Genomic DNA, 144,179 nt, shown 5'->3' with positions numbered 1-144,179 from the left:
GGGTTTCCCAGCAAGTCTTTAAGTAGGGCTTCTACAGCGTCCTCCATTCCATGCGTCCCTTGAGGGCATTCTCGGAGACCCCTATAATACGCAGGTTGTTTCTGCGAGAGCGCGATTCGAGGTCGTCACACTTTGCTCTCACACTTTTCATGTCGCGTGTCAAGGAAGCGACAATATTCTGCAGTACATGTATCTCATCCTCATTAGCTGATATCCTTTTTTCGGCATCAGAGATTCTGGTCCCCGCCTGATCGACTCGTGTTTTTAACGAGGCGGCGTTAGCATTGATGTCATCCAGCTTCTCGTGAAAGGAAGCAACATTTTTGGCCATAGATTCCATGAGTGCAGTCAAGTCAGCGGACATTGCAGTTGGGTGGTGATCAGCATCCGGCTCCTCCTGCAAGGATGGCGCATGACCCACCTCTCCCCTCGGCACAGCTTTGGTGAATCTATCCATTACTCCCCCTTTGGAGGCCCCCCTGGATTTATTTGGCATTGCTGGTTCGGCCCCAGGTGCGGCGAGGGCTAGGGGTGCAGTCACTGGAGGAGGGTAATGGCCAGAGGACTGGGGGGCCCCTGGGCAGTAGGTGGCAATGCAGCAACAGGAATGCAGGTGGGTTCAGCAGCAGCAAGGGCGGGGTGGCCGCAGGCGGATTAAGATCATGGGGACCTCCCCGGGGACATAAGATGGAGGGCGCCAGCCCACTGAGGTCAGCAGATATCAGGTAAGTACAGTAGTTGTGTTGGTGGGGGCACTCCCCTATACGGACAAGTGGGATCAGAACCCAACAGTACACACTCCAATAGAGGCCCAATCACTGCAGGGCAGAGGCAGAACGTTGGTCAGGCACCCAATGCTCACAGGGCCTCCAGACTGAGGATATTGGGCTTCAGGGAAAGTGCTATTATGGTGCAGTTCTTGCTTCAATGGCGGGGGATGCAGGCGAGACAGATGGCAACAGGAGGAATCCGCGCAGCCCTCCCTCTGGAACATGTCGGCCGGGGATTATGGCCTGGATGAGGTAGGCAGGGCGTTGAGGCGAGCAGATGCCGTGAGCGCCGTGATTTCTACGGAGCTTGTCCCCCCTCCGCTCCTCACCATATCAGCGCGGTTCTCCGCGCCCGTTCAAACTTTCAAGTCTGTCAACACAGCCGGGCTCCAGGGGGGGGCTCCAGCCCCGGGTGCAGGGATGGTGGCTGGGGCGCGCTCCCGGGCCCAGACCCAGCTCCCCAGTCGGGCCGCGGATAACTCTGCTGGGCACCTGGGGGAGAGGCAGAGCAGTCAAGCGGCACGTTTCTTGCTCCACTGCCCTCCAAGTATGCCGGAACTTGAGGAGAAGGAGGTGGGGGCCGGGCACACGCCGTAGCTTCAGTGAGTTAGCAGGCCTCCAACGAAGGTGGCCACAGATGGGCCTCCAGTTACCAAATCGAGCCGAAATTTTGCCAGGTACAGCCTGACGCAGAGGGGCAACTGTCCAGCTGTGGCAAGAGTATGTAAGGCAATGGTGAACGCAGATGCAGGCGGATGAATGCCGGAGCCACACGGAGCTCAAAGGCTTAGCAGCCATCTTGGGCTGCTCCACAGCGCCACCATTTCTAATCAACTTTGATGCAAGTAAAGTAAACGCTAATATTCCTTGCATTTTAGAATACAATAGACTATGTTCACTAAACACCCCCCATCTAAAAACATATCCTGTTCCACACAAAAGAAAATGTTGTAAAAGAAAACTAAATAAAAAGCTAATACTTCATCAATTACCACAACCAAAGAAGAACCTATTACTCAAAGTAACTCAGGTACTTCTTCAAAGAAGCAACACGGACTCCGAAAAAATGACTTGGACACAGAACTATCTGGTCCATTCAAATTTTCAAATATAACTGGTGTAAGTTGCTACGGAAATGTAGCAATGAAAATTCTATTTCGATTGCCACCAATTGTTGACAACATTTACTTACACAGTACAGACCAATTGTGTTTGCAAATGTTAGTACTTCATAGAAATGCAACAAACAATCCTGACAACACATATAGTGTTCATGGAATAAGACAAGAATTGGACTACTGTGCTGGAATGGTGAAATTCACTATAAACTCACAAGAAGATCCACAAGAATTTCTAATGTACTTACTACAAGTACAAGTACTGGAAAACAAAAACATACCTATAAATGGAATCTTCCAGATTTCATACATGTGGAAACATGTGGAAACATACATGCACTCTCTGCAACAATGTGACACAGGAACAACTCCCTAATGAGCGCTTTGTGTATGTATCCATACCTAATTGTGAATCCGTTCGATTTCAGCAACTTGTACAAAATGCAAACCATGGTAGATTATGTACTACCTGCAATTCAGATAATCGCTCCAACTTACTAATACAAACACATAGTAAATACGTTATACTAATGCTTCTACGTTACAATGCAGATGGTACCAAAAACAACTGCAAGCTGACTGGATTCACACATGGTCAAGTATCACTTGGTAAGAAAACCTTCACAACAATAGGTATAATATACCACGCAGGAGCCACAACCAATGCAGGTCACTACACTGCATATATAAAAAAGAAATGTGGATGGTTCGAATGTAATGATAGTACCATTACTCTAAAGCATAGATTAACAGCAAATCTTTAAAACGCTTATTTAATCTTCTTAAAACCAAAATTTAATAACTAATCTGTACTTAAACATTAACAAAACTTCAATAAAAAACTGTAAACTGTTAGAATACGCCAACAGGTATCTATCTGCCCCAAGATTCTATAACAAACAAACAGATAAATGAATACCACTAAATTATAACAAAAAATAGACAGTTAGAATACGCCAACATGTATCTAACTGCTCCAAAAATCTGCAACAAGCCAACAGATAGAACATTAGCCAGAAACAACAAGTGAACACTGAAAGCAAACAAACAAATAGACTGTAGCATAACAAAAAAAGGTTTTTTTAATCCGACATGGATTTTTTTCCGACAGACCCAATGATTTGAAAAACAAACACAGAAACTGAGCAAATTGCACATTACACTGGTTTGTAAACTACTAAATATGAGGGTAAAAAAAAGCTGAAATGTCTATTATGCAATGTAATAAGTCTTTATAAAATACATACACTAACATGCTCTTTTCTTTTATCACAGAAATTGAAAAAGAATATGTACTCCAGTTACCAAACTCATGAAAAAAATATATCCAATCTCAACAAATCAAACAGTAAGTATATTCTAATACAACGCATAAATATTACTGCATAACAGAACTATTGAAACAAACATCTAACCATACACCACAATACAAAATGTTCACCTCCATGGATATGTTATACTACAGTGCTTGTTACCAAACTCTACAATCTTAATGACATGACGTAGCCAAAACTTCACATACAAACTATACAAATCAAACAGTACAGAAACTGTAGATTTCAAACATTTGATAGATATTCGATTCTATGGGTGTGATCTATGGGTGTGATATGGTGCGGTAGTTGTGGGCAGGGCCTAGAATCTTGGGTGTATGGCCTATGGCCTACGGCCTACGGCCTGCGGCCATGCACCCAAGACTCTAGGCCCTGCCCACAACCACTGCACCATATTACACCCATGGTGCCTTATAACTTTGGTATTTATAAATTAGGTCTTGGGTGCATGGTCTTCGGCCATGCACCCAAGACTCTAGGGCCTGGCCACAACCACCACAGAATATCACACCCATAGATCACACCCATAGAATCAAACATTCTAACTATCTATATGGGCCCACCCATATCACACTTTCTGCAAAGTTTGGTGAGAATTCATCCAGGGAGAGCGAAGTTGTAAGCCACCCATGATGGCTTATAACTTCAGTGCATATAACTTCAGTTTTTGGTGCACCTTTGCCCATTCACCCAAGACTCTAGGCCCTGGCCACAACCACCGCAGCATATCACACCCACAACCACAGCAGCATATCACACCCATGGTGGCTTATAACTTCAATACTCATAACTTCAACACACCCATGCTGGCTTATAACTTCAGTGCTTATAACTTCGGTCTTGGGTGCATGGCCTTTGCCCATGCACCCAAGACTCTAGGCACTGGCCACAACCACCGCAGCATATCACACCCACAACCACCGTACCATATCACACCCATGCTGGGTTATAATTTTAGTGCTAAATACTTCGGTCTCACCCATGCTGGCTTATAACTTCAGTGCTATGGCCACAACCACCGCACCATATCACACCTATGCTGGCTTATATCTTCCGTGCTTATAACTTCGGTCGCACCCATGCTGGTTTATAACTTCAGTGCTTATAACTTCGGTCTTGGGTGCATGGCCTTTGCCCATGCACCCAAGACTCTAGGCACTGGCCACAACCACCGCAGCATATTACACCCACAACCACCGTACCATATCACACCCATGCTGGCTTATAACTTTAGTGCTAATAACTTTGGTCTCACCCATGCTGGCTTATAACTTCAGTGCTATAGCCACAACCACCGCACGATATCACACCTATGCTGGCTTATATCTTCCGTGCTTATAACTTCGGTCGCACCCATGCTGGCTTATAACTTCAGTGCTTATAACTTCGGTCTTGGGTGCATGGCCTTTGGCCATGCACCCAAGACTCTAGGTCCTAGCCACAACCACCACAGCATATCACACCCATGCTAGTTTATAACTTCAGTACTTATAACTTCGGTCTTGGGTGCATGGCCTTTGGCCATGCACCCAAGACTCTAGGCCCTGCCCACAACCACCTGATAGATATTCGATTCTATGGGTGTGATGTATGGGTGTGATATGCTGTGGTGGTTGTGGCCAGGGCCTAGAGTCTTGGGTGTATGGCCTACGGCCTACGGCCTGCGGCCATGCACCCAAAACTGTAGCCCCTGGCCACAACCACCGCAGCATATCACGCCCATTGAATCAAACATTTCAAATGCGGCATATGGTCAATTTTTATGTCCTCTGACACCGTGCATGTCCTTAGAACAGTTTCAACTTGCCAGCGCACGGCACGGACGGGAGTACTATCCTTAGGACACCCCTCATTTTCACTAATTATGAACATCCCGGACAGCGCGGCCATGGTGAATACATCAGTAGAACCTGCCACCTAAACAAATATAGTTTTTAACCCATCTCTTACTCCCCAAACCTCCCCAAGCACTCTTGCACACCAAAACACTCCCCAAAACTGCATTTTGCCTCTGTTCGTCGCCGCGCTGTCGGCAGATCCAAGATGGCGGGCGCATCAGGAACAATCTGATACACATCACGCCTCACTCCAGCCAATCGGCCAACACGTTGCATGTCCTGCCTGTGGAGCGAACAGGGAAGTGTGTCCGCAGTGTAGTGACTCACAGGTCACTACACTGCATATATAAAAAAGAAATGTGGATGGTTCGAATGTAATGATAGTACCATTACTCTAAAGCATAGATTAACAGCAAATCTTTAAAACGCTTATTTAATCTTCTTAAAACCAAAATTTAATAACTAATCTGTACTTAAACATTAACAAAACTTCAATTAAAAAACTGTAAACTGTTAGAATACGCCAACAGGTATCTATCTGCCCCAAGATTCTATAACAAACAAACAGATAAATGAATACCACTAAATTATAACAAAAAATAGACAGTTAGAATACGCCAACATGTATCTAACTGCTCCAAAAATCTGCAACAAGCCAACAGATAGAACATTAGCCAGAAACAACAAGTGAACACTGAAAGCAAACAAACAAATAGACTGTAGCATAACAAAAAAAGGTTTTTTTAATCCGACATGGATTTTTTTCCGACAGACCCAATGATTTGAAAAACAAACACAGAACCTGAGCAAATTGCACATTACACTGGTTTGTAAACTACTAAATATGAGGGTAAAAAAAGCTGAAATGTCTATTATGCAATGTAATAAGTCTTTATAAAATACATACACTAACATGCTCTTTTCTTTTATCACAGAAATTGAAAAAGAATATGTACTCCAGTTACCAAACTCATGAAAAAAATATATCCAATCTCAACAAATCAAACAGTAAGTATATTCTAATACAACGCATAAATATTACTGCATAACAGAACTATTGAAACAAACATCTAACCATACACCACAATACAAAATGTTCACCTCCATGGATATGTTATACTACAGTGCTTGTTACCAAACTCTACAATCTTAATGACATGACGTAGCCAAAACTTCACATACAAACTATACAAATCAAACAGTACAGAAACTGTAGATTTCAAACATTTGATAGATATTCGATTCTATGGGTGTGATCTATGGGTGTGATATGGTGCGGTAGTTGTGGGCAGGGCCTAGAATCTTGGGTGTATGGCCTATGGCCTACGGCCTACGGCCTGCGGCCATGCACCCAAGACTCTAGGCCCTGCCCACAACCACTGCACCATATTACACCCATGGTGCCTTATAACTTTGGTATTTATAACTTAGGTCTTGGGTGCATGGTCTTCGGCCATGCACCCAAGACTCTAGGTCCTGGCCACAACCACCACAGAATATCACACCCATAGATCACACCCATAGAATCAAACATTCTAACTGTCTATATGGGCCCACCCATATCACACTTTCTGCAAAGTTTGGTGAGAATTCATCCAGGGAGAGCGAAGTTGTAAGCCACCCATGATGGCTTATAACTTCAGTGCATATAACTTCAGTTTTTGGTGCACCTTTGCCCATTCACCCAAGACTCTAGGCCCTGGCCACAACCACCGCAGCATATCACACCCACAACCACAGCAGCATATCACACCCATGGTGGCTTATAACTTCAATACTCATAACTTCAACACACCCATGCTGGCTTATAACTTCAGTGCTTATAACTTCGGTCTTGGGTGCATGGCCTTTGCCCATGCACCCAAGACTCTAGGCACTGGCCACAACCACCGCAGCATATCACACCCACAATCACCGTACCATATCACACCCATGCTGGGTTATAATTTTAGTGCTAAATACTTCGGTCTCACCCATGCTGGCTTATAACTTCAGTGCTATGGCCACAACCACCGCACCATATCACACCTATGCTGGCTTATATCTTCCGTGCTTATAACTTCGGTCGCACCCATGCTGGTTTATAACTTCAGTGCTTATAACTTCGGTCTTGGGTGCATGGCCTTTGCCCATGCACCCAAGACTCTAGGCACTGGCCACAACCACCGCAGCATATTACACCCACAACCACCGTACCATATCACACCCATGCTGGCTTATAACTTTAGTGCTAATAACTTTGGTCTCACCCATGCTGGCTTATAACTTCAGTGCTATGGCCACAACCACCGCACGATATCACACCTATGCTGGCTTATATCTTCCGTGCTTATAACTTCGGTCGCACCCATGCTGGCTTATAACTTCAGTGCTTATAACTTCGGTCTTGGGTGCATGGCCTTTGGCCATGCACCCAAGACTCTAGGTCCTAGCCACAACCACCACAGCATATCACACCCATGCTAGTTTATAACTTCAGTACTTATAACTTCGGTCTTGGGTGCATGCCCTTTGGCCATGCACCCAAGACTCTAGGCCCTGGCCACAACCACCACAGAATATCACACCCATGCTAGCTTATAACTTCAGTACTTATAACTTCGGTCTTGGGTGCATGGCCTTTGGCCATGCACCCAAGACTCTAGGCCCTGCCCACAACCACCTGATAGATATTCGATTCTATGGGTGTGATGTATGGGTGTGATATGCTGTGGTGGTTGTGGCCAGGGCCTAGAGTCTTGGGTGTATGGCCTACGGCCTACGGCCTGCGGCCATGCACCCAAAACTGTAGCCCCTGGCCACAACCACCGCAGCATATCACGCCCATTGAATCAAACATTTCAAATGCGGCATATGGTCAATTTTTATGTCCTCTGACACCGTGCATGTCCTTAGAACAGTTTCAACTTGCCAGCGCACGGCACGGACGGGAGTACTATCCTTAGGACACCCCTCATTTTCACTAATTATGAACATCCCGGACAGCGCGGCCATGGTGAATACATCAGTAGCACCTGCCACCTAAACAAATACAGTTTTTCACCCATCTCTTACTCCCCAAACCTCCCCAAGCACTCTTGCACACCAAAACACTCCCCAAAACTGCATTTTGCCTCTGTTCGCCGCCGCGCTGTCGGCAGATCCAAGATGGCGGGCGCATCAGGAACAATCTGATACACATCACGCCTCACTCCAGCCAATTGGCCAACACGTTGCATGTCCTGCCTGTGGAGCGAACAGGGAAGTGTGTCCGCGGAGCGGACATAGATATCACACATTTTTTGAGACCTACTTTTTGATCATTTAAAAAAAAAAATACTGGACGGGTTTTCACCAAATTTACAAAAGTACGCTTTCGGGACAAACCCGCTGCTCCTGCCCCAAATTTGGTGAAAATCTGTCCAGCAGTTTGGGCTGTAGGGGTGCACGAAGTTTTTCCCCCAATCAGTCTATGGGAAACAAATACATTTTGGGACCCCCCCCTATATCTTTTCCCCCCCTGGACCAAAACTCACCAAAATTCAGAGTGGGCCATATACTTTTTTTGCGAAGTTTGGTGAGTATTCGTCCAGGGGGAGCGAAGTTATAAGCCGCCCAAAAAGTGCTCTTCCTATGGGATTACCAACTTAACCATAACTAGACTGCCACTACCGTGGCTGTGTAATATATATAAACGTGAAAATGTGTTTGTGGCAGGATTTGTGGAAAAGCTTTGGTCCTTATACAATTCCACACCGTTTCCCCCAATCTGCACCAAATGTTGCATAATTATTATAATAGTTTTTTTTATAACACACTTAATACCAAAGAGGTTTCTAAATGCAGATGCAGGATAGGAACCTGTGTTGCTCTGCGTCATCTTGCTTCGAAGACGAGTGCATTACCACTGTGCTATACTACCGATTTATACTACCCATTACCTGTTAGGATCCTCTGGACATTACTGGCTACATGACATTTGGATACCCCACTCAGCCTGATAAGGGTACCAGGTAGTGAAATCGTTTTGGAAGGAGATACCTGACAGGAGTGTTCACTAGGGGATCCAAGTGAACCAAAAGTGGGATATTCATGGCATGAGAGTAAATTAGGATACCAAGAGTTTCTCAGTTGAAGTTGAGAGGTTTCCTGACAGGAGGGTGTACTGGGAAATCTATTTTGAGTTGGTGTTTTAAAAACAACATTGGTCATCTTAAGTTCTTGTTTCAATTGAACATTTTGCAACCAGAAGCTGTGAAAAGACATGCATTTTACCTTACTTGAATCATTGCTCTAAAAAAAGACATTTGCTTTTGCCATTCTGAAAAGTAGTAAAGACTTTTCCATGCTTTATCTAAACAAGCGTTATGAAAATTTCATTTTGTTTTGTCATCCTGAGGAGAGTATTTGTCATGATGCCCGCTCCCGGGGAGCCGGTTCAAGCCCGGCGTCCCCGAAAGCGACCATCCAGTCCCCAAGGAAGGACCCAGCAACCCCATATAGGGGCCCTTTGGACAGTGTCCTGGCGCCTATGGCGCCAGGCTCATAAAAGACATCAGTCCTGGCGCCATAGGCGCCAGGCTCATTATGGGAATGCTTGGGTGCACTTACCTGATGCAGACCATGCTGCAGGATCCCGGCCTCCTTGAGGCCTGAAAGGAACTACTTTACCTGTGGGACTAATTTACCATCCGGGCGTGGTCGGGGAAGGATACATACCTGATTGGAGGAAGGGTACATACCTGGAACTTCTTCCAAGGCTATTTAAACCCCACCCAAACAGCCACACGTGCTTTGCGTTGTTCTGCATCTAGCAGCTGGACGCTCACCGTGTCTGCTCCTGCATCCTGACTTCTGCCACGCCTGCCAGCATCCTGGATCACCTGCAAAGGAAGAGAAGAAGAGAACAGAAGAAGGAAAAGTCCTTACCTGCTAAATCCGCATCCCGGAGACATCTCGCCGACAATCCATAAAAGGAAGACTTTAATTTAAAAGCTCATTGCGTCGATCGCTGCAGCGCCGCATTCCACTTACCTTTACAGGGCGCCTCCATGTTCAGCAGCGATCATCCGGATTCGCAGTCACGCCCCAGCGCCTAGGGAGAAAAACACCAGAACAAAAGGTGAGAGAGAGAAGGGAATAAGGAAAGCTAAATCTCCATGTTAAGACTTACCTGTTGATTCATTCCCTCTTCATTTCGGGTCCGTGCCGCATCCTGGCATTTCGGGACCCCGGCCCCTAAGGGGAAAAAGAGACATCAGCGTTAATGAGCGAATGAAAAGACATTACCAAAAAACGCTCATTAAAGACTTACCTGATTTCTACAAGGATTTCACCGCTCATCTCGGGTCGGTGCCTGTTCCCCGGCATTCCGTACCCCGGCCCCTATGGGGAAAAAGACACTAGCATTAGTACATTAATGCATGGACACAAGAGGAACCTCTTATCAAAAAACTTACCTGGAAGCCAAGCAAGTTTGGTTCTCACCAATCCGAAAATCCAGTGAAGTAACTGGATACCAACGCGCCCCTGCATCAGAAGCAGGATGGAGAGCTCGTCCTTCCAGATCCTAAGGTGAGACGCTACGAGAAATCACAGAAGGGTTTCAAGGAGGGTGAGAAGGGAAAGTGGGAGGCCGATTGCATTACCCCGCAGACAGTTAATCCCCTATTTTCGCCTACAGAAGGATACTTCTGCGAGCCAGACAAGCCAGATTTGGGGGCCCGGTCCAGTCCGTCTTCCAAACCCTGCGCATCACCTTAGAAGAGGTCACAGCAGCGCGAACCAGGCCAGCGCCTCCGTGGGAGTCAGGTGAGCGTAACAGAATGCGAAAGCCTTCCTACAAATTCTAACCCAGGCGCTATGGAAAGTTCTGAGACTGATCAGTTGGCCCAATTACTGGGGGAATTACGGGCCAAAGTACATGACGCTCGTCAAGAGACTAATGCCCTCAGGAGGGAATTAATAATATCAAAGCAAGAACTGATGACCTGGCCAGACAGCTTTTGCAAGGTCAAGCTGGGCAAACTCCTCTACCCGGTTCCGGAGGGAACCCCGCTCCTGTGGTTTCCAGTAACCCTGTGCAGATTAATCTACCTGGAAACATGCCGCTGGCCCCACCCGAACGCTTTGCTGGGGACCCCAAACGATTCGCCGTATTCATGAATCAGTGTCGTTTGCATTTCCTATGCAGACCTGAGGCCTTCCCTAATGATCAGACCAAGATAGCCTTTGTATTGTCATATATCAGCGGCTGCGCTGCCGATTGGTCAGTTCCACTGGTTACTCAAGATGACCCCATTCTCCGTGATTTTCAAAGGTTTCAAGCAAGCATGGAAAGGTTATTTGCTCGACACTCTCAGGGGCAGGCTCTGGATGACGAACTTCTATCCCTGCGACAGGGCAATCAGGACCTCCTATCCTATATTGCAACCTTTAATAGACTAATTGTGGAAACGGGATGGCCAGAGGATAAAAGAGTCCCGTTGTTTTATCCAGGCCTTTGCAGAGAACTTAAAGATGTCTTGGCCCAAGTTGTAAATCCGCCCCAAGAATGCACAGAGTATATAGACTTAGTGGTCCAATTGGATCACAGACTTCAAAACAGAAAAGCAGATCGGTCCAGGTTTGAGACCCGGGTGTTGGTCAAGACCCATGCTAATCCCAAGGGAGTTGATGTCTCTGAGCCTATGCAAATTGGAGGGGTTAAAGGACCCTTAACTCAAAAGGAACGTGAAAGGAGGCGGCAGTTAAAATTATGTCTTTATTGTGGGAATTCTGGACACTTTCTACGAGATTGCCTGGCAAAACCGCCCCGAAAGGCGGTAGGAGCAGCTGCTAAAAACCATGAAGACTCTGTTTCGGGAAACGACTCCGCCCGACAAGTGTAGGGGTCCACTTGCCGAGCTTGAAAACTAACTCTGAGACCTCGCATTTCATTGTGCCAATGGTTCTCGTAGATCCAGAACAGCCTAAGCGGTTGCATGCAATAAAGGCATACATCGATAGTGGGGCTATTGGAAACTATGTGGATTGTGAATTGGTCTCTAGGATTAACCTCCCTCTCCGTCCTAAAACCAGCAAAGATGTCATCACCACAGTCGATGGAACTGAAATTGCCTCTGGACCGGTAACACATTCCACTACTGAGGTGACTCTTATTGGTCCCGACGGCCATCGGGAGGGTGTTGTGTTTGATGTAATCAAGGCTCCACAGTTTCAGGTTATTCTTGGAATCCCTTGGTTAGAGACACATAATCCTCGAATTGATTGGCGAGCTAAGAGAATAACCTTCCCGGATTGTACACAAACCTGCTACCCAGAAAACCTGAAGATTAATCTAGCATCTGTAACCTCTGCCTCCATGCAACTACGTCCGGAATACCAAGACTATCAGGACTTCTTCCAAAAGGAACAGGCCAACACGTTACCTCCTCGCAGATCGTACGATTGCCAAATCGATCTGGTGCCCGGTGCACAACCCCCTTATAGCAGGATTTATGCCCTTACCGAACCTGAGAATCTGCATTTGAGACAATATTTGGATCAATACCTAGCTAATGGTTTTATTCGCCCGTCAAAGTCCCCGGCATCCTCGGCTTTGTTCTTCGTGCCCAAAAAAGAAGGCGACCTTAGAACTTGTATCGATTACCACGCATTGAACCAGATAACGGTTAAAAACCGTTATCCTCTGCCTCTGATCCCTGAACTCCTTGACCAGGTGAAGGACGCTTGCATGTACACCAAGTTAGATCTCCGGGGGGCTTATCATCTGGTACGAGTTAAAGAAGGCGACGAATGGAAAACTGCCTTCGGTACTAAATTCGGATTATTCGAGTACCAGGTGATGCCTTTCGGATTGTGTAACGCGCCGGCTGCCTTCCAATACTTCATGAATGATGTCCTTCGGGAACTCATCGATGTTTGTGTTGTATATATCGATGACATTCTGGTGTACTCCTCTTCGGAAGCTGATCACAGAAAACACGTCAGGGCAGTACTTGAAAAACTGCGCCAACACAAATTATTTGCTAAATTGGAGAAATGTGTTTTCCATACCACAGAAGTCGAGTTTCTAGGTTTCATCCTGACACCCAAAGGAATCCGAATGGACTCAAGAAAAGTGGATGCCATCCTCAAATGGCCATCACCTAGCTCTGTAAAAGGGGTTCAAAGCATGCTCGGCTTTGCCAATTTCTATCGCAGGTTTATCCCGGAATTTTCACGCGTGGTACAACCCATTACTGCACTCTTGAGGAAAAATAAACGTTTTGAATGGTCTGAAGAAGCCGAGCAGGCCTTTCAGGATTTAAAAGCTAAGTTTACCTCTGCACCTATATTGAAACACCCGCGTCCAGATCTCCCTTATGTCGTCGAGACTGACGCATCCAGCCTAGCCATTGGAGCTGTCCTGTCCCAAAGAGATCCCGAAACCAACCAACTGCATCCCGTAGCATTTTGGTCCAGAAAATTCTCGGCACCCGAGATTAATTATGCAATCACGGACAAAGAACTGTTAGCCATTAAGTCCGCTTTTAAAGCCTGGTGGCATTATCTGCTTGGTGCTCGACATACCATAACAGTGATCACTGATCACCGGAATTTACAGTATTTGAAAACCGCCAAGGCTCAGTCATCACGGCAGCTCTGATGGGCTTTGTTTTTCGCTGAATTTGATTTCGTGATTACCTATCGACCTGGCTGCAAGAATGGCAAAGCAGACGCCTTATCCCGAATTGGAATGGGAGAATCTGATACAAACTCAGAACCAGTACCAATAATTCCCGAACAGAGGATTCTAGGCATGACTTCGTTACAGACACTTGAAGACATTCAAGCCAGAGTGAAACAACTCCTGGACCCTACAACCTTACAGGAATGGATACAAAAGGGATCAGACTTTACCATAGATAATGGTTTACCTTATTTCCAAGGACGCTTATTCCTGCCACATAAGGAATTACACGAACTAGTTATTTCCGGTTATCATGATACATTAATAGAGGGACACCCCGGTATTGCCAAGACAGAGGAAAAGGTGAAACGACAATTTTGGTGGCCCTCTTGGCGAAAAGATGTTAAATCTTTTGTGATGTCCTGTGGTGTTTGCGCCCAAAATAAAAGTCAAAAGAAAAGACCAGCCAGTCTCCTTCAACCTCTAGACATACCACCAGCACCCTGGCACACCCTATCAATGGATTTTATTACGGACCTGCCTCCTTGTTCGGGGTACAATACTATTCTGGTAATTGTGGATTTGTTTTCCAAAATGGCCCACTTTATTCCTTTGAAAGGTTTACCTTCAGCTTCTGTCCTAGCCAAAGAATTCCTCGAAAATATTGTTCGGCTACATGGATTCCCATCTATACTAATCTCTGACCGGGGAAGCCAATTAATTTCCCACTTCTGGCGCAAATGTTGTCAAATAGCACAGATCGACGTAAGATTATCGACCAGTCACCACCCTCAGACCGATGGTCAGACCGAGAGGACAAATCAGACCCTTGAACAGTACTTACGGTGTATGTTACAGCAATCTGAAAGCAACTGGAAAGACATTCTTTGGATAGCCGAATACGCATATAATAATTCGGTACACTCTGGAACTGGCCACAGTCCTTTTTATACTTTGTTTGGGCATCACCCTCGAACCTCAAACCTTGACTCACCTCAGAACCTCGGAATGCCTGCAGTAGAACATCTGCATTCTACAATTACCCAAGCCTTCAAAGAGGCAACTACGCATTTACAACAAGCTAAGAGAAAATACAAGGAGAATGCTGATCTACATCGGAGTGAAGCACCTCCGTATCAGATTGGGGATCAAGTGTGGTTAGCTACCAGACATTTACCACTCAAAGGGCCTCGAACTTTTAACCCAAAATATCTGGGACCTTATTCTATTACGGCAATAATTAACCCAGTGGCTGTTAAACTTGATTTACCAGCTAATATGCGAATTCACCCTGTTTTTCATGTGTCACTTCTGAAACCAGTGGTACCCGGAACCCGACTACTCAAACCTCCAGAACCTATTCTAATAGATGGGGAGCCCGAATTCGAAGTGAAGAACATTTTAGACTCAAAAATGTTTAGGTCAAAACTGTTCTACCTAATTGATTGGAAGGGGTACGGACCTCAGGAGAGTGTCATGATCTCTGCTTCCAAAAGGTCAGGGTTTTCCCAACTCCCTTGGAAGCAGATCCATAACCCAGGTTCCGAGTGCCAACCAGTCCCAATTGGGACCTTTTGGACCCAGTCCTGGCGCCAGTGGCACCAGGCTCATAAATATGCCCAGTCCCAGCGCTGGAAGCGCCGGGCTCATAATGCTTGGGTGGACTTACCTGCAGCAGACCTTGCTGCTTACTTGCCTGCCAGCTGAGCCTCTGATCCTCTTCTGTTTGGAACTACTTTTCCTGTTGGGTGGGGCTGGAGCCATTCCCTAGATTTAGAACACTGGAACTCTTCTGGAAGGCAGGAACTCTTTTCTTACCAGGAACTCTTTTCTTACTTAGGCGTGGCTGTGGAAGGAGACACCTAAGCACTACAGGAGGCTATTTAAACCACACCCGGTGGATGAATCTTGCTTTGCGTTATTCTGCACCCTCTGCAGCAGGACGCTCATCGTGTCTTCTGCATCCAGTCCTGGGCCTAAGGAAAAAGGCTTACCATCCTGAATCCAGTCTTCAGCAACACCTATAAAGACAAGAAAGAACAGGTTAGCATTCCGGCATCTGAAAGGCAAAGGCTTACCATCCTGAATCCAGTCTTCAGCAACACCTATAAAGACAAGAAAGAACAGGTTAGCATTCCGGCATCGGAAAGGCAAAGGCTTACCTACTCTTCGTGCGCTCCGGAGGTCTTCATACTGCATTCCGGCATCTGAAAGACAAAAGCTTACCAACTCTTCGCACGCTCCGGAGGCCTTCGGCGCTGCATCCGCATCTGAAAGACAAAACAAGGTGCGTTTAAAGACATTGGGGAACTTTAATACTCACGTGCCATTACTCCTTTCCACATCTAATCCAGTGGGTATTCCGGCACCCTGCAGCCGCTCCGAACTCGTACCTGCAAAATAAAAAGACAGTTAGAGCGCATCGTGAAGCAGGCAACAAGCGCTTACTCACGTGCTTCCAGGCACTTCTATTCATCACACGGGCTCCATCTTCAACTCACTTCAGCCCGTCATCCGCCATCGCCGGAACCCTGCAAAACAAGAGACATCATTACTAAAGACTTTAAAAAGACATTTGAATGACTCGAAACTTACCGTTCGTGCAGTAAACGACGGACAGCAGTCCTCTGAAGTCAAGAGGCCTGCGCTACCTATCCAGTGAAGAAACTGGCTACAGCACCCTGCCCCGAGGCAGATGGAGAGCTCGGCATTCACTTACCTAAGGTGAGAGCGTTAACCTTTGGGGTCTACAGGAGAGGAGAAGAGGAAAGAGATAGGGACACCCCAATAACCCCAGTTCATTAACCCCATATTTTCTATCTGCAGACATCTTACTCTACACGTCAGGCATACAGTGCACAGAGGTCCAGCCCAAAGAGCCAACCGGGTGCTACACATCACCTTTGCAGATACGGTAGTCGCCCAGTCAAGACCGGCGCCTCTGCGAGAATCAGGTGAGCGTTACAGAGAGGTCGTGGGAACCCAGCGACCATGTGCATGCACCTCGATTAGTCAGGAAATTCCACCGACTCTTCCCAGACAAACCAAAACCCCCAGAGGGAACAACCTTGGGAGGGGACTTGGGGGGGAGTGCTGTCATGATGCCCGCTCCCGGGGAGCCGGTTCAAGCCCGGCGTCCCCGAAAGCGGACATCCAGTCCCCAAGGAAGGACCCAGCAACCCCATATAGGGGCTCTTTGGACAGTGTCCTGGTGCCTATGGTGCCAGGCTCATAAAAGACATCAGTCCTGGCGCCATAGGCGCCAGGCTCATTATGGGAATGCTTGGGTGCACTTACCTGATGCAGACCATGCTGCAGGATCCCGGCCTCCTTGAGGCCTGAAAGGAACTACTTTACCTGTGGGACTAATTTACCATCCGGGCGTGGTCGGGGAAGGATACATACCTGATTGGAGGAAGGATACATACCTGGAACGTCTTCCAAGGCTATTTAAACCCCGCCCAAACAGCCACACGTGCTTTGCGTTGTTCTGCATCTAGCAGCTGGACGCTCACCGTGTCTGCTCCTGCATCCTGACTTCTGCCACGCCTGCCAGCATCCTGGATCACCTGCAAAGGAAGAGAAGAAGAGAACAGAAGAAGGAAAAGTCCTTACCTGCTAAATCCGCATCCCGGAGACATCTCGCCGACAATCCTGAAAAGGAAGACTTTAATTTAAAAGCTCATCACGTCGATCACTGCAGCGCCGCATTCTACTCACCTTTACAGGGCGCCTCCATGTTCAGCAGCGATCATTCGGATTCGCAGCCACGCCCCAACGCCTAGGGAGAAAAACACCAGAACAAAAGGTGAGAGAGAGAAGGGAATAAGGAAAGCTAAATCTCCATGTTAAGACTTACCTGTTGATTCATTCCCTCTTCATTTCGGGTCCGCGCCGCATCCTGGCATTTCCGTACCCCGGCCCCTAATGGGAAAAAGAGACATCAGCGTTAATGAGCGAATGAAAAGACATTACCAAAAACCGCTCATTAAAGACTTACCTGATTTCTACAAGGATTTCACCGCTCATCTCGGGCCGGTGCCTGTTCCCCGGCATTCCGTACCCCGGCCCCTATGGGGAAAAAGACACTAGCATTAGTACATTAACGCATGGACACAAGGGGAACCTCTTATCAAAAAACTTACCTGGAAGCCAAGCAAGTTTGGTTCTCACCAATCCGAAAATCCAGTGAAGTAACTGGATACCAACGCGCCCTTGCATCAGAAGCAGGATGGAGAGCTCGTCCTTCCAGATCCTAAGGTGAGACGCTACGAGAAATCACAGAAGGGTTTCAAGGAGGGTGAGAGGGGAAAGTGGGAGGCCGATTGCATTACCCCGCAGACAGTTAATCCCCTATTTTCGCCTACAGAAGGATACTTCTGCGAGCCAGACAAGCCAGATTTGGGGGCCCGATCCAGTCCGTCTTCCGAACCCTGCGCATCACCTTAGAAGAGGTCACAGCAGCGCGAACCAGGCCAGCGCCTCCGTGGGAGTCAGGTGAGCGTAACAGTATTAGGTGAAAGAGACATTTGTAATGCCTTTAAGAGACTAGTCTTGATACAAGAACATTGCGAATAATGTACCTAAAGTAATCCAGGGGAAGGGAGTCAACCCTGGATACAAGAAGCATTTTTGTTGAAGTTGTATGTTTGAGTTGTTGCACCTTTATATTAAGCTGAACTTTGAAACATTTATCTTGCACTGTTTGTTTGTATATGGTGGTGTGAGGGTCAGACTAAGTTTGCACAAAAGGTCATCCTGTTTCAGTTTTAATTTCATAGGAAAGGACATTTACGTTAGGATAAGGAAAGTTAGGCCTCCTTCCATACACCTTTTTCTGTTAATATAATGACTAAAATTGACAAAAGTATCTCAGTGTGTCTGCCTCTTATTGCTGACCACTCACATGGTGTCAGGAGTTGGATGTTGAACTGGTTGATACAAACTATGGAACCAAGAATAATAAAATGTTGCCTTCTAATGAAAATTATTATTCAACAACTGGAGGAGGATGATTGGGTACTTGAGGTTAATCTTCATGACCCCATTCTAAGAATCAAAAAGCAGATCTTAACTAGATTTGTTTGTCCCATACATTGCCAAAAGCCTTTTCTCCATGGTCAACTGTTGTTCGATAATCTTAAGGTATCTGAGTAAAATATAAGAAGTCATAGCAAGTTAGAATTGGTTGTAAAACCAGATATAGATCTAAATTCCACACCCTCTACTTAGTTTCCTCCTAGTCTTAGAAGAACTGTTCTATCATTAAAAAAACCAAAGGAGTTGTTAGATACCTGAATCTGCGCTGGACAGAAGAGGCCATAGAAGTAAATCCCTCTCTGGAAATTGAAGGAACAATATTTGCTTTCTTAACACAAACCACCAGAGATTTCAACAAAATGTAATAACAAAAGCCTTTGCAGGCTAAGGGTGCAGTGTTGTGTGATGCAGAACCACAGGAGATGCTGGCCGTTTGATATGCAGCACGTTGCACTACGTTCCACGCATCAGATCCTTTAAGAACCGAGGATCGGACCCTCTGCGGCAAAGCCCACGCAGGCTAAGGGCGCAGTGTTGTGCAACGCAGGACCGCAAGAGATGCTGGCCGTTTGATATGCAGCACGTTGCACTACGTTCCATGCATCAGATCCTTTAAGAACCGAGGATTGGAACCTATGCAGCAAAGCCCATGCAGGCTAAGGGCACGGTGTTGTGTGACACTGGTGTTCGGCAAAAAAGGGGTTGCAGCCCAGATTGTGAGTACGCTGCATAGCCGTCAACAATCAGCAACTGTACGCTAAGATAGATGTGGGCAAGGAAAGCAGCCATTACTGCTCTCTACTAAACAGCTCTGCCCTCGTGCATAATTCCACTAGAACGCTTGTCTCAATCTGCACTGTCTCCGTACACCCATTGGGATTTCTCTCTCACGGTTCCCTGCTGTTTCTTTTGTGTTTTCTCCCTCTAGGTGTGTTGGTCCTCTGCTGTTACTTTCATTCTACTTCTGTTGCCCCCTTTGGCTTTTTCCCTCTCTAGAGTCTACCTCTGTGTTTACTGTTGGTTATTGTTGGAGCCCACTAGGCTTTTCTCCTCCTTCTAGGTGCCTGCTTTCCTGTCTGTCCACTTGGGCTACTGTTGGTTGTAGTTCACTTGGCTCCCCCTCTCTAGTCCTGCTGCTCCCAGCTGTCTGCCTTCTCTGCCCTTCCCCTATGTGTTCATTCCCACAGTGGAGCTAATGTGCTTGTTCATCTATGTTGCATTTCTTACTGTGCCTCCTGTGTTGCGCCCCCACTATGCCCCCACCCAATTCTGTGCTGTGCTTCCTCTCCTCTCTCTTCACGCTCTAACTTTTCCCACTCCTTTCTACCTACACCCCTATATGGTGCTCTTGGTCTCACCCATCTTCTCTAACTGCGTTTCTATCATCTATCCTATCCCTCTCACAAAGTCTGGAAGGAAGAAGTTCAAGAAGGATATCCTGATCTCCAATCCAGGCGTTCTCCTCGCTGACACCCATGTCAGTGCCTCCTACAAACAGACTCTTACTGACATCCTCTTTGTCGTTGCCTCTCCAGATCTGTGGGCCCTGCATATGGTTACTGTTCTCCCTCCTTTCTCTTCACCTCCCATTAACGGTGGCACAAAATGGGAGGTCATCTTGGCCTTTTTCCTGGCCTCTAAATGGTACCATCATGGTCCAGGACACTCAGCCCAACCTGCTCCTCCTGGATAGGAATCTCCCACAGCTTATAAACGTCCTCCCTTCTCATGTTACTCTACCACCTCTCTGGCCCCTCAGCCATGTGCCTCCTCTACCTCTCTAGCTTCTCTGCCACTCCTTTCCACCACAGCTGTGACTCTCCCATCTGTCTCCTCTCTGGGTCCTTTGACACCTAGAGCTACCTCTACCTCCTCTCTGGCTCCTATGCCACCTTCCTCTTCTACCGCTCCGGCTCCTCTGCCACTCATCTCCTCCGCTGCCTCCTCTCTAGCGCCCTCCTCTTTCTCCTCTCTGGGCAATCTGCCCATCCTTCTAACTCTGCGCCCTCTTGGGCCCCTCTGTCTCTTCTGATGGGTGTGCCTCTCTCCTTTACCCTACCCTGGATGTTTTTCAAAAGAGGCAACCAGGTCTGGTATGGCTCTGCTGTCAAACACTCCTCTGACATCTTCCACCTCCTCAAAGACCTTGATCTAGATGCTGTCGTGTTATGTTCTGGCACGGCACATTCATACACAAACGTACAGACACTGTGGGGCGTCTTATTTCTTTATTCTCCACCTGCTTACTGACTCTTCCTCGTTCCTTCCCTCCCCCTCTCCCACTCCTCCCTCTTCCCTCCCCCTCAGTCCTTGCTTTCGCTTTCTCTTAAAGGGGCCAGCCCCTCATGGCCCGTAACACCCCCCCTTACTTATCACGGATGTCCGTGGCCTACATTTGTTCAATGAGGTGAGGGGGCTTGCGTACGATCCACTAGGTTCGGCTGTGCGAATCGTCTGCTTTCTCATCCAGTGCCTTTGGCGGAGGATCTTTGGGGGGTTCCGCCTGGATTTCTCCTGCCTCTGTTTCTTCTTCTGCGGCATGCATATCCTCTTCATGTCCTACTTGAAACATCTTGCGGAAGAATGAGGTGTTCCTTGTCACCTCTCCATGGTCTCCCACGGCCGTGATCATTGGTCCTTTCATTTCTGTGACCACCAATGGCTCGAGTCTATATCTGTTTTCTGTTGCTGCGTCTGCCTAACCAGTACGACCTCACCTACCGGGATCTGAGGCTCTTTGGCTTTCCATTTCTGGTCAGTCCATTCTTTTGCCTTTCTCCTCTTTTCAGCCTCTCGCTTCCTGATTTTGGCATCTTCAGCCGGCTTGTGGTCTTCTAGCTTTGGCAGTCTGGTCCGTTACTTGTATTTTCTCATGAGCTCTGCTGTGGTCCGGCCAGTTGTCTCGTGAGGTGTGTTGCGGTAGCTCCTCAGCATCTGGGAGATGGCTTGGGACATCGAGGCCTGGTCTGCTGCAGCTTTCTGGCGGGTTCTCTTTATGGTGGCCGTGAAGCGTTCCACCATGCCGTTGGCCAGGGGCCACAGCGTGGTGATCTTTTGGTGGTGAAACCCTAGGTGTGCAGCAAAGTTCCCGAACTCAAGTGTCTGAAAAGGTGGGCCATTGTTGGTTTTTACCACTTTAGGGATGCGCCATTCACTGAACAGCTCATCCACTATAGACACTACCTGGTGGAATGCCGTGGACATCACGTGTTTCACTAGGGGGAATCTGAAGTATTCCTCAGTTGCCACTAGGAGATGGCCTCCATCTTCTAGCAGTCCATAGAAGTCCAGCGGCACCCGTTGCCGCGGGCCATCAGGTAGAGGAACTGTTTGGAGCGGGCATGGGGGTGGGCTAGCTGCTGTCACCTGACAGGGTATGCAATGCCTCAGTGTGTACTCAACTATGGTGCCCATGTGCGGGGACCAGACCTGGTTGCGTAGGATCCTCTTGATGTTAGCTATGCCTCTGTGTCCTTCGTGCGCAATTATGACCAGGGCTTTCCTGAGGATTTTGGGGGCCACTAGCCGGTTTCCTCTCAAGAGTGTTCCTTGTTCAGTTGTGGCCAGTTCTCTCTGTATCTTTGCCATTCTCTGCAAGTCTCTTCTGTCCGCTTCCCCCACCTAAACCATCTCGAAGTGTTCCATGGTTACGTGCCGCCACCTGTTGGTGTTCGTGAGTATGGTGGGGTCAATTTGGCACTGTTTTTCGAACTGCTCCTTTGTGATAGCCGGAGGAAGGGTGTTTAGGGATAGGTAGGCGAAGTATGCTTCTGCCTCAACCTGCATGTCAGCGTCCGGGGGATTGTCAGGGTGCCTTGATAAGTAGTCTGCGGGATTGGCCTCGCCCCCAGGCTTATGGACGATGGTATAGTCATGTTCCTGGAGGTGAATGCCCTATTGTTTGATGCCCGGCAGCATCTTGATTTTGGGGTTCCCGAACAGGGACAGGAGCGCCTAGTGGTCTGTTATGAGCACAAATGTCCTCCCAATAATTAAATGGTGGAATTTCTTGCACGCCCAGACTGCAGCTAGACTCTCGCATTCTGCCTGGGAGTATGACTTCTCGATGGAGGGGTGTGCTCTGCTGGCGTATGCGACTACACACGTCTCCATGTTCCGTTGCAGGTTGGTCTGGGCTAAGATGGCGCCTAGCCCAATGGGCCTGGCATCCACCGTGATTTCCATGTCCCACTGAGGGTTGAGGTATGCTAGCTGTTGATTGTTCGCCAGTTCCTATGCCATTAAGGGTGAGGCCGGCTTCTTGAAGGATGTGGCACACCTGCCTTAGTGCCTCATCATGTTGGTCTTGGCTGACTCCAAAGGCCAGGATGTTGTCACTGTAATTGAAGGAATTTGTAACAGGAGCTATCCGCCTGCGTATCATCTCTTGGAAGATTTCGGCCGCTGAAGATATTCCGAAGTTCAACCATTTGTAACGGAACGGAACAGGCCTTTGTGCGTTGTAAAGGTTTTTTTTTTTTAAAAGACTTTTATTAATTTTTCAATATAAACAACAATACAAACCAAACACGCAGTGCAATCCATAATCCTTACATTTAACATCAATTGGTCTTTGTTCACTGCCCCCCTGCTCCCACCCCCCTTCGCGAGCCTGTTCATCCTTCACACCCAGTATCTGCCGCACATGGATGGGCGTCATTATCATCAGATTCCTCTGGATCTAACATTGTTCCAAATAGGCCAGATATCAATGTTTTCCATGCTAGCAGGGTACCCACTTCCTCCTCCCAAGACGTGCAACTTGCCTCCTGCCACACCACCGTTTCAGCCTCCGCCCATTTCTGTAATTCTTTCCACCACACCTCCACCCGCGGCTTATGACACTTTTTCCATCCCATAGCTATCCTTGGTTTTGCAAGCACGTACGCTAAGTCTTTCAGTTTCCCAACATGCTTCAGCTTCCGAGGCCTAGGAAACCCTCCAAACAGGCAGGCCCAAGCCGTGTCAACGGCGAGTGTGACCCCTTTCTCTGCTAGCTTTTGTGCAACTTCTCTCCAGAAACCCTCGATCACTGGGCACGCCCAAAACATATGTGTCATATCAGCATTCTCTTCATCGCACTTAGGGCACGCCTGTCTCCCGGCATTCCGGAATTTAGATATCCTCAGCGGGGTCATATACGCTCTATGCATTACGTACAGCTGTATTTGCTGCAATCTGGCATTCTTAGATACTTTCTTATGGTATCCTAGGGCCCTCTCCAACATCCCATCCTCCATTTGGGCTCCCACCTCTGTTTCCCAATCCAATCTCAAATGTGTCAAATCTTTTCCAGCCTTAGTCATTACCATCTCATACAATCTAGAGATTTCATGCCCCCCTCAGTTGTATCATATATCACCCCCATGATGGCGTCCGGCTCCTCTGCCAGAATTGTCTCAGGCCACGTTATCCGAATCTTCCGCACCAGCCTGTGATACGTAACATATTGGCCCCCATGTAGTCCTGCCTCCTCTCCAAGTCCTTCAAACTCCCTGATGGCCCCCTCATGCCATATATCACCCAACGTTACCAGTCCCACTGACTCCCAATAGGTTCTAATAATCACCCTCAATTGCTCATCTCCTCCCGCCAAAGCAACCAGAGGTACATGCCTGGAACACGGGAGCGGGTCCCCCATCATTATACATGCTCGTCGCCACATTTTCCACCCAAGCCTCACCATCCCCGGGTACTCCCTTATTACTGACTCAGGCAACCAGATAATTTCTTTCAGGTAAAACGGGGCACAGCCATGCCCGAACAATCTAAGTTCCGGGGTCACTTCATCGGAGAGCCATTTGGCCACAAACTGTAATTGACTCGCTATATAATAGGCCTCAAAATTAGGTAGCTTGACACCCCCTTTTTCGTGAAATTTCTGCAACTTCCAGAGCGCTACTCTATTTTGGGTACCATGCCACAGAAAGTCCCTACACACACCATTTAATTGAACAAAAAACCTCTTAGGAATCATATGTGGAATATTGCTAAGATAATGCAAGAGCCTGGGCAGAACCACCATCTTAAGCATTGCTCCCCGCCCCATCATCGCTAAGGGCAACTTCTCCCAAAAACTCATGCATTTGCAGATTTTTTCGACAGCCATCTCGGTATTACACCTGTGTTCCTCCTATCTATTCCCAGGTAACGGAAACAACCCACAGTCCACGGCACCCGCAACACCGGCAACCTTTCCGCAGGGATTCCTCTGTAACTGCCCACCGGGAAAATGCTCGATTTTTGGGGGTTCACCACTATACCCGACAACCTCGCGTACCTTTCCATCACCTCCAGAATATACTGCAGGTTTTCTTCCGGGTATCTCAAATATAATAACAAATCATCCTTATACAGGGATATCAGGTGCCGTTCCCCCCCAACCTCGATACCTATCGTATCGTATTTCTGCCTCAGGTACAATGCCAGAGGCTCCAGGGCCAAAATGTACAACATCGGGGACCAGGGGCACCCCTGTCTAGTGCCCCTTCTAAGTTGCCATCTCTCAGATATCACTGTACCCTTCCGCACTCTGGCCAGTGGCGCACTATACAGCATCTCGGCCCACCTAATGTACCCCAGCCCCATTCCGTACTCTCCCAAAGCCGCCAGCAGCCACGCCCATCTGACCGAATCGAAAGCTTTTACCGCGTCCAACGACACGATTGCCATCTCTCCTCCATTGTCACAGCCCCATTCGATCACCCAATGGAGTCGCCTGTGGTTGTGAGTAATGTTCCTGTCCGGGACATAGCCCGTTTGGTCCGGTGGATCAATTTGCCAATTACTTTCCGCAGTCTATTCGCCAGGACAGCTGTTAATATCTTGCTGTTCTGTTTCAGCATCGACAGCGGCCTGTACGATCCGCAGCTATGCCCAGGTTTATTAGGTTTAGGGAGCGGTATTATGACCGCCTCTCTCAGCGACTCCGGCAACCATCCCACTTCAAACGCCTCATTGAGCATTTGCAACATTGGGGGGAGCACTTCCGCCCCATATGCTTTATAAAATTCACTAGGTAATCCATCTGCTCCCGGGGTCTTACTAGTAGGTAGCTGCCTAACAACCTCCTCCAACTCCTCTAACATAATTGGAGCATCTAGTTCTTCTCTTTCCTCTGTGCTTATCTTAGGCAACCCAATGTCTTGCAGAGTTTCCAACATTTCATCCCGGCTGCCTCCTCCTCTATCCCCATATAGCTCTCTATAGTAGTCCGCAAATTCCCTGTTTACTCCCTCTTGGGTGTCTGTCACCTCCCCATCTTCTCTGGTTATTGTCCTAATCGGGGGCCTCGGGGTTTCACATTTATATAGCCACGCCAAGAGACGGCCCATTTTATCTCCACCCACATGTTGTCTCTCAATGTACTTTTTGTAATTGAGGTTACAGAGCCTTTCCCAGTATTCCGTGCACTGTTGCTGTAGTTTAAGCACCAGCTCGGTGTCCATGCATTCTCTTTTTAGTTCTCTCTCTAACTCGCCTTCCACTCTTTGTAAATCAGCCAGAACCCCATCCTGCAGGCCTTTCGATTTAGCAATGGCCACCCCCCGTACCACCACCTTGAAGGCCTCCCACAGTGTCCCCGCCGAGTCAACGCTGCCTGTATTCACCTCAAAATAACTAATGATTTCTTCTCTTATATCTTCCCGAAAAGCCGGGTCTTTAAGCGCCTCCGCCCGGAGGCGCCACGTCGGAATCCGTGCCCTAGAGCGGCCGTACTGCCACCCCACCATCAGGGGAGAGTGATCCGACAGGACCCTCGCTTTATATTCTATGGGAGCGATCTCTATCATTACCTCCGACGTGGCAAAGACATAATCAAGTCTAGTGAGCAGCTGTTGTGGGGCCGAGTAGTGTTAATACTGCCTCTCAGTAGGGTGCTTAGTTCTCCACACATCTACCAGTCCAAAGTCGTCTAGCAACGCCTGCAATGCCCTAGCTGCTGAGGCAGGCCTGACCATCTTGTCATCCAACCTGTCCACTGCAGGGTTCAGCACACAATTAAAATCCCCTCCCTAGATCACTGCGCTACCCACGCACCCGCTCAGGTTGGTGCACATATTCCGGAAGTACTCTGCCGTGTTTTGGTTAGGGGCGTACGTGTTTACAATGCACACCTCTTTATTCTCCACCACCCCTCGCACTATGGCCAAATGCCCCTCAGTATCCACCGTTTCCTGCATCAGCTGGAACGGGACGTGTGGCGCCACCCAGACCAGCACACCCCTAGCATAGGCCGAGTATCCCTCGACCCCACTACAGTACCTTTCCACTTTCTCCTCACCAGCTCCAGTTTATCCCGGGTCAAGTGCGTCTCTTGTAACAATGCAATATCTATCTTCTGTCTTTTCAAATACAGCATGAGCTTGTTCTGTTTTAGCTAGCTATTGAGTCCCCTGACATTCCACATCACTATTTTAAGCTCCCCCATGATTCATCAATGCCCATCTCCTTCCCTCTCAGCCGCTCCCATCCACCTGCGCAATTCAGATACAATTCTAGGGCTATTCCCTTTAGGCTCGCGATTAAACTCAAACTCCCCAAAACTATATACAAACCAAACTCCCCACCTCCCTCCCCTCCCCCCCGTCCCTTCCCCAACAACTCCCTCCCCAACTGTTGCCCAGCTTCATCCCTGGATCTCAGGCACCCCCACTTTTAGCCCTGTCTGGTACGCTCAGAGCACAGTAGGGTGAAGTCGCCCTAGTGGCCACTTAACTATTAATACTAAATGGGGGTGTGAGGATTAGCCCTAAAAGGCTCCCTCCTAAAGCAAGAGCCATAGTGTAAACAATGCATTATCTATCCCATTCCAGGCCAGTCTATGAACAGGCCACTTCAATGACTATAATCAAGTCCCATAGTCTCCAGCCGCACAGTCTCACTGTGCTCCCATCACTATTTACTTATCTCCTCTGCCTCTTTCTTCCGCCTGGATGTCTGGCTCCTGGGGGCAGCCCTGCGTATCAAGCCATCCCATGGCATCCTCCGGAGTGTCAAAAAATAAAGTTCTGTTTTTATGAAAGACCTTCAGTTTTGCCGGGTAAAGTAGCATATATTTCTGCCCCGCCTCCCTCAGTCTCCTCTTAACAACCCCAAAGTTAATTTGGCTCCTCTGCACCATCAGGGTGTAGTCCAGGTAGGCTGTTATATTTGCCTCCCCTCGCCTGATTGTTCCACCTTTGCGAAAGTGTTCCAGAATCCTCTCCCGGTCCCGATAGTTAAGGATCTTGGCAATCACTGACCTGGGCGGGTTGCCTGGCGGCAGCCTTCTCGTCAGAGCCCTGTGCGCTCGTTCCACAGCAAATCCCTGAGACAGAACTCCTCCGGTGATCTCTTGTAACAGCATGTTTTCAATAAACTCTGTGGGGTTGTGGCCCTCTGTTCCCTCTGGTATGCCCACAGTGCGGATGTTGTTACTTCGGGCACGCCCTTCCGCTTCCTCCGCTCTGCTCTCCAGGTTGCCCACTCTTTGCACTAGGCCATGCAGTTCCGACTTGTGTGTGGCGCAGTCCGCTGTGTTCGAGCTCCCTTCTTTCTCCAGGCTATCTGTGCGCTCCGACAAGGACCTCACATCCTGTCTGAGTAGGTTCACCTCCTCCTGCACTTCACCGACCTTAAGGTCCAACACAGTTTTCAATTCAGCCACTACTATTTCAAGCTTGGCCTCCCAGGCTGCTTTCAAATCTGCTTTCAAATCCGCAATTGCAGCCAGAACCTCTTGATTTAGACCCGCTGCAGCCATGCCACCTGCGGGAGGCTTGACTTTGCTCCTAACGCTTTCTGGGCCCGTCAGTGTTCTGGCAAAATCATCCAGCGTAGGTTGCTTCACTTTCTGTCTGAGAGGCTTATTCGACATGACGCAGCAGCCGTATGTCGTGGGTCCACCCGCATCGACTGCTCCACAATCAGGGGGAGAAGGGCACACTCTCCGTTCCAATGTCCAATGCCCTACCCAAGCATGGGGGGCCACCAAACCTCAGAAGCTCCGCCAGCCTTCTCCGCTCCACACCCTCTCAGCCTTCGTACACACCAACATGCAATGTGTCTTTGGTTTCCTCCTGTTGGAGTCTCGGACTCGCCTACTTCTTCTTACAGTTCACGGTGCAGAGCATTCACCATCACCTTTGCCCCGAATGCAGTGGTGCCACCTCCCATGCAGTGCGTCCGCACTATTGTTGCGTAGTTCCAGAGGGGCGGCCCGTTGCTATCTTCCGTGTTTGAGGCGACCCCCACACCAGCGTCCTGAGCCTATTCCCCGTTTGTCAAAATGGGTTGTGCTCTCCCACGTAGGTAGACAATTCCTCCGCAGGGGTACTTCGTATCACTTATCCGGATCACCAACAAGTCCCACGTGTCACTGAGGCAATTGTGCCCCTGGAAGTGCCCCCGTTTTGTTTGGGATTGTACTGGCACTAATTAGTGTACCCTCTGCCATGCAGCATGTTATGCACTCAATGTCCTGCTGCCTTATTCTACGCCGGCAGCTTTACAAGGCTCTGAAGCTTATCCTGGGTCACCACCTCGGGTGTCATTATTGCGCAGCTCCCATATAGACACTGACCGTGTACAGGTGATCCGTGGCCGTCGCATGCTCCAAGGACCTTTTATTATACACGTCAGTCTTTCTCCTCAGCCAGCGTTGACCTTATCACTCCCATATTCCTGCCGGTATGCAGGGCCCCCATGCCCTCCGTCTCCGCGATAGTGTAGAGTCGGATCTCATGTCAGGGCTCTCTGCTACAGTGTCTACCGGCACGAGGCGATGACTTCTATTCCTTTCCGTCTTTGTTCTGCAGGAGTTCGATCTGCCGCCAGCCACACTGTAGCGCTGCGGTTTAGCGTGGTATTGGAGCGCTACTGCTCACGTGTCTCGAGGGCTAGCTGGAGTCTGAATGTCTCCTATTGCGGATACATTGCAGTTCTCAAGTTGATTCGCCCGTCTTACCTTGCACCGCACCGCGGTCACTGCCCACTCTCAGCTCCTCTTCCCAGTGTTCCTCTTTGCCCACGGGCGTCCGCCATTTCTCCTCCACTGTCACAAGGCCGATCCTGAATCTAAACGTCTCACAACTCCTGCCACACTCAGCCGTTTCACACCGCAGAAAGGTTATTTCAGGCCTCTCACGCTCCGACCGCCGTCAGTCTATGCACATATATTTTCGGTCATCCTTGATCGTTGTACGCTTTAGGAGGATTGGAAAGGCATCCTGTCATGCTGCGGGTGTTCGGATCCTGCCGAGCGCATTTGCCCTCATCTGGAGCACCGCCGTGTCCCTCCAGTCCGCTGCGGTCATCTCACCACACTTCGGTCAGCCGATTCCTTTGTCCGTGCTTTCGGGCGGCCATCTTGCCTCCTTCTTCTGTCCGGCTCACGATTCCTTCTTTTGGGATTTTCTCCGTCGCGGCTCCACTGCGATCCCTGCAAACTTCAGCAGGCACGGTCGCTCTGCTCATAAGTCTGCACCTGGAGTTGTAGGCATACACAGACGTTTATTCATACACTTCTATCACAGGATCAATGCAGGATCGGAGGAGCTCCCTCAGCACACGTCTCTTCACATGGCCCGCTTGGCCACGCCCCCATGCGTTGTAAAGGTTGTTATGGGTCGTGACTCTGGGTTGATGACTAGCTGGTGATAGCCTTGTTTGAAGTCCAGCTTTGAGAATCTGGTGGCCTGGTTATCCTTACCAGCCTTTCCTCAATGTTTGGCCCTGGGTGTCTCTCCCTTTGAATCGCGCTGTTGGGGATCCTCATGTTGAAGCAGAGGCGGAGACGTCCGTCGGGTTTGTGGACAGCTACTAACGGGGCCCAGGAATAACTGTATTTCATGTGTCACCTTGTGTCACAGTCCTACCTCCAAACATGTGAATCCACCCCGTATTCCACGTTTCCTTTTTGAAACCAGTACAACCAGGAACTCGGTGTCATGATGCCTACCTCCAAGGCGCCAGGTCCGACCCAGCAACCCCAGAGGCAGGCATCATTTCCCCCAGGGAAGTGCCAGCGGGCCCAAGCTGGGGCCCTTTGGACACAGTCCTGGCGCCTTAGGCGCCAGGCTCATGTTGGACCCCTGTCCTGGCGCCGTAGGCGCCAGGCTCATAAAGCTAGACATGTGTTCAAGTGTTTTAAGGTGCACTTACCTGATGCAGACCATGCTGCTACATCCAGGCCCTCTTGAGGCCTGAATGGAACTACTTTACCTGTGGACCTACTTTCCCCTGGGTGTGGTCGGGGAAGGATACATACCTGATCGGTGGAAGGATACATACCTGGAACTTCTTCCAAAGCTATTTAAACCACTCCCGATCAGCAACTCACGCTTCGCGTTGTTCTGCTCCTCGCAGCTGGACGCTCACCGTGTCAGCTCCTGCATCTGGACTTCAGCCACGCCTGTCAGCATCCTGGGTCACCTGCTAAGAGAGAATTTGAGAGAAAGAAGACCTTACCTGCTAAAGCTGCATCACGGAGACTTCACACCGACGATCCTGAAAGGGAAGACATCATTTTAAAAGCATTTCGCTTCGATCGCTGCAGCGCTGCATTTCACTCACCTTTCCTGGGCACCTCCATCTTCAGCAGCGATCATCCGGATCCGCAGCCACTTCCCAGATCCTAGAGAGAAAAAGACAAGAACACAAGGTGAGAGAATGAAGGGAATAGGAAAAGCTCAGTTTCCTTCTAAGACTTACCTGTTGGGTCATTCCCATTTCATTTCGGGTCCTGCCGCATCCTGGCATTCCGGACCCCGGCCCCTATGGGGAAAAAAGACAAAGACATTGAATGAGCGAATGCAAAGACATTACCCGAACGCTCATCTCGAACTTACCTGTCATTTACTGGAACTGCACGTTTCACTTCGGGTCGGCGCCATATCCCCGGCATTCCGAACCCCGGCCCCTAAGGGGAAAAAAGACATAAGCGATTAGCGCTTGCTGCAATAAGACAATGAACATTATTATAAGGCTTGAACTTTTGAACTTGCTACAGAACTCTTACAGCGCCTTACCTGAATAGTCAAGCTTATTTGAACTCCCATCAAACCTCAATCCAGTGAAGTAACTGGGTTTCAACGCGCCCCTGCATCAGAAGCAGGATGGAGAACTCATCCTTCCAGACCCTAAGGTGAGACTTCACAGGGAATCGAGGAAGGGTATCGTGGAGGGCTGGAAGGGAGTGGGAGGCTTGAGCATTATTCCGTCAGTAGGTAATACTCCCTTTTCACGCACAGGGGAATATGCCTGCGAGCCAGTGAGTCCATCTTCAGAGTCCTGCGCTTCACCATAGAAGAAGCATCAGCACTCGAAGCCAGACCTGCGCCTCCGTGGGAATCAGGTGAGCTTGACAGAATGCGAAGCCTACCCATAATTTCCCACCCGGGCGCTATGGAGACTTCCGAGACAGATCAGCTGGCCCAGCTTTTGGGGGAATTACGGGCAGAAGTGCACTCAGCCCGCCAGGAGACTAACGCTCTCAAAAGAGAACTGATGCCACCTAAGGAAAGAACAGATGACCTGGCCAAAAGGTCATTGCAGGCCCAGGCAGGGCACACTCCTTTACCTAATTCCGGAGATACTTCCACATCAATGGGTTTGAATAACCCGGTACAAATCAATCTACCTGGACACATGCCTTTGGCCCCGCCTGAACGTTTTGCGGGGGATCCCAAGAAATATGCCGTCTTTATGAACCAATGTCGTTTACACTTTCTATGCAGACCCGGGGCCTTCCCTAACGACCAGACCAAGGTAGCCTTTATACTATCTTACCTCAGTGGCAGTGCTGCCGATTGGTCTATTCCATTGGTAAATCAGGATGATCCCATTCTCCAGAATTTTCAGGGTTTCCAGGCCAGCATGGAAAGATTGTTTGGTCGACACTCTCAAGGACAGGCCCTTGATAACGAACTGCTATCCTTACGACAAGGTAATCAGGATCTTCTGTCCTACGTTGCCACCTTTAATAGACTGGTTGTGGAAACAGGATGGCCAGAAAACAAAAGGATCACATTGTTTCATCGAGCTTAAGGATGTTCTAGCTCAGATAGTAGATCCACCCCAGGTCTGCGCAGACTACATAGACTTGGTGGTTCAACTTGATCACAGACTTCAAAATAGAAAAGCAGATTGGTTCAAGTACGAAACCCGAGTACCGATCAAACCCCACGCTAACTCCAAGAGTACCGACATATCCGAACCTATGCAAATCGGCGGTGTTAAAGGACCATTAACACAGAAGGAACGAGAGAGAAGGCGGCAAATGCAACTTTGCCTGTATTGCGGGACTTCCGGTCACTTTCTTCGAAATTGTCCGGTTAAACCACCAAAGAAGGTGGTTGGAGCCACTGATAACGATTTATTGACACCTGATTCGGGAAACGACCTAGCCCGACAAGCGTAGGGGTCCGCTTGCCGAGCTTGAAAACAAACTCTTTGACCTCGCATTTTGTCATGCCAATGGTGCTAGTGGACCCAAAACAGCCTCAGCTGTTGCATGCTATAAAAGCATACATCGACAGTGTAGCTATTGGAAATTACATAGACCATGAATTGGCTTCCAGGATTAATCTCCCTCTCCGCCCGAAAGTAACCCAAGATGTCATTACTACAGTAGATGGAACCGAAATTGCCTCAGGGCCTCTAACGCATTCCACTGTTGAAATGACACTGGTGGGTCAGGATGGACATCGGGAAGCAATCGTGTTTGATGTGATCAAGGCCCCACAATTTCAAGTAATTCTTGGAATTCCTTGGTTAGAAACACATAATCCCAGAATCGACTGGCAAGCAAAGAAGATAAGTTTTCCTGATTGTGAACCAACTTGTTACCCAAGAAATCCAGTTATGGGTCTAGCCTCAGCAACTTCCACCCCTGTACAGCTACCGTCTGAATACCAAGAATTCCAAGACGTTTTTCAGAAGGAACAGGCTAACACGTTACCTCCCCATCGGTCTTACGATTGCCAAATCGATCTGGTACCCAATGCTCAACTATCTTGTAGTAGGATTTATGCTCTTACGGAACCTGAGAACCTACATTTGCGTCAGTATTTAGATCAGTACCTAGCCAATGGTTTTATTCGCCCGTCCAAGTCTCCTGTCTCCTCAGCTCTGTTCTTCGTGCCGAAAAAAGAGGGCGACCGTAGAACATGTATAGACTATCGCGCCCTAAATCAAATAACGATTAAGAATCGTTATCCTCTGCCCCTGATCCCTGAGTTTATCGACCAGGTGAAAGACGCTTGTGTGTACACCAAGTTCGATCTCCGAGGAGCTTATCACCTGGTGCGTATAAAAGAAGGCGACGAGTGGAAGACTGCATTCCGCACAAAATTTGGGCTCATCGAATATAAGGTGATGCCCTTCGGTTTGTGCAATGCACCTGCCGCCTTTCAGTACTTTATGAATGATGTTCTTCGGGAACTTATTGACGTCTGTGTCATTGTTTATATTGACGACATCCTGGTGTACTCCTCTTCAGAATCCGATCACAGAAAACATGTTAGGGTAGTTCTTGAGAAATTGCGCCAGCACAGACTATTTGCAAAGCTCGAAAAATGCGTTTTTCATACCACAGAAGTGGAGTTTCTTGGATTTATCCTGACACCTCAAGGAGTCCGAATGGACTCGCGAGAGGTGGACGCCATCCTCAAATGGCCATCTCCTAGCTCGGTGAAGGGAGTTCAGAGCATGCTCGGCTTCACCAATTTCTATCGAAGATTCATCCCGGAATTTTCCCGAACAGTCCAACCCATCACAGCTCTCCTAAAGAAAAACAAACGCTTTGAATGGACTCTTGAGGCCGAACAAGCCTTTCAGGACCTGAAAACCAAATTCACCTCTGCACCTATATTGAAGCACCCGCACCCAGATCTCCCTTACATTGTGGAAACCGACGCATCCAGTTCGGCCATGGGAGCTGTCCTGTCGCAAAGAGACCCAGAAACTAACCAACTACATCCTGTGGCCTTTTGGTCCAGGAAATTTTCTCCTCCTGAAATCAACTACTCAATTACCGACAAAGAGTTACTGGCTATTAAATCTGCTTTCAAGGCTTGGCGTCACTACCTTCTTGGGGCAAGACACACCATCACCGTAATTACAGACCACAGAAATTTACAGTATTTAAAGACGGCCAAGGCTCAATCTTCACGACAACTCCGATGGGCTCTATTCTTTGCAGAATTTGATTTTGTAATTACCTATCGCCCTGGCTGCAAGAATGGTAAAGCGGACGCCTTATCCCGGATTGGCATGGAAGAACCCAATTCGAGTTTAGAACCTGTGCCAATCATACCAGAACAAAGAATCTTAGGCCTAACTTCATTACAAACTATTGAGGACATCCAAACGCAAGTAAAACAACTTCTAGACTCTTCAGCCTTACTGGAATGGAGTCAAAAGGGTCCTCATTACACCGTTAAGGATGACTTACCCTACTTCCAGGAGCGGTTGTTTCTTCCTAGTAAAGAATTGCAAGAACTTGTTATTGCCCATCATCATGAATCATTAATGGAAGGACACCCTGGTATCGCTAAAACGGAGGAAAAAATCAAACGCCACTTCTGGTGGCCTTCTTGGAGAAAAGACATAAAGTCTTTTGTTTTGTCTTGCGGAATTTGCGCCCAAAACAAGGGTCAAAAGAAAAGGCCAGCCGGCCTACTTCAACCCTTGGATATTCCACCGGCACCATGGCACACCTTGTCAATGGACTTTATAACTGACCTGCCTCCTTGTGCTGGTTACAACACTATCCTTGTAATTGTGGATCTATTCTCCAAAATGGCCCACTTTATCCCTTTAAAAGGTTTGCCTTCAGCTTCCACCTTGGCCAAGGAATTTCTGGAGAATATAGTTGGCATACATGGTTTCCCTTCCATATTAGTCTCGGATCGTGGAAGTCAATTTATCTCCCATTTTTGGAAGAAGTGTTGCCAACTAGCACAAATAGATGTGCGGCTATCCACCAGCCACCACCCCCAGACCGACGGACAAACCGAGAGAACCAATCAGACTCTCAAGCAATATCTTTGGTGCATGTTACACCAATCCGAGTTAAATTGGAAAGACATCCTTTGGATCGCAGAATATGCATACAACAATTCAGTGCATTCTGGAACCGGACAAACTCCTTTTTATACTTTGTATGGTCACCATCCTCGGACCTCTGATCTAGATCCACCTCTGACCCTGAAAATGCCCGCAGTAAATCATCTGCATTCCACAATAACCCAAGCCTTCAAAGAAGCTGCAACTCATTTACAGCAAGCCAAGAAAAAGTATAAAGAAAATGCTGATTTGCACCGAAGTAAAACTCCTCCTTACCAAGTAGGAGATCAGGTATGGCTAGCAACGAAACATTTACCCCTCAAGGGGCCGCAAACTTTCAATCCCAGATTCATAGGACCTTATCCCATCAAGGCTATAATCAATCCCGTGGCCTTTAAACTGGATTTACCGTCTAACATGCGTATTCATCCAGTTTTTCATGCATCACTTTTGAAGCCAGTACAACCAGGGACCCGACTGTCCAAGCCTCCAGACCCAGTTCAAATGGAAGGGGAATTAGAATTTGAAGTTAAAGACATTTTAGACTCCAAGGAGTTAAAGTCCAAACTCTTCTATCTTGTTGACTGGAAGGGATATGGACCTCAGGAGAGATTGTGGGAGCCTAGTAACCATGTTCACGCACCTCGATTAATACAAAGGTTCCACCGGAGATTTCTGAACAAGCCAAAACCCCCGGAGGGAACAACCTTGGGAGGGGCCTTGAGGGGGGGTACTGTCATGATGCCTACCTCCAAGGAGCCAGGTCCGACCCAGCAACCCCAGAGGCAGGCATCATTTCCCCCAGGGAAGTGCCAGCGGGCCCAAGCTGGGGCCCTTTGGACACAGTCCTGGCACCTTAGGCACCAGGCTCATGTTGGACCCCTGTCCTGGCGCGTTAGGCGCCAGGCTCATAAAGCTAGACATGTGTTAAAGTGTTTTAAGGTGCACTTACCTGATGCAGACCATGCTACTACATCCAGGCCCTCTTGAGGCCTGAATGGAACTACTTTACCTGTGGACCTACTTTCCCCTGGGTGTGGTCGGGGAAGGATACATACCTGATCGGTGGAAGGATACATACCTGGAACTTCTTCCAAAGCTATTTAAACCACGCCCGATCAGCAACTCACGCTTCGCGTTGTTCTGCTCCTCGCACCTGGATGCTCACCGTGTCAGCTCCTGCATCAGCCACGCCTGTCAGCATCCTGGGTCACCTGCTAAGAGAGAATTGGAGAGAAAGAAGACCTTACCTGCTAAAGCTGCATCACGGAGACTTCACACCGACGATCCTGAAAGGGAAGACATCATTTTAAAAGCATTTCGCTTCGATCGCTGCAGCGCTGCATTTCACACACCTTTCCTGGGCACCTCCATCTTCAGCAGCGATCATCCGGATCCGCAGCCACTTCCCAGAGCCTAGAGAGAAGAAGACAAGAACACAAGGTGAGAGAAGGAAGGGAATAGGAAAAGCTCAGCTTCCTTCTAAGACTTACCTGTTGGGTCATTCCCATTTCATTTCGGGTCCTGCCGCTTCCTGGCATTCCGGACCCCGGCCCCTATGGGGAAAAAAGACAAAGATATTGAATGAGCGAATGCAAAGACATTACCCGAACGCTCATCTAGAACTTACCTGTCTTTTTACTGGAACTGCACGTTTCACTTCGGGTCGGCGCCATATCCCCGGCATTCCGAACCCCGGCCCCTAAGACGAAAAAAGACATAAGCGATTAGCGCTTGCTGCAATAAGACAATGAACATTATTATAAGGCTTGAACTTTTGAACTTGCTACAGAACTCTTACAGCGCCTTACCTGAATAGTCAAGCTTATTTGAACTCCCATCAAACCTCAATCCAGTGAAGTAACTGGGTTTCAACGCGCCCCTGCATCAGAAGCAGGATGGAGAACTCATCCTTCCAGACCCTAAGGTGAGACTTCACGGGGAATCGAGGAAGGGTATCGTGGAGGGCTGGAAGGGAGTGGGAGGCTTGATCATTATTCCGTCAGTAGGTAATACTCCCTTTTCACGCACAGGGGAATATGCCTGCGAGCCAGTGAGTCCATCTTCAGAGTCCTGCGCTTCACCATAGAAGAAGCATCACTCGAAGCCAGACCTGCGCCTCCGTGGGAATCAGGTGAGCGTGACACTCGGATAACGAAACCGCCAAGACCCATTTTGGTAAATGGTGAACCAGAATTCGAGGTGAAAGACATTATGGACTCAAAGTGGGTCAAATCAAAACTTTTCTATCTAGTTGACTGGAAAGGCTACGGTCCCCAAGAAAGATCGTGGGAACCAAGTGACTATATTCATGCACCACGCCTAGTAAACCGTTTCCATCGAAACTACCCGACCAAACCCGGACCAGTAGGACAAACCACCTTGGGAGGGGTTTTGGGGGGGGAGTGCTGTCACGGTCCATACCCCCAAACTTCAGGTACAGACCAACATGCCCAGGACTTTGGGTTCCATGGGGGCCTTAAAGGCTCAAAGGGTCTCAAAGGGGCCTCCTGGACTCGGTCCTGGCGCTGTTGGCGCAAGGCTCATACTGCCATCACCAACATGACAAGTTTCAAACCCAGTGAAGCACGTGTAAACTAATCTGAAGCGGGCTGAAGGGACTACTTGCCTAAGGAACTATTTGCTTGGGTGTGGTTGCTGGGACTACTTCTCCTAAGGACTACTTTCTGAAGACTATATAAGCCACGCCCTTTGTACAGAACACGCTTTGCGTTATTCTGCACTCCTGCAGCGTAATGCTCACCGTGTCTCCAAACTCCAGGTCAGTCTTCAGCTACACCCGTCCAGTTGTCTCGAGCTACCTGCAAGGAAGAAAGAGAGAAAAGAGAGCAGAACAAGACACTTACCTGATTTTCCATCCCGGTACTCCTGGAGTCTCTGTCACTGCCGAGCTGCAAGGGAGAGGACACCAGGTTAGCTGCGCAGACCACGCAAGTTACATCGCTATTCAGCGCAACGCTAATACTTACCAGAAGCCTGCTCAGTCCAGCGGTCCATCAGAGCACCATCACGCAATCGCCGCCCATCATCCGATCGCCGCTCCAGAGCTGCAACATCTGTAGTAACATAAAAGAAGACATCAGGTTAGCCACGCAGTGGGGAAGGCCTCATTTAGACTTAAAATCTTGCGCGACACCACTACTCACCCGGAGACAGCAGTTCCTCGCGGACCCGCAATACATGTTCACGCAAACTCTGTTCTGGAGATTTCACACCTGCATAATGCAAAGAACAGCAGGTTAGTTGTGCAGAGAACAAAACCGTGGGGAAAGACTTTCGCATAGCGCTCGCGCAAAACTTACCTTTGGAAGCCAGCTACCATTCCTGAAAAGGATCTCGCTCCATATTAAGCACAAAGGGAAACCTGTAAGGAAGGAGCACAGGAGTGGACTTTACAACTTGAACTCTTAAGCAATCCATACCATTGGAAAGAGACTTACCTATTGAGTCACAGTTGTTTGGAACTCTGCAGGATCAGTGAAGTAACTAGATCCTAGAACTGCTACGCACCCCTGCATAGAGATGCAGGACAGAGAGCCTGCCATTCACAATACAAAGGTGAGTCATAGCAGAGGGGTGCAAGAGGAGGTCACGGGAAGTGGGAGTTGCCCTCGTCCTTATGGTTGGGTAACTATTGATTTAACATTTTTAGGCAAACCTGCTTTCGTGACGAAGTCAGAAGGGGGCACAAAGAACCACTCATCACCAGAACGTCCAGCTCCGTTTGGTGCCCCCGTGGAGATCAGGTGAGCGTAACACCTTGGCCTGTAGTTGGAATCCTATTCTCCTGGGGTGCTGCGGTACGGGACGTATTGATGGGTCGATGATGTGAAGCCTGGTGACAGTATCCTTCAACATGCCAACACCTTCGAACAAGTTGCGGGACATTTCTTATAGGGCCTCCAGGTCCAGCACTCTTCTGGGACAGGGTGCGTATGGAGTGGGCATGTGGTGGAAAGCCTTGGATCATCTCCGACTGCTCGCACTGTATGTCAATTAGTAGGAGGGCAGTGGCTGTTCTGTAGCTCAGGAGGCACTCCCCGGTCACCAGGCTATGAATGATATGAATCATGACTGTCACTCGTCGTCCTCTGTGCACCATTTTGCCCAGGAATTGGCCCTTGGATGTCAGGGGTACGATCGCATACTACTGGAAAATGTCCGCTTGAGATGGTTGTAAGGGATATGTCCCGTCAATGCTTCATATGTTTTCTCATTCATTACATTGACACTGGCTCCTGTGTCGATGAGGAACAGTGTGGCGCATCCTCCGAGGTGCATAGTCACTTGAGGTGCGGCACTGTCATCAGATGTGTCGTATATGAGCCAGACATATTCTCTGCTGTACCGGTCATATTCCTGGTATTGTTCCATCCCTGGTGGTTCTTCTTCGGCGGGAGGGTTTTCGTATGGGTACCTGGTGGAGAAGTCACGCCTTGGGTCTTCCTCATGGCTGGGTTGCATGTGATAGAGGTGTTCCGGAGTGGTGTACGCCCCCCTCAACCTCGACTTGTAGGTTCTCCACAGCTCGGAAGAATCCAGGATGTGTTACATTCCTGTTAGGGTTGTTCCTCTCTGTGTATGGTCTTGGATTGGGTTGTCTTATTGGCTCGTATCTCCTGGCGGGAGTTGATTGGGTAGGTGGTCTATATGCCTGTAGTAGTGGTGCCATTCCTCGACACATGCTCTGAAAATGATTTTCCTGGCCACACCTCATGCACATCTGGCCGATCACGGAGCATTGTCCTTTGTGGAGAAATTCAAACCCACAGCAGCAGCAGTAGCATTGTCTCTCGGGTTGTGTCCGACGAGTTGTGTTCCAGGTATTCTGGTGGGAGGACATGTTCCAGGTGTCCTGGCAGGACGATGTGCCCAGGGGTCGGGTCTGCCATTGCGGGTTGTTGGTTATGGTGGCGACTGTGTCCAGTTTCCTTGGATTTTCAATGTTGGCTGCTTGGAAGTCTACCCGTTTATAGACCCTTGCCAGTTCCGCTATCTCCTGTAGTGGGAGAGGTTTCTTTAGCAGGTGTTTCCTGGATTGGGAAGACAGACACACTTCAATTACTCATAGACGGATGGCTTCATCTTCGCTTTGCAAATTCACAGTACGTTATCTCTCTTTGGAGAAGTAGTATGAATTGCCCTATTGTCTCTTGGGGTGCCTGGGTACATTGGTTGAACGTATATCATTCGTAGTCCCTATTTTGTAGGACCACTAGGTGTCCATTGATCATGGTGATGAGGAGTGGGTAAGTCATTCTCTCCTGAGCAGGGATGGTTTTGATGACACTCTTGATTTCCTTTTCCACCAGGTTGGTAAAGATGTCCAACTTATTAGGTGCGTCTTGATTTCCTACGGCCCTCATGAATTCTTCAAATTTGTCCATCCATTCCTGCCATCTCTGACCTTGGTTTTCTTGTGGCTCCAGTGTGAAGGGTTTGGGGCAGCATAGAAATGAGACCTGATTCGTGGGTGTTACCCCTGCTGGAGGTGGTGCAGCACCATCCCTTGCTGCGGCTCGTGCTTGTGACATTCTTGGCTTGATTAGTCTGTTTTATCTGTGCCAGTTCCGCTCCATCAGCGCATGTGCCTCTGTGTTGCTTGTGCCTTGGCAGTGTATCTGGCCTGGTATGCTCCTCTCTGGGATGGGTGTGTTGATATGTGTCGTAGGGTGCTGGGTAGCCGCTGCTTTCCAACTGCTGCTGTGTCACAGTCGTGGAAAGTCAGTCCTCGCTTTCTAGTGGTTTTGCAGGACTCTTCACTCCTCGCTTAATAGTGGACTCTTCAATGGCTGCCGTGCTATGTCTGTGGGCTGTCAGTCCTTGTTTTCTAGTGGTTTTGCAATACTCTCTTATTTTTTTTCCGTTGTTAACCATTTTTTTCTTCACTTCTCGCTTTCTAGTGGACTTTACTGTTCTGAGGCGCCGGTCGCGTGCACCTCATTTCATGCAGTGTATCTCGCTGCCTGACTCTTTTGGAACGTCTCCGTACCTTCTTATTGTTCATCACCGGCCGCAGTGCTCGGCTCCGCCACTGTCGGGGGCTGCTCCGAAGGTCCTCAGCCGGTCGTCTGCATGATCCTCCACACTGCTGGGCTTTCGGCCTCGCAGCCGGTCCTCCTTGCGGCCCTCTTCACCGCCATCTTTCTTTACGGTACTCCGTACCACTGGGCTGTCCACGCCATTGATAGCCAGTAACACGGGCCACCTCGTACGGCCAAACCGCAGTCTTGGGCTCCACGTGGGCTTCCGTCACTCTGGGCCAGCTACGTCCCTTCCTCCTGGGACAATGGTGTAGGTTAGTTGCTCGTCGCCAGTTGTTATGTTCTGGCACAGCACATTCATACACAAACGCACGGACACTGGTGGACATCTAATTTCTTTATTCTCCATCTGCTTACTGACTCTTCCTCGTTCCTTCCATCCCCCTCAGTCCTTGCATTCGCTTTTTCTTAAAGAGGCCAGCCACTCATGGCCCATCACATGTCACTTTCACTGAGACTTGGTTCATGGCCAGCTCTGTCACAATTTTGACACTCTCCTCCCCAGGGGAGACAAGATCCTCTCCAAACCCAGGACCAATCAGCCCGGAGGTGGAGTGGCCCTGATCTTTCCTGGGTGAGTCCCTGCCTCTATCATTCCCACCCAGACATACTCCTCTTTTGAATGCCAATGCCTGGTCTGCAGGCCCTCTATCTCTCCTGGTCTCTCTATGACTATGGCCACCATCTACAGGTCACCTGGCCAGGTCACCCTCTTCCTCTCTGAATGGACTGATCTCTTCTCCAATCTCCTTGCTTCGACCTCTAAGCTTCTCTTCCTTTGGGATCTCAACATCTACTTGGACTCCTCTGACCACTCTGGGCTTTTCTGCAACCTTTGTGACTCTCCCTCTCTTTTCTTCCCTCTGGTCTGACACACTCAACTGGACACACCTTAGATGTTCTCATCTCCTCAGACATTCCCCTCTCTAACCCACTCACTACTCAACTCTCTTGGTATGATATGATATGATATGGCATTTATAACACGTGTATACACAAGTGTTTCACTTTCTGCTTTGCTCTCACCTGAAACTGTCTGTCCCCCTGGTAAAACCTACCCCAGCGCTGCCATCTTCCTTTGTGGTCATTCGACATATGAAGCTTTTGCCTCTACTTCCTCTCCTCCTCCTACCCCTGCGGCTGACCCCCACTCTGACACAGCACTCTCCAACCTTCATCTCGCTATCTCCATCTCCAATGCTCTCTATATACTTGCCCCTGTCATGAGGATCTGTCTGAAGCCTGCCGCCAAGTGTGATTCTTTGCATGACTCTGACATGGCTGCTCTGAAATTCAAGTGCAGAGCGGCCGAGCGGAAGTGGAGGTCATCGGGTACATCCTCTGACAAACTGGACTGCTGCCTGCTCCAAAGCATGTCTTATTTGACTTGAAACAAAGATGGATGACAAAGAATTCACTGGCTTTGAAATGTGATAAAACGGAGCTCATGATCATAGGCTCGTCTCAGAGAATAAAAAATCTTGATGCCTGGTACTCTAATTTTAGTATTTCTGATAATCTTATTCCAGTTAGCACCCATGTCAAAACACTGGGTGTTGTTGCGAAATCTAGCCTTACAATGAATCGACATGATGTTTGTACAAAGTCTTCTTGTTCCTACACAAATAGCTTGTTGAGGCAAATTAAACCTTATTTTTCTACTGAGCACCTTGCCTCATTAGCAACGGTGTTAATCAACTCTTATCTTGATTATTGCAATGGTTTGTTAGCAGGTGTCTCTAAATAAATATTCAGTCTCAAGGTTATACAAAATATTGCAGTCAGGACTATTTGTAACATGGGCCCGCATGACCATGCAACCCAATCTAGGTGAAACCTTCATTAGTTACCCATACATCACTGCATTTCCTATAAAATTCTCACATTGACACAAAAAAGTCAGACAGTCAGGCTCCTAGTTATCTCTCCAATCGATTGTCCATAGTCGCAGCCTCGCAATCTCTTAGATCCATAGACCAGTTTCGGCTCCACCTTGCTCGATTTAAACTTTAAAACTTTCATGGTCAATGTTTCCCCTTAACGGCTCCAATTCGTTGGAACTCTTTGCCAGTTTCTCTCTGTAACACACCTTCATTTCTAGAGTTTAAAAAAGGTATTAAAACATTATTTTATAATTCTTATGATTAGAATGGCTGGTGTACTGCAACCCACCCACCCACTGACAATTTCCAGCTTTTTGTATTAACTACTCTTTTCTGTATCCAAGATACAATAACATAACATAACATTACAAAGGCAATACAGACTTTTTGTCTTCTCCAAGAAGAGGGCCCACATTCCTGCCTGTGTCCATGCGGGCTCTAACAGCTCAGCCAAACCTTTTAAAATCAGCAAGGAGCTGGCCAATACAACTGCAGACTCCACCTCTCCTGCTCCTTCCCATGCCCTCTGTACATGCCTGGCTTCTCATTTCACCACTAAAACCCAGGACAGCCTGTCCACGCTATCCTCCTCTCCTCATCTCTTTCTATATACCTTTCTCAGGCCCCCTGCAGCCACCCTTCCCTCTCCTCTACTCTCCTTCTCTCCTCTCTCTCAACTATAACACCTGATGATGTTTCTAGGCAAGTCTGGTCTATGAAAGTTTCATCCAAACAGGTGCTCTCCTGCTCCTCTCAGAACCATTTAGGACAACATTTTTTCCCTGGCTCCAGCCTTGGTCAATTTCAGCAATCATTCCTTTGCCACTGGATCTTTCCCCTCTCTTCTCAAGCACTCCCTTATGCACCCCCTCCTGAAAAAGCTTTCTGCTGATCTTTCCGACCTGGCCAATTATTGCCCGATCCATATAACTCCTTTCCTGGGCAGGCTCCTTGAGAAACTGGCCATCTCTCAGCTAAACATCTACACTGAATCTGCTGGTTATCTCCATGACCATCAGTCTGGCTTCATAGAAGCCAGAGGCACGGAAACCGCTCGCCTGAACTCCCATGAAGATCTGCTCTCAAACCTTGACTCGAGCTCTCACTCTGTCCTCAGCCTCCTTGACTTCTCCTCTGCCTTTGGCACGGTCAATCAAGCCACCCTGATCAACCATCTCAGTGTAAACCTTGGCATTACTGGCCATCACTGGTCAGTCTCTGACGTGGTTGATCTCCTTCCGCTTTGACTGACCCTCTCAGATCCAATTTGGGTTGCTTCTCTCCACCACCTCTCTTTCCACATGTGGTGTTCCCCAGGGCTCAATCCTCTCACCCTGGCTCTTCAATGTTTATCTGTCCCCCCTGGCCCACCTGATCACTACTTTCTCCTTTAACTTCCAGTGTTATGCGGATAACATATAGCTCTCTTTCAGGCTACCCTCAGTCTCCTCTCCTTCCTCGCTCATTCCTGACTGTCTATCCCTATTCAGGGATGGTGCACCTCTGACGACCTCTGCTTTAATGCCAGTAAGACAGAGATTCTTCTCAGTGGGACCCCTGCTCCCACTTTTCCTCTCCCCCTCTGGCCACCCTCCTTGGTCCCCCTCCGCTAACCCTCCTGTGAGGCAAAAAAACTTGGCGCATTCTTCAACTCCACTCTCTCCTTCTCTCTACACACCACAGACCTTGCTAAGAAGGCGTCACATCCAACTGCATGCCTAAGAGGTATCCTGCCTTTTCTCACCTTCCCCCAGAGTTTCACTGTCTACAGAGCTATGGCTCTCTCCATGCTTGACTACTGCAACAGACTCTTTCTCTGCCTTCCTACCTCTACTCTTCAACGGTTTATAGTCATAATGTCGAAAAAAAAATGTCGACAGACAAAAATGTCGAAAAAAAAATGTCGAAAATAATAATGTCGACATCCTATACTTATAATGTAAAAAGTCATTTTTTCGAAAAAAAAATGTCGACTTTTTTTTTGACATTATGACTATAAACCCTTAAAACTATCAACACCTCACCCAACACCCTCCTGCAACCCCCCCACACCCCCACCACCACCCTCCCACCCCTCATACTCAACACATTCTAATTATATATTTATTTATTTATTTATTCAATAAATAAATAACAAAAAAGAGTATCATTTACTATTGGGGGGTCCCCCCCAACCCCCCCTCACCCAACACCCCCCTGCCACCCCCCCACACTCCCCACCACCACCCTCCCACCCCTCATACTCAACACATTCTAATTATATATTTATTTATTTATTTATTTTTTCAATAAATAAATAACAAAAAAGAGTATCATTTACTATTGGGGGGGGTCCCCCCCAACCCCCCCTCACCCAACACCCCCCTGCCACCCCCCCACACCCCCTCCAACCACCCTCCCACCCCTCATACTCAACACAATCTATTATATATTTATTTATTTATTTATTTATTCTTACAATAAGTACACAATTTCGAAAAAATATTGAAAAATGTCGACATTTTTGTTTGTCGACATTATTGTTTTTCGACATTTATTTGTCGCCATTTTTACTGTCGACATTTTGACTGTCGACATTATGACTGCACACCCTCTTCAACTAATCCAGAACAGGATTGCTAGACATATCCTTGACCCCAACACCAGGGCCCTCATCTCTCCAGCTCAGAAATCTATCCAGGGGCTCCCAGTTGCTGCAGGGATCAAGTTCAAGACTCTCTGCATCATCCACAAGGCTTTCTGACCATGATACTCTCTATATCCAACAGTCACTTCCAAAATAACTGCCTCGTAGAGACCTCCGCTCAGCTACCTCAAACTTTCTATGGGTCAGATGCTTCTCCAAACACAGAGTGCTGGGGTAGATCTCTCTCCTTTGCTGGTGCCTTCCTCTGGAATGGCCTCCATGCCCCTCTCAGGCTTCAGTCTGATCACCTGAAGTTCTGGAAACTGTGCAAGACCTTCCTCTTCTCTTCTTCCTGCTCTCTCCCTTTCACCTGCTAATCTGCCTGTCTCTCATCCTGACTGGTGGTGTAGTTGCCCTCAGAGTCACACAGGGTGCCACACCCCGTCCTCCTTTGTTCAGTCAGCCTACACTGCCTTCTGGCCTGTTCAGCAATTCCGGTCTGGGACTGAACCTATGTAGTCTTCCACCGTCCTTGCACTTACTCAGAGCCCTGCTAACCCTTCCCTGCATTTCTCCCCACACCCTCTTATACACACATTTGCACGATCTGAATGTCACAAGGCCTAGTAAAATCATCTGTCTTGGTTTCCCTCTGTCACCCCTCCTTGTCTTGTGGCACCTAGAAACACTTGTTTAAAGGCGCATTATGAATACCAAATCACATCATATCAATTCCAGACCCTTCTTCTGTGGAGGAAGAGAATCTGAGATAGCTATATTAGATAGATTAGTAGCTCAATTAACTGGCAGCCACCAAATTCATGAAGAGACTAGATTCCAGGAAAGATTGGATAGACTTATTGCAGCCACATAATGATCCACTTTTCAACAGGGAGTTTTACAACGTTATAAAAAAGGAGAAGATTTGAGGAACTTCTTTACTAATTTTGAGCAATTGGCCTGACAATTACAGTGGACAGATGAATTGAAAATGTGTTATCTGGCTACCTTATTAAAAGGGGAAATTCAAAATTCAAATAATTTATTGAATCGTAACGGACCAACCCCTTTCGTTGAAATCAAAGAACAATTATTGACAGAGGTAGGACAAACTGAAAATGTTCACAAACAAAAACCTAGGACTATCATGTTAAATTCTGATGTATCACTGGTGGAACTTTAAGCTAGAATACATAATACCATATCTCTCTGGATAGGAAAAAAATATTTAAGTATTAGAGATTCTAACCATAGAACAGTTTGTAAATACTGCACCTCCCTATTTACCGAAAGCTACCCTTCAATTGAACAAACCTGGTTTAACTTTGGTAGTTGAAACAGCTCAAAGTTTTATAGAATCTAACCATCATGTTCGGAACCTTCATAAAATGGAACAAGTTAAACGAGATATAAAGGGATTTCCCTGGGGTACCCCTTTTAAAGATAAATGTCAAAATAATGTACCCAACTGTAATAAGGAAATCTTTTAGGGGTAAAAGAGACCCAGAATAGTTAGGGATGAGATACAAATCCATCCTGTTAGTATGTTTCAAGTGTGGGCAATCTGGACATGTAGCACGACATTGCCCATCCAATAGAAAAGAAGAACCAATGGAGTTGGGATATTAAATGGAACAGGATGAGGAAGAAGATTAAGTAGACGAGGAGGAAGTAGAAACTACTAGTAATTTATATCTTGCTATTTTCCCAGGTTCTCAGGCACTCACACCCAATTCAGGGAGTTCCTTTCCCCCCAAAGCTAGGTGGCGGGCACCCAAAGCACTTATACAGATTCACTTTCGTGAGGCTTCCAATCCATCTCACACCCACCCAACAAATACCCTATGTCACAAATGGACTGGGAACCAGGCCAGTGTATAGTAACAGTATGTATTTATTTATTTATTTATTTAAGGTACACAATATCACAATTACTGATTACTTTCCGTTATTAAAACAACACAGGTACAATTTTGAAACACGCAGTCACAACTTACATCAGATTTAATTGCAAATTAACCAATAAAAAACATTCACAACACAATGGAAAAATCATTTCGCAACACACTTTCAAAGGACAGGCAGTGCTTTTGGATTCTGGTTTGGGAGGCAATGGAATCAATGGGAAATGTTGTTTTGCACAACACATACAATTGAGATGTAATGCTTAATATTTCTGGTTTGGAAGGTAAGGGAATAAATGGGAAATTTTGTTTTGCCCCACACATACAATTGAGATGTGATGCTTGGTAATTCTGGTCTGGGATGCAAGGGAATAAATGCAACATTTTGTTTTGCATCACACATACAAATGAGATGTAAGGCTTTGTAATCCTGACTTTGGAATCACTGGAAATATATAGGAAGTTTTGTTTTGTACCCTCTACATTTACTTGAAAGGTAGCGTTTCGGGACAGAAGTCAGGGGTTTCAGAAGGACAGTCATCCAAGTTACACACTGGGCATGAACCTTGTTAGTTTTGAATTCTAACAACACTCATCCTGTTATTTTATATATGGCAATTCATTGTTTTAACTTCAATTCAATGTGCTATGGCTCTACACAGCTTCTCCACTCCCCACAATATAATGGAAAGGATTAAGACAGGCTGTTTCCAAAACCATTTTACTTAAACGAATAGGTTGATTTTCTAGTAGAATTGCTTTAAATTGGATTTAATACAATGTGCCAAGGGCCTTCCCAGTACCACCCCCTACCTGCTATGTGATATGGAGATTAAGGCTGGTAGTTTCCCAACTCACACTTTTGATGGCATTTAGGATATCTCTTCTTACATGGGAGGCTTTGGTCAGGGAAAAACAGCAAGACTCCTCTGAGGACAGCACAGATCTGGTCAAGGATTTTCAGTCAAGGATTTTCTCCTGCACCCAGACTCCCTGTGGCTCCTCTGATTGGGTCCCAGCTAGCTTCTAGATTTCCATGTCACTGTCTCTAATGCAAGGATTGAGGCCTCTCTGCCAGTTGTTCCTCGCAAGAGTCCGGCAGCCGGCTTTCTCCAGGAATAAGTGAAAAAGCCCTGTTCTGATCCAAAATTGATCTCTTATAGGGCAGATGACACTCATACATTATCATAATTCCTCTGGTAAGGATTGGCTAGCAATCTCCCTTCACCTCCCACCAAGATGCTCCCACTGGCTGATGATTGGACCAGAAGTTGGGAGATATGTATGATGTAGGCTGAGGGAGAAAAAGATTTGTCATCTCAAAATGACATGTGGTATTTACCTTTTTTAGGTTCTGGAAATCTAACAACATGGCAGCTATGCACATTTTTTAGATAACTACATAAATCTACATATTTTTGGATGCTACATTTTATGACGAGTCGGAAAATACACATTTTATTTTGGCACACCCTTCTGGGTGGAGTCACCTTTTATTGTGATTTGCTGCTGCGCTGAAATAGTTACAACTCTGAGGCTACATACTTTCAACATTAATTTCACTGTCTATTAGTCTATCAATATTTCCAATTCCTCAGATTTAGGAAAATATCAGAATCATAATTGTTTTATATGGTCCCAAATGGCTTTTTATCCCTTTTAAAATGAACCCGCAGTAAGCTTGATGGGACACACGATTCAAGAAAATGGGCCTCATTACAAGTTCGGCGGTAGCCTTGCCAAAAAAAACGGAACCGAACTTGCACATTTTTCAGACCTGGCGGGTGAAAAGGCACCCGCGAGTAGAACTCATAGTTTGCCAGTATGGTAACAACAGTACCGGCAAGCTTACCAGTACCATTGTTACTGTACCGGCAAACTTGTAATGAGGCCCAATGTATTCAATGCTCAATCAATGGCACTGCATAATAGGTGCTCCCGGTTTAGATGGCCCCTCCAATTCTTAGGTTTCTATTTCTCCTTAAGCATGTGACCAGCCACCTGCTCAGGCCAATGTTAATTCTACCCTCTCCTCCTGAGCATCAAAGAGACTTTGTTCAGAGATAATGCACCATTAATGGGGAACCTGACCTTAAAGGTCATTTCTGTTGGTAGTGTTATCTGTAAATCCTATAATTTCAATCTACTTCTTTGTAAATCTTATCATTTGAATTGACAACCAGACCTCCTTCTCCTTCCTCCTTAGCCAAAGGTCTTGAGTTCAAATTTTCAAAGGCACGCCAGTTTAGTGGAGAAAACAACAGCTGTGCCCAGCCTCAGAAAATCCAGCTTTGAAAACGACAGGATGTGCTTACATGTAACATTTTAGCATTATATACAGGCCTGCTGTTCATAAATACAATCTATTTTTTCTACTACATTAGAATAGAGGTAGATTCACTATTAATTTAGTGCACGCAGATAGGCCACAGTTACAGAAGAACCAGTATTAATGTATGCAAAAACAATATAGGTCTTTCCCTATAAATGTTGTCATTTTATATGCTGAAATTAGGTCTCTTTATTCCCCATGAAGAACATTTCTCATTAGGCTTTATTTTTCCAATGTAAGGCATCATTCCTTCCTTTTAGCTTTCAAATGCACAGTATTTCAAATGTATTTATTCTTTCCATGTGCACTGTTACAGTTTTGAATCTGTCAAAGTGGGCATTTACACAAAGTCAGCATCTGCAATGTCACATGTCATTGGAATCCATTGGACGCAATTAACAATATTCCAGTTCTAATTCTCACTTTCCTTCCACTGAGTGCATGTACATTCTAACAAAATGGAGGGAGGCCCATTTTCACTCATTCAATCGGCCTTATGATAAAATCACTGTTTTGTACTGGCTTTTATATTTCAATGGAACTCCACACTTAGCCAGCTTCACTTTCACAATGGGGCCTAGCATGGCCTCTCCATCTCTGTCGCTCTGGGGCTGTTTATTTACACCACACTGGTAATACATTTAACACTCATGACTATGTCAGAGTCAATGGAATTCCAGTACGAACCTTCATTGATTCAGGAAGTAAACAAACTTCTATAATGCCTGACTTAATATCCTCAAAAAATCATCAAAAAGTAAACCCAATTAAAGTAACATTTGTCAATGGGGATGAAGAAATGTATTATAGAACCCAGTTACTATCAGGGTAGAAGAAGACACTACTAAAAGCAATGCATCCATTATTCCAGGGTTACCAGAAGAGATCCTTATTGGTCCAGATTTTCCTAATTTCGAAAGGCTTCCATGAAAGGTTAGTAGAACCCTCTCCCTTATTCTGCAGTTAACTCATGGGTAAAAAAGGAATTTCCCTCAACAGGCCCTCTAAGGGAATAGGAAATTCAAACTAAGAAACCTCTTCCGTATGAGGGGAAGGCAATTGGTTCTCTCAAAACCAATGACCATAGAGTGGGAGGCCGACACATTAGGGTAAGGGTATGTGATGAATCCTGCAGAGTCATCACTGGTATCCAGCCTAAAGGCTCTCTGATGTGGCCAGGGGAAGGCAGCCGCTACCTGATCCTGACCATGGGGGTGGTATTCTGAGGGTGGATTACGTGGGAGGAGATGGTGGTCAGGGGAGAGTGGTGACACCACAGGGAGAGAGACAGTAAAATTCTCTTTGTTGTAAAGAAAGTCCCTTAATTCCAGAGTTCTTGATGGCTTGCTGCCATTTCTCAAATCCATCTCATTGTAAAACTTTGAAAAACATTTGTAAACAGAACCCTACTCAATCTCTCTATGTGCATGATAAACATAGAGTATATGAAAGATCTGATCATTTTAATGATTGTATTTCAAACACAATTTTTAAACAAAATCCTTTGAAACTTATGGCGACTCCAAATCCCAGAAAGCTCTAAGTACTGGGACAGGCAGAGGCACACAGAGTTTGTGTGGAGGAAATGTGACTTTAAAACCAATGTGCAGTCTAGTTGTTGTCAGCCCAGTCAATTATGCGGAACATTTAAATCCCCTGATCACCTTTGGAAAGGGAGATGACAGGAAGAATGTCAGGAAAAAAGGAAGAGAGAGGAGGATGGGTGAAGAGTGCGTAGAGAGGGAAGCGTGACCAGTGCCAGAGGAATACCTATGGAGGACTGTGGGGAGAACAAGAGATGCCTGGCCGAAGCAGTTTGGCGTAGCTCAGACTTGAGGAGAACTCTGAGACAAAGAGAGCAGGTGGCACGCAGCGGGACTGTGGGAGATGTGGTCCTGAGAGGCTGCGCGGGTCTTGGCAGCGAAGGCCAGGAGAGCTGATGCGGAGACCCATAGATACTGTGCCCAGATGGGGAAGCTGCCCCTCACGAGCACATCTCAGTCGCTGCATGGTGAACCGGTGAGTCATCTTGATATCGAAGGGGGCCCGGGATGTACAAATATGCTAAACAGCATTGTGAAAGTACTTTTGAAAAACGATCAAACATAATTGAACAAAAAAGGGTAATGTGTTGCAATTCTTCTGACATGAAATGTCAGTTGGGGAAAACCAGCATTGTCTAATCCAAAAGACACTGGGCCTCATTACACGGTAGGCAGAAAGGGTAAACGGTCACCGGTAAGGGTACCGGTGACCGTTAACCCTTACCGCCTTATTACGAGTTCCCTTTGCGGGTTGGTACTTTAACGCCTGCTTTTAGCAGGCATTAAAAAACAAACCCGCAAAGGGACCTTGGTGCTAATTACGGTACCGCAAAAAAGATAATCTAAGAGAAATAAAGAGGAAACATGTGTACAATTCTCCTGACATGAGATGTCAGTTGGGGAAACCTGGTACACGCATTGCCAAGAGCCAAGAGACTTCAAGTCAACAAGGTTTGTGCCACTGGAGAGTTACAACTGTAAGAATATTTAAGCGGAGAGTGAATATTGCAAACAAACCTGATAATGGTTTAAGTTAGTGAAACCTGTTTGGAAGGAGATACCTGGAAGAAGAGTACACCAGGTGATCTACGTGAACCAAAAAGGGGACATTCCTGGCAGGAGAGTAAACCAGGATATCAAGAGTTTCTCAGTTGAAGTTGAGAAGGTTTCCTGGCAGGAGAGTGTACCCGAAAATGTATTTTGAGTTGATGTTTTAAAAAGAACCTTGGTCATATTAAGTTATTGTTTCAATTGAAATTTTTTTCAACCAGATGCTGTGGAAAGACATGCCTTTTTTTTAACTTAAATCATTGTTCTAAAAAAAGACATTTGCTTTGCCATTGTGAAAAGCAATAAAGACTTCTCCTTACTTTATCTGAACAAGCGTTATGAAAAGAACATTTGTTTGTCATCCTGAGGAGATTATTGGGTGAAAGAGGCATTGTAATGCCTTTAAGAGACTGGCCTTGATACAAGAAAATTGTGAATAACTTACCTGAAGTAATCCACAGGACGTGAGTCAACCCTGGATACAAGAAGTATGTTTTTTGAAGTTATATGTTTGAGCTGTTGCACTTTTACATTAAGTTGAACTTTGCAACAGTAAACCTGCACTGTGTGCTTGTATATGTTAGTGTGTGGGTCATATTGAGTTTGGACACAACGTCATCCTGTTTTAGTTTTAATTTCATAGGAAGGGACTTTTATTTTAGGCCTTCTATCATACCACTTTTTCTGGGAAAAGTATGTCTTTGTGTCTGCCTCTCCTTGCTGACCCCTACCAGGCCACAGATCACTTGAGCAAGTAATGTGACCCAGCCGGATGGTGCTTGGCGTGGGTCCAGGTGGCTGGTCAGGAATGCAGCATGGGGAGACCTGATGGCAGCGACGAATGATGCAGGGACCTCGGGCAGCAGCCTTAGGTCATGGTGCATGGAAGGAACTGGATATCGAGGTGAACAGGTGAGTAGTGCAGAAGCTATAAAAAGTCCATGGTTAATGTGAGCAGGTTAAGTCAACTGGCTGGATGGTGCTCAGCCAAGGTTCTGGAGGCAGGTACTGAAGGCAGCAGTGGATTTCTGATGTTAGCCGCCTCGGCTCACTTCCCCATGGAGGAACTGGAAATCCACATGAAGAATCCAGAGGCTAAATGGCATTGAGATGTCACGTGCGGAAGTAACCCAACCAGGTGGAATGGTGCTCGGCGTGGGTCCTGGAGTAGGTCCTGAAGGCAGCAGGAGAGGCCAGATGGCAGCGGTAGGTGACACGGAGATCTGGGGCAGCAGATTCAGATCACAGTCCCAGGTAGGATAAGGAGATTTTGAGTATCTAATAGCACATCCCATGTGTGAATACGCGATGCACTTTTTAATGTTGAAATGCCCCTGATATGCGCAAATACACAAAGGTGTGAAAAAGAGCATGTGACTGTCTAGTGCTTCTCATCACTTGTATCAAAAAAGGTTTGGGCATCTGGCCACATACTCCTGAAGCTACCCAGCATCTTTCAGGGCACTGACATGATATTACGTGGGTATGGTCATGATATTGCAGGCAAACACCCAGCAGAGCAATTAGAAACCTGGAGCACTGGCCCGATATCCCTTAAATTGCCATTTACTGCTTTTTATTAGGTTAAAGCAACACATGCCAAGCATAATAATACTTTGTGAAACACAGCCTTTCATTCCAAGGCGCTGCCATTTTAATTTCTTTTTCAATTTGGTAATATGGATTAAAAAAGCAAAGACCAAACCCCACATATGATATGATATGATATTTGATTTGTTTCGCGCTTGTACACAAGTGTTTCAGAGCGCAACAAGGCAAGGAAGGGGAACAAGGGAGAACGAAAACACTGATCTTACTAGGCCTAGTGACATTGAGAATGTGCAAGTGCATGAGAGAGGGAAAGGGGAAAAGTGCGTGGAAGGGGGAGAATTTGAAAGTGCAGAGCAAAGGAAAACAGATAAATCATTTTAAAAACAATAATAATAAAAGGCAACAAACAGTGGCATTGCAGCCAGCAAGTGGCAAGTGTTGGGTTAAAGGCAGAAGACAGGGTAAGTCTAATAAGTGCAGGAAAAGGGGGAGGACTGTATGGTTACAGATACAGACCCCAGTGCGAGGGGTTGACCGGAGGCAGTGCGGGTGGGTGGCAGGGTGAGCAGGTACCTAGGCCCAAAAGACAGAGTGTAGACCAGGTGCACTGTGCCGAGAGAGAGAAGATCAGCAAGCTAAGAGGAAGGTCTTGAGGTGCTTCTGGAACAGGAGATCGTTCTACTCAAGTTTCAGAGTGGCAGGGAGGCTATTCCAGAGGGAGGTCCCAGCCGAGACAGAGATCTACCCCCTGCTTGTTTCTTTGAAAAACGACTGACTCTGAGGTAGATGGAAGTAGAAGAGCTTGAAATTGTACATATTGTAAGCACATATTGGTTCATGGGAAAACAATACATTTACAAGGATGCAATCAGGGAACATGCTAAATATTTGCATATTACAATACCTACAAGATGTACCCATAAGACAACAATTTAAATATTCTGAAACTAGCTTGGAAGAGACAGAAAGAGGGAGAAGATAGTGAGGTGATACACATAGGCACATGTTGGCAATGTGATAAGGAAAGAACTGATCCATAGGCAGAAAGAATAAGATGGTGACCAACCAATGTCACAATGCAAACAGCAGTCTAGCTATGTTCTCAGTGATGGTCAGTAGGCATACAAAGGGAGGGGAAAAATAAGAGAATGGACACTGCAAGTCTAGCATAACTCATGGCAATCACAAACAGATGGTAGCCAGGGAGATGTCAGGGTAATATAACAAGTCGGGAACACAGTTTTGTTCACTTTCAATTTTATTCAGGAAAAATAAATGGAACTAAAATTCCTTCCAAGTAAGGCTGTAGTTCAATTCACAAGAATCTGTGTTTGAAGCCTGCCTACAGGATTAAATGTGCCAACTGGCCTTCAGTCCATAAATAACCGGTCCTACTGACCAAAATTCAAACAATTGTCAGTGAGACAGTGCCTTTCACTGAGTCAAAAGTTCCTGTAGCATTTAATTTGGCGTAAGTGTGGGTACTAGTGTCTCTGACGGCAAAATGCTTGTAATCTTTGCCAGCCAGTGGTAGCGTACAAACTACCAAGAGATTGTGCTTTGAAGATTGGGTGAAGCATGGCAGTGACTTTGATACGACCATCCCTGTCTGCAGCTACGTCCCCTCTCTGTGATGACCACCTTCCAAGGGGTGATGGTAATATCCCACCAAAAGCCCAGCATACCAGTTCTTTCATGCTGTGGTGAACACTGGAGACTGTCCAAGTCCTCAGACGATTCCCAGCTCGGAAGGCAGCAACATGGCTCAGAGAAGGAGACAGGAAGACCCTAAGTGGGCTCTCAAGCAGTATGTCAGGGTACCAGGAAGATGATACCATTAGTAAAGGACATAGAAGGATCACAGCTGAATCTAAGCAGGCAGCAACGTAACAGGCAATTGCAGAACAAGTGTACTTAGTACAGCGTTTAATTATATGTCTTCCTACATTCATACAACAATTACACCTGGCGGGAGCCATCTTCCTTTTGCATTTTGATTCATTTTTAAAGGACCAAACCCTGCTCCTCTACATCTGAACATACAATTGCCTCAGAACTTCTACTTAGCTGGTCTTCTTCTGGCCCAGTGGTAGTTTCTTCTCATGATACTGACAGAAGACAAAAAGGAGGAAGAAAAGTAACAACTAATATTATTTACTGTGGAAGAGGAAGGTACACATATAGAAAAGAAGAACGGGTGGTCATCAACGAGCTATAGAACAACAGGAGTGGAAGGATAAGACCTTCATTCATGAAAGATGTGTTTATGCAATAAGGTACATAGAGTACTGTTTTGTAGTATCAGTGGGCACTAAGTATAAATTCATGGTTGCAGTGATTGGGCAAGAATTAATTGGATTTTGAGTGAATAAGGAGATCAGATGAGACAGTGGAAGGAGGGAAGGTATAAAGTGTAGGTGAACAGGAAAGGCCAACACCCAACAAAAAAAGACTTGGAAGAATCCCATAGAATCCCAAAGGCATACATAATCTTGTCAGCTTCAACTCACTTTATCTTCAAAGGAACTGGTGCAGGCACTGAACCAATACTCTCACCCTCTAAGTAAGCCAATCAATGTATATCTGGGGTGCCAATATATGAGCCGGCAAGGACTGGGGAAGACAGGTTTGGAAAAGGAATCATTAGAAGATGTCCTTTGGAAGAGCTGTAGCAGTCCATAGGAACCATGTGGGGATGATGCAAGGATAGACAGGAGAAAGGATTAGGACCATATGTGTGTTGGAATTAGTTCTCAGTAATAGACTTGATAACCCAGATATTTGCCAAAGGATTGGACAAATCTGGCTGAAATAGAAACCCTGATCAGAGATCACTTTATTGAGTGATCCATGGAGACATACTATGACAATAAGCCCCGAGACTGCGGGCCATTACCGCATAAGGTAATGCCCCCGGGGCACATAGTTACAGGTCCAAGCGTAGCGAAGGCCTTAATGAAGGCCCGGGGCATTACCTCATGCGGCAGTTGAGAGGCTTATTGCCATTAGTACCACAGCCCATTAGACCGGGGTACTAATGTCTTGTTTTTTTTCTGGCTGTGAGGGGCATTGAGTTTCGCAGGTGGTTAAAAAAAAGTTTTAAACATTGCCGCTATGGACAGAAAACCAAAGTCCGTTTTTTCTTTCCATGGCAGCCATAGTAAACAAAGAAAATGGGCATCATGGAAGGGGAGAAGGGACTGAGGGCCTCATCACGTGCTAATTACGGTACCGCAAAAAAGATAATTTAAGAGAAATAAAGAGGAAACATGTGTACAATTCTCCTGACATGAGATGTCAGTTGGGGAAACCTGGTACAAGCATTGCCAAGAGCCAAGAGACTTCAAGTCAACAAGGTTTGTGCCACTGGAGAGTTACAACTGTAAGAATATTTAAGCGGAGAGTGAATATTGCAAACAAACCTGATAATGGTTTAAGTTAGTGAAACCTGTTTGGAAGGAGATACCTGGAAGAAGAGTACACCAGGTGATCTACGTGAACCAAAAAGGGGACATTCTTGGCAGGAGAGTAAACCAGGATATCAAGAGTTTCTCAGTTGAGGTTGAGAAGGTTTCCTGGCAGGAGAGTGTACCCGAAAATGTATTTTGAGTTGATGTTTTAAAAAGAACCTTGGTCATATTAAGCTATTGTTTCAATTGAAATTTTTTTCAACCAGATGCTGTGGAAAGACATGCCTTGTTTCTTACTTAAATCATTGTTCTAAAAAAAGACATTTGCTTTGCCATTGTGAAAAGCAATAAAGACTTCTCCTTACTTTATCTGAACAAGCGTTATGAAAAGAACATTTGTTTGTCATGCTGAGGAGATTATTGGGTGAAAGAGGCATTGTAATGCCTTTAAGAGACTGGCCTTGATACAAGAACCTTGTGAATAACTTACCTGAAGTAATCCACAGGACGTGAGTCAATCCTGGATACAAGAAGTATGTTTTTTGAAGTTATATGTTTGAGCTGTTGCACTTTTACATTAAGTTGAACTTTGCAACAGTAAACCTGCACTGTGTGCTTGTATATGTTAGTGTGAGGGTCATATTGAGTTTGGACACAACGTCATCCTGTTTTAGTTTTAATTTCATAGGAAGGGACTTTTATTTTAGGCCTTCTATCATACCACTTTTTCTGGGAAAAGTATGTCTTTGTGTCTGCCTCTCCTTGCTGACCCCTACCAGTCCACAGATCACTTGAGCAAGTAATGTGACCCAGCCGGATGGTGCTTGGCGTGGGTCCAGGTGGCTGGTCAGGAATGCAGCATGGGGAGACCTGATGGCAGCGATGAATGATGCAGGGACCTCGGGCAGCAGCCTTAGGTCATGGTGCATGGAAGGAACTGGATATCGAGGTGAACAGGTGAGTAGTGCAGAAGCTATAAAAAGTCCATGGTTAATGTGAGCAGGTTAAGTCAACTGGCTGGATGGTGCTCAGCCAAGGTCCTGGAGGCAGTTACTGAAGGCAGCAGTGGAGTTCTGATGTTAGCCGCCTCGGCTCACTGCCCCATGGAGGAACTGGAGATCCACATGAAGAATCCAGAGGCTAAATGGCATTGAGATGGAAGGGGAGAAGGGACTGAGGGCCTCATCACGACTTTGGCAGTAACCCTTAAATCCGGCGGTAGCGCTATTACCGCCGGATTTAAGGGTCCGCCAAAGCAGGACTTCGGCGGATTTCTCCCCAGCTCTGAGCTGTGGGGAAATCTGCCGACAATGTGCGCTATTACCGCCGGCGGGAAATCTGCCGGCGGTATTAGCGTGAAATTTCCCAATTGAGCCCAATGGGGAATGGGGCATTCCCGAATGGGCTCAATGGGGAATGGGGATTGACATTACCGCCGAAATCGTGATCAGGTGCTATTAGCGCCGGGGAGTTCGGCGGTAGGGCTAATACCGCCGGCGGTAATACCACCAGCGTTACCGCCCAAGTTGTGATGAGGCCCTATGTCTGGTCCCTTCTCCCTTTCCATGGTGGCCTGAAAGAAAAAAAAAGAACAACGAAGACCGGCGCGAGGTGCGCACAGGAACATGTGCGGGCTTACCATGATCAGTGCATTTGTTTGCTTGAAAATAACCTGTGCTGGGTGCTAATACATGATAGAGAAAGAAACATGCCTAATTGTCCATAGGCAATACCAAACGAACAAGCCCATCTTGAAATAGAGGTTGACAGCCCAAATGGCTGTGTTGTTCTGGGAAGGAGGTAACTCATTCATAAACTCTATATTGATAGTGCTTCATGGTCTTTTGAAAAGCGCTAATGATAAAATGATGTGGGGTGGGTTGCAACATTTATTTTGATTGGGCATGGACCATGCTTTCTTTTACATGAGCTTCAATGTCGTTTCCCATGTGCAGCCACAAAAAAACATCACTTCAAGCATCGACTTCTAGCACAAAGAGGTTGTGTGCATCGGACTGGAGACAAGCAGAAGGTGTGTTTGAGCTAGTCGGAGCAAAGCCATCCTGGATTTCAACAGTGCACACATCCAGAAAAAAAACCTTTAATTAACATAAATGGTTGTTAAATCTGGGGGAAATATTTCACAAAGCAACAGTGTAAACATGTGAATCTCAGAAATACTGTAATTCCATGAGATTGTTAGGTTCTGGACGGTCTAAGACAACTTGTACATTTCTTTGATACCCCATTTCGAGTAAGTAGCTTGCCCAAAAATTCTACTTTGTTCATGTAAAATTGGCATTATTTTAGTTTGACATATTATGGGCATTTCCAGATATGGCAAAGGACCATATGTATATGCCCTATCTGTCATCCAGATATACAGTCAGGTGTAGTCTCTATGTATTTCCATCAGTAATAAAGCACTGAACTACTGCTGGGGCACTGCACAGATATAACCATAACAGTGGGTTAGTTTGTCTTCCATTCATTACCATCACATATGTATACCGAGCTGTAGGGACCCAACAGATCTAATTTGAAAAACCAGGAAGAGACTCTACCATGATTTCAAGGGCCTGTGATGCGCAGAAGTGGGTACTAATGGTTCTATAGCGATATGGAAATAAATGCATGAATTTCTACTCCACAAAAATGATTTGTGCCCCAGCTGGTGAAGTGGAGGATCAGATAACCTGACTAAAGGAGTCATCTTTAAAAGAATGTCGTCCCTCCACATAGAGCAAATAAAATTTCACCATGTGGAGCCTCCTGCATTGGTATCATAACAATATGACAAATGGTTGCTGTGGCAGCAATTTGTCAGGATTTCTAGTGGAATCCCCATGATGTGAGGCTATTGAAAAGCGTAGGGTAGGGTTACTGTTCATGGCCTGTAAGAATGTGGTTGTATTTTCCCTTGTTCCCTCCCTTGCCTTGAAGCGCTTTGAAACACATTGTGTAAAGGCGCTATATAAATAAACAATCATATCATATCATATCAAATAAAATTAAAACAAGGAGCAATTTACCAAGGGTTAGGCAATACCCCATGTATAAGGAGGCAGATGGAGGGATGTTTGAGACCATTATGGCGTTGTTGAAGCAAGGCATTATATAACCTTCGTTGAACCCATGTAACACGGCCATTTAGCCTGTGAAGAAGGCAAAGGGGTTTAGTTGGAGGATGGTTCAGGATTTTCGGCCTCTAAACAACATTGTTGAAGCAAAATTTCTGGTTGTACCAAATCCTGCTACCATTCTCTATAACATCCCCACTGGGTCGACCCACTTCACAGTTATTGATTTGAAAAATGCCTTCTTCTCTCGGTTCCTTTACACTGCGATTCCCAGTACCTCACAGCATTTACATATCATGGACAGAGATTTGAACACACGAGCTTACCCCAGGGGTACTGTGAATCTCCAAGTGTTTTTAACAGAGTTATTCAGATGGATTAGGGAAACTTACAAATGTTCAGTACTGTAATTCAGTATGTGGACGATTTACTTGTTTGTAGTGCTTCAAATGAACAGTGTAGAGGAGACTTAGTCAGGCACCTCACCCTGCTTGTGGAGAAGGGGCTCAAAGTGCACAAAGAAAAACTGAAATATTGTCAAACAGAAGTAGTGTATTTGGAACAGGTACTATCATCTGCAGGGAGAAGGGTAATACCTGAGAGAGCCACCACAATTCAGAACACGCTTCAACCAACTACGGTAAAACAGATGCAATAGTTTTTGGGGCTCTGCAAGTATTGTAGGTCTTGCATTTTCAACTACTCTAGTTACGTGAGGCCCCTGCTGCGAGCTCTCAAGGAAGCACAGAAAGAGAAGAGTCTGATCTAGTGGTCAGATGAAATGAGAACTTGTTTTCATGAGCTCTAGACTGCGATCAGTAATACTCCAGTTTTGGCGACTCCAGATTACCAAAAGCCATTTTTTCTTTGTTCACATACAGATGGGAAGGTAATGGCAGCGGTCCTAACACAGAAAACATCATTAGGTCACAAACCCTTGGCCTATTACAGTGGGTTGTTAGACTCAGTTATATAGGGTCAGTTTCCGTGTGAGAAATCTCTTGGCCAGTGGCCTTTGCAATACAAAAGTCCTCAGCCATTACTATGGGCGGCCCAGTGACACTGTACGTGGAACATTCCGTTTTTGCAATTTTTGAGCAGTCAAAATCAACTTTGTCAAAGAGTTTCTGTGTACGTGGTTATTTTGTCAAATTCTTCCGTAGGACCAGTGAGGTGTTACTTAGTCAACCCAGCTACTTTTTTGGCTGATCCAGTGCAGCCTGGTGATGATGTTCATTATTGTGTGACCTACGAGGGAGGTGAGGGAACTAGTACAAGTGTTAAAGAGGATGCTTTGGAGACAGGAGGAACACTTTCTGTTGATGGATCATCAATGATTAATCAAGGCACTGGTGAGAGACATACAGGAGCAGCAGTTGTAAGTCTTGTGGGTGGTGAGTACCAGGTGGAGGTGGAGAAGTGACTGCCGTCACATAAATCTGCGCAAGCAGTCGAGTTGGTGGTGCTTATTGAGGCTCTGGAAATGAGTAAGGAGAAGGCAGTCACTATCGACTCCGACTCTGTGTATGTTACCATAACAATATATTCTGGGTTATCTAGATGGCAGAGAAGAGGTCTTAGAAGATCTGATGGAAACCCTGTCCAGCATGCTGTGCTGCTTTCATGATTAATTGACACGCTAACACTGCCTGTGGAGGGAGGGGTTGTTAGGTGTATACTAATAAAACTGATTTTGTGGCACTTGGTAACTATGCCGTTGACCGATCGGCAAAGGCTTTAGCTTATTTGCCCCTCCCAGATATCCCAAAAATTGACATGAAGTCCCAACAGGCACAATTGCCGGTCCCGTATACTACAGTCCCCTTTTTACAAATTGTTGAGCTGCAGGGAAAAGCACTACAGGAGGAAAAGGAGCTTTGGGTGAATAGGGGGTGTACACTCTCACCCACTGATTTGTTGTGGAGGCAGGACTTGACAGGGAAGGTAGTGAAGCCCAACTCCTCAGTGACAAATTGCAGTGGATCTTCAGGAAGATTGGTTTGTGCCCTACCTTTCTGAGCAGGTGAGTAGGTTTATTGGTAATTGCACACTCTGTAAGGAATACAGTCCAGGAAATACTATGAGGGCAGCAAGAGGGGTTATACCCCGACCTTGAAGTCCTTTTAAGGAATTACATGTTGATTTCATTGATATGGTACAAAGGTTTGGCATCTATCATTATTTAATTGTGGTTGTGTGTCCATTTTCCTGATGGCTTGACGCGGGATCCTGCATGCACCCTGATGCCAAATCAGCGGCCCAATTCTTGGTAAGGGAGGTATTTCCACGGTGGGGTGTTTTAGAAGTGTTAAGGTCCTATAATGGGACTCAATTCTTTAATTCTTTGTTCACTGACATTACTTCACTTTTTCTTTTATTTTTTATTTGTGTATGGTTTAAACAAACCTTTACAAACAATGTTATGCATAAAAAAAGAAACAGAGAATTAATATTTACAGAAAGAAGAAGAAATAGGTCCGTAACATGACTTATGTAAGTATACATTAATTTAAAAAAAAGGATAAGAAGAAGTACCGGTAATAAAATAACAATAATCAACAACCAAGTGTAGACAAAACATCATCAGAAAAGAGAACACAATAGACACGTACAGTGTACTTTCGATCATTAATACTGTCTGTTCTGAACATCAAATTTAAGGTTCCTAAGGAACCCAGAAATTGCTATGGCCTCTCGGGTATTTTTTACATTTAAACAATGTTTTCATTTCATGTCAGTAGAAGAGCATAAATAAGAGTCCTCTAAGGAGCCCAAAAAGGATCTTCGCATATCAACCAGTTGTACATAATTGAAAATTAGATGTTTGCTGTTTCCTGCTCGGAATTACAGAATCTGCATAAATACTCCCCCATATTTACTTGCTTTCTTTAAAGTAGAATATCCTTAGTCGGAAGGATGTTCCAACAAAGCCGTAGCAGGGTACCACGATGGTATCAACTTGGGAAGAGAGAAAGAATTTTGGAGAGGGATCCCCTTTTCTTGTGATGAGACAAAGATTTATACGAATGGAAGCTTTCTAATGTACAAATCCAATTGTTGTCTAGCAACCTCTTTTTAGTTAGAGTAGGATTTTTAATCAGGGTTTCCAAGTTTGAGTCTATGTTTTGAAGAATATTTTCACAGTTAGTGGAAAATGTTACAAGGAAACCTGTTAAATTAATGTTCTAACCTATCCACTCATACAAGGTGTTTGAGATTGGGCCTTAATTTTAGCATATAACAGAAGCATCTTCCATTGTACTCAGGCCCAGATGGAAGTGTAGCCCAACTCAAACCTGATTGCAGTAAGAGGTACTGCGTTGGGGACACCGAGAATCTGTTTCCAAATTCTGCCTTCTATCTGGTTCAGCTTATGCATACCAATTTCTGAGCACAGTTCCAAACCATAAGCCAATTTAGGGACCACCTTCTCTTCAAAAAACATGAACGCGGGTTTGATCGAAAATTTCCTAAATTTGAGATCATTTTAACATTTGGGCTCCCAATAGTTTGGCTTTGCTAAAATTGCCAGCTGCGCTCCAGCCCCCTTTAAGCAGCCACATGGTAGCCCAGATATGTCATGCTGGGGGGATGCGTATCCTGGATCCCTCCACAGACCATTTCGGCCGCAATTTCTTGGGATCATGCTTTGTAAATGCCAGGATTTTGGTTTTGTTTGGATTAATAATCAAACAATTATCCTTAGTGTGTGTTGCAAAGGAGGCCAGCCACCGTTGAAGTCCCCCGTTGGTAGAATCAAACAGCAGGAAATTATCCTCATAGGCCAACCAAATCATTTGTGATATGCCTACTCTCGGGGCGAGGAGTCCCTCATTCATTAAGCATTGCACCACATCTGACAGGTACTGATTGAAGATCCATGGCGCCAATTCACAGCCCTGTCTAACACCAGAGTGCATTTGTAATCTGGTTGACATCTCACCCTGCCGATTGAGCCAGATCTGGATGCCAGTGTTCTCATAGACGCCTTCCACTAGTGTTAACAGACCCCTAGGCAAGCCCCAAGATACTAATATCTGCCATAGTTTGTTTCGGTCAACACAATCAAAGGCTGCAGAAAGATCGACTGATGCCATAAAAGTGCAGCCATTCTCCCTATTCCATGCCGACTCCTGGATGCATTTTACTGTTAGGCCATTGATTTTTGTCGAATGGCCCTCGCAGAATCCAGTTTGGAAGATACTTAAGGGAGGGGAGCATTTTTCCCAATCTTCAAGATGTAGCAGCAAGATGGCGGAGAAGGTTTTACAATATGCATCAATCAAAGAAATTGGTTGGTAGTTCTTAGGCTTAGACCTGCTACCACACTTGAAGATTGGGATAATGTTTGCTGTGGACTAAGATAGAGGACAAACATCGGAAGCCAATATGTCTTTGAATTCATAATAGAGACGGTTAGCCCACAAATTAGGGTCTGATTTCAAAGTATTGTTAGTGAGACCATTAGGTCCCAGAGCACACAACCTTTTACACTTTGTGATCAGATCCCTAATTGTATCAATCTCCAGGGTAGGTACCCAGATGTCACTAGGTTCATAAGCAGAGTAATCAGTTGATATAAGGCCGCTAGGAGTCGATTTGGGCCCAAACCTGTCCCCATAGAATGCTAGCCACTCTTTCTCTGATATCAGATTTAATTGTGAAGTGGCATGAATGTAGTCTTGGCCATTCACAATTTTCCAAAAGGCACCCGAGTTTGCCCTGTTTAATATCAGCATTATAGTTTCTGCATCTCGCTCTAATAATTGGTGTTTTATGGTTTTACAGAAATGTTTATATTTTTGCTTGATCTGTCTAACCACAGTGTTCTAAAAGGGGTGTTCTGAGTTTGTAATTCTTCTGCTATCTTTTCTCATATGGGTTTTAGCCAGGGCCAGTTCACAAGTGTAGGAATGGGAATGCTGGGGGTTAGAAACTGGTCTATTAGGGCATAAGGCAGTATCCCTAATCGCACAATTAATCAGAGGCAATGATCAATTAGTGTGGAAATTATTTAACTTCCATTCCAGGGTGGAGGCATTCAGCTGGGCCCTCAGTTTCTGATTAAGGGGGTCAATGTGTTTAGGGGTTCATCTCACAGCATTGCCTGCGTTACTTACTGAGACCTGTAAGTGTGAATTAGGTTTCCCAGTGATTGGCAAGTAGTTAAAATGGGCGGTTAGTGTGGCATGGTCGCTCCAGTTGTTATGAACAAACGTAAACGCTGTGCATCTGTTCCTTAAAAAATCATCAAGAAAGATGTAATCCAACAAAGAGGAACTCTTCCCATGCCACCAGGTGTGCCAGGCCGATTCCCATGGTAGTTGTTTATTGGAAGCCACTAGGGGAATAGGCCCAAGTTGCCCAATCCCAAATACCAAATAATTCCTTGTTGTTTTTTCAGAGATTTACCCACTAGGTTAGACTCCATTTTAACAAGTTCCCATGGGGAATATTCAAATTGACAATCCACATTCAAGTCTCCAACAACCAGAATTCAACCCTTCTCACTATCCAGGGCCCATGCAGTTATTTCTTGGCAAACACTTTCTACTAATACGTCTACTGCCAACATTCCATTGTGACAATAGATATTAACAATCAGTAGCCTCAGGGCACCGTCACCAATTAAGATGTCAACCCCATTGCCCAAGGAACGGCGGAAAAGGGTGGCCAAGGTGCACAAAGTGAGGAACCACCCCATCATCGAAACCAGCATGGTATCCCATGGCATTGTCAGCACATTCAATTATGCTGATATCAGTAGTTCATTGTGTCTCAGCAAAACCAGACATGATTTCTGGATGACAGGCCCTGTCAAACCAACTCTGAAAGAAATCATCAAGGAACTTCACTTTACTCGCACGGGAACATGTGTTTATTTCATCACAAAAGTATACAAAGCTCAGCAGTTCAAGGAGGCTCTAACTATCTGAGCCACGTTAGTTTCAATGTATTTGTGCTTCAGATAAAACTCCTACATTCAAGAAAATTACTATAGCTGTAAAGACAGTGTGGGAATCTGATGGAGCTGCACAACCGAATTTATAGAAGAAAATGCTAGCTTTTCATCACACATGTAAAAATGGGCCTTTGCAAACTAAAGGAAAAATAATGGGCCATTTAAAAAGTAAATTGTTCAATGAAAGCTTGCCTTATTTAGCAATGTAAAGGGGTTGTGTTGTTGGTGATAATACACACATGGGCTAATTCAGGACCCCAAATAAGAAAATAAAGATTTTAAACCACATGGGCTGGATTTGCAAGCTCTCAAAAACAGGATATTCCAGATGGAGGAGTTAAAAAGCTTCACCCCTAAGGAAGTGAGCCACACCATAAACTCTCAGCAGATACTAACACCTAAATCATAATTACTAGGTTGGAAAGAATCTATGCTAGGCTAGCCCACTGACAATGGAACTCCCAGGGCAAGGAGGTTTGAAGTGTGAAGGGGCAATAAACCTTCAATCCAGCGGAGAAACCCCCACCTTGCTTTGAAGGAAATGACAGTTGGTGGCAGTTGAAGGAAGAAAAAAAAATGATCGAGTGACAAAGGACTGCCATTTGTTTCCAAAGACTATTTTATGAATAAACTTTATATAGTCTATAAGACTTTGTAAAAATGTAAGATTTTCACAGTTTAAAAGAGATTTTTTTGGGCTTTCTTTTAAGACATGGTAGAATTCACTAACACCTTGGGGACATAAATGGCAAAGTATTGCAGATTATTAGAAAAGCATCCATGTTGCAAATGTGAATTTGTGTACATACATCCTTGATGATAATCCACACCCATATATAAAGTTATAGAATTTTGAGTAATATAATTCCCATTGAAAATCACAAAAAAAAGTGGTAGAAGGGCGAAACAAGGTCTCCCAGATGAGAGGATTGGACTGCTATGTGCTGAACAACATATGCAAACTGTGTATATAATTTGCTAAGAGATTGCAATTGTATAAATGTATGTTGTGGAAAAATCGGATTTTAGTAAAATAACTGTGGGAGGTTTTTGCCCATTGTAAAACTCACATCATAAATCTGACATTATTTTCTGGAAATCCAACCAGCTAAAGCGAGGCGGCGACTAGTAGCCCTGTCCAATCGAGTTGTTTAGAGGCATGCTTAGTTAATCCGGCCCAGGAACATAGTGTATGATGCCACTATGCCTTATAAATAAGAGTCCCTGACACGACTCTAGACACACACTCTTCCTGACGTTCCTGCGCTGCGTTCCTGTTCCATCCATCCAGATTCCAGATCTCAACTAGAAGGCCAAATCATTGCTGACCCTACTCCAGGGCCCACTGAAAAACCCAAGCAGTGCTGATCCTGCTCCAGCAAGGCCTCAATTCTGAAATCCCACTAAAATTCCCAAATAACCAAAGGGAAAAGCTGTGGTGCTTTTGGGAAGCATTGTGAACCAGCCTGGCTTGCTGCCCATTCAATCCACCCTTCAATCCACTTGACCTTTAGTATCCAGAGACCAGAATTGCCATTAGAGGTGCCATCCGGTGACCAGAACTGCCCCGCTGTTTGCCAGGCATGCTGCCGTGTTGTAACCAGAACCATTGATGGTCCAAAAATCCCAAACTAAAAGTGGACTGTAAGTATAAATCACCATCCCATAGCATACCTTGTCTTGCCTTGGTCCTTATCCCCACTTTAAGTCATCCTATCCTTATCCTGATAAAACTATCAGAATTATCCATGCAACCTTGCCCTTGATTTCAAGTGTTAGCACCGCGCTTCTCTTCATTTCTGTCTTGTATAGATCCTAAGTCATTAGCGATATTGTGTTTAAATAAATTCATTTTCCCTTAAGAAAAGGTGTACACAGCGTGAAGGGTTACAACTGCGGTGTAACTTTTATATTCATGGGTGGTGTTCCTATTTTCTTAGCCATTAAATCTAGTTTAAGTAGGATTTGCCTTTCAATTTTAAAACCGATTCCTCTATTTACTGCTCTATTTTCCTAAAAACGAACCTTACTCTACCTTCCATATCCCTCTCAATTTACCAGCTAGAGACTTACTTTCACTTCCATACTGTACCTGAGATATACCTCTATTCCCCAGCCAAAATAACTTCACTCCAAATCCGTGTATTTTACCCATTTTTATTAAAAACTGTTTGGTTAATTTTCGGCAGGAATGAAAAATATGCAACTTTCATACATGTCATTTGGCTGCAATCTGTTTTAAACTTTCCTCTCGTTTTCGAATTGTATGCTCCGGGTAATCCATTCTTGGTAATTGTTAGTGTCATTGCATTGTTACTCTAGTGAGGAAATGTTTTTGCTTAAAGGTTTTTAAGACACAGTCATTATTTATTTGTACATTTCTGAGTGTCATTTCATCACATTGCAAGGGGTTTGAAATCTGTTTCTCTCTCTTATTCGGGGAGGGAAGGTCAGATTTGGATTCCGATTCTTGCCTATTATTCCTGATTACCTGCTGTGTCTTCCTATCAATTATTTGGGGGTTGAGGGTACATTGCAGGGGGAAATTCTAACTTGGGATCTATTTTTTCTAAATCAAAAAGTTCCTATTCTGCTGTGCTGTATATATGTTCCACTAGAAGGTTAAACCCAGTGCATTGCTCACATTCTCATTGTAATTATCACCACATTGGTGATTGCTGCCACATATTAAAAGGTGTATGATTTCTTTAGAATTTTTAAATAAATAAATAAATAAATAGTGTATTTTACCAACCTACCTGGTCCATTGTGACCGGAGGCTATTTGAAAAGTGGGTGTGATATGAGTGGTGTACCATCTCAATATTGAACCTGTATACATATATATATATATATATATATATACACATATATATATATATACTTATATATATATATATATACTTTTATATATATATATATATATATCAAAAGATAAGCATTTCAGTGGTGCGCTGCATACTAGGACAAGAACAAGGTGTGTGTCGCCTGATTGAAATCCTTAACAAATTTGGGTGCTTGAGTCTGGGATTGAGTTTGGTTACCACCCGTGACAGTCTAACACAGCAGACTAACCTGCAAGGTAGTGATACTTTGTGGGTGGGAATACTGGGTTACACTGTACATGCGCCCCCCCCACAAACAAATACTCTAAGTACCAGGCCTGTGTCTAGAAAACTAAAACTAAAATGAACCCCAAAATAGACAGAAAAGCAATAGAATACAGGTTACCCTTACATAAATAAATACATTAATAAAGAAAGAACATGTCCTAAATGACTGTAGTAGAAATCAATATGGCTAGAGAGCACCTTCTGCACAAGCTATTTGTCAGAGGTGAATGGCCAGAACAGGATGAACCTGGATACATGGCTTTTACACCAAGCTTTGAGTGAATTATATATGACCTCAAAAATTAAAGAGGAGCAAATTAAAATTGCCAGAATCATGGCCTACATGTATCTCGACATGGGAGTGATGCGGGAAAGGCATGAGGAAAATGGAACTCTAGCGTAGAATCAATCTGAAAATATAAAATCAAATCCAGTCTGAACTAAAAGTAGCAGAACAAGAATTACCAAAGACCCAAGAGTTGGAGGTAGAATCCGGAAATTACATAAAAAATTTAAAGAGGACTTGGTCCTCCAATAACAGAATAATGCAGACCAAGAGGCCCAATTTGACGCAGTAAGACTAGATTGCCAGGAAAAAGTTGACTCCTTGGAAGAGAGTCAACAGAAGTTGACTCAACAATTAACCTACAACAGGGTCTGCTCAGGACAAATAACCATGTTGCAAGATCAGGTCAAAAGGTTGAAAGAGGAAAATAATAAATTAATTATGAGATACCGCCACTCTCAGTAGCAGAACAAACAAGGTGACACCACCTTATTAAAAGTGGCGCTCACAGTTAGCCCCCACAAAAGGAGCTGCAAAGTTCAAAATATCTTGTTCAGTAGTAAATACTTGTAAGCAAATGCTGACTCGTTGTATGTATATCCAGAAATGTTTTATTCACATTTCTGATGTTCGCGCTTAATATAGCACTTATTTTTTATGAAGCTGGGCAATCATTGCAGTAAGCCTAAAGTGTACACTTGCCAATGCATTTCAGAAAAACCTTTGTTAGGGCTGTACATCTTTCGCTCAATTTGGCTAGTTAAATGCTTATCACTGCGCAAATAAGCTAAACATAATATGCATAGAAGTATAATTGTAGGCAAAATCAGCAAATCGCATAATATCGTTCAAGCAAGAATACAGAAATGCACATACCATCAATGGTTGTATCAGTCGATTGATCCCAACATGGAAAAAAAACATAAAGAGAGTGTGTTTCAGTTTAAAATACATTTGAGACCTCGGTACCTGTGTATAGAGAAATGTTCTGTATACTCATCATACCTAGTTAGATGTTAATATGATTTTCGAATACGTGTAGATGCACGTGCTGAACGCAGCCCCTGCTAAGATAAAAACAAACCCTCAGTCTGTGTTTCTCTTAAAAATCTTCTCTGTATATGTGCTTTCGCCGTGACCGGAGCACTCATCTCATGTATGTGTTGCTATCCAGCTGCTGCCGAAGTGAGCCGCGAGGACGCGTGCTCGCGCAGGCAGGAAGCCTCTTTAAACGTTGCCATGGAGACTGTGCGAGGCGTCGTGATCCAGCTGGAGGGCCGGAGCATGTACGCCTTACGTCCCACCCCCGAGTGTGCACCCGGGGGGCGGGGATGTCTCATGGCAACATGCTTTTCAGGGTTACTAGAATGCGGGACCATTAGTGAAACAGTGCGTATGCCGGTCAGCTAGAGATGTGAGATACTTAGACAAATGTGTGGCAAGCATTTTTACGAGTGTGTATACTAATGGAAGGTTTAGGTGCAAATGTCCATGCAAATCGCATAGTGAGGGGTAATTCCAAATCTTTGTTACCATGGTTACATGGAGCTGCCCATTGTTTGTCCATGTTGGGAGTGGTGTAATTACAGATTCAAAGAGACAAAAATGCATTAACATTCTCTTAATAGAGGTGGTCAGCTATGTATAGATCGAACTAGTAAAGCAAATAAAACAACAATGTCAAAAACACGAAATTCCAAAGTGCACGATCGTCCTCAATACAACAGAGTTAATCAACAGATGTGAATGTAGCCTTGTGCAGTAAATTAATAGTCAAAAGTGTTCAAATGAATCTGGACAATCCGCAGCATTTATAAAAAACACATATAGTTGATCTCCTCATTTAACCCTTTCGGTGTCAAGGAGCTAAGCCGGTCAATCCAAAAGGTTTCACGTTGATCCAATCTCTTCTGAAGGTGCTCATGCTGGTCTCTTCTTTGATGCACTCCCCAAGTATATTATGACCCAGCTGGTGAGAGACTTCCACGAGAAAAGATCTCTGAACTGCGTCATAGAGCAGGTGACCCACATTCATGAGGTCCAAAAACCTGCAGAAAATAAAAATCTGAACAAAAACCCCAAACCAGCCAACACCGCTGCTTCCACTAAGGTGGTGGAGGTGAAGGTTGCCCCCATTTTAGACCTAAAGATGGGGGGGGCCTAAAAATATACGTGCATAAAATCAGCAAAATCAAAGAGCCAGGAGGCCTTCAGGCCAATCACAAGCAGGTGGCAATCAGGGAGGTAATCCCACCAATGGGACTCCTAACTCCCCTGATTATATCAGTCCCAGATACAAGAGCAACCAACCAATCCTGGGATATGTATGAACTCCCCCAGCCCAAGGGGGGATCCATTCAGTTAAGTAGTGCACCAGGAAACTTCCCTCCTAACTTCCCCCAGGAGGGCAGTACTTCCCCAAAAGCTGGGTTAAGTTTCTTCCCCCTATACTCACAAAACCCCAACCTGCAGGGAAACCCTCCTTTCATTCCCTGAATTCAGGAACTCAGACAACCCAATCTGGGAGAGGGGAGGCCAAGGGTGGAGGGTTACCAAAATTCACCATATGCAGGGTACTACGGGGGAAGGGATAGTTACCCTTCCCGTGATCCACCTAGAGTTGACCAGAGACCCCCGTACCAGCCGGAACGGGTGTCCCAACTGTAGCGCCAGGTCCAAAACCTTACCCAGGATTTGGGAAGCATGTTGAGGGCTCAACAGAACCCTCAGATAAGCATGGCAGCTCAGAACCCCACAAACCAAGGGTCTGGTACCCCAGAACAATGACAGGGCAAGAACCCTGACAACTCACCAGTTCCAGAGGAGAAGGCACAGGGAGAAGGGAAGTGTAAAGCCCTAAGGAAGCATCCTTCCTCACTCATGAAAAGCCCCTGGACCCAGGTTCCTACAGGAACAAAAATCTCCTGCCCCCGAAAATCTGTAACCCAAGAAAGAGAGGGTGGGTAGGAGAAATAAAGAACTCAAAAAGGCCCATTTTGTGGCGGAAGTTAGTGTCCTCCAATTTGAAGGGGAAGAATCCTCAGAGGATCTGGGAAAGGATCATCTCCTTCAGGGACGGGGGAACTCCACCCAAAGAAAAATGGGTCCTGAGAGATTTAAATGAAGACTGGGTGGATGTGGGGACTAAGTCAGAATCACCCATCCTTGAATCCCAGAATCAGCATTCATGAAACACAATAGTAACAGAGGGATCCCAAACCTTACAAACCAATTTTGTTGACTGCCTCCAAAAAGGGGGGGGGGAGCCAAGAATCAGAAAAAGTGGAGCCTGAAACTCCCCAAATATCCGAATGCAAAATCTTTCTTTCAGATCCCCAAACTCCCACACAGAATTATATCCAAACTACCCCTGTGTCAGAGTCAAAAATAACAAAATAGACCACCCAGCTTGCCCAAAATGCACATTATCTTTGCCCCCTTGAGGAGAATGGGGGTAGATTTTATGCCCGAGCCAAGTGCAGGGGCAATGTACATTTTCAGCGCTGGTGGACATTGGATACCAAGCCACTCTTCTGTCAAAATGGGCCTTTGAGCAGCTAAATTCAGGAAGGGGGAGAGATACCAGATCCCTCTCACCCCTCTTCCTGGACAACTCCAGAATTTCAATGCACACCCTGTCTACTGCGGAAGGACATCCTGCATAGGTTTCCCCCCTAATAAACTGTGTGAACAAGGTTCTCTAGACTCAGATTAACAGGCCAATATAATTGAAACAGAGTGTCAACCATGTTAGTTTAAATGGCATTTGCCACATGGATGAACAAAAACCTGATCATATTGAGTTTCATTTCCAGAACAATCAAACACCTGATGGAACAATAATTGCTGAAGGACAACAAACTGGTGATGGGAACTCCTCTCCATTCCTGAAAATACACATTCCTTCCAGTCTCAAGTGGTATTCTACACTGGAAGGAAATACTTTGAGGTTTTACACCAATTTACAATCTGAAAATCCCAATTCCACAGTCAAAAGCGATGAGAAACCAGTTAAAAGTTTAGCTGATATTCAGAAAATTAGAGAACAGTTGTTCATCCCTATTCAGTTAAATGAGGGGAAGGAGGCTATTCTCGCTCGAGTCTGCATGAACAACGGTAAGAGCTTCATCAGCGAAGCCATTTTCAGAAAGCTCCCAAAAGATTCAGCCATTCCCACATTTAAATTGATCGATAAATGGGGGCCTGGAAACTACCAATTCCAAACACGTCCTGCCTAGCAGGTGTATGCTCAAAATTTCTATTGGAAACAAAAGCATAGTTCATAATTGTTGGGTTGTGCAAGATGTCCCTGCTGCATTCTATTTAGGCAGTGACATTCTCAATCATTTAGCCATTAATTTGGATCTGATAAATTACAAAGTCTGGTCCCGACTAGGGGGTAATCCCATGGACTTTGATGATTCAGAAAAAGCATTTTGGTCAGCCCAATTGCTGCCATATGCAGTTGAATTTCAAATTGGAGTGGAGGTCACCATCCCAGGACAGACCCTGGGCACAGGCACCATTATTGGAATGGCAGTTGATGACTGACATGTTTCCATGGATCTAGGTAATGAACTGATAGGACCAATCCCCAAGGACTTTTTTGACAGTGATAGTGACAATGTCTTACCACCAGACAGGATCTTCACCCGGCAAGGGGGGAATTTCCTGGTGTACTCTTCCTGCCCTTATGGTGAGGAAGAGGTGACCTGTGAAATCAGGCAGGATGAGGTGATCTTCCAGGTCCACAAGGACTGTTTCTCCTACCCGAAACCCTCTGTGCAGGTCAATACATTAACCAGGGACCTCTCCACCCAGCTGGAGGAGGCCGCTGAGATAGCAAAACCGGACGTCTTTCCAGGCTTCAGGCAAATGGTTGAAGAGCGTGTCAACCTAGCTGATGCCTGTGAGACTCTGGAGCAAAATTAAAGTTGAAAAGGGGTTTCTTAGATTTTCAAGATCTCTTTGCGGTGGACACGTTTGACTGTGGTCGCACCGAAATCCATACAACAATTCCCACGGACCCTGGAATGACTCCAGTGTTTGTGAAGCAATACCGCTTGCCTCTCGCATCCATGGAGTCCCTGACGGAAATCATCAAAAACCTTGAGTCCCATGGGATAATTTGTACAGTCCACAGCACCTTTAGTAATCCTGTGCTGAGGATTTTCAAACCAAACAGCCAGTGGAGACTCTGTGCTGACCTTAGGGAGCTGAATAAACAGGTCCACATGTCCTGATGGCCTCTCCCTTACATTGACCAGGGGCTGGTTCAGATCCAGGGGTCAAAGGTATACACTGCCATTGACCTGACCAATGGGTACTGCATAGTGCCTGTTAGTAGGCAGGACCAATACAAGCTGGCCTTTTCCTTTGGGGGGGCAGCAGTACACCCGCACACAGACTCCCTTTGGATATATCAACTCCGGCAAAAAATTCAACATCTTGCTACATAAGGCCATGCCTGACTTGGGTGAAAGGGGTAACCTGGCCTACGTGGATGATGTCCTGATAAAAAGCTCAACTGTGGAGGAACACATAGCCGAAATCCGTTATGTTCCAATACAGCTGAGGGTTGCTGGAGCCAAACTGTCCTTTCAAAAGGCGCAGTGGTGCAGAACCCGTGTCAACTTCTTGGGCATTAGAGAAAAACTGAGGTTCTCTGTCCCCAGGATAAAAAAGTGGAAGCACTCCTAAAACTGAAAGACCCCACAACTCTGTGTGAGCTAAGAAGCCTCCTGGTACTGACTAATTACAGTAGAAAGTTAATTGAGGATTACTCCAAGATCACAACACCTCTTGATCAATCTGTTGAAGGGGGGGCAAGTGGGAGTGGGGCCCAGAACAAGCTGAGGCACTAAAGCAACTCAAAGGAAGCCTCTCAGAAGCGTCTTGTATAGCTTACCCTGTCAAAATCAAGGAGTTCTTCTTGGAAACAGGGTTCTCAAATACATGCTTGATAGCAGTATTATATCAAAAGCATGACCAGGTCAATAAAGTCATCTCCTATGCAAGCAAGACTTTATCCTCTGTGGAGAAAAAATGTAATGATTGTGAGAAGGCACTCCTGGCAATGGTGTGGGCATTGAAGAATCACCGCCCGTTTATCCAGGGGGAACACATCATAGTGGAGACTCCACACCAGCCTTTGCAATACCTCCAAAGTGACAGAATCCGGGCCGGAAATGTGAGTAATTCCAGAAGTACATCCTGGATTCTGTCAATGCAAGGCTTTCCTGTGGATGTCAGATATGGGCAAAACAAGTAGAGTCCCCTGGTGCAAGGTCTGGCTGACTTGCATGATTGTGCCAGAGAAAACTGTCTTGAGGATGAAAGTCTTAAAACCCAGGACAACATGGAGGCATACCTGTATTCCTCGCACACAGAAGACAAGAGAGAGGGAATGCCCACAGTTTATGTGGACGGGTGCTCCTACCATGTTGACATCAACAGGGAAAAGGAACTGGTGGCCAGCGTGGGAAATGCCTGGGTGGGGTGAATGATGCCCCAGAACCCTCTGCTGGGTACAAAATTAGTCCCCGGAGTAGTCAGGTGGCAGAGATGATGGCAGTTCATCAGGTCATCCTCACTGCCGTCCAACACCAACTCCACAAACTGGTCATAATCACTGACTCAGATTATGTCTGGAATGGGTTCGTGGAGCACATGGTAAATTGGAAAACCAGAGGCATGCTATGTGCTAACCACAAGCCGCTCAAACATAGCAAGCTCGTCCAATATATTGATGATCTGGTCACCTCTAGTTGGATGACCATTTATTGGAACAAGATCAAGGGTCATTTCAGAATAGAGGGACCAGACAAAACTGGAAATGACCTAGCTGATCAGCTGGCCAAAACTGGAGCCATCCAGGGGGATCTCCTTGAGATCGAGTCCTAGTTGGGGGAAATGCAGGTCACTGCTATCCCTCGGTCCCAGACAAATGCACACAATGAACCCTCAACTGCCCTATGGAGTAAGGAGACCCCAGATGCTGATTTTATCATGGCACAAAAAGGGGATCCGGTTAGTGGTCAATTTTATCAACACATTGAGGACCCGGAGAACTGTCCCCTGGCGGATTCCGATTACATGGGAAAGAGGAGCTCAGGGTGTTGATGAAGTGTCTAAAAACTTTCTGAATCCAAAATGGTTTGTTGGTAAGGAGATCCATATGTGGCTGTGACCAGTGGGTGGTACCTAACTAATTCCGAAGCCGGATGCTAAGTCACGCCCATGATGTGTCCACAGCTGATCATCGGGGGTTTCACACTACTTTAGAAATGTTGCGTGAGGTTGTATACTGGCCACACATGGGGCAGGAACTCGACCAATACTTGAAGGGGTGTCTTGTGTGTGCACAATTTCAGCCAACATCACTCATACACCGAGCTCCCCTCCAGAAGAGGGGCATGACACTGTCTTGGTCAGATTTACAAGTAGATTTCATCGGGCCCGTGATTCGCTCCTCTAAGGGGATCAAGTACATAGTAACCATAACATGCTTGCTTACCAAATGTGTGGAATGTCTCCCGGCCCCAAATTGCAAAGCAGAAACAGCAGCTGCCTTGATGATAAACCACATCTTCTCGCGTTTTGGCCTACCCCAAAGGATTTAGTCAGACCGAGGTAGTCACTTCACCAGCGAAGTGATGACAAAGATGTGGGAGATACTTGGGGTAAAAAGGAAACTTTACATTGCATACCAACTGTCCTCGTTGAGAAGTAAAATAAAACCATTGTGAGTATTCTAAAAAAGCTTGTGGCAGACTCTGGGCCAAGTTGGGACATCCAATTACCGCTTGTCCTGATGGCCATCAGATCTACACCTTCTTCTGCAACTAAGATGTCTCCCTTTGAGCTGATGACTGGACGAAGGTTGGTGTCAACTCAGCATTTGCTCTATAGAACACAGGAGCAGACACTGATAAACGCCTCCACAACTCATGAGTATGTTGAGAATCTAAGAAAACACCTTCAACACGCTTCTGCGTACGCCCAGCAGAATCTAGAAAGATCTGCAGAGGGCATGAAGACTCAATATGATCTAAAAACAACCAAAAAGGAATACCAAGTAGGAGACAGGGTCAACTTGTATAATTTCCAAAGGAACCAGACCAAAGAGCGCAAATTCTTGCCTAGCTGGCGAGTACCTTTTGAAATTGTAGATCAAATTTCACCAGTCGCCTACAGAATCTGCATCCCCAAAGGGGAATTGACAGAACAGAAAAGGGTCCATATTAATCAGCTAAAGAGTTGTCATCCTATGCACACTTTGCTACAAATTGAGGGGCCCAGAGAGAATCAAATAGAGGAGACATCCAAAACATGAGAATAAGAAAAAGAAGAACCAGAAGGGAACCGATAGGATTTATAAATATGATTATGTAACAGAGAGTATTTTTCTTCATTATCAATTGTCACCATTGAACCCACTGCTGTCAACCCGATTAGAGGGCAGTTAGTGGGAAATGGTAGTAACCGGTTTCTGTTCTCTTTCATAGATTTGTACTGGTTGCACCATCACTACCAAAGAGGACCACTTCGGAGACCTGGAAAGTATAAACCCAAGGAAATCCGGGGTTGTCGCTCAACACCATAAAGGAAGATCCAAGAGAAATCTGGGGCGGTCATTCTACATTCCAACCAGAGACAGGGAGAGGAGCATGACGCACTGCTCTCTGATGGAAGAAGCACTCATACCTGAACAATCCTGCTTTGCCACATTGAGGAATCCGACTTGCCCGATTCTACCTTGAGTTGGAATCACAGAGGAAGACTGGGGTATGTGGGATATATTGACCCACTCAACAGGATTACCCCACATCACCAAGTTGCATTTGGGCATAAACAGCAAAATGGCTGCACTGGCTCCTGTGAGTGCCCTGGCCTCAAAAATGTGTTTTGAAACAACAGAAAGATGGATGCGCCTTCTTGCCAAGCATACATTGGGCAGGATGGAACCAGGGGACACACTGAAGGAGCGTGCCAGTGGGTTCTGACACATACAAAAGGAAGAAAGTGAAAAAGCAGCGTTGTTTTGCTACAAAATCCCTCTTAAAAATGATTTTTCACCTTTAAAAAAAAATGTTGCTTTGACGCTAATGCCATCTGTTCATTCTGAAACCACAGTGATCAATAAGGCCCTGCCATGTCCACTATATTTCATTGTGCCTCAGCAAAATCCGGCATGATTTCTGGATGACAGGCCCAGTCAGACAAACTCTGAAAGAAATCAACAAGGAACTTTACTTTACGCGCACAGAAACACGTGTTTATTTCTTTACAAAAGTATCCAAAGCTCAGCAGTTCAAAGAGGCTCTAACTATCTGAGCCATGTCAGTTTCAATGTATCTGTGCTTCAGATAAAACTCCTGCATTCATGAAAATGACTACAGCTGCAAAGACAGTGAGGGAATCTGATGGAGCTGCAGAACTGAATTTAAAATAAGAAATGCTAGCTTTTCACCACACATGTAAAGATGGGCCTTTGCAAACTAAAGGAAAAAAATGGCCTGTTTAAAAAGTAAATTGTTGAATGAAAGCTTGCCTTATTTAGCAATGTAAAGGGGTTGTGTTGTTGGTGATAATAAACACATGGGCTATTTTATTTCACAGGTTTGTTTTAATTCAGGACCCAAAATAAGAAAATAAAGATTTTAAACCACATGGGCTGGATTTGCAAGCTCTCAACAATGGGATATTCCAGATGGCAGAGCTAAAAGCTCCCCCCCCCAAGGAAGGGGGCCACATCATAAACTCTCAGCAGATACTAACACCTAAATGATAATTACTAGATTACTAGGTTGGAAATAATCTAGGCTAGGCTAACCCACTCACAATGGAACTCCCAGGGCAAGGAAGTTTGAAGTGTGAAGGGGCAATAAACCTTCAATCCAGCAGAGAAACCCCCACCTTGCTTTGAAGGAAATGACAGTGGGTAGCAGTTGAAGGAAGAAAGAAATTATCCAGTGACAAAGGATTGCCATTTGTTTCAAAGTATTTTTTATATATAAACTTTAAAGACTGTTTATCTCTGCAACAAGACTTTGTAAAAATGTAAGATTTTCGCAGTTTAAAAGTGATTTTTTTGGGCTTTCTTTTAAGACATGGTAGAATTCACTAACACCTTGGGGACAGAAATGGCAAATTACTGTGGATTATTAGAAAAGCATCCATATTGCAAATGTGAATTTTTGTACATACATCCCTGATGATAATCCACACCCATATATAAAGTTATATAATTTTGAGTAATATAATTCCCATTGAAAACCATGAAAAACTGGTAGAAACAAGGTCTCCCGGACTGGAGAATTGGACTGCTATGTGCTGCACAAAATATGTAACCTGTGTATATAATTTGCTAAGAGATTGCAATTGTATAAATGTATGTTTGTGGCAAAAGCGGATTTTAGTAAAATAACTGTGGGAGGTTTTTGGACATTGTAAAACTCACATCATAAATCTGACATCATTTTCTGGAAATCCAACCAGCTTACAGCGAGGCGGTTACTAGTAACCCTGTCCAATCGAGTTGTTTAAAGGCGTTCTTAGTTGAGCCAGCCCAGCAATATAGTATATGATGTCACTAGGCCTTATAGATAAGAATCTCTGACAAGACTCTAGACACACACTCTTCCCGACGTTCCTGCGCTGCGTTGCTGTTCCATCCATCCAGATTCCAGATCCCAACTGCAAGGCCAAAGCATTGCTGACCAGTCTCCAGGGCCCACTGCAAAACCCAAGCAGTGCTGATCCTGCTCCAGCAAGGCCTCAATTCTGAAAACCCACTAAAATTCCCAAATAAACATAAGGGAAAGCTGTGGTATTTTTGGGAAGCATCCTGAACCAGCCTGGCTTGCTGCCCATTAACTGCTGCCATCTTACCATGCTGCCATCCGCTTGACCTTTAGTATCCAGAGACCAGAATTGCCATTCCAGAGGTGCCATCTGGTGGCCAGAACTGCACTGCTGTTTGCCAGGCATGCTGCCGTGTAGTGATCAGAACCATTGATGGTCCAAAAATCCCTAACTTAAAGTGTACTGTCAGTATAAATCACCATCCCATAGAAACCCATAGTATACCTTGTCTTGCCTTGGTCCTTATCCCTACTCTAAGTTATCCTATCCTTATCCTGATAACTTGTAAAACTGTCAGAGTTATCCATGAAACCTTGCCCTTGATTTCTAGTTAGCGCCACATTTCTCTTCATTTCTGTCTTGCATAGATCCGAAGTCATTAGCGATATTGTGTTTAAATAAATTAATTTTCCCTTAAGAAAAGGTGTGCACTGCGTGAAGGGTTACAACTGCAGCATAACTTTTATACAGGTGGTGTTCCTCTTTTCTTAGCCATTAAATCTAGTTAAAGTAAGATTTGCCTTTCAATTTTAAAACCGATTCCTCTTTTCACTGCTCTATTTTCCTAAAAACGAACCTCACTCTACCTTCCCTTCCATATCTCTCTCAATTTATCTGCTAGAGACTTATTTTCACTTCCATACTGTACCTGAGATATACCTCTATTCCCCAGCCAAAATAACTGCACTCCAAATTTGACTATTTCACCCATTTTTATTAAAAACCATTTGGTTAATTTTAGGCGGGAATGAAAAAAATCCAACTTTCACACATGTCATTTGGCTGCAATCTGTTCTAAACTTTCTTCTCGTTTTTGAATTGTATGCTCCTGATAATCCATTCTTTGTAATTGTTAGTGCCATGGCATTGTTCCTCTAGTGAGGAATTGTATTTGCTTAAAGGTTTTTAACACACAGTCATTATTTATATGTCCATTTCCGAGTGTCATTTCATCACATTGCAAGGGGTTTGAAATCCATTTCTCTCTCTTATTCGGGAAGGGGAGGTCAGATTTGAATTCTGATTCTTGCCTATAATTCCTGATTACCTGCTTAGTCTTCCTGTCCCTTCAGAGTGCAATCATTTGGGGGGCTTGAGGGAACATTGCAGGAGGAAATTCTAACTTGGGTGCTACCTTTTCTAAATCAAAAAGTGCTCCTATTCCGCTGTGCTGTATATATGTTCCACTAGAAGGTTAAACCCAGTGCATTGCTCACATTCTTGTTGTAATTATCACCCCATTGGTGATTGCTGACCCATATTAAAAAGTGCATGATTTCTTTTGAATTTTAAAAGAAATAAATATTTTATTTTACCAACCAGCCTGGTTCATAGTCCATTGTGACCCGGGGTATTTGAAAAGGGGTTGTGACATGAGTGGTGTACCATCTCAATATTGAACCTATATGTATATATCAAAAGATAAGCATTTCAATGGTGTGCTGCATACTAGGCCCAGACCAAGGTGTGTGTGGCCTGATTGAAATCCTTAGCAAAACAGAGGGAGGAAGAAATTGCAGGCTGGGCGTCTATAGGGGGTACCTGCTTGCCCTGATCAAAAGGTGCTGCCTTTTTACAGGGGGGTCTAATAGACAACTTGGTTGGTTGATGGTCCCCAGTTGGCTCCGCAGCCCCACACGCATAGTTCCCCCAGTGATCCTAGGGTATTCCTTAATTTGGTCAGATCAAAGGGCACAAAGAGCCCTGCAGTCTCTGAATGCAGACAGCCGTCAGCAGGAGGAGGAAATATGGGGGAAAAGGTTAACCATATTGTTCACCCAACCGCTGATTTTCCACAATGCAGTTACGGTTCCCTCCTCACCACTGTAAAAACGAGAGAACACAGGAAACACAACAGAGTGAGTGCCTGGACAGTCGAGTCAAGCTGCCAAAGGGTCCAAAGAAGGAAACCGGGACTGCGGCAGACTCGCACACATGCAAGCACACAGTAACTCACATGTTTTGCCACAGAGCTCCAATTCATTCTTTAATCAGCTGGGGCGGTGCCACCGCCATTGCGGATCACCGCTGCAGACCTCGGCAGCACCGGTCCAACAATCCCACAGGTCCGTTGACAACTACATGTTGCGGCGGTCCTCGTCCTCTACACCAAGTTTCCCCAAGACAAGGATTCGAGGAAAGGACCTAGCCCAACAGAACGCTCACGTTGTGAAGCCACACTGAACAGCAGGAGTCACACACGTCAGTCGCCTCCGACTACCATAAGCCCCAAAAGTCACTTCTGGTTCACTATGACTTTGAGTCATTAGTTGTTGGTTGAGAAAGCTGATGTATCTCAACGGCTTGTTGAAAACTCAATTGTCAAAATATGTTTTGATTTGCATAAGTCATGGCTGCACTGGCTTCCCTTAGCTTGTTTGTTTGTTTGTTTGTTTATTTTATTTATATAGCTCTCCGGACCCGGGAGTAAATGGGCGCTGGTACAGGTTACAAAGCACATTACATGGGAATTGACAGTGATACTTTTTAGCAAGGGTTATATACAGAGTACAGGCAGTGGCAATGAAGACATCCATTAAATACATAAATGATACATGTGCAGTATATACAGATAGTAGCTGTGTCTAACATACTAATTCACTTTGTGCCAATAGCCACCCAATGGCAAGTTTCCTGAAGGACTGGAAGGAATTGGCCGACTTAATGTTTAGTGGCAAGGAGTTCCAACGTTGGGAGGCGAGGACAGTGAAGCTGGAGCCTCCGGCTCTTTTAGAGATAAATCTGGGCACCATCAGACATAGGGTGTTGGAGGATCTAGTAGTTCTGATGGACTGCTTCCAGGTGAATTTATTGGTAAGGTAGGGGGGGCTAAATGGTTGAGGGCTTTGTATGTGAGGCAGAGAGTTTTTAGGTCAGTTTTTTGTTGGATGGTAAGCCATTTGCATGTGATTCTAGTGTCAGAGATATGTTCTCGCCTAGGAATGTTTAGTGCTACTCGTAGCGCATTGTTTTGAATGACTTGGAGTTTACTAATTATAGCTTGGTTGGCCCTAGGTAGGGGCTGTTGCAGTAGTCTAGCTTAGACTGTATGAGGGCTCTCGCTAGTGTAAGGCAACTATTAGTAAAGAGAAAAGGTCTGCAGGCCCGAATTATTTTTCCTGTGTAGGCGGTGGAGGAGGCGGTTGAATTGACTTGCTTAGTGAGGTTGACATTGGCATCAAGATAGAAGCCAAGAGTTTTCACATTTTTGGCGACAGGGATGGTGTTGCCATCGATGAGGATTTTGGAGTAGTTAGGGCTCAGTTTTTGTAGGTTGTTAGGTGAACCAACAATGAGCAGTTTGGTCTTCTCGTCATTCAGGCAGAGGCCATGTGTGGCCATCCATGCCTGAATGACAGAGAAAATTTCATTGATCCTGGTGACATCAGTATTGTAATTGCCAGATATGGTGAGGAGTATCTGGGTGTCATCCGCATAGTTTGTATAGGTGACACCCAGACGATCCAATTTATCAAAGAGAGGCTTTGTAAAGATATTATATAGGGTGGGGGAAACGCATGAGCCTTGTGGGACACCACAAGTAATGGGGATGGGGTCTGCTGCTGCCACAGGCGAAAAGGCCCTCATGGTTCCATTGGCCAGGAAGGACTGTATCCACGTGACAGCAGAAGGGGAGAAATGGGCGGCAGAAGAGAGGTGGTTACAGAGTATTTTATGGTCGACCAAGTCGAAGGCTGCTGAGAGGTCTAGGAGGAGTAGGATAGCAGCCTTGCCCTTGTCTTTAATGTCGTCAATCTGACTTTTGAGATCAACAAGGGCAGTTAGCACAATTTTGTTCATGGAGTAAGCCTGGAAAAGATCACCACCTTAGTCTCCATGAGGTGGTGACGGTTTTTAGAATGTTTACAACTCTCTCACCCGCGTGCATAGGTACTGATGCACATAAATCAGCAGAAATTCTGGGAAATTAATTTGTGGACTATCTTTAGGCTTTAATCAAGAGTGTCAGAATTGTGTCCTGACAGGTTACTGCATTTCATCAACAAAACAAGATTGAAGACGGCGTGGGACCAATCAAGCATCAGCATCCATTGTTACTCCCAGGGGAGAATATCTTAGTTTGCTCTTTTCTCCGTCACTGGAATGACCATCGATTCCACGGACCCCATAAGGCCATCTTCTCCACGCCTATGGTTGTGAGAGTGGAAGGCATCAAATATTGGGTGCATCTCCACTATGTTCGGAGGGACACCAGTATGCCACCACTGACGCCTGGGGAACAGGAGTCGACTAATAATTCAGTTAAGCAGAATCTAAAAAATCACAGTTCCTTCCAGCTGACAGGGAGGAGGAGAGCCTGTGAAACCTAAAAATGTTTTAATTAATTGTCTTGGCATCAAATTTAGACTTTTTTAGTAGGAATTGGTTGTAGATGGACAATGTGTTCAGCAATTTATAGTGTTCTTTTCCTTTTCTTTTTGGGTCATAAGTGTAGGACAAAAAATGTGTACAGGGGAAGTAAACATTGGGACATTTGGGTATAATGGAAGCACTATCAGACACGCTACACATTTTCAGAATTGATTTTGCATCTGATGATTCTGATGAGGCTTTAGAAATTGTAAATGACTTATACATTTTTGCAGCTGATAATACATGTTACCAGCATATGAAGAGAGTGGGAAGGGAGAGAGTAACTGAGTCATGTTATATTTACTCCCTCATTCCCCATGCCTCTGGTGTTCTTAGATTATTTATTCCTGATGAGGTAGGAATGGCAGATGTACGTTGTCTGGTGCACCTAGCCCTATGCAGGGTTTTAGGGCAGTTTCAGGGGCAATCTGTAGCAGCTTCTGTCCTTCCGATCGATTAAGAATGTTCAAATTCAACTGGGGAAGATCGTAAAGATGTTCGTTGTACTCAACAAGTGCAGCTTAACGTTTAGGGTCTGATACTCACAAACTACAAATAGGGACAAGGGGTAATGAGTTGGAAGACTGGAGGGATGGTGGGACTCTCTGAAGAAGTGGTGGCACAAACAAATTTGGAATGTGGAAAGGTTTGGCAAAAATATGAGAATTTCTTGACATGGCTCAAAGAGCCTGAGAAATCTGTTAAGATGCAGCTACTTACATTTTTTTTCTGTGTTTTAAGGGTGATTACACAGTGCCTATGGGCATAAATCAAAACTGTGGCACCACTCTACATATTCCTGATTTGGCTGGAGGTACGGCAGCAATTCTAAATTTACTCTAGTCATGTGGGCCCTTTTCGTACAAACAATTAGCTCCAGCCTGGAGAAGTGTTTGCAGCATCACCACTTTGCACTCACCCGTCCTGTGGTTCCACAGAGCCACCCGACACTGTCTGAATCCACATTTGTACCACCTTTATCCCCCGTGCCCACTGCATCCCTTGTGTCATCGGACATGGACAATCTATGAACTTTGCAGGACTTTAGAGAAACAGAATTTTTGAGGGGATCGAAAAAAAATCTAACCATGTGTCAGCAGCACCTTCTGAGGCACGAAGGGACATTCCTGATCGTTTTCAACTGTTTAGCCGTAGTGAAAATTTGCTCTCCTCTTTATTGGCCCAAGGCGTGCAATCCTCTGTCAATGCAAAATGGCTTCAGATAACCCATTAGCAGTTGCTATTATTTGTCAATTCCTCTGTGTTAGCATTCATTGCCATCAAAGAAGAACTTAGGGCTTTGTGTCTTGTAGCCCTGCAGAATCATTACATCCTGGAACGCCTAACAGCTATGGAGGGCAGGGTATGCCATATATTGGGCAAGACTTGCTCTACATATATGCTCCTAATGACTCAGATAACAAAACTTTGGCCGAACAATTACTGAGCTGCAAACTCTGAAGGGGGGCCATGGAGAGGGAGGTGGGAATTACTGAAAATACTTTTTTGGGCTCTCGTTTCTCTTGGATGCCGTCATAGATGAACATAATCGTTAAAGTACTTTCACCTGTTTTTACTTTTTCTCTAGGACTTTTTTGTTCTGGTCACTTATGTCTTCGATGTTGCTCATCTCAGATGACTAGGAGTACTGCCATGTTTCTTGTAACCCCGTGTAAGGCTAGGTATAGGACCAATTCTCTTCACATGGGCACTCAAACTGATTTTGGAATGATTGAAGGGGGGGTTTCCGTCTTTCCTCTGTTTGGAATTAATGTGTAGAACAATGGGTAGATTGCGGAACTAATGATGAATCAAATTGGGGTTGTCTAGCGTAGGATTATGGGAAAGACGGTAGTGAAGATTTGTTCCATAAAAATAGTGAGATTGATGATTTGGAAATAGGTTTGTTAGTTAATGGATTAACTAAATGGGGGAATGTTGGGAAATTGGAAAAGTTCGAACTTTGCGTGCCATACCACTGATGCGTGTGGACATGACACCATTGTCTTTTCTGTCACTTTCGCAAATTGCTACAAATATTACAATATTTATGGTAAATGGGATAAGTGTTACATTTAGATTATTTTGTGTTATTTTGTGTAGAGGTGATACATTTGTAGATTAGCATAAGCACATAAACATAACAATGAAACATTGTCATACAGTGTGCCCCTCCACACTCAGGTAAAGCAGGCGCTCAATATGTGCACATGGAGTTTAGTTGTATGAATGGCGCTCATGATAGGAGATCATAATAGCTATAAAATGCACACTTAATTGTATACATGTACGGGAAATGTTTTTCGAATTTAGCAAAAGATATAAAATATATGAGATGGGATTACTCAGTGTATCAGATCTCTCCACATAGTGGATTAATTATAAGGGTGTTTTTGCCATCATGGCAAAGGTTTGCAAAGAGTTTGTCAGCAGCTGTGGAACAGGATTCTCAAGTTGATCAATGGGGTAGCTGGGGTCAGTTTGCAGATGGCTCAAGTGCTGGAGGGCAAGGGAAGAGATGATCTCTGGTGAACTGGAGAGCTCATTGTTGTAAGAGATAGGCATCTTGTGAATAAATGGGGTTGTTTGAAGCAGGTGGCTTCTCCTGGGGCACTTGCAGAGACCAGTAGTAATATATTTTAGGAGAACGATTGTGTTGTCAGAGAGTGCGCAGAACTCATGTGAATAGAAAAAGGTCAGCCACGTAAAAGTCATAAAAATCGGACACCAGACAGGTCTGGGCAATGCGATTTGCAAACATGAATAGGTCAAAAGGGAATCTATGTGTCTTTCTCTCGTCTTCATGTGCTGAGATATTTTTGGGGTAGGTCTGTGTGCACCATTGATAGGAATTCTGTTGTTGTGTAACTAAGAGGCAAGGCTGCCACCAAATATCAGAAGGGGTGTGTTGAAAATGTAAACATTGTAATTATACATTTTTACAGGATTGTGTTATAAGTTCTATGTCCAATGAACTGTGTGGGTTTTAGATTTCTCTGTACAGGACAACTAATCAAGTTTAGGGGGATGACTTTGTGATGCTATCTTGGGGAGTGTATTAACTGTTGCAAATTGTACACAATGGGCCTCATTAAAGGAATTCAAGGAATACTTGTAATGAGGTCCGGGTTCCTTGAATGGGGAAATACCAGGCCATACCGACCTTGGAGGGCCCGGTATTACCCCATTCAAGGTACCCGGACTCGGTGCACCCCCATTCCCATTTGAGCCCCCATAGGGCTCAATGGGAATGGCGAGGATGCAAACAACGGGCCCGTTAATGACAGGCCCGTTGTTTGCATCCTGGTCTGCTAGCAGGTCCCGCTAAGGACGCCTGGTTTTACCAGACGTCCTTAGCGGGTCCCGCCAACAGACCTCATAATGAGGCTCTAGAGGGTTAACGGGGCTGGCAGCTCTACCAGCGCCGTTAACCCTCTACTTCCTTCCTCGTAATGAGGCCCAATGTGTGTTCTTTGTGTGGTTTAGAGAGACCAGGGTTAGTTGACTCTTATATGTCATCTAAGGCCCCTCCTGGTATTTGTACAATAAGCTTGCTTCGTGGACAAAATACACACTTAGAAATTTTAGTGGTGGGCCTAATTTGGGTAAATGGGTGGAGCTAAAGATACACACCTACACAAGGGTCAGGCAATTGACCAGAATCACACACACACCTGATGGTCCTCCCCCCCACCCCAATTATGAGAGCTAACCCAGCACAGCAGTTCAAGAGGAGGCGAAAGACGGCGCATACAGAGAGGGTGACAAGGAGAGAAGCTGTAGAGAAGGAGCCAAGTACCCCCACCTCAACCACTTCACCCATATTGCCTATATGTTGGGAACCAGAGTGTGAGAGACCTGCGGTACCAGTGAAAATACCAATACCGAAGAGAATCCTGGAAGCAAGATTCCCATTGAGAAATCCATAATTGCATACGAGACAGTATGATGGCCATTTGAATGAAATACCAGAAGAAGCAAGACCAGTAAATGGAATAGAAGAAAGGTGACGTCACCATCATTGTCCCACAAGGCTGAGCTGATGTACATGGAAGAGATGCAGGGACAAGAGAATATAGATATTCTATAAGGCATGAAGAAAGTACCAAGGATAAGTGAAATCTTGGGATCAAGATGAAATCGAAAATGTTGAACTTTCGCGCCATACCACTGATGGGTGTGGACACGTCATCATCGTAATTTCTGTTACTTTGACAAATTGCTACAAATATTACAATATTTATGGTAAATGGGATAAGTGTTACATTTATGTTACTTTGTGTTATTTTGTGTAGATGTGATACATTTGTAGATTAGCATGCGTGCAGAAACATAGCAATGAAACATTTTCACACAGAGTGCCCCTCCACACTCAGGTAAAGCAGGCGATCAACATGTGCACATGGAGTTTAGTTGTATGAACGGCGCTCATGATAGGAGATAATAGTAGGTATAAAATGCACACATAATGGTATACAAATATGGGAAATGTTTTTTGAATTTAGTAAAAGATATAAAATATATGAGGTGGGATTACTCAGTGTATCATGGGTCTCCGCATAGTGGATTAATCAGAAGGGTGTTTTTGCCATCATTGCAAAGGTTTTCAAAGGCTTCGTCAGCAGCTGGGGAACAGGATTCTCAAGTTGATCAATGGGGTAGCTGTGGTCAGTTTGCACGTGTACATAGGCAAAGAAACCAAGCAGACAAATTATTCTTGAGGTTAGCTTTATGGTGAATAGATTGCGGCATGCACCAACATATATATATATATACATATACATATATATATATATATATATATATATATATATATATATATATATATATATGAGTAAATAATGGATGGGTCCACTACGTATTATAGCAGAGCTGGACCAGAGAAGGAAGGCCTTGTTTCCAGTGTGTCGCAGTTAAAAAAGCAATTGAATTACAGAGGCAGATCTCATAAAGGCAAGACTGGATGAGCCAAGAATCCAATGCCTTATCAGGCTGGGGTGAGCAGACTTTGGATACAAATCATGTGAAAGAATGAAACTCTTGTTCAAAAGGCATGGACAAAAACAAGGAAGACGTCAGGGGTCTATTAGAAAATAGTATTTTAAATACACTAGGACTCGATTTCGTAGTCTTCAGTAACGTGGAAGGATGAAGTTGGACGAATACGATGGTCAGACCTATGCATGAAGGCAGAGTGTGCCTTCACTCCCCTAAATTCTCCTGAGCAAAAGAACACCCCCAAGGACAAGTTCAAAGCTTTAGTTGACAGCAGACCACTGAGGTGATCATAGATGAATATGCTAATTGGTGGGAAGGGCACGGAGAAAAATACTGAGAAAGGTATAGGGCCCAACTCACAGAGTGTTTTCCTATGGGAGTGTGCCATTATAAAACAGTTCTGTGAATCAGGCCCATGATCTCTAAGGTCCCGAGGAACAACGAGAGATGCAATAAGAAGAGAAGTGCACGTCCAAGTACATCTTTAGATATAGGATGAGAAATAAAGAGATGGAAAGGAGAAAAAGATAAGACTAATGAGTTAGCACTTATACAGAACGAATGGATGGGTATTCAGATTTTGCTCAAACTAGATGGTAAGAGAATTGAGGATGTAAGCAAAGGGAAGAATGAGACAAACACGATAAACAAAGAATAATGAAAGAGAGAGAAGATTGAAAGAAGACAGAGCTAAAAGGAAGGACGGACAAAGATGGGAACAGTTGTATCAAGAGGAACAACTGATAAAGCAGGAATGAGCAGAGGAACAGAGAAAGTATGCCAATAGACAGAGGGCAATCGAAGAATGAGAAAGAATAGAAAGAAAGAGGAAGAGGAGGATCAGAAATTAAGGATAATAAAATACAAAGACGAAAAATGAGGCGATATGAAGGGCAAATGAAAGGAGAGATATTAAAAGAAAAGAGGAAACAAGAGTAAGAGAAGAAGCAAGGAAACAAAGAGAGTTTGATGTTGAACTACAAAGAAAGAGGAGGCTGAGAGCATGCGATCTTGAATGGGTGGAAGAGAATTAATAGATCCTAATCCAGTAGTGGCATGGGAAGACATAGAAGAGTTCTACGCAGCACATGAGCCAATAGCAGATCCATCTAGAGAAAATCTAGAAGATGAGTTTGACTCTAGAAGCATTGGGGATGCTATTGATAAAGTCTGTCATGACATGAGGACTAGGAAACGGCTGCAAGGGAAGGGTAAAAATGATTGACTCAAGGGTACGCAGTTGTATGACAAAGAAGGAGCCTTATGCAGTTTTGAGCCAAAGGAGCTGTCTTTAGATAGACTGACTCTGAATAGAGATGAATACGATAGAAGTCACACAAGTTGGGGACAGGATATGTCAGACGAGGACAGGGAAACCTTCCATGGGGAGGAGGAAGGCACTGAGGGTGTTTTTCAATCAATAAGGAAGTAGGATGGTCAGATCTAGACCTACCCAAATCTCAGACATCAGCTAGATTCACCTAAAGGGTGATCCCATGGTGAGAGGGGGGACTCGCCACCTTATTTGAGCAGGTTAAGTTCGCTGCCAGGAAGAAAGCGGAGTGGAACCATTGTCCCTGCTATGAACAGACAGATGATCGGAGATTAATGTGAGTTTGGGGTTTCACAGTTTCCCTTGTTAGAGAAAGGAGGAGCTAGGCAACAGTATATACCTTTGCCACAGAGGGATAAGGATAATTTAAGGTGTAAACTCCTGAGTTTAACTTCCGTTGCTCGGAAATGGATACATGAATTAGAGAAAATGACAGAGGGAAACATGTTAGCTATGGGGCACATTAAAGGTCTCCTGAAGTCTGGCTGTACAGTCTGCGCTTATAAGGAATGGAGTCAAAAGCTTCTATCGACTTGGCTGAAAAATATTTCTCTCTCTTCATTCGATTAATCAGCTCCACAGATCCCTTCTTTCTCAGGTGAGCATCTGCTTTCGGGAAACTGTCAAGGTTCAAATCACTTTTAGGAATCACCAATGCTGCAACATGAACATTCACTAGTGAGCATACTCCTCCCCAGTCTGTGGGTAGCTTCATGTACGCTCTAGATCCACAAGTCCAATAGTGATCCATGATCACTGCTGTCCCAATGCTCATTCCTTTTGGCTCAAAGATTCAACTACAGGTCTGATTCTCTCCAACGTTTCTTGTGCCATTGTTTCTGAAGCACAGCTTTGCACTCTCCAAAGGCACTATCTGCAAGGGTACTCCTCTGTTTTCGACCCAAGTTAGTTAGTTAGCAATTTTCGACCACAGTAGTTTACACCATTCTCAATAGTTGGCTGGTAGTGACCCATTATCATCCAGTCTCTGCAGATCAATACACCTTCTTCTCAACCATCTGGTGATAACACTGATCCCCAGATCTGCATTTGGCCTCTGTTCTTCCATTTACAAATGTCTTCTACAAATTTTCTTGGACTCTGAAGTCTTTTGGTTACCTGCCATCTGATTCCAGCTCCTTTCACTCCAAGTTTTTCGTATCTGATCACGTGATTCTTAGTATGATATCTAAGCCTTGTTTTTCTATCCTGGACATAGTGGTCTTCATCTGGATCCGTCCATTCAGTTGCCCATTTCAGATAGGCTGTTTGACCCATGAATTGGCCTCTTGTACGACAGAATGCTAGGTGTGATATGCAATGTGCTGTCTAGACATATATTTCAATAGCTATGAAGATGTTAGACTTCCCCATGCTATAATATAGGAGTGCACATACAAAGCATTCCTCCTTTGAGGTTCTCCTTCCCACCTCTTTCATATGCTGATACCATATGTTATTCCCCAAGTGTGATGTACAATGCAGGTAACCATTCAACTTATTATCACCCTCCCTAGCATTTCTCTTAGGTCTTGTTCTTCTCTTATGGCCTCCTATAATTATTTTATGAAACATGTCAGCATAACTCTTTCTTATTGGACCAATCATAGGAACATTTGTCAGTGGACTGGGTGTTTTTACATGTACTACCTGTGTAGGTTCACTTCTAAACAATCTCTCTTCCTTTGTCTCTCCTTTCAAGCCTCTTTCTTGTGCTCATGAATAATCCCCACAACACATTTTTTCCAAAGAAAGATGTCTGGTTTTATTCATCACAGACCCAGGTAATTTTACTCTGTCTACTGGAATAGGAATGTTACATAGGGTCTTGGTTGCTTAGTAGTTGCCACATCTGTACCCTATATCTATACAGGAGGAAACACAGGAATCCTGGCTCCATTTGGATCTAAGTAGTAAGCAGTGCGTACTGTGAGTGAGAGCAGTATCACTATGAACAAAATAGAAGTGTAAATTATACACAAATAAGACCATTTACAACAAGAGCTTCTTGCACCTCGTGGACGTCTCTCGTGACCTGCCTTGATAATGTTACTACTGATGCTGCCCATTTTTCCTTCCTTGGGCAACATCACACACTACTTTCTGGAAGCTGCTGTGTCGGCTCCAAAAGTTTGCTCGATCAGCTTCAGCTGACTATACGATGATGAACAAAAGTTCCCAGTGAAAGCCACAAATTGGCCTTTTACCAGAAGACATGAAGATTCTTTTTCAGCATGAAACAAAGTTCCTTAACCAGTAGACTTTTGGATCTTATCCCTCGAAAGTCTCATTCAGATCCAGTGTTCTCTCAGAGCACCGATTCACCTGCGCAATGATGTCTCTTAATATTTCATTAAGTGCAACATTGTTCCTCGGATCCCTCGGGAACGTTCAGACATCAGTGTGTCTGCCACCGAGATGCGGCCATTCCTCAATAAAATAATACAAAATAACTGACCAGTCTATGTGCATTATCTGCTGATAGGGGCATTTGTGTTTTCTCCACTGCACTCAGGAAGCTGAAGGATTTGCTCAGTGATAGGTGCAAGCAATCTCCTCATGATTGGACCATTCTTAGGATCTTGCAGGAACAGATGAGCGCTAGTAGTTCTCCCCACAAGCGCACGGTATGCGTGCAAAATGAACATAAAAAATGCAAGCACCATCCATGAAATGTTGTCATTAGGTACCACCATGGTCACATTAAAAAAGAAATTCAATGAGAAAGGAATCGGGAAACTGGTCCCTCTTCCAGTCTCCAAAACAGAATTCCAATTCTGGCATGCTCTCCTTTATGATCAAGACTTAAACATATCTCAGTCCAATGTCAACAAACTCCTGTGGCTCTAGGAACAAATAACTTCTCTTAACTCCCTTTTTAGTGACTGAAAAGAATGTCTGAAATAAGCCACAGTCCAATGTACTTTTCATCTTTATTCAACAGCTTCTGCATCCTTCTTCCTCGTCATAGACCTAGTCTGCATGTGCTGTGGTTCTTCCCCGATGCATGCTTCCATTAGGGGTGGGGTGGAGGGAGTTGTCCAGCATAGACTTTCACGTCTCCAAGGCAAATTTAAATGCGTCTGCCTTGCACTTTGATTGCAGACAGTGTCACGTCCTCCACTATGAAGGGGCCGTTAAAACGAGGCTCTGCCACATCCTAGTGAAGTTCCGGACTAGGACCGCTTCACTGGGGAAAGGGTGGGCAAGACGGAACTTTTCAATTCCAGTTGTAGCATCTCCTTCTGTGTTCTGAGCTGCCCCACAACCCTTCCGTTTGAGCTAATCTGAAATGACAGAGATACTTAAAGTCATGCATGTAAAATAATCACGTAGCTCCTTTCCTAATAATTCTGCTGTTGTCTGGGCATCACTTTTAGTTCTAGACGGAGGTATGAGAAGTGTCCTCATTCACCTCCCTGTCACTATCTCGTGGGGAATAAGATGGTGGTCTGAACCTGGTTGATTTCTCAAAGTGTACAATGCAAGTGGTAGACAATGCAACCACCCTTTCCTCAGTATTCATTTGGCTATTCTCTCTTTAAGCAAGCTGTTGAGTCTCTCACAGACTCTATTTGCTTGCGGCTGGTACACCGATGATAACTTTATGCTAAGCAACAAGCTTATTTGCTCAAATAATTATCTGATCTTAATACTTCACATATTCCCCATCTAGGAAACACTTCTCGTACTACAAATGTTGCTGCACAGGTGGAGTCTGGGTGTGTACACGGTCCAGCTTCAATCCAGCTCGAAAAATGACATACCACTACAATCATATATCTGTATCCATTACATACTTGCAGCATGACAACATAGTTGATATGCAAATGCTGAAAGGGTCCATTAGGTCTAGGGATAACTCCTCTAATTGTGCGCAATGTGTGCCCCGCAGTAAACCTTTGTCATATGATATAACTTACTACATAAATTGCAACGTGTTCTACTATATTTGGAACAAACCAATCCTCTGCAATCGTTGTGGTGAGGCTCTCTTTAGTGACGTGCGCAGGGTAGTGTAGCTGTTCCAGCATTACCCTTAATAAGGCTATAGGCATCACCGGTATACCAGTGCTGTCTTCTCGCCACAATGCTTCGGAAGGGTTTAAAGAACACCGTCTCCACGTCCACAAGTCTTTCTCATCTTGAGGTGCTTCCCCTTGAATTTTTGGCAATTAAGTCCTAGACAAATAATGATAACATTAAGACACACTCATCATCACCACCATGCTTTCATTCACATCAGGTGTTTCAAATAACATAATAATTTCTGTACATGCAACTCGCTTTGCTTCCTCATCTGCTTTTTTATTTCTGCGTGAGAGAAAATCTGCTCTTTTAGTGCGCTGAACATTTAACTATTGCGATGGCTACTGGGAGTTGTAGTGCTCTAATACGCCTGTCAAATAAGTCTGTGTGTTGCACTGGAGTTCCGTCCACTCGGAGGTAGCTCCTCCTTTTCCAACGTGCTAGCCCTGCGTACACTGTCAACGCCACATCGGTGGAGTCACTGTACACTGTTACTTCCTGGTCTGCATGTCTCTAAAGCGTGATAATCAACACCACTAATTCTGCAGCCTGTGTCGAAAAGTGAGACGATAGTCGTGCACTTGTCAGGACTTCAAATTCACCATTGGCCACGCAGTTTATCACAGCAGCACCTGTATATCTTTGCCCATCATCCTGATTGATTCTTGAAGAATCGTCAATGAACAGAAATTCCCCAGCTGCCAACACACTTTCTTTCACTCTTGGGAGTTCATCATAGAATTCCTCATAATTCGAGCAATCATGCCCATGCTTGTTCTCTGCCAGTGTTTCTGCTACAAACATGGCACGGTTCACAATTTTACATCAGACTATTTTAATCTCCGGATTTGATATAACTACCTCATAGGCAAAAGCACTTTGAGAAGTCAACATACCTTTTGGTTTTTGCAAAATGGCAAACAATGCATGTTCAACAAATAACGTCATGAAACAACCCATTACAATGCTAGCAGCCTTCTCAATGGCGAACGTGGCGGTAGCCAAAGACTGTTTGCATGGAAAGCGACCCCTCATTATTGGGTCTAGAATCCCATTATAATATGCAAGGGCTTGCACCCCAACGTGGTTCTCTGCATGTGTACTTCTATCATAACAGTGCCATTCATATGCACGAACAAAAAGAATTCCTCAGCATAATTGGGAATCCCTAAAACTGGAGCTGTGCAAATTGCCTTTTTCAACTCATCAAACCCTTCCTCCATTTCCTCAGTCCAAACAATTTTCTCCTGAATTGACTGTGCTTTCTTCAGAATTTGCAACAGGGGCTTTATGTATGAACTGTAATCAAAGACCCATGCTCTTACATTGTTACACAGCCCCAAAAACCTTTGCATATGCTTTAACGTGAGCAGCTTTACTGTTTATCAAAATAGCTTTTGCCCTCTCAGGAGTAACTTTCTTTTCTTCTGCAAAATTAGCTGACCTATGTATAGTATAGTATAGTATTTCCTTTTGACAATACTGTAATTTCTCCTTGTCTACTTTATATCCTTCGTCTGCAAGAATAATTATCAATGAAACTGAATTGCATCTGCACTCTTCCTCTGTGGTGCTACAGGGCAATATATCATCCACATGTTGCAACACAACACTTTTCAAATCAATATTGCTTAAGTCCATCTATAAGACTCTTGAAAATCGATTGAAACCCACGTATCCCTGGGGTAAACAAGTACTTTTCAGAGTCTGTCTGAACATAAATGATGTCAGATCTTGAGAATCCTTATGCAATGGGATTCAGAAAAACACATTTTTCAAGTCAATCACAGTGAAATATTGTGCTTCAACAGGGATATTACATCAAATTGTTGCAGGATTAGGAACTAGAGGGATCTCGGCCTCCACAATCTGGTTAATCGGGCGTAAATCCTGAATTAAACACCAAACCCCTTTCCCCTTTTTAATTGGAAAAATGTCAGTATTGCACTCTAACACTGATATCACTAGGATGCCCTGTTCCATCATAGCAGATAACGTCTTAAAAATACCTTCAGCTGCCTCCCGAGAAATGGGATACTGTCGTGGTAGAGGTAAAATTGCACCTGGTTTCAATTTAATCTTCACTTCTCCAGCTCCCTTCAATAGACCTACGTCATAGGGGACTGTTGTCCATAATGAAACTGGCACTTTCGCCATGTCTTCATCAAAATACTCAGGGTGCTTCTGTGCTAGCATCATTTTCTAAGGAATATCACGTTTAATGTCCCTTACCCAATACGTAATGCTCGTCTCAAATACTACTTTGTCATCTGATGGATGGTCTCCAAACATATCCTCATCAGTGACATCAATTAATCAGCAACCTTCCCCAATGGCAATCACTGTGCACCATCGTCTGCCTTCATAATAATTCACATCAAGCAAAGCCATGTCTCCTCGCACTATGGCTGCTTGTAATTCCAAAGGGAAAATTTGCCCTTCCTCTTCATCCATAGGTATCTTTGGCCTGAATAAAAATTCATCAGGTATTCTCATAGTTCTGCCCACTAAACCTGGCAGACATGTCAACAGAATCTGTACCCCATAGTGAAAAACTTCTGGTTCTAACGGTACTTCTCGCATAGCTATTTGCCCTGCAAATGCCCTAATAAATTCACTTCTGTTTAAATAATGCATTTCTGGTGTTGAACACACTGTGGGCCTCATTACGAGGCTTGCGCTCCCATAATGAAGGGTGCTGGTACGGGAACGGCACCGTTCATTACGGGATGTGCAATTACGAGTTTCCCTTGCGGACCCAGAAAGGACGTCTGGTAAAACCAGAAGTCCTTTCTGGGTCCCGCGAGGGGACCAAGGAGCTAATAACGGGCCCGTTATTAGCTCATCCCCATTCCCATTGATCCCTATGGGGGCTCAAATGGGAATGGGCATTGGTTCCTTCAAGGAGGAATTATCGGGTCCTCCAATGTTGGAATGACCCGGTTATTCCTCATTGAAGGAACCCGGTTCTGGAACATGGTATGGAGGCAGCCATGCCCTTTTTAAGGGCATGGCTGCCTCCATACTCGCAATGAGGCCCTATGCTTTTATCAGTCAACAAAATCATCAGGTTCAGCTTCGTCATTAAATCTCGACCTAATATATTGACAGGTGTCTGCCTTGAATATAACAATGGGACAGACATGTCACACTCTCCTATAGAGACTGGCAATTCTTTAGTAAAAGGAACTCTACTTGTAGCTCCTGTGAACCCTTGAGTATTCATGGCATTTCCAGACATGAAAAATGTTCCCTCTTATATACATGAGCATGTTGCACCCGTGTCTACTAAAAATTAAAAAGATTTGCCTCCTATATTGATGTCAACTCTTGGTTCCTCTTGAGGATTGGGCATCACAGATCGTATCGAACCCATCAAGTCGCACAGTGAGCTGTCCTTTTGTAGATACATTTTTATCCCCATACCCGTGAAAGGATTTCCTCCTTCAACACTGACACCCCCTATTCTAGGAGTCATTAACTGATCCGTTCTTGTGCTCTGCTGTATCTGCATGGGTGAGTGCTGTGACTGCCCCTGTGGCAAATTCATTGTTGCCTGCTGTGTTTGAAAATCTTATTGCATTCTCAGCGCTTGTATTTGCTGCACTGTCTGATTCTGAGCAAACCCATTTCCATTCTGCTGCGAATATGCAGGCAGGTTTACTGTCCCTCCTCTTGAGAACTGCCCATTTTGCACAAATCCTTGACTTCTACACGTACGAGCAAAGTGCCCAATACCACAAGTCTAATATATAGGAGGAGGAAGTCTCCTAATTTGCTCCTCTTGCATGCCTTGACTATCGCTCTGTATATATTGAAACCCACTTTGAATATTTTGGAAGTTTCCTTGATTTTTCTGGAAGCCTCTAGTTCGAAAGCCTCCCCTTCCCCATTGTGCGAATCGACTATTATTTTGATCAAGTTGTCTTTGGTTATTCAACTGCGGCATGTTCGCTACTTGCTGTGAACCCAATCCATCTCCACTAGTTAACATCACCACTTCAATGGCATACTTTGACAGTTTTTTCTGCACTAACTTTGCATCTTCACTTTTCCTAGCATTGTCTTTCTTTCGATTCTTCTCTTGCAAAAGTCTGCAATAATACGCAATGGTCAACTGTATTTCTGACCACGGCTTCACTTCCATACCAACCAATTTCTTGAGCTGCTTCTGTACTGCTTCTGGCAGCTCTTGACACAATATATGATAAAATACAGTTATGGATTTCCCCAAGCCTCGCGTGTCTCCAAAGCCAACTGCTCTTTACAATTCTAAATGTAAACAAAAGGATCCAGTGTTTTTCTTATAGCCGCCTAACAAATTAGTCCCACTAAGGACTACAGACAGACTTTCTAAACTATCTAAAAGTACTTCAAGATTATACTTCTCTCTACAATTGTGCTGAATACTGGTTTAGATTGTGGTTTGGGATGTTAGGGACACTTTACAATTTGTATATATGCATTCTTTCTGATTTTAACCCATAAAGTGCGTTCGGCAGGCTCGCATCCTCCACACTACGTTCAGAGTGCGGAGGACGAGATAGCTTGTCTCGGCACTACTCACCGGTGGGGGGAGGGAGGGGCAGATCCCCAAGACAATCAACACTACCATAAAGGGATACCATGCTATCAGAGAAGAGATGAGAGCCATACGATTGATGACTCTTCAGAATATATATATGTCCTGGCCATGATCAAAGCTATGGATGGAGTTGTTTGTGGAAAAATTGAGAATCACGTTGCACATTCATACCTTCTCATGACGACGAGCATGGCACCTTGACAGAGGCCATAGAGATGCTAACAAAGACCCAAGTCATATATATATATATTCTGAAGAGTCCAGATGATAGACGAAGTAGAAGACATTGCTGATGACAGCTGGTTTGGATCACTCTTTTCTTGGGTTCCACAATGGATGGCAGGCATGTTCAAGTTCCTTGGAGCCCTGATTGTGTTGGTGTTACTTGGATTTTGTGGGATCAAGATAATAATCCCACAATGCAAGAAGACAGCAATGAAAATCATGATCAATGGTGTATCAGGATGGAAGGCCAGAGATTTGACAGATGAAGAATTCAGAGACTTTGTGAAGGCCAGCATCCATGCACCTGAGGGAACAAAGTTCCTGTATCTGAAGAACCATAAGAAATATGTGGGAAAGTGGATCTATTCAAGTCCAAGTGGACAGTGCATGTTCATGACTTGGAACAAGGATGAGCATGTGAAATCAGCTGGATGCCTGAGGGGAGTCATAAAGATATGGATCCCAAAGAAGCATTTCTTCAGACGAGGATGTCTAGATATGAAGGTTGATGGGAGAGTGGTCGATGAATCGCACAGAGGCGGGAGTATAGAGAAGGAGCTGTGTACCCCCACCTAAACCACATCACCCATATTGCATATATGTTGGGAACCAGAGTGTGAGACACGTGCGGTACCAGTGAAAATACTGATACCAAAGAGAATCCTGGAAGCAAGGTTCCCATTGAGAAAGCCATACTTGCATACGAGACAGTATGATGGCCATTTCAATGAAATCCCGGAAGAAGCAGGACCAATAAAGCAGGACCAATAAATGGAAGAGAAGAATGGTGGCTTCACCCTCATTGTCACACAGGGTCGAGCTAATGTACATGAAAGAGATGCAGAGACAAGAGAATGTAGATATTGTATATAAGGCATCAAGAAAGTACCAAGAATAAGTGACATCTTGGGATCAAGATGAAGAAACTTAATCTGCAGGAAAGAAGAAGATATCAAGTTATTTTATACGTGTACATATGCAAAGAAAAGCAAGCAGACAAAGTATTCTTGAGGTTAGCTTTATAGTGAATAAATTGCAGCATGCGCCAACATATACATATATATATAGAAGTGAGTAAAGAATGGGTGGTTCCACTACGTATTATAGCAGAGCTAGGCCAGAGAAGGAAGGCCTCGTTTCCAGTGCATCACAGTTAAAAAAGCAATTGAATTACAGAGGCAGATCTCAGAAAGGTGAGACTGGATGAGCCAAGAAGCCAAGGTCTTATCCGGCTGGGGTGAGCTGACGTTGGATCCAAATCATGTGAAAGAATGAAACTCTTGTTCAGAAGGCATGGACAAAAACAAGGAAGACGTCAGAGGTCTATTAGTAAAACATATTTTAAATGCACTTTGGCTAGATTTCCTGGTCTTCAGTCACGTGGAAGGATGAAGTTGGACGAATACGATGGTCACACCTACGTATGAGGGCAGAGCGTGCCTTCACTCCCCTGAATTCTCCAGAGCAAAAGAACACTCCCAAGGATAAGTTCAAAGCCTTAATTGACAGCAGACCACTGAGGTGATGATAGATGAATATGCTAATTGATTGGAAGCTATGGTTAAAGACTAGCGCACCAACACCTGGAAGTCCAGCCTGCATGCTGCCAACGTAGGTGGAAAAGTACTGACGGGGGTTAGAGTGCCAACTAATTGTAGGGGGATGTGTGATTAAGGGTCCTATGGTTTGTGTAGCCAATGGGACGTTGTGTATTTGGTGACGTTCATAGTGACCTGTTTTAGGGGAGGGCTTAGTTGCCTCACCTGATGTTAAGAAACCTATCACTTTTCTTCACTCTTATAGACGAGTATGGATTGTATACTTAGAGGATCCTTAAGATCCTTTCACAATTGCCACTAGATTTTTGTAGTTTGCTATGTAGGATGACGTCATCCTATGTTGGTTAATATCATCGATGGCGATTTTTTGCTATAAAAGAATGTTTTTTTTTAAGATGCATTAAGAGAACTTACGCTGAGATGTCTGTTGATGTCCGTTGTACTCCCTGTTTTAGATAACTGATATTAAAACAGTTATCCTTTTGCCAACTACCTGAGTCATTTTGATTATTGATGTTTGAGTAACTTCTGCATCCCCATCCATCTCAAGGGTATTTCTACCTCAGCTTAAAGGGCTGGAAGCCTCCAGTTCAAAGCGACTTTGCCCTTTCCGATCAAGGCCCGTGAAACCTCTGCAGACGGAAGCATAAGACTGCCAACAATAGCCAGCGTGTGTTGCAGCAGGTGTCAGCAGTACACGAGACCCTACTCTGCTGTTTACAAAGCCGGGGAGAGATGCTTGTCTCAGAGGTACCAACCTTGACTCCAAAGAAAAAGAAAGCCAAGCGGTTCATCAGAGCCGGTCAGTGAAGGGGAGAGTCGATAAGAAACCGAACTGTGTTGAACGAACAACAGCAAATGGCTAATTTGAACTTTTTGACGGTTTAAAGGAACAATTGATGAAAGAGGGGGAAAACCACAGCAACAGAAGCATCTGGCACCACGTGGGTGCTCACACAGGAAACTCTGGCCGACTACCCGATGGGAGAGACTACCGTAACCAGAAGGCCTTGGCAATAGGCAAAGAGAGGTAAAAGTGGTCACACGGGGGTCTTGTAAAATCCTCTTTACCGTCGAAAGTCTTTGACTGACAGATGATTGTGAAAGCTAAACGTAATGAATCTTGCATGGTGAAATTAGAACATGAACAGTGCTTTGCAAAGGTTGGCAAGAGTGAAACCGGCAGAGGGATGCTAACAAGAAGGGACGAAGTCTGAAGTCCCACGAACAGTGTGTTGACAGGAATGAACCCCATGGTAGGATGTCCATAGTCATTTTTTGAAAAGACATTAAGGTTTCTGAGTGCAAGAAGGATTGTAAGACTAGGGGAAGTAGATTGTCCCCCTTTGCATTAGGATCTGAGCCCGGCAGAGGGAGACCCGGGAGGTGGAAAGGCATAACCCTAAGTTTAATTTGGAGAGGACTTTTTGTTTGTTTGTTTAACTGAATGCATCCGGCCCTCGAAGGCAAGAGACTTTTATTTAAAAGAGACTTAACCATCGAAGAACCTGATAGCTTGTACGGAACTGTCGGCTCGTGCTGGGAAGGCTCAAATGTGTGCTCTGCTCAGGAGATCCACCTTGTTGTGTGCTCAAAACATGCCTGACTTAATATTTGTGAACACTTTTTTCTTTATTGAAAACCCTATCCCACACTCCTTGTATAATTAGTTGTAAGGATTTGGCAATAGTTTTGTTTTATTATAGGCCTTTTTACTTTGACAAGACGCCACAAGGACTGACTTAATCTTCGATTGATGGCCGAAGCATGCTCCCATCCTAGATTTAGGTTTAGATTGGGCGTTTTCCACCCTGCATTTACAGTTTAATAAACACCCTTGAACTGTGATCACTTGTGTCTGTCTATGTTGCCACCATGAGTTCCTTACAACTGGAAAAGGATAATTATCTCCTTGACGTGAAAGGACCTAAACAGATGTGCAGAGTCTTTCATGTGAACCAGCTAAAACCCCTTTTATAGCTGGGATGACTTGGTCATGGCATTAGTAACAGAAGGAGAGACTGAGGAGGAGACTGTTCTCCTCCCAGACTTCTTGCACACTGAAGCCACAGATGGGTCAGTTGAAGGTGTCAACCTTGCAACGGACCTGTCAGAACAGCAACAAACAGACTCTCGCCATTTACTTGGGCAGTTTGACGGTCTCTTTTTGCTGACTCCCGGTCGTGCAGTTGGTGCATCCATGATGTGCACCCTGGAGACAGTAAGCCGTTGATGAGTAGGGTTCACTGAAGGTCCAATGAGCTCAGGGACAACATCAAGGATGAAGTCACCTAGATGTTGTCCCTAGGAGTGATAGCGCCATCCTACAGCCCCTGGTCTAGCCCAGGGGTACTGGTCACTAATAAGTCCAATGGTGGGAAGACTGAAGTTCACTTTTGTGTAGACTAGAGGGGGCTCAATTCTGTCACAAAGACAGGTGCTCAACCCATTCCTCGGGCAGATGAGCTCATTGACAAGCTCTGTGCTGCCAAGTGCATGAGTACTTTTGACCTCACATCAGGGTATTGGCAGGTTGGCTTGACAGATGGAGCAAGAGAGAGGTCGGCATTCTCTACCCCAGAAGGACATTATCAGTTCACTGAGATGCCCTTCGGATTGAAGAATGCCCCTGCCACCTTTCAGAGGATGGTTAACCAGGTTTTGTCTGGACTGGAAAACTTCAGTGTCGCCTATTTAGATGACATTGTTGTGTTCAGCCACACCTGGGAGGATCATGTATCCCACCTGAAATAAGTGCGTCAGGTGCTGCAGAATGCAGGTCTCACTATCAAGGTCACAAAGTGCCAGATAGCGCAGGGTACCATGACTTACCTAGGCCACCTGGTCGGTGGAGTTAATAAACAAAGGTACAGGCTGTGAAGGATTGGGACATTCCCACCACACAGATGCAGGTGAGAGCCTTTCTAGGTCTCATCGGGTACTAACGGTCGTTCATCAGAGGGTATGGGACCATTGCCATGCCGTGAATGATGTAACATCCAAGAAGTTGCCAAAGAAGGTAACTTGGACCCCTGCATGTCAAATCTCATTTCAGGATTTAAAGGATGGATTGTGCAGGGCCGCAATTCTGAAAGTGCCAGACTATGGTCAAGAATTCATTATCCAGACAGAGGCCTGTGATTTTGGGATTTGGGCAGTGTTAGGCAGCTGAACTCTGATGGGGTAGAGCAACCTGTTGCCTACATTAGCAGGTTGTTGACAAAAAGGGAAAGGAACATGGCTGTCGTCGAAAAAGAGGCGTACGCAGTCGTGTGGGCCATAAAGATGCTGAAACACTATGGGCCTCATTACGATGTGGGCGGTAAGGGCGCATGGCAAGAGCGCCGGTGCCGGTAATCCCTTACCGCCCTACTACGAGTTCCCTTTGCGGGTCCTCCCTTAACGCCTGGTTTTTCCATGCGTTAAGGGTGGGACCCGCAAAGGGACTCTGTAGCTAATAACGGTACCACAATTTGCGGTACCGTTATTAGCGCCTTCCCCATTCCCATTGAGCCCTATGGGGGCTCAAATGGGAATGGGGAAGGGCCCTGATGAATGGGGAATTTCCACCCCTGCCAACCTTGGAATGGGGCGGTAATAGCTCCATTCACCAGGGCGGAGTCGGTAAGGGTTGGGAGGCAGCCATGGCTCCTAATGAGGCCCTATATCTTTGGGTCTTACTTTACGATCCAGACATGGTTAATGGTTAATGGCCATGCAAGGGGAGAACCTTAAGCTTCTGTGTTGGGCCATATCACTACAGGGATTAGATATGAACATCCAACACAAGCCAGGCTCCCAGCATGGAAATGTAGATGGCCTCAGCTGGTACTTTCGCCTTGATAACAAAGCAGACCCTCAGTAGGGTGGTGGTTCACATGTTGAGACTGGGTGGCATGTGAGGAATTCAACCATCTGCATGGGGAATGTGCGCTTGCCTGGGCTTTTTTGATTTTTTTGATAATTAATGATGGGAGCTCAACCTCGAAAATGTGTGAGGCCATTCCGCACACATTTATTCTGCTCACTGCATGAAACACATAGTCACCTGTACTCCGGGAGGACACAACACACAGGTGCCAGCCTCTCCTGTCATGTTCAGCTGGAATGTGACAAACACGGGTACATTAAAGCATCCCAAGAAGGGGGAAGGCACACCTTCCTCTGGCCATGGGCAGCCTAATTAAACTATCAAAGGCTCCATGGTTCTGCTTTCCTATTGCTTATTTCGGCAGGTGGCAGTGCATACTAATGAGAGATAATTGAGGCAAGCCGATGGGGCTTGGCCGCAGAACAAACAACAGGAACGCAGGGCTAATACCCCTTTGGTATGAAATGTGTCAACTTGAAGCTAGTTCCCACCCCTCTGTATGAAAGGCAGTGAATGGCATGTCTGGGTCAATTAGTTTCCATCGGTATCCCTGCAGAGCAGACCCCTTTCAGAGAGGCGAAGTATGTGATTTGAGGGATTCAGGAAGTCTGCTCTGATCACAAACTTCAAGGGAGATCTGCACTTTAATCAAGAGTCACAAAGGGCTAGAGACACGTTGATCTACAGCAGACAGGAAGATGGGTGGGACTTAGGTATATGATGTCACCCCTTTCCTTTCCTGTTGCAGAGCACTCTATTCCTGACCTCATGCATATAAAAGATTGTTGGTGGGGACCCTGGATTGGTTCATTAAGGTAGCCTTAGCCTGCACCAATCACTGGGGCCCATTTGGCATTAAAAGAGGGCTTAACCCCTCACTTAGCAGATCATCTGATGACTTCAAAAGGAGTAAGAACGAGGACTCATTTGGACCCGGGCTGAAGGAACAGTCTATCTTACATCTTCCTCCAGTGAAGGAAGGCCAGCAGTTCCAAGAGGGAAGCAAGATCCCTCCCCTAAACATCTCCCAGGGAACAGAAGGAGATACCGGACTCAGAGGACCAGCTCAGCAGCTCCAGAAACGGGACCCAGCCAGCACACAGCGTGCCCTGCTAGGTTCTGCCAGCAAGCTTCCTAGGCGGGAATTGTCTGAGAGTCTCTGGACAAAGGACAAGGCTGTTGCTTGCAAACACTCTCCTAAGCTTTGGGCCATCCATTGAGGGACTACACAACCCCTGCAAAGAAGCTAGGAGGGTTACCCCTACGAGCATCAACCAGCGTCCATCTTTTACAGACATTTTCGATACAGTAGAGTCCTCGAACCGCAACCGGCTATACCGCTGACTGTTGTCAAACCGCAATCATCAGAGCCGCCCGAGATGCCTCGACCATCGCTCCAGATCCGCCAACCAGCACAGAGACAATGATTCTTGTCCCCGATCGCCATGTAGGCCAGCCTGCAGCCATCTGTCCAGCCTTGCTTATAGAATTGCCTGCCGCCTGATACCCGCAGCTGTCTCCCACCTCGAACTCTGTCTCAGTAGCTGCAAAGCACTGTAGAACTGCCTTGAAGTTGTCAAGCATCAACAACTTCTTAAGTTCCAGGTACATTGTGGTTCTGCCCCCTTAGTCCTTTTCCAAAGGACCCTAGGCACAGTTACGACCCTTTGCCCCTTGTTGCTGAAACCAAATAACCTTGAATAGTAAAACTGATTACTTTACCAACTACCTTTCTGTCAGTATCAGAGTGCTTCCCTTTCCTTCGTGAAACTGTCTGTCCTCTGTGTACCATTACAGTGCGGGTTGTAATTTGTAGTGAACAAAACAGGTGAACACATAGTGCGTGTGAGGGCATAAAATGGACGAGTGCCTGGAGCGAACGAGTGCCTAGAGCGAACGAGTGCCCAGAGTGGAACTGACCTGTTACTAGAGCGGACGAGTTGCATAGAGATACTGAATGAGTAGAGTGAATGGATAGAGTGAAGTGGAGCACGTGGGGCTGTCAAGAGTGCATGCATGGAGTAGACAAGAGTGCATGCGTGGGGCAGACTAGAACGCGCAGGGCGTACTGGAGCGCGCTGGGCAGACTGGAGCGCGCGGAGCGGACTGGAACACATGAGTGCATCGATCAAACTGGAGTGTGTGGAGGAGATTGGGATGCATGGAGTAGATAGGAGTGCATGGAACGGACTGGAGTGCGTAGAACTGCGTGACGTATATAGTATGGTTTGGAATGCAGAGAACGTTTTGAAAGAGAATATAACACATCATAACACACCACCACGCTTACTCTCCCCTCTACACCACCACTCAACTAGAACACAGAGATACTATGACACCATTCGGTATAACTGTTCCCATACTAACATCTGCCGCATCCTCCACAGCATTCTAAGTAAAACACTGCTGGTTACACACCCCCAGCCAGGAGTTCTCCTCAGGCCTAACGCAGCCATACTCGGCCTGGATAAATCCTGCCAGAACGAACACATACTCCTAATCTCTCAACTACCACACCTACCGCTAAGAAGCAGCTATTACACGAATACCGCACCAGCTACAGACATAGCCGGTGTTCACACGCAGCTTTGACTCTCTCTACTCTCTCTACTGATCTGAACTTCGGTTCCCAAGGGCGTTCAACATACCAGCGCCTTCAGACCATACCAATGGCATATAAGGCGCTATATAAATGCAAAATAACATAACATAACATAACTGTCTGTTGTAATAATAATAAAGTAGATATTTTTATACAACCTTGACTGGGCAGTCCCTTTTATAATTGGGTAATAATTGTATTTTCGCTGTGTTGCAACTAACCAACGATCCACAACCTTGCTGAGATAATAAACCTGCCGTTCCGTCCATGTTACCAACATTGGGCAAGGAGATTTATAATTGACTTGTGTTCCAATCTGTTTGAATCCCTTCTGGTGTGCTAGAGGAGTGGGGCTGATTGATGGTTTAGAAACCGATATTCATTCCTGAACCACTGGTACCCCACAAGTTGATTTGTCACAATGGGGATTATGGACCAAGAAGTGGCCAAGTGCATAGGTTATAACATCTATTCGGGAAGAAGTAAATCAGCACTGGATTCAACTTTGCATTCTGGGACTTGTAGTCCTGGACTTCCCCATTATATACCAAGCATACAGGTGCCAGAAAGCAAATTGAAAAACATGAATGGACTATCCTCTCCTGAGTGGAATTAATCATGTTGGCATGTACAATTACTTCCTGAAGCGTGGTTCACATTCAATAAATATCTACCATTAAATACTATGAGATACTCAAAAAATATACAGGTTATGGCCACATGTCTCCAAGTCTGTTCCTATGGAGCCCAACCTCTCTGTGGCCTGAATCACAGAGTGTTTTCCAATGGGATTGCGCCATTATAAAACGCGTCCATGATTCGTAACCACTGAAGACATCAATATATCCCTTTTAGACTCCCCGTATTAACATTTGATGTACTGAAAACATGCCGTGGACATGGCTCACCATATGGCCTGATTATCGGAGCGCGAAAGTAAAACAAAGTGCCATGAAAGCGTCCCCGCAGCCTCCGAACAGGGCCCTTCTAGCACACAAGCTTCTTCTAGGCAGACGTCATAACACCATCACAGAGCAGGCATCACAAACCCATTTTCACAACACTCGTCCATTCCTAAAACCTCGTGCCAACTCCGGAGTCCTTAAAACAAACGGATTAAGGCGTCAAGGAGGTGATAGGATAAATGTAGCAACGGGTAAAATAAATAGCCCAGCGTGAGGGCACTGCACGTTCAATGTCCTAATACACTTTTCCCAAATGAGGTGCTCAAACGAACAGCCGGGAGTGGGTCCAGCTGTGCCGTGTCAAGGGTTCGGCGACCATTGCAGTTCCCAATGCCCCGGCATTGCTTAAGGTGTGTGCAGACCATGAAGAAATCCAACCCCAGGACTTCGCACTGAACCCGAGAGGATGGAGTAGTGAGGCTCAAACCTCTGTGTCCAATAATCACAGCTGATCGATACAATCTGTCAGCAAGAAGAAGGGAGAAGTGCAGCTGATCCTTTTGCTGTCAATTCCCCGTCGCTCACCATTCACAAGCCGGTGTCTTCAAGGGAGGCATCGGCTTTGCAAGGAGGCAGTCCCCTGGACGTGCCTGCCTGGTTATGATGTAGGACATGTCATTTCGGCTATAAGTGCACATAGTGCTTCACACGGGAATCAAGGTGTTTTGGCAGATATACTTGACATTTTATTTGGGGGTCGGTGGGGGGGGGGAGGGTTGTGAATTAAAAACACGTTTCTGGATTTTGGTTTCAGGGGTTTCTTCGATGTATGATTTCCTTCCGATGTAGCCACTATAACACTATGCTTTTTGTAATGACGTTTCATGTTGGTTCGTTGCTATCTATCCTATGTACAGCCCCTTAAAAACAAGCTGGGCACGGGGTTTACGGGGCGATTGTGCTAGTCTGTTCCCATGCTGCCTGGTTGCAACATTTTTAAAGTTGTACTCGTCGGTACTAAACGTAATGCACAGGGCAGGCGCTTCTCGGCAGGCCCTCCAGCTTACAACCAATCAACAGTACCGGCCATTATCGATGGTTTGTGTTTGTAAAAAGAACTTGCCTGATAAGAACACCTGCTTTTGATTGATTTTTAACTATAACAAGGTTAGGCGATGCTCTTGTTACTATAGAATTTCTATCCTGCATAGGGCTTGTGAAAATGTTTTGACCCACCTACCCCCACTCGTTCAGCCATCTAAACTGTATGTTTGTTTCCTAAACTGTGTTCTAATCTAAAGTGGTAAGTAATCCATTTATGTTATTCCCAGACACTGGTGTATTTATTTACTTAATAGTGATTTTATTGAACAGTAAAGTGTTGATTGTTGTTCCTTTCTTCTGCTCAATAAATAGTATTTTTAGCTTAGGCTTTTGGGTGTCACTTGACATTTGACACATGAGAAGGGACACAGAGTCTATAGGTGTTGTTTGGCTTTGGGCCCACTCATTGACCTGCCCATGGCCATGCTAATCCATACGGCCATTCCACCCATTCCTTCGTCTGCCTGCCCAAAACACCTGGGAACTCTTTGAGCTCGCTTTAATCAAGCCTTACCATCAGGCTTTTAATTCAAAATGCTTGTCAGTATTTTTTCAAAAAGTTTTCAGGGAGTTAAAGGCTTGAGTTGTAAACACGCTCCTGGTGTAATAAAAATGCCTTAATCAGGTCTGCCTTGAGCCACACGCTTTATAAGCACTATACATTTCCTTCACTGAAGTCCTGTTAAAAACCAGCTTTAGCAACGCATTTTTGGCTTGCGCATAAATTGGAAGCTTTTGCTAGACACTGCTATTAGATGCCCTGGTATTTGCACATGCTACCAACAATGGGTAGGTAATACCACTACGCCTGTGCCTCGCAAATGCCTTGCCCATGCCTACACAAAAGCTCAAACTACTGGCATGTCCAATGCTTGCTAATTATTGGGCCAGCTATGATACACTTCCTGTATTTAACCCTGTCCCCATCCAAGCTGCAACATCACGAACACCCTCTGGACTCTGCTGACATGTCCAATGTGCCTGGTCCCTCCCCATTCCCACCCTCTCCAGGGGAACTCATGGTGAAATGGTAACATTGGAAATCGGGATATTTAAAATGCACCCTAGCAATGTATAGCCTCAAGGATTTTGTTGATAGAAAGAATGCACTGTCTTCTGTGCTGCTGCATGAGGCATGAAGGCCACTCGGTCGTCAAGAGACTGCGTGAACCTACGGAAGCGAAAGGTGCGAGTTGCAGGGACCCACATTCTGGCACGCTATCCCTTTGCCACAACAGAGGAAGGGCGAAACAATTAAAGACGTATTCACTGCTTTGAAGAGTTTACCAATCAAGTGGGATGTTGTGCACTGTCAAGAAGATCACCTGAGATTATTGACATGTAGCAAACATACAATCAGGGAAGAACTCTGGAGGAAGAAAGATCCCACTTTGGATGAAGCCATTGACATTGCTAAGTCTGTAGACCCTGGAGAAACCTGAATGAAGGAAATGGAAACTGGCGTCACCAACAAACATGCTGGAAATAAGGCACACTCCAAACCCAACCAGATGACTAGAGAAACCAACAGAGGTCCACTGCCTAAAAGCAGAGACGACTCACAACGTGTGGAGGGCTTATTCTCCTTAGTATTATTAGGGAAAGTGTTGCGCGCAGATCCAGCTTCCAGAAGCAACAGAGCGCTTTACAATCATAGGGGAATCAACATGGTGAGGGAAGCAGAGAAACAAGGGAGTGGGGAGCCAAGAACAGGGGAGGGAGAAGGTGAGCAATATGTCAGCAAGGCATCTCCAAGCAACTAGGGGAGGAAACACTGGGGATCAGATCAGCCAGTCTCAAGTAGAGGGGCGAGTGGAGGGTGGCTGGACTTAGGTCTTAGGGAGGTCCACACACCCTCCACTCCCAGGCGATCCTGGGAATAAAGAAGATTCACACACCTTTGCACCCAGGAGATGTTTGTTCGATGTGGTTGATTTAGACCCCTGGCCATTGATGAGGAGTGCAGACATGGTGGACGGAAGGGACACTTAGCTCGATGCTGAAAATGCTCAGGAATACTGTCAGATCCACACACGAGCTGAACACTACTCAATGCATAAAGAGCATCAGTATATATGTGTACTGCGTGAAAACAAAAACGGCTTGGATTGTTTTTGCTTGTTTTCCCCCCTCAAATGTGTTACCAGAATGCCGGGGAGACCGCCCTACACGTCCCCGCCCCACCTCACCCCTACCTATATTGCCTGACCCACAATCTACATTTCTGTGGTAAAATTCGAGAAGAAGAAAGCAGCAAAACAAATTCAAGCAAATTCTGGCTGGGCAACAGACCCATTACCAAATATCCTTATACAGGGGTTACTCAAAGCATGAGCCACAAAGGATGGTTTAAACACTGCATAGCTGAATACCCAAACAGAGCTCGACATTATTGTGACAAATTGACCAGGAGTACAGATGTGAGTAGAGACTAAAGTGCCACACTCAGTCCTCACACTTCTACAAACCAAGAATGATCCCAATCATAAAGGTAAAACAGGCACAGTTAAGAGATATTACTCCTTCACCTTTTGTGGTAATGTGGCCCAAGGGAAGGCTATGCTCTTAAGAGGGGTGTGAATGGGGTTCAGTAGCATCCCAAACAGTGAAGTATAATAGTCCAAAATTAAGGAATGTCCAATCAAGGTTCTATAAAATTATATACACCCCATATACAATAATAACTGATTGGGTAAAAACCCAACCCTGTAGAAATAACACAGAATGTGCAAAGATAGAATAGATGCAGCATTCTGGGTAATGAGACAAATGGAGAAAAGGCAATAAAAGGGTTGTATTCTAATTGACCTGTTCACAATTGACCTGGGGAGAATTGACCTTGGGAGAATTGACCTAATTTAGAAGGTCAATTAGGACATATATACGGGGTGAGACCCCCCGCAATCCCCCACCCAATCCAAAACCCCCCCGCAACCCACCACCCAATCCCCTTATATTATTTCAAATCCAAAACCAACCCAATAAATACATAAAATAATATAAAGGTCAATTGTGCAGAAGGTCAATTAGGACTATAGTTAGGTCATTTGTGCAAAAGGTCAATTGTAAAAGGTCAATTTGGGTAATATCAATAAAAGACCACAATGCTCAAAGGATATGTTCTTGAGGTTTCAAAAGGGATTTGAATGACCTATCCAGTCTCAGGGGCCCAAAGATGGACCGGTGGCAGATACTAGTCAATAATACATTTGCAAAGGTCTTGGTGGTTCGACGACATCGATACAGGTTTCTCTGCATCTTTAGTGGATTATTTACAATTCGAAGATGTGGCAGATGCTGTGGTCCAGGGGCAAGCTAGCATCAAGACAGGGTCGAATGGAAAGTGCCTGCGATCTTGAATCGTCTACTTGCGCTGTGCGGATGGGGTGGCCAGCAGGTTCAGTTGACAGTGGTAAACTGGTACCAGAATGCACAGGAAGTCGATTCTATGCAGAGGCTTAGATGTTGTTTGGGGAATAATCAGGGTTGGGTCGATCGACTTACAGAAACAGCAATGACAAGGCTAGTGCTTCGGATAGAGACTCGAGCAATGCAAGGCTTGGGTGCTGTGTTGGTTTGAGCTGAGGCAACAATGCGATTCAGCTGGTGCGGCACGGCGGTCAACAGAGACAATCAGGCAAGCAGTGGTTACCTGCCTTCACATCACAAATGGAGGACTCTTGAAATGACTGCTCTCCTAGCAGGCTCCTAGCAGGGTCCAACAAAATCTTCCTTCAGGATTGGCTCCAAAGGATGATTCAAAGAAGTGCTGTGAGACTCCTTCTTTTAAAGGTAAAGGTCCACAGGTGATTGGACTAAAGCTAGCCTGATTTAGGGGTCCAATCCATATTCTTGAAATTAGTGGCCTTTGCCTTTCTGACATCACACGCAAGGTGCTTTTTGATAAGGGAAGTTGAGGGGACAGGAAAGAGAAAGAGAGCGAAAGAGAATCACAATGGCAGAACCCTCCTAAAACTGTACAGATCACCTTCTGGCTACACTCCCCCGTGCCCTTTCCTTCTCAATGGAATAAAAGGCTCTTAGATATGCAGCACCCTGGTGTGAGGCCTAGCCTTCAGTGAATGGGTGTGCCCTTTGATTCTTGTTCCCAGGCTACCTTCCTGCGGAGTGACTGTCTCTGGAGAAGGGCATGTTACCTGCCCTTACAAAGGAACAAAGGGTGGAAATACAAATAACCCTTCCACAGCTGAACTGGGCCCACAGGGCTGAAACATGTGTTATATCAATTTAATATGGCTAGGATTACTATGAGAGATGCTAACCACCATACCCTAACATAGGTATGGCTTATATTTACAGTTTACCGTGCCACCAGGCCAGGATCCCCAAAGTTATGCAGTTTTTTTAACCAGGGTTCATATCTGAAATGTAGCCCTGGCGCAGCATAGACTTGGCTGTCACTGTAGATGCTAAGAAGGCACCTGAACTCTGAACCTGCTTTGTGCCGCTGGTAGGACAGGTGCTGTGAATCAGGATACTGATGCAGCAGGGCACAAGTACACACTATGCTTTTGGCGTGGAATTTATGAAAGGTGAGTCTGAGCAGCAGATTTCTCTTTCAGAGATGTAATTACAGTATCATTTTATTATTTAATAAAAATCCCAAAAATCCAGGGCTACTACACCCTTACCAGATAGCAATTCCTCACATACTAGATTTAAATTCCCTAAATTGGGGCATGTACTGCTGCGCAAAAATGTGATAGGATCCTCCAGAAGAGAAAACTAACATGAAGTCCACTACATTAGTGGTTACACAAAACAATGTATTCGTAATTGCCCCTTGACTAATCTTATTGGTGCATACATTGCAAGTGCTGGTATTGTAAAATCAATGAAGCTTCTTCCAACACGTGTTTCGACCCACCAGTCTTTAGCAAGGCAGAATGAACAACACAGTTCCTGATAAGGTCCAATCTTGACTATCCTAAACACTGGATCTTATTGAAGCTATGTAGCTGTTCAGCCACAGCACTCCCAATACTGCCAAACGTCTGTTAGCAGGGGATCTGCTCACCAACTGGAGTTAGGCCTTACATATCCTGTTTTACTTCTTGTGGGCCATACCAAAGAAACAGAAGGAGGCCCAACTCAGTCAAGAACCAGAAAAAAGTACCATATCAAACAAAAGTAAGGTCTTTGTGACAATTATTTAAACCAAATTCATATAGTTCTATGCCATTTTTCATGAACATTATTTACCAATTTGCCAGACTCCATCTCAACATGTGACAATCGTGCCTCTACGGGAGAATAGCTCAGGGGCAGCACGCTCGCGACGCGGAGCAACACAGGTTCGATCCTCGGGTACGCGCTAAGAAACCTCCGGGTATTAAGTGCGTTATAAATAACCAATTAAACAAATTAAAATTAAATCATATGGGAAAACGATATAGAGAGAATTATCATTTTGGCATCTTTCTCTATTTGTAATGCCTCATCTTTGTAGTTTTGGCTTAATCAGGCTTACTTTAAAAGTTAATTTGTTACATTTTTCTTGTTGAAATTAAACTTACAATTTTAAAACAAACATCTAGAACACTATTTCTAGGCTCTAAATCATGGAGTTTAAATAGTGACAACCTAGTTTGCTATGGATAACAAGTCACTTAGATTTGAGACATTAGATCTTAATAGTACAACTTTTACAGTTTTAAAACAGGCTTTTGAAACAGTCATAGGCGGCTGCTGGTACTGCACCCAGATTTTGACAGCTTTCCCAGGCAGGAAAACTGGCTGTGGATGTGTTTGTGACCAATTCAACTTTCCTGGATATTGCAATGCACAATAATTCCTTGTATTCCATAGCATGGGACACCCAACAAGAAGATTGGATGTTATCAATGACATTTGTGATGTCATCTTTGATGTTCCGGGGGGTTAGTCTTAGCAGTGCACGTTGGTGGCGCGAGTTAAGGTTGCTTAGCTTACCATAACTGGCAAATTTCAAGGGTTTTTCGGTTTTACTTCGAACAATAACGTCCCGCTAACAAAGTTTTTTTTAGTGAATTTCATAGGTTTTTAGTAGCGCAACTTAACCATAACGTCCCTTTAATAACGTTTTTTTACTGAATTTGATAGGTTTTTAGTAGCGCAACTTAACCATAACATCCCTTTAACAAAGTTTTAAAACTTTTTTTATTATATATCTATACATATATATATATATAAGGTCAATTCGGACCCTTGACTTTCGGTCAATTAGGTAATTTGAACAAATGTGTTCGAACAATTTGGGTAATACCCTTGAGACATTGAGACATTATTCAATAACTTATCAGTGACAGTGACAACCTCACATAGACAATGGCAGGGTTTCCACAGTCACTGCAGATCCTTAGTAAGTACACAGTAAGAGTACAGCCATTATCTCTATTTAGGGAAGTGGTTTGTTTGGTCCTGCATGACGGCATTCTGGGAAATGTAGTCTGAGCCACTGTCGTAAAGCAGCATGCCAGGTGAAGTAGGAGGAGAACCCGCATCTTTGTAATGTTTGGTAGCCCATGGGATATTTTAAGTGTTATATGTACCAGCTGCTCTTCTGGTGTATTCTAAAAAGGAATTTCTAGCTTCGTGAAGCGACAGAAGCAGCACGTCAGGAATTCCTTTCCTTACCGAGTGAACGTGTGTGCTTTATTTTTGAAGATTTCTCTTAAACTGTAATTGGATACAGCTTATCAGGACACTGTCTCCCCTTCCACTTCACCACAGTCGCAAATGTTTATATTTGTTTTTTTTCAATTTTCAATGAGTGGTGGGTAGTTTTGACGGGGAAATAGAACGTAATCATGGGCAGCGGCTAGGTTGGCCAACGTTACATAATGGTTTTGCAGGACACTTTTGGATTAGTGGCAGGCAGTTGAATACATACAAAAACCAGAGAGCTTCCTTAGAGAGAATCATCCAAGATGGCTGCCTCCATTGAAGAGCTCAGAGCTCAAAGAGTTCTGAGATGGGCAGGAATACGTGTGATTAGCCATAGGGATTAACATGGCTAGGGGCAGGGAATAGGAGGGGGATCCATAACCTAACAACACTCAACACACTGTGTATCCCTCCCCAAATGTAATTTCCATTCAAACGCATTACAGACCCTTATTCAAAGCCCATTTTTGAAGCTCTCATGTTAAAGCTCTTATTTTATGACAATTGTTTCAGCTTAAAGGTAGCCCTTTCAGCACCATCTAATAGCCCAAACAAAATATGGAAGAGTTTAAGCAATGGAGTTGTAAACTCTCAGATAAATCATGTATTATTAGATCTTAATTTAAAAGGCGGGAAGATATTTGAGAAGCATAAGTGTCTTACCTCAATTCTGTAAATAGACAACAATTGTAACATCAGTCCCTGTGGTCGTCTTGGATCAGTGACATCACTTTCTTTGCCCATGTTGGATCAGCAACATCACTTCCTACAGACATCTTGTATTAGTGATGCCACTTCCTGAAACCATCTTGTGTCAGCCCACTCTTCAACTGAAGTCCACAAAAGACTACTCTGGGAACACCAATCAGGAAGAAATTGCTTCATCCCAGCAACATCAGGTACAAAATCAGAGAAACCAACTACTGATGGACTAGACAATCAGGCGACAAGAGCATGTGGCATCACTTCTGAACTCCCTAGGGGTGTCCAGCCAGGTGTGTCAAATGTAAGGGTGGAACAGTGAGGAGTGAAGACCAGCTTTGACCAGCCGCTTTCCCTATGAGCCTTTTCTTTTTCCTTCATACATGCTGCAGCTGTGAGAAACGCAAGCATGCTGTCACTTCACACTGAAGTCCTCAACTATAATGCATTTACTGCACGTGCTCCTCCTGCTACTCTTACTTACCTCACCCTATGCTTTCTCCATTCACACTACGACATCCTCCTTTCTATCCCTATCATAAAACTCACATCTCGAAGCTCCCACTATTCCATCCCTCTTCCATCTCATACTTCAAACAAACAAAGCCGATGAGCTAACCACACCTCCCCTTACACATATCCACCTCACATCTCTTCCTCTGAGACTCAACTTCTCTGCTGTTCCTCACCACACCAACTAAACATTGCACTAGGGAATGCTCAGTCTGCAACAAAACCTCCTTGCAATCACTGAAACCTGGATTTTTCCTTCTTACAATGCCACTCTGGCAGCCCTACATGACTCCAAATTATCCTTCATTCACTCTCCTCGTCTGACTGTCAGAGGTGGAGGTGTCAGACACCTACTCTCTTCCTGCCTCAATGCCTCGCAAATCTCCAATGCTACGCCATCTCCTACTTTTTTTAATTTACCATCTCTACTATTGTTCTACCTCACTCGGTTCACATCTTCTTCATGTATTGCACTCATGGTTCCACTGGACACTTCCTTGATGAACTTGGGAAACTCTGTGATTCTCTTTATTCTAAACATCACCTAATTATCCTAGGTGATTTTGGACTACCTTCTCCAGTCACTTCTCAGAAATCTGAACTTCAGTCTGTTCTTAGTGACCACCTTCTCCACTCTATCCATAACCTACTTACCTACACTGGCGGTAACCGATTAGATCTCTTATTAATCTCCACATTTCTCTCAGACACACCATCAGTATTTATCACTCCATTGTTTCCACCACCATCTCCTTTCCACACTCTGACCTCTCCTCGCCACTTGCCTCCCCTACTTCTAAAAGGACATTCAAACCTCCAACCTTTCCTCCCTTTCGCTCTGACCTACTGTTCTCACTCTCCTCCTTCACACCTGATGCCTCTTCCTCTAACACTAAAATGAACCAAAAGTATTAAGTTGGCATCTACAGTTTCAATATTTTAACTCATATAGAACTCATGTAGGTTAATCCAAATAATCATTATTGTGAGGTTAGTATATATTTTAAGACTTAAAAAGTGTATTGAAACAAAAACAGCGCACTAAGTCACTGTATACTAACCTCCCGATACAGATTGTTTGGATTAACCTACATGAGTTCTATGTGAGTTAAAATATTGAAACTGTAAGTGCCTCTTTTTTCGGTAATTTGGTATATTTTTATGTGTTTTAAAAATTGTATCAGATGATGAATAAATTGTTGTTTTTTACCGATATGAGTTAATGATCTGCTATGTAAAGACAAACCAATTACCAGGCCTGTCACATTGTGGTTCATTACACATACCTAACAGTGTGACAGGGAGGGGTAGCCTGTATCTCCTCAAAAAGGGAGACACCCCCTTGAGGTCGATAAATGACCACCAGACAGATAGTCGTGTTTTGGTCAATACTAAGCTGAATCATAGAGCACTTGAGGACATGCACGTCAAGCGAATCTCTCGGGATCAGTGCAATGTCCCCACCTCTCGTATTGGTTCTATCTGTTCTAAAGATTTTGAACCCAAGAGGGAAGGCTTACAGAGCTGCATGGTTAGAAGAATCAGTAATCAATGTCTCCGTCAGAGCATATCCAAGTTCTGTCTTATGATAAGGCCAGCAATTTCTTTGGCATGCTTGATGTGTGTTAAAAAGAGCAACTTTAAAATGATTAGAATTAGTCCATCCAAGATATAATGGGGTGGAGGGCATGATATCCACTTTGACAGTGAAACTGCCAGGGATATCTAGAAATGAGGGGAGGAGGGAGTCAACTAATTGCATTTCAACAGTAGAGGTCCACCTGGTACATACCTGAGCATCAGGTAATATTGGGCCAGCAGGATTTAAGAGTCCCACAACTAGTTCACTTCGCACATCTTTCAAGGGCATAGTAGCACAGTCACTTCTCTCTGCTTGCATTATTTTAACAGCAGGCATAGCAAGTGTCTCTGAAGAAATAACATGGGGATCCTCTAACGCCATGGAGCGTGCTACTGTATCAGTGTAACAGTGTGGTTTAGAGAGATGGCCAGCTGTCAATACCTTGTTGCTCATGTTATTCCTCTCTGAGGCCATAGTGTCCAGTGGATGCATATTTATAAGTACAAATGAAAGAATATATCATACAGTTTACCAACATAATTAAAGTGCTTTAAATACTTCAACAAGTATAGGTAGGTTGTACAGAGATGCGGATGACATGGACCGGCACAGACCGGCTAGCCCATGATGGGCCGGTCTGATGCGCATGAACAAAGCTAAAATAGAGAAGCGCGTGTGGGTACCATAGTCCCAACATACAATGCAACAGAGAGGACGCTACTAGTAAATGTAGCGAGCACAGGTGAATAACTGCAATCTAACACTCAGTATACACAGGGTAAAAGCACACTGACTCATAGTGAGTACAGGTGCAATTAAATGTCTAAAACAATTCCCTAAATGTATGGAGCATTGCAGTAACGAACCATCCAAGGCACTTGGATGGCAAAATAATAGGGACACCAACAGAAAAAAGAATGATGCAGGCTTATGTCCACACATGAACATTATTAATAGCCTGTTTATTTACATTGGAGATCCAGCTAGTTTCCACTAGCTAATAGGATCTTATCGTCTACGTTCTTTTTTTTAATGGTGATTTTAGTGGACGTGCAAGGGGATACAGTCTTGGCCCTGAAGATGGACTATGGCCCTCATTACGACCCTGGCGGAAAGTGACTGACCGGACCGCCACAGCGTAAATAGCGTTTCCGCCATTGCACGAAGGAGCAAAGTGCGGCCCATTCCGACCCATCGGGCACGAGCACCACGGCATGGCGGAAGTGCAAAGTCCGCGATGGCGGAAATGACCCCAAAACGGCCCACACCGCCGCCGTACGGCGCCCTAGGTGCAATACCGCCACCCATCACAGCGGACACCGCAGTGTGCGCCTACCGGAAAGTACGGTGACCGGAAATATACGGAAACGGAAGTAAAAACATGGGCCCGGAACGGGAAACATCCCGCCGTACACCTATAAAACCACTAAAACCACACAACCACTAAAAACACTACCCTGAGACACACCCCAACCCGTCATCCACCCTAGCGAAACCAAGAAAAATGGGAAAAGTAGCGAAGAAAGCGTGCGACCGCAAGCGGCAGGTCCACTTCTCCCGTGAGGAACTCACCGTGCTAACAGAGACCCTCCAGGAGAATGCTGCCGTCCTCTTCTGCACACAAATGACCAGGACGGCACTTGCAAACAAGAAGGCCATATGGGCTCTGGTGGCACAGCGGGTAAGTGCGGTGGGGACCGCACCCCGCACCCCACAGCAATGCCGAAAGCGATGGGACGACCTGCGGATACGCGTCCGCAGCATACTCTCTGCCAACTGCAACATTGCCACAGCCACCGGGGGAGGTCCTGAATCACCCATCAAGTTGACCCCCTGGGAAGAAATCTGTGCCTCCACCATCGGAATGGAGAGCATAGAGGGAGTCGGAGGGATGGAGAAAGGAGTGCAGACATCCGAAGATTCAGGTAGGTGGGCCAAATAAAACAATGCTAAATCCACAATGTCCAATCATGTGAAGTACCATGTGTCCACATAGTGCAACAGAAACACATGTCCAGGAGAACGTCCACACACATCGGCCTGATAGCGCACTTTAAAACTCACAATAAATACATAAATAATTAAAAACCCCTAAAACACCCACTACACGTGCAGCAGGCACACCCTAACTGCAGGCTGCCAAACAACTGCACCCTCACTCCACACACAAATGAAAGCACCTCCAAGGCCCCGACCCAAATCACCCTCAGGTACCACCCCAATGCATGTGATACAATGCCATTCCAATACCCACAGACCCATTAATAACCCTCGCCCTCCTTTACTCCACCACAGGGTCCGATCCAAACGACGAGCATCAGGACACCCCTACCAGCACACCTGCAAAGAGGGCCAAGACCAACGGCCAAAGACCCTCCACCTCAGCTGCACGCATCAAGACACGGCAGCAGCACAAATCAGGTGGCAGCACAGAGGAGGGAACATCAACAGGCACCCCAGCAGCCAGCATGCCCACAACACCACCACCACAGGTCCCCCCAACGGATGCCACAGAAGGCACTGCCTCTGGTGGCAGCAGCACCATAGGTGACACCCCATTGATGGCAGCATGCTCCGACACAGAAGACGGGGATGTCGAAGTCAGATCCATCCATGACCTGTCCCAATCCCCCTGTCTGTCCCATCCCGTACAACATGAGGATACCACGCAGGGGCACCCACAAGACGACGACTGGCCATCCCCCACAAGCCCTGTGGCAAGGCAACATGAGGTCAACAGCCCCTCTGTGACACCCCCGCAAATGGCCATGGCCCAGCAGAGGCAACAGTCCCTCGACCAGTTAATCGTGCAACAGCAGCAACTGGCCACGCTCCTCAAGGACCATGCCGATGAATGTGGGGGCACTAAGGCAGACATAGAAACATCAACTGAGACACTTAGGGCAGAAATGGTGAGAAGTACAGAGACACTAAGGGCACAAATGGAGAGTAGCACCGAGAGCCTGAGAGTCCAAATGGAGACTAGCACCGAGAGCCTGAGAGTCCAAATGGAGAGTGGCACCGAGAGCCTGAGAGTCCAAATGGAGAGTGGCACCGAGAGCCTGAGAGTCCAAATGGAGAGAAGCACCGAGAGCCTGAGGGGGGAACTGCATGCGACGTCCACAGACGTATGTGCCGAACTTGCCGCAGTGCGCCGTGTGCTCACTGAGCTCTCACAAACCCTTAGGGACATGCATGGACGTGAGCAGGCAGAGACATCATCCGTTGCAAGTTCCGTCCAGGGCAGCCCCCAACGTAGATCTGGGAGGAACCTGCGCTCCACAGGCAGGGGTGCCCCTGATACCCGCAGAGGGGGCTTGCAATAGCGACAGCCCACTGACAATGAGCATCTTTGGACACTGGTGTTCGGGGGGGAGGTAGGAGGGTGGAGGGGGTGTGTTGGGCTCACTTGGGTGGCGGGTCGATAGGGTGTTCAATATGATATCACATATGCCATAAACAGTGCACGATCAACCAATGTGATGTGTGGACAATGATCATTGTGTACTAGGCCATCATAGGCGTACAGTCCATATTGTGCATGTACCAGACACACCCAGTGCCACGAGTACCGTGTCCATGTATCAGCCACCAGGCGTGAGTGCTAGAAGCATGCATCAATGAGATGCTGACGAATGTCACGGCCCTCCGGTGCCTCGCAGACTCCTTGAGGTGCTGCCACATCCCCACCCTCATCATGACCATCATCAGGTGCTTGCAGTTCTGCGTCAGGGGGCATGGGCACATTTCTACGTACGCACATGTTGTGGAGCATGACACATGCCATCACCATCTTTGCAACCTTCTCATGGCGGTACAGGAGTGCCCCGCCAGACCTGCTGAGGCAGCGGAAACGAGTCTTCAGTAGGCCGAATGCCTGTTCAATGACTACACGGGTACGTGAGTGGGCATGGTTGTAGTCCTCCTCATGCTGGTCCCGTGGGTTCCGGACTGGTGTGAGGAGCCATCTCTTCAGTGGATATCCAGCATCACCTGTATGTGGACGATAAACGGATTATGTGGAATGCCATTGCTACGTACGCACACCACCCCCCCCCCTTCCTGCCAGGTCATTGCCGAATCACATACCCCACATTATCATGCATGTAATGAGACTCACCGAGTAGCCAGGATCTGTTCCCTGCGTGTCGCTCCATGTAGCGTGGTATTGTAGAGTTCCTCAAGACCATAGAATCATGGGTTGATCCAGGGAATCGGGCACAACAATGTGTAATGATCCTGTTGGAGTCACACACCATTTGTACATTCAGGGAATGAAATTGTTTTCGGTTGCGGTACTGGGCCTCCATGGCATGTGGGACGACCAATTCAACATGGGTGCAGTCGATGGCACCAATGCAACCCGGTATGCCGCCAAGTGCATGGAATCCCACTTTCGTGTTTGTAATTTCCTGCTCCGAGCGTGGTAGGGAGATGTAGTCGTCTGCGTGCTGCAGGAGGGCATCGAGCACTTGCAATAGTGTCCGTGAGAACAGTGGCTGAGAAATGCCATGCAACTGTCCGACTGTGTGCTGGTAGGTGCCTGTGGCCAGGAAGTGGAGTACAGACACCACCTTCAGTAGGGGTGGGATGGCGGTTGGGCTATCTATCATGCTGACAAGGTCAGCCTGTGTCATGTCCACAATGGCGGCTATGGTGTCCCGGTCCAAACGGTAGAGGGTGTGGATCTGCTCATCAGTGAGGTTGAACGGATGTGCTCGGAGGCGTGGGATTGCGGCCTGCCTGCGTGGTGGTAGTGGCTGTGCTGGCGGCCCTTGCTGGCCCTGCCTTGCCCTCCTCCTCCTCCTGCATCTCCTCCGTGCGGCCGGTTGTAGTTGGTGTTCGTCTTCTTCTTGGAGTTGGAGTACTTGCAGTGCTATCAGGTCCCCCAGGGCCAACATCGCGAGTCCTGCCGGTAGCATTTCGGAGTGTGTGTGGTTGTGGGAGGAGACTGGGTGTGCAATTTATGTGTTTTCAGGCTGTATGGCCTCCACCTGTGGTGATTCATTCCACCTGTGCAAGCTGCTCTCCCCTTTGGCCGAGCACGTCCCGCACACAACGCTGCAATTCGGTAATGGCATCTTGCTATTGCAATCATGTATTTGTACCCGATGGCCGTGTAACATTTGTTGATATGTACATTCGGCTATGGTCCCATTGTTTCACATACAATCTTTGCCGTCGCGAACAGACTTGTGAAGGGTCAGTGGAACGTAGTACTCGAGTAACGGTGGGCCCTCATGCATCACTGTACCGAGTTGCACTGACGGGCGGGGCGTCCCATTTGTGGGTGAAGACAGTTGCCATTTTCACACACAGCCGCACTAGATGGATTAATTTGTGATTTCAAACGGCCACAGATGCCTTTTCGACGTGATGTTGCAAATGAGGAATTCGAAGGGCGGCGCTTTCGGTTTTCAGCTCGCGGCGAGGAGATGCCCACAGGTCTGACTGCAAATATAACGTTCTATTGTTCAATGTCCTTGAGACAGGGGCCATGGCGAGGAAGCAATGATTGATATGAATAGTTTGGGATGCGCAATAGCGACGTGGGCGATGAGGCCGGACGTTCCCAAATACATGTTACTTCACAACACTGGAATTACGGGCTGGGGCACTGTGGATTTTGCAGGCTGCATAACGCACAGACTCAATGGATATTTCTAATGTCATGTGAGTAAATGTTCTGGCGTTTTTATACCGGGATGAGGGAATGATGAATGGATGCATGGGCAGATGATTTGATACAGAGTTTGCCATGTTCAGGGCTTCTTGGAATCTATCCGCCTCCCCTGCGCTATGTGATGCAGGGCTGCCATAGTGGGACCATCGTCTATCTGGCCTTGTTGAGCCCTCCCTTTCTCGACGCGCCTTCAGACACTTGTGTCCATGCACGTTAACAATCCCATCAGATGGATTCTGTTTTGACAGACGCATGCACAGGTACACTCGTTTGTGATGGTGTTTACACCTCGATATAGATGGTTATGAGTCGCAAGTGGTTTTGGGGTGGTGATGATCCTTTGGAGTGGGCTAGCATGCATATGGCTGTGGATTCAGTGTGATCATTGAAGTGAGTTGTTCGGATGTAGTTCTGATGGCCATTCTGTTCTTTTTCTTTTCTTTTGGTTGACAGGTATCTCCTCCCCTTTTGCCACTGCCATCTGTATGCCACTCCTGCAGATGGCTTTTACTCCCGACACCTGCTGCTTCGTGTTAATCAGTGGAGCAGCATTACGATCTTATGGGACGATCGCCAATGGGCCACATGCCCTTACGCAGTACTAGTGGCTCGGAGCAACATTTCGGCCTTTCAGCTGGACTAGTACCTCCCCATTGGGACGGCCCTGCGGTTCTGTGCGCTTCCATGTTGCCTTTTCGTACGTGAATGTGGCTCTGTGTACCATGATGGAACAGGGCGTCACACAAGTAGTGGCTGGTCATTTCTTGCGGATGCAGCCCACAATGGTGAAATGTGTTTTGGAGTTCATGGCCTGATGGCTGTATGGCCTTGGTGATTTTGTTGTGCATTAAATTTCTATTCTGATTTGGCCCGTGTAGCGTTCTTCTTTGCAAGTGATGTGGCATATTCCTATTTGGGGAGCGATGTATTGTGAGGAGATCTGCATTGGGTTCCAGCTTCGGAGTTTAGTTGCGTGGTACTGTACTGGGCGCGTTTGCCTACGAAGCCCGTGAGGTCAGGGATGGGGGCTGCCAATATGACTGTTTGAATGTTGTCATGCTCAGGGGCGGGGGATTGGGTTTTGTGTAACAGATGCCGGTCAGCCAGGTGGACTGGTGGAATGATGTGATTTTCGGAATATTGCTGGTCACAGGTGCCTGTGTTTGCGTGCGTTTCTTGGTGGGGGACTGTGGTCATGTCCATTGGGATGGCTTCTGTATTCGTGCCATCTGTGCCCTGCAGCTCCCATTGGCCCCTCTTGTGTTTCATTTGTTCGTTGGCATGCATGGGTGACTTGTACATTTCAATGGTTGCATTGTGACTTCATTGCACCTACGGGGAGTTGTACTTTGTGGGCAGGGAGCGGTGTACAGGCACTCAGTGGGGCCGTTTACGGTTGATTCGCGATGCCGTACTTCTCACCATGGCGGAATGGTACATTCCGCCATGCTTGATGGCGTTAGGTACATATCCGCTAGGGTCGGAATTAGCGTACCCTTGCGCCATGGTGGTGTTTACGGTTTGGCATGGCGCGCGCGCGCGTGCTTGGTGCAGTTAGCGTTGGCGTTCACTACAGTGTCGCTAATGGCTTCGTACTTTGCGGTGACGGGTCATAGTCGCACCGAGCGCTATTCGATGGCGGTATTGCATTTCCGCCATCGTTTTCCAAATTCCGCCAGGGTCGTAATGAGGCCCTATGTCTGAAATCTTTGGCCTTGTTATGTTACAAATAAATGTGATTTGTGATTTCCTCATTTATTCCATGTTGTATTGGAAAAGAATGATTTTAGAACTATGAATTAACTTTTCTGACATTATTGGTATGGTTGAGCAATCCTTACTGAAGGTCTTATGACCAGAGGGTGAGCACACAGCACCTAAAGGTATCTTTAGGTCTTCCACTAACACTGCCTTCTCCAGATTTCACTCCCTTGTCTCACTTCCCACTGCTAACTTTCACTCTTAAGTCTCAGCGTCCTCAACAATGTGTCATTCCATTCATACACTGTCTATGCACAAACATCCGTCGGCTGCTGCACAAATGGAGGTGTACCCATTTGCATGAGGACCTGAAACTCTACCTCTCTGCCCTGAACTCTCTCAAATTCTCTCTTAATAGAGCAAAAACTGAATTCTACCTTACCCTCATTGACTCTCAATCCAACGATCCTCGCCGGCTACAGGGCGCCCTAAACTCACTCCTCACTCCTCCTAAACTGTTGACTATCATCTCCACTCTCACAGCTAATGACCTAGTTGAATAATCTGCTTCAAACATTTCCAGAATTAAAGACTCTCTCATGACCTTCCTCAGACTCCCTCCTCCCACATTATACAGTCTGCCTACTCTAGCATCATCCTTTGACTCTATCTCCCACTTTAGGCACACTAATACTGAAGAAGTCCTATCTCTTCTGATGAAGGCTAATCTCTGTTATGCCCCATCAAACCCTCTTGTTTCTCAGATTGTCAAGCCTATTGCCTATTGTGTGGCCTCTCATTTCGCTGAACTCTTTATCTTGCCCTTCAACTCTATTTGCTTCCACTCTATTTTCAAAATGACTGCGGTCATCCCTCTCCTAAAAAAGCAATGGGCTGACCCAAACCTACCGGCTAACTTTTACCATTAATCTCTCCTTCCGCCATGAATCTCTCCTTCTGCACTACTCAAAAGGATTGTGTTCAACCATCTTACACATTTTCTAGACATCCACAACATTTGAGACCTCTAACAAGCAGGTTTCCGCTCCTGTCTCTCTAATGAAACTGCTCTCATGAATGGACTCTGCTAGGCACTCCAACCTATCCTCTATCCTAATTCTCAATTGACCTATTTGCTGCCTTTGACACTGTCGCTCCCTCTGATCTCCTCATTACTCTCCCGTTCCTTGAGATTTGCGATCAAGCCCTTGTCTGGATTGAATCAAACCTGGCACCTCGCCAATTCTCTGTCTCCTGGAGCAACAAAGCCTCATAACTCATGCCTCTAGCTGTCAGGGGTCAAGTCCTAAAAAATAATGTGGGGGGACTTCTCAACAAACACAATTGGATGCGATGTCGCCAGAAATTAGCATATCAAGGTCAAATATACACATTTCATTAAATTGTCTTTGCATAACCACCCAAATTGCACAGGACGAATGGAATTTGCCTTTCATAAAATCAACACACACACAAAACCAAGAGAGGATATTGTCCTCTAATAGTGTTTTTGAAAACGTTAAAAGGTGTGCATGTTTTAAAGTCCAAGAACCAATACAAATATTTTCCTTGGGACTTACAGTACTGAAATGCGACATTTTATGCAACATTTTACCTTTAGTTGGTTGTTATTTTTCATCAGGTTATATAGTGCGATGGTGACCTCTCCAGCCTACAAACCTAACGACTGTGGTTTGAACCCCGAGGTCATCTTTAATTTAAAAATTCAAAGAGGTCATTCATTGTTTCTCATTTTAGGTGGGGGGACTGAGTCCACCCTTTGAATAAAGTGGGGGACTCTGTCCCCCCGCGTGTACCCTCGACTTGAGCCCTGCTAACTGTGTGTATTACACAAGTCTACGTCTTGGGTCCTCTACTCTTTACTCTTTACACGCAACATCTCTGCTCTTATGCCACTAAAATCCTCCTTTGGGTTCTTGCACCACTTTTTTTTATTGTTCATTTGTAATGTGCCTATACACACATGTGTGTTTCTCAAGGCGCAACAAGGCAAGGGGGGTGCGATCCTACTAGGCTTTGTACATTCAAATCATGCAAGTGCAGGTATTTATAATGCAATGCGCGTAACCTCAAACAGGAAAGAGGGTGTGAATGACCCTAAAGAAGGAAAAAAGAAGGAAAGAGTGAAAGATGGTGCAAGTGTGCACAAGTAAAAGTAAAGAAAGGTGGACAAAAAACAAGAGCCGAGTGGAAAAGTCACTGGAGGAGAAAAGTGCCAGAAGAGAGATTCAAAGTATAAAGAGAGGGGCCAGAAGTCAGAGTGGTCATGCAGGGGAGGAGCAAAAAGCCTGCCATTTCCAAAGGTCTCTGCCACAGGAAAGAACTATGAGTTGAAAGGTACATCCTGACAAGTTGCACTTTTATTTGAGACCAGAGAGGCCTGAGCGTGGGGGAAGGGAACCCTGAGAGGCCCACAAAGACTGTTTGAACTCTGCAGGAGAGGCCTAGACATGGGGAAGGGAACACTGAGAAGCCTAACAGAAATTGTCTTTTTTTTGTTTGAGTCTTAGACTTTGGGAAGGGAAACCTGAGAAGCCTAACAGGAACTGTGTCCTTGTGTTTGGAAATGGAAGGTTCGAAGCTTGGGGAAGGGAACCCCATGAGACCCAGAGACATTGCAAACTTTATTGACTTACTGCAAGACCCCTATGTGTAAGGTTCCGAGGGCAACCCTTTTTAAATTTAACAATTGTTTTGAAATTGGCAGAACTACACCTGATGGTAAGGCTACCTGAAACCAGAATTGGCTTGCATTTTCTTTTGAGCCACCATTCTTTCTTTAAGACAAACACAATCACATTTTATCTAGGAGTGAGGGCAAGCATAGGTTGTGACACAGACAGATTTTGGTTTTAGACTTACAGTCATCGACGGCCCTTAGAAACAGCAGTTGAGTGAACAAAGCCATTAGAGGTAGAGCAAGTTAGGCATTACACTACCCCAACAAAGTTCTTCAAAAGACGTTTTCAAACTGTTACTTTTGAGTCTATGGGCCTCATTAAACATTGTCCGGTAAGGGGATACCGTTACCAGTAACGAAATACCGACAATGTTATTTTCCCAAGCCGATCACGACCCGGACCCACCGCTATTAGCGCACCCGTAAAGTACGGTGCCACTAATAGCGGCGGTGCCGTGTGCGCGCGACCCCCACACCGTAAATAGCGTCATGGCGCTAATAGCACGCAATCACAACCCATGCGTACATGGCAATACCGGCATCCCAAAGACCCAAAAAGCAGTTACCGGCATGGCGCTAATAACAGCATCGAAAACCACACGTTAACAGACCTGAGCAGTGTTCCCATCTGCCACAGGTGGACACAATCTGCACAGGTGGAGGCAATAGAGACAGGCAGTACTAAAGAGAACACCACATCCCTTCCCACACCCCTTCCCACAGCAAGATGGTCCCAATAACAGCAGCATGACATGGGCTTGTGTACATTATTGCAGTGCAGCAACAACAACAGGCAGCACAGATGAGACGAAGGAGGAGGAGGAGGAGGAGGGCAAGACTGGCGCAGCAAGCACCACCATTGCACCCAGAAATACAACAAGGGCAGAGATCAAACCCCGGAATTCAAGGCGAAGATGACCATGGCATGTGTAAGGCTCATCTGATAGAATGTGCCCATGCCACCATGCAACCACCAGATGAGCATGATGTGGAAGTGGATGAGTATGGGTGAAGTGCCCCGCCAGGACATGCAAGAGGCGATGGCACGGCGGGACAGGATCTGCGTCAGCATCTGAATCTGGAATAGCATCAGGTACAAAGGTGGGATATCATGGATGGAGAGATGTGCATTGTTGCCATTGTGCCCATTTTGAAGCCCACAAAGGCCCCTGTCCCAAAGAAAATCACACATACACAATGATGGAGACCAGGCCTGTGTTTCAACCTCAGAACAGTGTATTTCAAACATAATATGAACAGAAAGTGCTTGTCCCCAACTGTGCAAACGCCCTTCCCCCCCTTCCCCCACAACACCCCCGAATACACCCTTACCCCCCTCCCACCACAACACTCCCACGTGAGCCTCCAGGCGTGATTGTGCCCTTCCCCACATGTGGCCGATAGTCCCTGATGGCCCTATTTGTCAGTGCCTGCTCCGTCTTCGGGTGCCTGCGATGTGGGGCGCATCAGGTTGCGCATGGACCGGCGTAAGGGGCTAGTGTGACGTGAACTCCCTGAGGAGGCGGGGCCCTGTTCATCCGTGGTTGGTAGCGGGCATCTGCGCTCAATTGCATCTGCAATGCGGTTCATGGCCTGTGTTAGTAGGTCCATTTCAGTGCAGATGCGGGTGGAGCATGCCTCCATGCACTCCCTTGTCTGCTGTGCAAATGCACCAATGTCCTCCCTCAGGCGCCCTGTCTCTGCCACATGTTGCTCTACTAGAGCAGTGATTTCGGTCTGCCTCTGCATCACAGCTGAGAGCCCATGTTGCATGTCGGCTGCCGGTGGCATGGCTGATGCGCCGGGCTCCAGTGCACTGTCATCAGGTGTGGATACCTGTGTGCCCCATGGCACATCATGTGGGTGGGTGGGTGTTCCACTTTGGCTAAACGGACCTGGTGAAAAGATCTGGCTTGACAGTGATGTGCGTGTCGGTATGGGGCTCTGACTCTGATCATCAATGGCAGGTTCTACCTCCGCATCCGAACCTGGGGCAGTGGCTGCTGCCTCACCCGTTGAGCTGGTGGCAGCAGAGTGCACTTCCCCAATGCTGCCCTCACTAGCTGGGAGGCACACGCCTGTGGGTGCCACGACGGCAGCAGGCATGGCCTCTGGCTGCGTGGAACTGCTGCTCCTGTTGCCTTTCTCCCTTTGAACCAAGTCACTCCTCCCGGGTCCCCTAGAGGATGTGGTGGTGTCCCCGGTGGCATCCCTTCTGGCCTTTTTCCTGGGTGCGGAAGCAGGTGTTGAGGTGCGTGCCTCCTCAGTATCCGTGTGTGAACCTGCAGGGGTGAGAAAAGGGGTAAATCATCATCTATGGGTCGACCTGATGCATACGTCATGCCGTCCAATGCATTTGGGGCTCTTCAGTGTGGAGGCAATTAATGGGGATGTTGGCTGGCTCATGCATGAGTGACCCTGTCTTGGACAGGTATGTGGTGATGCATGCATGTCTGTTTGTGGCTGGATCCACAGCATTCATATGGACACATGATTGGGGAACCCCTCACCCTTCACTGCGCATTGTTTGGTGTATTCACTCACCTCCATCAGATGTAATGGGCATGCCATGCTCCATATCTCCGACCGCTTCGATCGATTTGACCCCAATCGTGGAGGCACATATCTCCTCCCACTCCTTCAGCTTCAATGGGGACTCTGCACCACCTCCTGTGCCCATTGCCATGTTGCGGTTCACTGTTAATATATTCCGCACACGGACCCGGAGGTCGTCCCACCTCTTGCGGCAGTCCTTTACACTCCAGGTGGTAGTGCCCACCGCACTGACTTTTTGTGCAACTTCGGCCCAGATGGCCTTTTTCTTAAGGAGGGCCTCCCTCCGCATGTCATTCACGAACACTACTTCTGCATTGGCAGCAAGTGTGTTGGTCAGCATCAGAAGCTCCTCATTGGAGTATCTTTCTTTGCGCTGGCGTTCTGCAGTTTTTTTTAGGGCCTTCGGCATCTTCGGGCTATCCGGTATGGTTCCTGGTCGGAGTTCCCTGGATATATGTCCTGGATGCAGAGGATGGCAATGGATTGTGTTTTTGAAGATGGCCGCCGTGCTCTTTCCTGTTCCTGTGCGATGGCGTAATTTCCGGTTCCGCTTCGTAACGGTGACCGGTAATAGCTGTGACCGCTATTTACAGGTGGCGGGAGGGCGGAGGCGCTATCGACGGTTTGGACGATGCCGGTAAGGGGCATTTTGGGGGATTTAACGGCAGGGCGGTACAGTCATTTACGGCATGGCGCTATGCTCGTGTCCGCGTACTCGTAATGGGACGCTATTAGCGGCCTCTTGCGAGGGCAGACACGCTGATAGCGCCATGCCGTTAAATTCCAGTTTTTACCAGACAACGTGCAATGAGGCCCTATGTCTCTCTTGATACCATGCCTGTCTCACACTTCGCACTCTCTGATGTTAAACTCTACCAAAACAGAGGTACTCTTCTTCCTTGGTAAATACTCTCTCTCTTCTCTTCCCCTGACTATGCAGTTCCCACCTGGTACTCTCCCCTACTCTTCTTAATCTAGAAACCCCAGCATCATCTATGACTGTTCTCACACCTTCTCTACTTTCCTGTCCAAAACTGAAATGGCGGATCACCTCAAACTCCTAAATATTAGGAAAACAGGCACATATTTCCTTTCAAGACCTCCAAACATCACTTAATCACTATTGTTTTCTCTAAACTGTGCCAGCATTCTCTTTTGTTGCCACCAAATATATTTTCTGTTCCCTCGACATGATCATTAACTTCGCTAATAGGACTCTCTTAGAATTACATCATGTTAGGCCTACTTCCTCATACCATCACCCGACTGAATGGCTGACAAGGCAAAACAAGGCCAGATTTAAATTTCTTCTGGTTCACAAATCTATCCATGATAAGCCACCCCTATGTGTGTTCTCCTCTATCCAACTCTACAAATCTTTTCGTAATCTCTGCTCTGCCTCCTCGACTGTCCTTGTGGCAATTCGCCCTTCCTGTCCTTCCTCTGGCTCCACCTGCATGGGATTCTCTTCCCCCGGACATCTGAGAAACAGTCTACATCAATGTCTTCAAAACCAAACTAAAACCTTACCTCCCCACCTCCGAGTTACCCTCTTAATCTACCTCTCATCTGCTTTCTAGCTAACATTTTACCTCCTCCTCTAACTTGTCTCTGTCCCTCATTTTCTCTGTCTCCAGTCTAGCACTTCATCCATCATGGTCACATCCCCAACAGAGCTGGCGTTACTGCCTAGCTGCACTTAAAAATGGCTAATGTTGGTTGTCCTTAATCTATGTATGTCCACCCATATATTCTCCCCTGTGACTGTTATATGTACTCCCCTCTACAACCTGGTCAGAATGTCACTCAAATGTGAAGCCATTGTAAGAAGCTCACTGCTTCCCATCAAATGAGATTTCTTATTGATTGTACATTCTTTTGTGATCAAAAGAGCATTGTTCCTCCCTATAAATAAATAAACAAATAAATAAATAACATTATTTGCATTTGTACCGTTATGCAGAGAAAACTCAGCGTCATATTGTTAAACTTAAATACTAATTGAGCCAGGTGCATACGGTGTTATCATGCAGGCACATTAAATGCAGTGCCATGACCTAATTGCGCATGCTTGATCATCACTTATAGTCTTCTTCCTGTGATACCGATGAGTGGTTCTATGATCATTCGTGAAAATATTTTGCTGTGAAATCATCCATTTCTTTTTTTATTAAGGTGGACCCCCCATATCGCCCTCCTCTATTAGCCCGTATTATTTATTCCCTATACACCACCCCAGCCTACCCCTTATATGCCCCCCCATATTCTTCAATGTTTTTCTTTGGCAAAAAGTATCGTGAAAACAAAACGGGCCATGAATGAACGTCGTACCCGATGAGCAATGGCTTCATAGGCTAATTGGTGGCCACCTTGGACTGGGCAGCTGATGTCAATTAATTGATTTGTGGTGCTGTTAGGTAAACTTTCATTTACTGCTGTTTTACCTCTATATTTGTGGATCCCTCAACTTTGTTTGCTTTTGTTTCAGTCTCCTGTCCTGACTTTCTGCCAGTGGAGCACAGTCTTTAGCTGCACTCCACTGGGCTTTCGCTCATCAATTTGGGGAAACTGACATGTCGTTCTAACAGTCAGTAATGGGAAACATTGTTTACCTTAGTTTACCTTAGTCTTTCGACTTAGTTGCCACTTTTGGCAACTGTAAAACAGTGTGCAAAGCACATTACAGTACCAAGCACTGGGATCCTTGCGTTTTCAGGCCCTAGACATCTTTTAAGGATTTTTTGATAACTGGGCAATGTGCCTAGGAGTAGACTGGTGGCAGCAGTAGCTTTTTGTGTATTTTTTATTAACTTTTACTGAGGCATACCACACTTACTGCATTTGGCTCATGATTGTGGTTAGTGTCCGTCATGGGCGTGCCACAAAGTCTTTTGTCTTCTCCTTTGGCCCTTTTGTCCTTTGGTCTTCTCCTTGCTCTTTGTGACATGGGGAGTACTTATTTGAGCATGCATTTACCTGCGAAAGCCAGCGCTTTTTCGCGGACTAATGCATGTGTAGGTACCCAGGAAGTGAGCTGGGACTGTTTAGTCCCAATCCACACTCCTGGTGCCAGGATGTCTGGTGGGCACGAGCGCATGAGAGCTGCAGTGGTCCTTGATTGGACCCCTGCCAGAGTGCATGAGTGGAGCAGATCTCCTCATTGGCCAGCTGGATGCAAGCACTCACAGGATTTTGGGATATGAGGTGGGGCAGCTAAGCAGATCCAAGGAATGTCCAGAATTGCGCAGAGAAGTTTTGGCACCCTGAGCCCGCTGTTGTCCAGGTAGAGGTCTGCTTTGCGCTCAACCTCAGAAGACCTGCGAAGGTGCATTAACCCTATTGAGTGGTGGGACCAAACACTCTCTATGCCTCCTTAGTGCCCTGCAAATGAACCTACTCCAAAGTGTCCCTGGACCCTCCAGTGGACTGACCAACTTGTCCCTCGGCACCCGTGCTGGAGTGTTACTACAGCGAGTTTCAGTTTGAGCTTTGGGAGAACCCTAGTTTACACTGTAATGAACCTTCTTGCCAAATCTAGTTGTCCCTACTGTGTTGGGCCACGAGAGCGAAGGGTACGTCAGTTTGTGAGACTTGAGTGCTCCTGCGTCACTGTGCAACAGTGATGGTGGCTGCTAGCGATTTTCCCACCTTTCTTCAAGTGTCCTGAGACCAGCTGCAGCTTCATCAGTGTAATCTTTTTCCTGCATTCAAGATGAGAGGTACAGCTTCTGATGTAAATCGGACCCGCATCCGCACCGGCAGGGTCTGTGCATTTTGAAGTGTAACCAAGGAGGGGATTTCGTAGTCTAGGCGATCTTCAACCTTGCCACGTTTGAATCCGGAGTAAGCTAAGGGAGCAGTGAGTAGTCATACCACTTACCGGTGGCCCCTAGATCATCCAATACATGTTTATGCACGAAGGATCCCCTGTGGTCCTTGTCTTGACTTGGGTGGCTCTTGCTTCCTATAGTCATCCGAAATTTGGGGACAGCTTTGTTCTCTGTAGTAGAACCGCCTCAACACTCTAGTGTCCTCTTCTAACTTTTCCTTCCCATTGAAGTTTATCCATTGTGAGCTTTACGCATCGACAAGCACTTTTACAGACAAACATAATATTGAGCACAAGGCCGCAATCTTCATAGGGGTGGACTTCTTAAGTTAGGGATACCCATTCCTGGACTTGGCCATTGTGTTAAGGTTTGTGTGTCCTATCTCCTTACAGGTTTTGGTGGGAATGCACACTTTACTGCATTGACCGGAAAGTGATTGTGCATATGTTGTATATAGTTTGTAGTGTGTTTAAGTAGTAGTATTACTGTGTTCATCATTATTAACCTTTGTTTGTTAAAGGCCTAATAAATGGTAACTTTTTAATATACTACTGTCGAAGGGTAATTCTTGTGTCGTACTGTGTCTGCTCATCCAAGACATCAGACTCCTGAGACTTAACCTTGACTGCTCTCCAAGCTACCTTGAATTGTCCTGGCTTACTTCACAGAAGTGTTCCCTGTTTCACTAAACAAGGGTGGCCTCCTGAACATTTGTTCACCAGAGCAGAGTTGAGAAATCCATTCTAACAAATTGGCATACAGGGGTGGGATAAGAACTGAGCGACTTGGGTGTTGCACACTGTTGTGGCACTGGATTACATTTACACACTAACACAGTTGCTTTTGTTAACCAGTAGATGTACACTACTTAACTTAACTATACAAATGGAATCAGTCACTGCTATTACTTTGAGTGCTTCTAAAACAGAAACATTAAGAAGGCTTAGTGTAAAAAGAGGTATCACTGCCTCTGGCACAAAAGTTGAACTTATTCAAAAGATTATTGATTGGCAGGAAAGTAGGACTGTACCTCTCCCCTCCTATGATAGTGCAGATGTAACAGTTGTGATGTAGCTGTTGCTGCCATCATAGAGACAGAGGATGAGGATGGTGATGTTCAATCCCATATATCCTCTATTTCCTCTGAGGCTGTGCTAGATCTCAACAGACAGAAGCGTAGGCTGAGAGAAAAATAACTAGAATGTAACATGGCTAAGCTTGAGATGGAGAAATTGGAGAAGCAAAAGGATAGGGAACATCAGTTTGGGCTTGCCAAGCTTCAGGCTGCCAACAGCTCCTCAAGAGGATCCGGAAATGGCTCTGTGTCCTCCTAACATCCTAGATTTCCTAAAGATCTGCTCAGTGTGTATTATGAGAAAAAAGATATCATGGACGGCTGAGTGCTTTTGAGTCTGCTTGTGAAATTCAAGAAGTAGTAGATGCTGATAAGATTGCACGGTTACTCAGTAGACAGCCCCACTCTGGCTGCAGTGCCATTGTGGAAATGTCAAAGACTTAAAGAAAAGACTTTGCAAAGTTAAAGCAAACCCTGATCTTAAAGTTTGGGAAGACACCTGCCAAATACTTAAAAAGATTCAGGGAGTACAAGAAAAGAGAAGGCAGTACTTGGGTCACATATGTAACCTAAGCTTTGAAAAACTTGACTGGTTGGGTGGAAAGTTATAAAGTGATCACTTTTGAAGGCATGATCAATTTGGTCATGTTGGAACATATGTGTGCCTCATGTTCCATTGAGATTAAGCAGCACCTGGTTGACTTAAGGAGATAGATCCTGAGATGCTAGCCACTGCGGCAGATGTATGGGTATCCCACAGGGTCTCCCATAAGGACAAGCCCATGTCTGGGAAACCAGAAGAGGGGAAGAAGCAGAAAGACAAGCAGATGTTTCCCCAGAAAAATCTTCACCCCAACAGGGTGATAAAAAGCATAAGAAAGATAAGTCACATGACCATGTACAGGGTAGTGGCACTAATCATCCCAAGCCCAACTCTGGTTATAATAAGTGTTACGCTCACCTGGTATCCACGGGGGAGCCACACAATACTGGATGGAGGTCTAAGCGCTATCCCGGACCCCTCTCTGCTTGGTTATGCACCAGACATTGCGTAGCGCCTATAACAGGAGAATGGAGGGTTAAGATACTAGTTCTGTGATAGGTGGACTCCCACCTCCCTCTGGTCCAAATCCCCTCTAATGGGGTTATTGCTCACCTTAAGTTTTTGTGCGTTGAACTCTCCATCTTGCGTCTCTGTGCAGTGGCGTGTGGTTGGTGCGGGCATTCCGTGGACCTAGTTGCTTCACTGGTCCATGTGACCTTATGTCGGGTCCAGACCGGCTGTGACTCTGACTCTGCTTGCTGTCTTCCAGGTGAGTTATAATGTCTTTTCTGTCTTCATTCTGTCTCTTTCTTTCCCACCGTTTTCTCTGTCTTCTTCTACGTTGCTCCCTAACAATGTCTCTTTTTATTTTCACAGGGATGGTTGCGATCTCGGAGTTACCGCGCTGATGGCGAAGACCATGGTGAGTTAATGATGCGCGGAGCGCTGCACTGTTAATTGGTGTTAATTGCTAACCGATGTTCTCTTCCCTTCTTTGTACAGGATGCAGTAATGTTCCGGTGTGATGAGCGATCAAAGCGCTGCTTGCCCAGGTAAGTGCTTTGTTAATGCTGACCTTGTCCCTTCTCCCTTGCAGGTTGCGGTGAAACCCTGAGATGGGCGAGGTAAGAGAAGCGCAGGGTGCTGCCAGGACTCGCTGCTTGCCCAGGTAAGAATTGTTATTAATGCTGTCCTTGTTGTTTTTACCTTTGCAGGTTGCGGCAAACTCCAGAGATGGGTGAGGTAAGCGAAGCGCAGGATGGATTCAAGACTGGTTACTTCACAGGTAAGTGTTCTTGCTCGCTAATGCTGTTCTTGTTCTTCCAGGTTATTAATGGAATCCGGCTCTAGGACTTCAGGATTGGGCCGCCGGAGAAGCAGATGAGCAGGAGCTGGACACGGTGAGTGTTATGCTGCAGGAGTGCAGAATAACGCAAAGTGTGTTCTGCTGTTTGGGTGTGGTTTAAATAGCCCAGGTAAAGTAGTTCCAGGCCAAGTAGTTCCAGGCCCAGCCACACCCAAAACACTAGAGTGCATGGCTTGGTTATAAAGAACTGAGCTGTGTAATAGGCCTCCATGTTAGATTAAGGTCCAAAACTGGTATTGTTTTATTCCTGATAATGAGCCTGGCGCCAAAGACGCCAGGACTGACTCCATGTATGTTTCTGATGGAGATTTAAGGCCCTTGGGGCCAGTGTGAAGGGCTTGAGCCCCACTGCTGCCAGGGGGCTGTTATACCTGAGGGGGTCAGGGGCATGGATCGTGACAATAAGCCTCTCTATGTCCCAAGACCCAGTGGCTCTTGTATGGCTTGTGGAGTAAATGAACATATGAAGGAGGACCCCAGATGTAAGGTCAAAACCTTGGGGGTCCAATCTGAGAATCTGGTCTTCTGCCATGAGGAAAAATAGGTACTCAGTGGGGGATCCTTCTCTTCTGACTCCTTCCCCTATGGGATGGAATAAGAAGTAGTCTTATTGTCCCTGCGATCCTGGGAACCTAGAGCGTCTGAGGCATATGACTCCATCCTTGACAATACCAAGTATTACTTTAAGGATAGTGTCCAGGTAGATAGTGTAGAAACCTCTGCCATCAGGGACACTGGGGCCAGCAGAACTGTAGTGGACTTCACTTTGGTAAACTCAGAGGAGCTGGCCAGAGCCCCTCTGATGCCCAATACGTTAACTGCTGGTCCCCCTCTCAGGTTTCCAGTTATGCCTGTAAATCTAGCTTTGAATGCTTCAATAGTCAGGATACCTGCAAGTGTGGGGTGGTTCTAGAATGGCTGGCAGCGGAGTAGCAGCTTAACTCAACTGCTCTGGACCTCTCCCTGAAGATATTTATAAAAGAAATAATGAGTTCCAAGAAAAAGATTGGTGAAGCTGTAAATCCTGCCTCTAAGAAACCCAAGCAGGTTCCTGAGATGGAGGATACTCCAAGCCTCTCTGATGTCTACAAGACCATTCTTCAGGTGGCTCAAGATGTTAATGATATTAAGTTGACTATGGCTGAGCTTAATTTAAAAACTGGACAGCTGGATGGCAGGGTTACTGACTTGGAGAAGTCCTCTCTAACTATGAGCTCGGAGATTGCTGGCAGCTTCAAAGCATACAATATCCTGAGGTCTGATTTGAAGAAAGAAAAAGAACAGTGCTTGGATTTGGAGCTGAGGATGAGAGCAAGAAACATCAGATTGGTTGGTGTGGAGGACCCTGCTGGAGATGATGAAGACTTGCCTTCTCTGGTTTTTCAAGTCTTCAGGGATAGTTTTTATTGCACTACTATCAAGTTGGAAGATGTCGATAATATCTTTCGTATTGGCAAACACCAGAAGGAAAAAGCAAGGCACATCTTGATTTCCTTTTTGAATCTCAGGTCTAAGGAAAGCTTGATGAGAGCTGCCAGGCAAGTGGGGAATGTTACACACAAAGGTAAAGCTGTCTTTATTTACCCTGACTTTCCCAAAGAAATCCTGATTCAGAGGAGGTCCTTTCGGGGGGCTAAAGAATTGGCCAGACAGCTTACACTGAAGGCTTTTCTCAGTAGAAATAATGTTTTGACAATTGTTTTTCCTGATGGGGAGAGAAGCACATCTGATTCAACCCTTGCTCTTGAGTGGCTTGAAACTTATAAGAGGAGTCTTTCTGGGCCTGCACATGTCATGGAGTGAATTGGGCCCAGCATGCCACCCCCCCTTTTTTCCCCCTCTTCTGATTGAATTTTGGATTTTATGAAGTTTTTCATTTTTACAATATGGGCTATGAATTTTTTGACATCAAAATGGCACCTGTGCTCATGTGGCAGTTAACGTTTTATTTATATTTCAAATGAGCCCCTGGAACTTATCTGTTCATCAATGTGGATCGTAATATACTCAGGATTCCTTTAGAGGCTTCGATCCGTGCTTCCTGGTCCTTTTGCTGGATTTGAGTAAGGGACCTTTACCTGTATCATGTGCTTGCACGTACACGTATGCACGTCAGCTGTCGACCGGCGTATGATCCCTGGCCTCCCGCGTACGAATCCCAGCCCCCTACGTTGCTGGGAGTGTTCGCTTAGAGGTAGATGGCAGCACGGACATACAATGGCGCACGGACGACCCGCATGCTATGATGGGGATGTGGTCGTAGGATCGGGTCCCGGACGATGCGAGGTATGTAATTGCCGTATCGTTAGGATCCGTGATTTTTTGCTGGTTCGTGGAAGTACTTCTCCCCAGACTTGGCGACTGATGTCTGCATTGATGTGCTATGATACGTTTTCCTCTCTTCTGCCACCTGGGAATCAACAGGAGCAACAGGTTTATCTAAATGAATCGTGTGGTTTCCCATGCATGAATAGGATACATTGACTGCATCCATCCGTGGTTGCTCTGTTCCATTGGGCAACATAGAGCGTATCCACCTGTAACTGAAAGATGCATTACTGTGTAATTGCAGATTACTTATTGGATCAATCACTTGCTCTGAATCTTGTTTTTCTGCGATCCGAACTTGCATCCTTGGCAATAGCATTACAAAATTAAGAGCAAAGTATAGCTGAAGAGCAATTTGATGGTTGACAGCTATGTAATGTGGAATTGTGTCGGCTCGGGTCTGTAATATGGATCTTTGACATCGCCGGGAGTGTGAATGCACTTGAGATGGAGAGGATTTCATTACTACATGCTAGGCGATTTTCTACGCATTGTTTGGTGCATTAAATCAGCTTCACAAGTTAACAATGCAAGTGAAGATGACACCACTTTTACAGCGCATGTTTTTGCAGATTGAGAGCATGCGGGAGTGGCTCATGGTAACATCATTTATATGACAGTGTTGTCCGTGGTTCGTGTTCCTGTACTGAGAGGGTAAAGTTTAGGGAGTTGCTTGTGCTCCTTTGGCAACGTCTGGGCATGATACTGTTGTTGGATGGACACGCTAGCCAGCCTGGCTCTGTTTGGTCGACTGGTTTCTTCATTTGAACAGCCTTCTTTGTCAATTTTGGGATTATTACATGTCAATGTTGACTCTCATATTTAGTGCCTCAGATCAACGTTTCACTGTCCCTTGCTCTCCGGATATGACAGTGCCAGTGTTCAAATACGTTGGAACTTCTGGAACTTTGTTAATAGAAGGCAAACTTGTTTGGAGTATGGAAGTGGAGAATTTTAAGCAGCACTTTTTTGATACAGAGTCACTGTACTGTTTGTGCTTTCTTTCTCCGGAATACTGATGCATTTAGAGCTGCATGGATTTCTCCTGAGACCATAATATTAAATGTTAAGTGTTACTGATGGTGGGATTAATAACGAAGGTGATATTGGTATTTGGAGATTTACAGGTTCTGGATAACGGGATATGCATATTTAATGCTCATGTTCATACGGGTAATGATGATTGTTGACCACGGTTTCATGTCACAAACAGGGGTTTGGCACTGCCTTTTCCTTCTAGCAGTTTTTCTCTTAGCATTCCGAGGGTTCAGGTACTGTGTTAGCCTTATGTTGTGCATTTATACATTTAACTGTCTAGTGGGTCGCGGTATAGTGCCTACTTTTTCTTCGAAACATTGATTTTTTGGGACAGGGGGTTGGTGGTGGTGGTGGTGGTGTGTGCTTGCAATTTTTCTCATATGGGTTTGTTTTGATCTAGCTTTTAATTTTGGTTGAGGCAAGTTTTGATGTACTATTAAAGGGACTCAAGGTTCCTTGGGAGAGGTCTTGGGGATGGTTTGTAATGTTGTTTAAATTGTTTGTTCGGCTGAATAGATTTCGCAGTCTTATCTGTTCTTTTTGTTTTTTAACTTTTTATTTTTTGTTTATATTTAAGTGTATGTATTTTTTACCTCCATGGTGTAAGGATGGCTGTAACGCTCACCTGATTCCCACGGAGGCGCTGGTCTTGGCAGGAAGGTGTCTGTGACCCGAAAAGTGATGTGCAGGACTCGATTTGCTTCTGGGGTCGAACCTCTTCGCACTGTGTGTCGAACTCGAAGAGTGAGATTTCTGCAGGTGAAAGAATATGGGGGTTAATGATCTGGGTTGTTGAATGTCCCTCTCTCTCTCTCTCTTCCTAGCTTCTCCGTAGA

Source organism: Ambystoma mexicanum, chromosome 4p (genome assembly GCF_040938575.1).
Source record: "Ambystoma mexicanum isolate Mex_15411 chromosome 4p, UKY_AmexF1_1, whole genome shotgun sequence".
NCBI lineage: Eukaryota > Metazoa > Chordata > Amphibia > Caudata > Ambystomatidae > Ambystoma > Ambystoma mexicanum.
Note: the sequence above shows the minus strand (reverse complement) of the source record.